Source organism: Ambystoma mexicanum, chromosome 6q, assembly GCF_040938575.1.
Source record: "Ambystoma mexicanum isolate Mex_15411 chromosome 6q, UKY_AmexF1_1, whole genome shotgun sequence".
Lineage (NCBI taxonomy): Eukaryota > Metazoa > Chordata > Amphibia > Caudata > Ambystomatidae > Ambystoma > Ambystoma mexicanum.
The window spans coordinates 309,953,343-310,097,521 of NC_090937.1; positions in this window are offsets into that span (position 1 = coordinate 309,953,343).

Genomic DNA, 144,179 nt, shown 5'->3' on the forward strand with positions numbered 1-144,179 from the left:
CCTCTAATCAACAGCTCCTGGTGGTTCCCCACTCAAATTCGATTACATGGGGTGACCGACGTTTTTCCTGTGCAGGACCATGAGCATGGAATGCTTTACTAACTGAACTGCGTGACACAAAGACTCTGCTTGAGTTCAGGAAAAAATGTAAAACCTATCTCTTTAGCTAACTAGTTTTTGCTAATAGCTGCGCCCAGATGCAACTTGTTGCCCGGTCCTTTCTCTGAGGGGTATGCGCCATACAAATTTCTAAATACGTACATACATGCAATATGTACAATAGACTGCCCAAAATGTACTGTATGATTCTGGGGTATCACATGATTCTAATACCTCAAGTGAATGCTTACACCAACGTTTGCTTCTTTTACTCCAACCTTCGGTCTTGGGAAGTTCTATTTCTCTCTCCACCCCTCTGAAATATTGGTGCATATTCATTCATTTTATCATTTGTTATAGCACCTTTTACCAGAATTATGGCCCTGAAGCGCTTTTGGTTGAACTCCCTAAGAGGGAACAGAGTCCAAAAATGTGAGAGAATTTGGGAGGTGGTATTATGCGTGTGTGATTTTAGCCATTAAAGTTATGCGAGGGTGGCCAAAACCCTGGTAGTAGCCCATGTCTAAATGGAGTGTGTGTGTGGGGGCAGTGGGGGTATACTGTGGACTAAAGGGGGGATTGTGTTTTAGGAGATAGAGAATTATGTGGGAAGCTACAGTTTGAATCTTTGTTGTTAAATGTAGCTTTATTCTTATGGCAGTGGTGATGTGAAATAGCAGTTGTGTTATAGGTGAGTACAGGGTGTTAGTGGAGTGGGCCCGTGCCTTCTGCTAAGTTGCATAGATGCGGTGTGCGAGAGGAGATATGGGTCAGCTGTACAAACAACAATGGGCCTCATTCTAAGTGTGCTGGTCCGGTTTCAGGACTGCCACACTACAACTCTGCGGGCGGGTGCCCTACCCCCGCCAGGCCAGACTTGCCGGGCAGGACGGCTCCTGCATGCAGAGTTTTCACAGGAGCCCCGGCACCGTTAGCAATGGTGCCAGCGCTCCCTTGTCCCCATTCCCATAGAGTTCTGGGACTCTATGGCAATGGGGACTAACGAAATTACCGGCGCCTGACTTCCCGGCCGCCAGACTTGGAATAGCCCGGTGGCACTGGGGAGTCAGGCGCCTGTCATTTTTTACAGGTCTGGAGGCAACCCACCGGTATCACCGGCAGGGTTACCGCTGGGCCCGTAGTGAGGTCCAGTGTCTACTTCCTGGGTTCTGTCTATGTTCAAGGAGCAGTGCTCCGTTTCACAGGCGATCTAAGTGCTGGACGAATGCATAATACTCAGCCTCTGAGAGGTGCCAATATCTTTTGAAGATATTACTATGAGACCCGTCTATGCTTGGGTATGCCTGGATATCTCATATCCTCGCTCCAGCACATTGAGAAATCATTAGCAGACTTTCTCTCTGGCACAATAGCACACTGAGGGGAAACCGCATCTGCCCTCTGTACTGTTCTCGAGGCTGCCTCTTGGCTTCCTTCCGTGAGCAAACGCCATGTAAATCCCCATGCATTTGTCACAAGTTTGTTTACAAGGCAAGTCCATCCTTCTTGCCCTGTAGGTATTCTTCCAGCTTTAACCTGTTGCCAGCGCCACGATTGTGTATACCCTAAAAAGATTAGGGCTCATTTTCAGTGCATGCAGGCATGCCATGTTTGCTTTAGGAGTTTAGTAAAATGCATGGTTGCTCACTGAGTATGTTTAGCCGCCAGCGGGCTTAGACCCTGGGTACAGAAGAATTGTCCTCTTCAAAAACACACCATAACAAATGCAGCCCCTGCCACTTCGCTTGACAGCACTATGACAGCAGTGCAAGTGGGCATCCTTCAATGTTGCCATCTGCCTATACTACAGGATGCTACCTCGAATGCTTGCCAACCTCCCGGGCCTTACAAGGAATTTGGCCACAAAAGGATCATAGCATGCGCCTGACACATGCGGAAGGGCTGAACTCAAATGCAGTGCACCCCTTCAATTTTTGTTTGAATCCTAAAGCTGTATCACATGAGAGCCCGGACCTTCACAGGGTGCGATATCTCACTTACCAGTGCTGCTGATCTAGAGAGGACGAGGCGATGCGATCACACATGCTTGCATTAACTGCCCCGAAGGCAGGAACTCACGCACGTGCAAACTGGGAGATGATGGATGCTGCAGAGGGTTGTGTGGGCGAGCAGAGACAATGAAGTCATGCAGATTAAGGTTATCCAGTGATTATGCCTAATACAAAATAGGGAATGACATTTTAACTAAAAACAAATCCCTTAAAAAACTGATTTAAAAATAAATAAATATATGGGGATGGGATAAAGAGTTACATCTGGTGGGGAGGGATTTTGGGTGTGGTATTAAACATGCGGAAACAGCGTAGTCAGCCGGGGGCAAAATACATTTTAAAAAATGTATATTTTTCGGTATTTGCGGTCCGTTAAAATGTAATTCTTTTTTTGTTTTTTGTTTTTAAATCCCATGGATCCAGATTAAGCACCACTGGTGAGTCTGCATAGACACCTGCGTAACTTTGGAGCTGGCCCATGTGCAGGAAAGGGCAGCAGCACAAGTCACCGCGTGTGAGGCAATGGATGCGCACTGATAAATTGTGGCAACAAGTGGGTCAATGCAAACTCAGAGGTGCAAGAAGGCAGTGGACTTAGCGTTGTGCAGTGCCATTAGCAGACAGGAATGCCTGCTGACAGTCCACGCGAGAGACCCAAACTGCATAACCCTGTGCAGGAATTCACAGTAAATGAAAATTAGCTGACGTCTATTATGAGCCAGTCTTAAGTGAGCGTATGTAGCACTCATTCTTCATATAGGTGTCCAGGTACATATGCACGGACCATCTTCTGAATTCTCCACCTTCCCAGGAAGGGTACGCTCCTCCTCCTAAACCAAACCGCCAATATTTACCTGCTAAAGATTGTTACTGAGGATGTGGCAACTGGGAGTCACTATCCCCCTTGTCAGTGGCCCCTTTCAGTGCCCCTAGGGCGCAAAGGTGCAGGCTAAACAGTCTCGTTTTGCCACCAGGTGTATCTACATGCCCTAATTACAGCTACACTTTGGGCCGAACTTTTTTGCGCCAGCGGTTTGGCTAGGTGGTACGTCACGGGCGGTCACTCGAAAGATTAAATCAACCACTTAATTGTATTAAGAATAAGTACCTTTTCTCTCCACATGGTCCATCCTCGGTTATCTAAGGACATGGGGAGTAGGGCCCCAGGATACTCCGTTTCTGCCTTCTGCCCAGGCCTCCAATAACAATAGTCGATTTCTGTTGCACCTTCACCAAAGGGTAGAGGAGTGTTACCGTAACATAACGTAAGAAGTTCTGTCCCCATGTGCCCGCTCGCAAATTGCGACCCAAGGGCCCTGTTTGCTTTTGATCCCCCCACTATCAGCTTGAGCAAGTGGGTGGTCGCCCCTTCTCCATGGCGGCGGTGGAGTTGTGGAACTCTCTGCTTGTTTCTTTGAAGGCTACAGAGAATCTCCTTGCTTTTCGTCGGCTGTTGAAAGGGTATCTGTTTTGAATTTTCTCCTACTTCTTCTCACGCTAGTTTATCTTGTTACCTTCCGGTTCCTCTCAGCGCCAAGATGCTTCGTTGTACGTGCGCTACATAAAACTAATTAACAAGCTTTTTTATTTCACTCTATGGTGCGGCCTATCGGGTACTTTTACTCTATTGATATTTTTTCAAAATGCAAAAGTTATCTGTGCAGAGGGGATGTGGCCTAGCAGATGGACTCCATTTCATGGTAGGACCAAGGGGGATTTACATGTGATGTCAGTCCCTCGCTTGCTGCACCACAGAGAATTAAGGTGCAGCTCACAGATGAAGTCCAACAAGGCCGAACCATGCCCAGGGTCACTTGTGTTCTGATGCAAAGGGGTGGGTGCTCCAGTTGTTTTTGGTGGACCCACCAATTTGTGGCAGGACCAAGGCTGATTTGCGTAAAGTTATCCCACTTCAACAATGGGGCACACAAACTGAAAAACAATGAAATGAAAGGTTGCCGAGAGCAATGCCAGTGGCTATGATTAATTCAAAACTCTTCATCCATCACATGTCGGTTTCAGTTATCAACATGCTAACAACTGCTATGCAGTGAGTCACTCAGATCATAGTAATAATTGTGCAAGGGCTTTAGCTCCCCTCATGAATTAAATCAATGTATTAATCAAACACCCAGTTGTCTGACGTATTGTTGTTTTTTTCTCATTTAGTTATATAGGGTTGTATATTTTTATTTTTTATTTAGGTTCTTTGATTTTAATTTATTTAGCTGGTTAGTTACACTTACAAGGGCTTATCATGGTGTAACTATGTCAGGTCTTTATAGATATGAGAATCCATTAATGTTTCCTTTTCAGGTCTCATGGAATGAGATATGGCATAGAATGGTTATTATGCTCCCTATTGAGCAGGGTTGTCCAACTCCAGGCACCAACATGTCGGATTTTCAGGATACCTCTCATTAAAATTCATGAGATAAATTTGCATACAATGGGCCTCATTACGACCCAGGCGCTGGACCATGGTGCTAATAGGTGCTAACGGTCTCCGGCATGGTGGATGGCGGAATTACCGCCCCCATCACAAGGTTGGCGGGGGCGGTAATTCCCCATTCACCATTTGCCCTTCCCATTCCCATTTTGCCCCATAGGGCATAATGGGGATGGGGAAGGCGCTAATTACGGCACCGTAAATTACTTTTGCCGTAATTAGCTCCAAGGTCCCTTAGCGGGTTGGATTTTAACGCCTGCAAAAAGCAGGCGTTAAAGCCTCCAACCCGCTAAGGGACCTTGTAATCAGGCGCTAATGGTTTAATGGCGCTGACGCTCTTTACGGCGCCGTTAAACCATTAGCGCCAGGGTCGTAATGAGGCTTAATGACTCTAAATATATACAATTTTATTCTCATAAATATTAATGAAGGGATACTGAAAACCCCTTCATAATTATGGCCCTCAAGGCCTGGAGTTGGACAACCCTGCTATAGAGCCTGGGTCAAGACTGATTTGCATATGCTTGGGCTCGTGTGTAACACAGGTGAGTTAAAAAAAAAAACAGACTGAAATTCACCCAGAGGAATGTCTAGTGTTTAAAAGGGGTTTGATCACGCATTTCAATATATCACTTATTCATTTTCAAGTGAGTTTCTCTGAGTTTCAGAGGGCATGCCAAAGAAATGGTCATGACTTTACTCTATCTAGGGGCTTAATCTGCATAGCACAGATGATGTCCATTAAAGTAGACATACAGCTGGTGTTCCTTTAAATTCCCATGCACATTGAATGTGGGCCAACAGTTCTGCAAGGTGAGCTCCATTTGTGAGAACGGTAATGACTCATTTCTAAAGGTTTGCATTCTTCTGAAATGGCAAGACAAAACCAGTTACAAATGATCCAATGGGAAGCTACCTTTGAAGAATTTCCAGGTATTAAGAAGCATTGACCCAAAACTTACACCCATCTTTTCTTTATTTGGCCAGTGAGTTTTATTTGTGAATGTGCAACCTTTTTCAGCCATGGAAAAGCTTTCACAGAGCACACCCCGGGGCTCAGAGACCAGTGCAGGAGTACAGGAGAATGGAGAAGCATAGTTACTAAGGGAACAGCTAGGATCAGAGTCCAGCCTTCAGGAATAAAACACATTTGCATAGAGAGGTTTTCTGACTTCTTCCTTCGAGGAGAGGGATATTTTTGGGGCTTTCAGGAGTGATCCCTTTTCCATTTGGATCCAAGTTGAACTTCTCTTGTTCACTCGTGGTGGGAGTTACTCAGATCTCAGATATCGCAGTCCTGCCTTCCCCCACCTCATAATAAACCAAAGCCAAATCTGTGCGTTGCCTTAATGCTAACATTTTGGCAGCTGTACTATTAATGGTGGCAACACATTCAAGTTGCAATTAAAGCCCATAAATCTTGTAAAATACCAGGTTATTATTGTACTCCATTAGATCTAATTAATTTTGATCATAGCTTCCATACTCTAATATTGTTGAATGTTTTAATAAAATACCCTTATCCTTTTTATTTATTTATTTTATTCTTTAAAGCAGAGACCTAGATCAAGAGCAGCGGAGCGCTGTACAGAGTGTGGAGAGCCAGCATTTGGGCTCGCATCTTTTAACAGTAGCGCAGTACTGTGATATCTGTGTGTCGGTATGTGCGTCCAATGGAATTAGTCCTTGGTGAGATGTTGCTGAAAGAGCCATGTTTTGAGAGATTTGCAAAAATTGAGAATTGTGGAGGCATTCTGAGCCGACACCGGGATTGAGTTCTAGAGGGGGTGGGTGCATGACAAGAGGATTGTTTGCAGGTTTTCTTTTCGCAGACGAGTTGTGATTCACGTCAGTTGGTTGATTTGCTGCGCAAGAAGCATGTGCCGCTAGATATGTGGAGCTTAGCTGCCAGATACACTGGTGCACTACGTGTGACTGCTTTGTAGATGATACATGCAATCTTGAACAATACCCTGGTTTGGAGTAGAAGCCAATGTATTTTGCGTAGGATGGGGGTAATTCAGTCAGATTTCCATGCTCCCGTAATGAGATGGGCTGCAGCGTGGTAGACTGCTTTCAGGGGAGCCAAGCGAGAAACTGGGAGCCCTGTCAGGAGAACATTTCCCCCATTGATGTGCGAGACCACAAGGGCCTGCACTACGCCTGGAAGTCCTACGGCAGGATGAATGGTTTGATTTTTCAAAGGGTAGAGGTTCAGAGCCAGGCTGTTTGGCCCTTCTTGGCTATGTGTTTCTGTAAGGACAGATTGCTGTCAGTGGCGAAGCCTAAGGATTCTGCACAGTCTGAGAGTTGTGGATGAAATCTTTCTAGGTACATTTAATTGCGTCTCGGGAGAATAGCTCAGGGGCAACGTGCTCGCCTTGGAAGCAAGACAACCCAGAGCAACACAGGTTTGATCCCCGGGTCCGTGCTTAGAAACCTCTGGTTATTAAGCACGTTATAAATAACCTATCATACTATATTATCATTGAGCCTTTGTTGGACAAGTTGTTTTTAAGTAGGCAGACCAATGAGAAGAAATTCAGTCTTGGATGGGTTTAGTTTGAAGTAGGCAGTCGACATCCTGGACTGGATGATGGCTGGGCAATCGCGAAGATGAATGATGTCCTGCACGCTGCTTACTAGCATGTACAACTGAGTATCGTCTGTGTATTGGTGGATGGCTATATTGGGATCATTGAGAAGAGTGCTCTGAAGCTCCATATAAAGGTTAAAAAGGATTGGTGAGAGGATGGAGCCTTGTGGGACTCCGCATGAGACCTGAAGTCGGATAGAATGCAAAAAGTTCATCTGGACAGCTTGGTGTCTGCCTGAGAGGTAGGAGGTAAACCAATTCAGGGCAGTGCCAGAGAATCCCATCCTGTCAGCAAGGAGGACGAGAAGGATGCAGGGGTCGACGGTGTTGAATGCCTCTGAGAGGTCAAGGAGGACGAGAAGGCATGAGCGAGCCATCCTTATCCATGATTTGGAGAGCATCCTCCACCACCTGCATGGTGGCTGTCTCGATGCTACACTTTTGGTGGAACACTGACTTAAAATCTTTTAGGAGGTGGAGTTTTTCGATTCTGCAGAGTAGTTGTGTAGCATCTACTTTTTCCAAGATTTTGCCAATAAACAGGAAGTTTGTAATGGGCCTGTAGTTGTTAAGGTCGTCTGGATCTAGGGTTGGTTTTTCCAAACAAGATTGTATGAGATCAGTCTTAAGGGTGTCCGGGAATGATCCTTCTGCGAGGGAGGCATTGATGATGCTGAGTAGAGCATTGAGCGCTGGGCCTGTCAATTGTTTAATGAAGGAGACCGGAATCATATCATCAGAGTAAGAAGTTGGTTTGAGGGAGGCAATAACTTTTTGTAGATTTGGGTGAAAGAGAGGAGAGAATTTGGTCCAGGGGGGCAGTGTGCGTGCCGGGGTGCACGGGATGCACAGGATGCTAATGCTATGAGAGGTTGATTCAATGGTCTCTCGAATTTTGTATATTTTTTAAACAGAAAATTTGTTGATTCTGTCGCTTTTTTCCTAAGTTGCTGTAAGCCCAGGGGTCAGGTGAGGGTTTGGTACAATGTTTTACTACTTCAAAGAGGGCTTTGCTCTTGTTAGAGGCTGCCAAAATGGTGGTGGAGTAGTAAGCAGCTTTGGCAATCAGAATCCTACGGTTTCCATGCAGAAACTTGAGGCTGGTGATGTCTCCCGAGTTATGGTTTTTGCGCACTGTTTCTCTAGGGTTCTGATTGAGCATTTGTTGGAGGCTAGCTCGAGGGTCTACATGTGGCTGATGATTTGTTCTTAGCCGGGCTAGATTTTAAGGGGGCATGAGTGTCCACCAGTTTCATAGCAGAGTTGCTGAATAATTCAGGGAGGCCAGACGCATTCCCTGTGGTGGGGAAGTCTGCAAAGTTTGCTTCCAAATCATCGACCGGGAAGGTTTTGAATGAGGGACGTTGAGAGAGGGGGCGTTTAGCCTGACCTTTGTGAGCTGTAGTCAAGTGGGTGACTGATAATGGGATGGTGGAGTGGTCAGAACAGTCAAGTGGGATAGGGTCTGCACAGGTGATGCGGGAGGGTGATGTGAAGACTAAGTCTAGGGGGCTGCCTTTGTTGTGTGTGGGGGAGAGCACAATTTGCTTAGTGTCCATGGGAGCAGTAAGTGCAAAACGTGTGCTTCGAGTGTGGTTGTCAGCCAGTGACTCAGGGACATTAAAATTGGCAGAGGAGAGCAAGTTGCAGATGTCTGCAATGAAAGAGTCACAACTGTGAGGTCGTCTGTAGATGAGGTGGAAGGTGATGGATTAATTATGCAGTAGAGCGAAATTAGTAGACACGTGATTGAAATGAGCTTGTTCTGGGAGAGGGGATGATGGTGCCTGGCCAATAGCGCATGTGGATGATTGCCACTGCGCCTCCTGCCCTCCCGGCCGGTCGGCATGTTGGATGCAGTAGACTTGGGGGTAGGAGAACGTCAAAAACATGTAGGGAGGATGGGGTAAACCATGTTTCAGTGATGAACAGGGCATCAAGGTTGTGCAAAATGAGGTCAGTGTTCTCTGCAGTGTGAGCGACTGCTGTGTGTGTATTGATCAACATGAGAGGGCGTGTGCATGTGGTCAGTGGGTATTGGATTGGTGCAAGGGCAATATTCATGGCATTTGCTAGGGTAGCTTGCCGGGGCTGCCCAGGGCACTTGACCTTTCGAATCCTAGTGAGAGTGGGGATGGGGTGTTGAGGGAGGAGACACATGGTGAGTAGCAGCAGTAGAAATTAGTTTGTAGGTGAATTGTAGGATAGCGGGTCAGGCCCTTGGCCCTATCAGACAAGAGCAGGCACAAACAGTTGAGGATCCTGTCTTCGCATTTCCTTTGCTGAGGATGCCAGTGATGAGGACGCTTAAGTAGGACTTATTAAATAGTTGGTGGGTGGAGCAGTAGGGACCAGCACCCTACTCAATGCTGTCTGTTTGGAGCTGGTCTACAGTCCTTAAGTGGAGGCTTGGAAGGTGTGAAAACTGAAGGTGGGCGGAGCAACTGAGTGGCAGGGCTTGGTCACATGACCAACAGCCTACTCAATGCGGTCTGCCTGGAGCTGGCCTGCAGTTCTTAAGTAGAGGCTTGGAAGTCATGAAAACTGGAGGTGGGTGGAGCAACTGTTGCACCTGTTTCTTGATGTACAACCATGATTATAGCTCTTTTAGAAAAGGGACATTTAGAATCCTAAAACCTAAAGGCCAATGTCTCTGTTACATAGCTCCTCTCAGCTGCTTTCTCATAAGGTATATAATGGGCTAGTCAGTGAGGGAGTTTCCAACTGCAGTGAGAAAGAAGGAAAGTAGAACATTTCCTGCAGATCAGTGCATCACTATTGTTATTTTCCATCATCATTACAAGTGGATGTATCATGCAGACAATGGCATTAGTATGTGAAATACACACCAACTTCCTTTTATAATTGTGTTGGAAGCGTTTTTGGAATATTAAGATTTGTATGTAATGAAATAAATCCGATTTATTTTTGCATATAAACATTGGCAAATGTAAGTGGTAAGAATTGTGACAATTACAGTAGGCAGGAGAAAATATAATAGTACTGATTCCAGTAATTTTGCCTCCAGTAATACACAGCAATCCAGTTGCAGAATTGCTTAGAGGGTTCCTTCTTGTTTGGAGCAGACATAATAGGCTAGTAACACTGGTTAGATATCATTCTATATTGTCAAATTATCAGTACAAGTTTAGAGGAGAGTAGGGGACATGGGAACAAGCATTATGTTTACTCTTGTTAATCTCTACGCAAGAGCAAATAATGCTCCAATGTATTCAGCTTTCTTAGACCTCTCCACAGACTTTGATATAGAGAATACTCAAATGCTGTATATAATTCTGGAAGAAATAGATGTTCAATCATAGCTATTGAGAATCCTAATAATTATACATGATCAGGGAGGCCGGGGGTGCGGTCAAGCAGGACATTCCTAATCAGAAGCAGAGGGATATAGGGTTGTGTTCTCCATTTTAAATATATACACCGCAGCACTACAGGACACTTGGGAACAATCAACATTTGATGCTCCTTATGTAAGTGTGTGAGCAGGGCCACTTTTATCATATGCAAAAACTAAAGGAGATAGAGGCCTGTCTGAGAGATTAGGAACTAAGAAACAACACTGAAAGGGGGGCCACTTCCAGTAGTTTAAAATCATTTTAATCATAGATCCTTAATCTATTAATTGTCATACAAAACATCGTTAAAAAACACATAAAAATATCATTGTGTACCACTTGTATACATAAGACAAACACTGCCACTAGATGTGGCCAGGGTATCGTAATGCTCAGAAGTAATACAATGTTTCAATTCCTAGTGTTTCTTCTGATTCTGAAAAACAAAGGTCAGTTTGCATAAACAGTTTTAGTTCATTGCGTTGGTTTCATCTGTCATTGTGTTCACCATTACACAATATAAACTCAACATGTTTCTGTTCTAGGGGGCACAAATCCAGAACATTCATCAGGAGTTGACCCTGGTTTCTTATGTGCGTACAGGTGTTACAATTGCACTCAAATTTGGGGTGTAGGTTTTCTAGTTTCCTTTCCTTATCAGATAAAACAAAGATAAATCTATTATGAGTTATAAATCCTCAAGATATATTTAAACTCATCACTAGAGTGATACCCTGCAACAGATTCACATTTAACTTTGCCGGTGTATGTAGAGGGCGACGCCAAATTTGTGTAATGGCGGTAGGCGCTGAATGCGTCCTTCCTAGTCCCTGTGGGGCGAAAGTGCAGATGTAAAGTATGCCTCTCGGGTCGCAAAAAATACAGCCATAGGTAATAAACCCATGGGTTACACAGAACAAGGGCAATAGCATGGGGAGATGTATCATTTGAGTGGCGGCGCACTCACCTTACTGAGAAGGCTGAGCAGTAAAGGTAATCTGTGAACAGCTTGGAAGAGTCGGTGGTCTACCATATGGATCCTTCCAGAGTAGAATAACTGTGGATATAGATAATAACTTCAGTAATCTGGAGATAGCAGGTTTAAAGTCCTTCAAGGGGAGTTCTGAGCGAGCTGTGTCCCAACCTGCGAGTTCCATGTCAGCGTGTTTGAATCCTGCTTGGGTATTATGGTACTCCACTACAGCCGGACAATTACTAGAAGGAAACATATACATACAGCCATGTATCGAGTTTCTAAAATGTAAACAGCGCTCAGGTAAATTAGTAATGTCCTTTATATAGGGGGCCTTACCTCTAAAGTGAATACTGGGGAAATAGTAGGTAGTCCCGAAGGATTCGATTCTAGGATGCCTCCGGTGTTTGGCAAAAGAGTCGCTAGATGGATCTTTGGCGTCGTGCGCATTTGGATCTCATCGGTTTTTGTGAAGACGTGCAGTTTCTCTTTGTAACTGTTATAAGATAAATAAGTAGTTCTAATCATCTCCGCTTTCAAAACGCTGACTCTAATGCCGAGAAAACTAGTTTGTCAATCGCTTACCGGGTACGACTCGTTCACGGAGCTCGAGGGTGTTCACTGTGAATTCAGTGCCACACTGTTGTAGCAACCGTTGCTACGTAACGGTGAGTATAGATAACGTATGCAGGAATTTTCTATTTTGTTAGTGTGTCGAGGGAGAGTGCAATTTTAGAGTTTATGGATCCTAAGACAACTCATACCACAAAGCCAACTACGGGCGAGCATATGGCCGTGTTAACACGTCAGGAGGGTGAAATTATATCACTCTAAAGTTGTATACTCCCGGGACCAGATAGAGGCAGCACATGGACATTTGTTAAAGAGGTGCACACCCGGGGTTCCTCTACCATTTTGAGTCACTTTTATCATAAGCAGACAATGTGGCTTTTTTAGGGAGAACACAAAGGACCCATCAGCAACTGCTAGATGATTACACAGGGTTTATGAAATCACATGACATTGTAATTAATGTCTCAAAATCTGCTGTAGTGTCACTTAAGCAGGGACTTAAATTACGTGACATGGTAGCTAATGTCTAAAAATCTGCTGTAATGGCACTTAAGGGGGACACAATTAGCAACCCCATTTATACAGGAGGCTCGATGATTCCACCTGTTGATAAGTACGATCATTGGGAACACATGTTACTAAGCTACCGAATGTGACAGAACATCTCTCTAACATAGTAAGCCTATGGCCCAAGTGACTGTTAGGCTTCTCTGATTTGCAAACCATATTAAAGAACACTCAAAACACATCATGTTGAGAGTTTATACAGCTAAGACACATTCTATAGCCCTTTGAGAAGACAGGATTCAGGGATCTGAGCACCATAAAGAACTGCTGAAAGTGGAGAAGGTTTTTTGCTAAGTCTGTACTAGGATTGCTCTTTTCTGCATCTAAACATAGTGAATTGGGTTGGGGATGTTTAGGAGGTGATGGAAACATTGCACTGCCCTTGCTGTGGCTCTCAACCTGGGCTAATGGACATGCACGAGTAGTGGAGTAACCCCCTTTCATCAAACTCAAAATGGGGCGTGGTTTGCATAATGTGACAGGTGGCCACGCCCCCTTTACCCGGAAGTCCCGCCCTAACCGGATGTCCCGTCCCTTGGGGTGTCCATGGTAACGCAGGTCCCTCCTTACCGGATGTCCTGTGCTGTAGTGACGTCATGTGTTGTGTTGAGGGGCGTGGTGGTGTAGGAAAGGGCGTTTCCGGGGGGGTGATGTCGTGGGTGAGGTAATATTTTGGGGGATAGGCGTGGTCTAGCAGGTGTGGTGACATCACGGGCGTGTCCCTGAAGTTTCCCCTAAGGCCTAACCCAGTAGTGACGTCATGGCTTGTGTTTAGGGCGTGGTGGTGTAGGAAAGGGTGTTTCCCAGTGGTGATGTCGTGCATGAGGTAATATTTTGGGGGCTAGGCGTGTCCCAGCAGGGATGGTGACATCACGGGCGTGTCCCTGATTTTTTTTGTAAGGCCTAATCCAATAGTGATGTCATGGCTTGTGTTTAGGGCGTGGTGGTGTAGATAAGGGCGTTTCCCGGTGGTGATGTCGTGGATGAGGTAATATTTTGGGGGCTAGGCGTGTCCCAGCAGGGATGGTGACATCACGGGCGTGTCCCTGAAGTTTTTTCTAAGGCCTAACCTAACAGTGACGTCATGGCTTGTGTTTAGGGCGTGGTGGTGTAGGAAAGGGTGTTTCCTGGTGGTGATGTCGTGCATGAGGTACTATTTTGGGGGCTAGGCGTGGTCCAGCAAGGATGATGACATCCCTCTGGGGTCAAGGTCCAGGGTTTTGATGAGATGATGTAGGTATGAAGTTGTGATGTCAGGGGGGCAGGCCGGGGGGCGTTGTGGGGGTGATGTAGTTGTGGGTCCTCCCCTAGGGGTGGAGTATGGTGTATATATATACAGAAGGAGCTCTGGAGAGAGGTAGACGGCGCTCTTGGAGTCTGACTGTACTATTTGCATAACGCTTAGAATACCCCTGAATCATGAAGCGTTACAGCTACTACTCTAAGAATACAGGAGGGGAAGACGTCAGCAACACCGCTGAAAAGGCTGATAGTCCTAGAAGTCCGACAACAATAATTCCTGTAGCTGACGAGGAATCGCAAGGTCCCACTTATAGTGGAATGGCGTATGAGGATGAGTTGAGCCAGGGCATTTTTTTAATGAATCTGGGTGATATGACACCTCCTGATTCTTATCCATTTAAAGATGCTGATGGTGTAGAGGCTGGTATAATGGATGCAGACTATACAGAGGCCGATCTGAAGGCTATGGACGAATCTATGAAGACTTCTGAAGAGCCTTTGTATGCGGATCTGGGGGTTTTGGACGAGCTGTTTCCAGAGGTAGCCATGACCCCGGATTTGGAAACAAGCGCTGATGAAGATAGGCTGTTTATGGAGACAGCAGATGCTGTGGAGGCCGGTTTGTCTATGGATGCAGCTGTTGCTATGGAGGCGGAGGCGGAGGGACCTGTTCTGTGTAAATTGGTATGTAGGAAAAGGGGTGTGTGTGTGTGTGTGTGTGAACTGTGTTAAAAAAAAAAAAAAAAAAAAAAAAAAAATATATATATATATATATATATATATATATATATATATATGTATTGAATAGTTACATTTCTTTCTTTTTTGAATTGCAGAAAACGGCAGATAAAGTTGACGGTACTGAAAGTCAGCGGTCTTCATTTTATACCGTCAATTTTTACTGTGTGTGCTGTTCAAAAATGATCGAAAGTCCAGCAACACAAGCCCGCAATATGTGTAAGAAGTGTGTTTGTTTAAAGCGCTTTGAAAGTTCTGATGAAGAAGAAGAGGAAGCTATGACTTTTTTGGAAACCTCAACTGTTCAGGCTTTTGCGGCCTGTGTAGTGAAAGTGTGTTTGAAGCGTGATTATTACCGCTGGTGTTATGGACATAAAAGCGATGACCCGCAACAGGATGCTCATGACTGTTTACTTCTGAATTATCACGCTAGAGCAGTACGTTGGATATGTTTTCTGTTGAATTCATATAAAGGTTTTCAGCTGCTTAAAGCTGTATATAAAGGCATGGGCATGCGTGTACATGCTAGTATGGAGAGTGTTCTATCTAAAACATGGATAGAAATATACCATTGCCGCAATCCCGAGAAAAAATTGAGATCTTTACACATGGCTGGTCCTGTGCGTTTTAGAAACAGGGTAGCCCGTTTAATGGATAAAGATTTTTGTGACCTATACACTTTTGGGAATGCCCTGAAGCCTTGTGTAGCACGCCATAGACTGTTTTAAAGAGAGAGGAGAAATAAACAGAGTTTTGTTTCTTATATGTGTATATTTGTTTCTAGGATAAGATTTCTGAAGGGCCAGCAAGGCGTGTGGATCGTGAACTGAAACCGGGCCGTGTATGTGTGGAAAAACTGTTATACGCTATGCTGAAAGAGCGGATATCGGAAATTGCCCCAGATACCCTGAAATATCTACAGATACCTACCCCCCGACCAGAGCCAATTTGTAAAAGTTTGATGTGTATAGGTAACATATGTACCAACACATGGCTCCCGGTATTGGATGAATACTGGCATTTGTACAAATATGATGTGGGTTCTTTATATTTACACCCTAGAGAGGTGTTACATCAGCTGTTGGAGCAATTGTATGAACATTACTTTAGCATTAAAGGATACGTTTTACAGGACCGCGAATTGTATGAACTTTTAAATGCCTCAAGTGTTTTATGTATACAGAGTTATATGCGGGGGGAACGGGGAGTTTTGTATAATGCTATTTATAAGGCTGCAGAAAAAATATCAAAAAGGGTCACGTTGTGCCAGACGCTATATGTATAAGAGTTGTAATAAAATCATCTTTCACCCATTATGCCTTTGTTTATTTTTTGAAGTGTTTCAGCGGTGAACATCTCTTATTGAAGCATGCATGAAAGCTATTATGATGAAAGCGGTGTTGGCAGTTATGGGGGTGTTGATGCTCTTTATAAAAAATTACAACATGACAAGAAACCTATCTCACGCAGAGCTGTTAAGGAATGGTTATCTGGTAAAGAGGCATATAGTCTTCATAAAAATGCTAGAAAACGTTTTAACAGAAGAAGAACAGTGGTTTCCCAAATAGACGAACAATGGCAGGGTGATATTGTGGATATGCGGACCTATGGGAAGCAGAACGACGGGGCGCAGTACATCTTGACGGTTATTGATATTTTATCAAAATACACCTTTGCCGAAGTTTTGAAGGATAAGACTGGATCAAGAGTGATGGCAGCTTTTAAACATGTTTTTAGCAAAGGCCGGGTGCCTGTAAAATTACAAACGGATGCTGGTAAGGAGTTTTTAAATAGACCCTTCCAAAATCTTTTAAAACAACATAACGTGTATCATTTTGTAACGTATAACGAAGTTAAGGCGGCTGTTGTTGAGCGCTTTAATAGAACCTTAAAATCTAAGATTTGGCGATATTTTACAGCAAAGAATACACATCGTTATGTGGACGTATTACAACGTTTCATAGAGGCGTACAACCATAGCTATCATCGCTCTATAAAAATGACTCCAAATTCTGTAACGTCTGAAAATTCTCTAACTGTTTGGAAAAACTTGTACGCTGACATGGTAAAGAAGAAGGTCAAGAAACCATCCTTTCGCGTGGGGGACCATGTCCGAGTTTCTAAGCTTAAAGGTGTCTTTACAAAGGGGTATCAGCAATCATTTACGGATGAAATATTTATAGTGACCAAAGTAACTGTGAAAGAGGGGGTTTACATCTATCAGCTGGTTGATTATGATGGTGATGGTGTGAGCGGTAATTTTTATACCGGAGAGTTACAGAAGGTCACCAATGAGCCCCAACGCTTTTATAGGGTTGAGAAAATTCTTCAGAGTAAAGGTAAAGGAAATAAAAAACAAAGTCTGGTAAAATGGACAGGGTGGCCTGAGAAATTTAACAGTTGGGTTAGCGCTTCATCTCTAAAGGATCTACAAAGCAAAGGCGCTCCCTGAGAAGATGGAAAGCAGTGGATTTTATATCACCTTACCCAGTAACGCTTCTCACGATACATTCCCAAACAATGAAATATCAAATTATTGTGTTAAAATGGCTAAACCCGTTGATTTACAAGGATTGTGGGAAGCGGGTCTAATGGAGATTCAATACCCCCATACCTGGGACACTGTGTCTAGAAGAGAGGCCAAATTTACCATCAAACGTGAAGGTCCTATCGAACTGTTACACGCCGGTTTTCCTCATGGATTTTACAGCAGTATACAAGTTTTGTTAGAGGCTACCAATAAAAATCTCGCAAACATTGAACGCTATTCTGATATACAATTGTTTCTGGATAAGGTGCAGAGAAAAGTATTTCTAAAATCGACGGATCTTACCACCGAGTTTATATGTACTGGGAAACTTTTTCGTGTTTTGGGAACCATTCAACATGTAAAAAGTACTAAAGATTTGGACAAAACACGTGCTGATATTGATGGGGGATTTTACAGTCTTATGATCTACAGTGATATAGTAGAATATCAAAGGGTCAGTGACTCGTACGCCCCGCTAATGAGAACAGCCCAGGTGAAAGGTGAAAATAATGACATTGTTAATATACAATATATTAAACCTGATTATATACCGGTTTCTAAGAGTCATTTTGACACCATCAATATACAGATAAGGGATGATCAGGGGGAGTTGGTGTCATTTAAATACGGGAAGGTCCTAGTGAAACTACACCTCCGTCCTAGGCGAGAAAAAGACTATTAAAAAAACATGGTATTTATGAAAAACTATGGGGAGCCGTACGTTTATAGGGATTATTACCGCCGACAAGCTGGTTATGGCAATCAACCTTACTTTCAAGGGACATCCGTTATGTATGGTGCGGGTTTCGGAAGTATTTTTAGAAGCCTCTTTCGAAGGGCTATGCCGTTTCTACGAAAGGGGTTTGAATTAGCCAAACCACATGTGAAAACAGCAGCCACAAATATTGCTAAAGATGTGGTGTCTACGGCTACAACATCCATCGCAAATCGTTTTAACCAACCACCGCAAGAGAGTTCTGGGCTGGTTTATGTGAAAAACAACACAAACATAAGAAAAAGGAAATCACTGCCCAGATGGGGCCCTCCAGGAATGCATAAAAAACTAGGATCAGCAACGAAAACGGCTCAGAAGAGAAAAAGAACTCGCAAGAACAGATCGGTCAAGAAAAAAAAAAACAGCCCCGGCATTAATATTTTCTAAAAGATGGCGTTTATCCATTGTGCGTCGGGGGAATGTGTGAAATCTGAACTCGATCTGTTTGCTGTACCCCCGACACAAACTAGCATTGAGAACAGCTTTTTCATGGAAGTGGCTCCCCTTGCTGCACTATCTCCGCTAGCGCCTATAGAGTTTTATATATCAGGCTCAACAGAGATGTATCTGGATTTAAATGACACGTTACTTTACCTCACTTGTAAAATAACAAAAGCTGATGGATCAGCTATCCCCGCAACGGCTAAAGTTGCTACGATTGCTTACCCTGTGGCTACCCTCTTTAATCAAGTGGATATTACTCTAGGCGACCGGCTGATTACACAGAGCGACAACATGTATGCGTACAGGGCCTATATAGAAAGCATTTTGAACTACAGCAATGACGCTTTGGACACTCAGTTTATAGCTGGGCTTTTCTATAAGGACACAGCAGGCCATATGGAGGATTATGCTCTAGATGGGGCTAATGCAGGTTTTATAAAAAGAGCTACACATGCCAGAGGGAGCAGAAATTTTGATTTACTAGGCCGTCTACACTCCGATCTATTTTTCCAGGAGAAACTAATGGTAAACTGCGTTGATTTGAAAATTAAACTTTCTAGAAATAAAGATGCTTTTTGCCTCAACAGCGATGATGCTGAAGCCTAAAAGCTGATTATAGTATCAGCTAGTTTATTTATTAAAAGGGTGAATGTGTCACCCACGGTCAGATTAGCTCATGCTGATGCTCTACAAGTATCAAACTTAAAATATCCGGTGGAGCGGACATCTTTGAAAATTTTCAGTGTTAAAGCGGGTAGCCGTGTCGCCAGTCAAGATAACTTATTCCTTGGACAGTTACCGAAAATAATCATCATTGGTTTTGTGGACAACACAGCTTTTTCTGGGGCTTACGCCAGCAACCCTTTTAATTTTAAACATTACAACATCAACTACGCCGCTCTTTTTAAAGACGGGGTCGTTATACCGTCTAAAGCCTACAGTCCCAGTTTTCAACAAAAAAATACAATTAGGGAGTATTTGGGACTTGTCTCCATCAGCGGTAAACATCTGCATGATAAAGGTTTTGTGATACCCTGGGACGATTATGATGGGGGTTATACTCTCTTAGCTTTTGATTTGAGACCTGATAATACATCAACCGGCCATTATAATCTTATTAGAAATGGTAATCTACGCATAGAGGTACGCTTTGCTGCAAATTTACCCAACACAGTGAATCTAATTATTATGGCTCTATTTGACTCGGTTATGGAACTCAACAATCAACGACAAGTCCTGTACGACATGTAATGGATACTTACCAGATCAAGCGTTTTCTAAGTAAAGACAAACACGCTAAGAAAACATTCAAGGGTGTGTATTCATGTGATAACCTTCCAAGAGACATAAGTAATGAGCGACCCATTAGTCTTGTGGCGAACACCGATCCCCAAGATCAGGAAGGCACCCATTGGATAGGTATGTTTATAAACAAGGATACAATAACAGTCTTTGACAGCCTGGGGTGTTTCCCAAGCCACCCCATATACAGAGGCGCTATCCTGGACTATGTGAAGGATATAGCACCCGTTATACATTATAATAAAACACCTGTGCAACATCCTGAAGACATCACATGTGGCCAGCACTCCTGTTATTTTGTATCTAACATGTCTGAGAAACACTCGCTGATAAGGGTTATGCAGACTTATTCACTGGACCTCCGACAAAATGATGTCATGGTTACTGCTTTTGTGAATAAGAACAGCTTTCGGAGATCCCCTGTAAATGTTTTTGATCATTGGCAAAAATGTACTCTTATTACTAAACCTTAAATTGTGTACACATATAAATAAACACATTTTCTTTTTAATTGAAACAGTCTTTTTTGTCTTATTTTTTCATTTATTTAATATTTTATAAACATGTTAGACATGATCAAAATGATTAGACATAACGCCTTTGAAAGTATGAATAATATTTTTATTGCAATGAACTTATTATTTATTTATTTATTTTTTTGCAGACTGGAAAAGTAATAGTAAAAAAATAAAATAAAAAAAAAGATATACATGTATATACATATTTTACAACGGTTAAAGATTTTGTTAAAGAAAAAAAAAAAAAAATGAGGTTACACGTTAAACCGAGAGGCTCGTTTACTGGCTTTAATTTTTTTTCTTTTTTTTATTGACATTTCAGATGATTCAATAGCTGCTGTTAAAGATTTGATCTCAGAGTCTTTTAAATTTTCCAACAGTTCGCGATGTCCAATATTTCCAATTAAAGTTGCGGGCAGGTTCACATCGGCAGCTGCTTGCATAAACAGGTCCCAACCTCGAGGTTTTGTGTGTCTTCCAAAAGCCTGAGGGTTGGTAATGCTGCGAACTAAATCGTGAACATTTGATCCTTTAACAACTGTTCCTTTATAGATAAATTCTCCCTTGTTGTTCCATGTTGCCACGTTTTTTTCTCTTCCCATTTTGTTCATCAAAAGTTCTGCATTTTTCCGATAACGGGGGTTAATAGTATCCAAAACCTCCATTACGATAGGATCCGGGGCAGAGGTTGAAAGGGAGGGCTTAGAGCTAATTGCAGGGTCTTCAGGGGGCATGTACAACATCAGTTTATTTTTCTCATTTTCGACCTGTCTAAAGTATGTTAAGTATTTTTGTAGAATAGTTGAATAGAGCCCCACTTTATCATAGTCTGATAAATCATGCCGCTTTAAAACCTCTTGCATTTCAGAGTCAAGCCTTAAAGTGGCTGATTTTTGGATATCTGCTTCTTCCCGCTTCGGGGTACTTATACCCTCCAACTGACGTTTGTCAACCAAATACATCTTTTGGGCATGCTCCATTAACCACCCCCTAAAAGCCTAGTAATTAGAGGCAATGCCAAACCTAGGAGTGCCCCTATAAAACCCCCAGATTGTTTTAGAAGCTTTCTTTTGGTTTTTATAGACGACCTCTTGTTACTCAGCTTTTTAAGGAGGGTTTTTTTTCTTTTTTAAAACGCCTAGTTGCTGGGTGGATAACGGAACGTTACCTTTTATAGTGTTGAAGGCAATCTCTGCTATAGCCGATACTAGATCATCAGAGGCTGAGCACAAAATGGCCTTCCGTTGTTGGGGTGGAGCTGTAACTAGCATTTTAAGAAGAGCAAAATTCCTACGTATACGGGCCGTCATGGTCGCTGGTCGTCGTCGCTAATGAGGAAAGATTGTTTTTCACTGTGGTTTTCTAGACGTCTTTTGTACGTAAACCACGGGTATATCAGGAGGGAAAACACCGGTCCTCAATCTGTAGTCTTCTAAAGTGTTTGTTTTTAGATCCACCAAGAGGTAACCGTAAGGTTTTAAGGTAGCGTCTTCAAAAGCCTCCATAAAAAAACGGGTATTACCCGGGTACATCTGTCTCGCTAGGACGGTTAGTTGATGTTTATCTCTAGGGTTTTTAAACAACACTATATAGCTGGCGTTTAATGTTATGGAGCGGTTGCCCTTTCCGCGGTAGAATAAATTTTGAACAATGTAACAAATGCTAAGGTTCCTGTGATGTGAGTATTGTGTAAAAGCTTTCTCGATTTCCGTGCTATGCCCTCCTTCCATCATAAGATCATCTACAATAATCATATTAACAAGATTTGGTGGTAGCAAGCGGTCGTCATTCAAAGAATTTGGTAAGCCCTCCACAAACTTCAGATGTGGTATTTTAGATGCCAATTCATTATACAAGGGCTGCCAGCAAGAAAAAAAACAGATAACATTTTCAGGAATGGTATTCATAACAGAGGGTGCGTTTTCTAATAGCTGCTTAATAAAATAGCTTTTACCACAGCTAGAAGGTCCCGCTAACACGCATGAAAAAGGGTGTTGTAACCGAGTATCCATCGTATACGTTGTTCCCTTTTCAATAACCATAGGGTAATGTTTTGTAATTAGCAGTAAGCACACGCTTATCAAATACTACCCTCAAGGTTTTTTGCAGCGTTTCACTGCTAATCTCCCATTGTTTCTTTTTAGGCACTATTGAAGGTTGATGAACTGTGATATTTTTGGTTATGTTGTTTAACGAGTATTCTTGCACCAGCTCCTTTAAACTGTCAAAATTAATTTTTATACTATTGCTAACATTTAAAGTGATACCCTTTACTTTCATACAGACAACACCGTTGGATGTCCTATAGGAATAGGTTTTGGGACCTGCAGAAACAAATTCTACAATGTGCTCTCCCGGAGCTAGTTCGCTTGTTAAATTACCTAGATAATCACCCAGGGGCGGGTCCTCGTCACCGGGTGAGCTAACAAAAATAACAGAGTCAGTATCGTGGTACAAACAACGGTCTTGGAGGGCATCCATGACTTTATAAAGCTCCAAACGGGCGTGGGCTGTTGTAAAACATGCAATAAAAATGTTTATGTTGTTGGAGCACGTTGGGAACTCTTTGGCATACTTCCAGCAAAGACACGCTGTTTCCTCATCTATAAACTGTAAGCTTAACATTTCATAGCCCAAGTCAAAAAGATAAGCAGTCAACTCTTCGGGGTCTGTTATAATGGTTGTGTTTGGAAGGTTGGTTCTTTGCGCAAATTTACCCCATAAGGAATTTAAACACAGTTTAGCTAACTGACGTCTAGAGGGATTGTTTTCAATAAACTCGGGTCTTAACCGTATCCCTTGGTGTTTGTAATACTCGTCTATAGACCGCTGTCGGGATTCATCATCCTTGCAACTTTCGGGGTAACCCGACGCTTCCTGTTTGTCTCGAAGAAAAAGACAAATGTATTTTGTGAACAGCTCTACTGTAGCTTTCCCAAAGTGCCATATTTCATAAATCCTACCCAGCCGGTACCCTTTCTGTAAGGCCACTTGTATCTCAACAGTACACCAGGTACCAGTAATAGAGCGTTCCTCGTCACTGTGTGTGCATTTCTCAGTTTGTTTTGTAGTGGCACAAGTCATACAAAGTGGGAACATTAGTTTTCCAGAAACTCTTTGAGGGAGCACTGGGAAATAAAGTTTTTTAGGGGGGTACACCTGACATTTAATCAGTCCAAAATATTGTTTAACATCTCCAAAATTTCCATAGATAATTTTGGGGTGTCCTAGCGGGTATGGTTTTGAATTGTTAACAAAGGGGTAGAGACTGGTGTAGTCAAAGTAATGTATCTTTTCACCAGGAGCTATCGCGTGGTAAAGTTTAACAGCATTAGTCCTTCCCCCAAAGAGAGCATCACGGGGTTCTAAGGGTTCTGGTAGATTTGTTTGTTTCAAAAAAATGTTTAGCCCCTCATCATTTTTTAGCATATCTGTCCATTCATGTTCCCAAAGTGTAATAACGCGCAAACCCTTGTTTTCAAGAAAATTCTTTTTTAAAAGTGTTCTTCTATGTAAATGGTCATTAGTACAACCCATCATGGTGTTATAGTCATTTTCCTTATAGCATCGGGGGCACCCGTGAAAAAAACAACCATTAAATTCGTAGGCCAATTCCTCCCCATTTAGACACGCATAACCATCTAAAAAATAGGGACCAATCTTTTTTTCCCCTCCACGCAGGGCATGTTGTATAGGTATACCATCTTGATGGGACAAGTACATCAACCACTGTATTGAAGGGGTAGAAAAACGTTTTTGTTTTCCATGATACAAGTCGATTGGCACTAGGGCTATTGTTTTAGGCTCAAGAAACAGTTGTTTATATATATGCATACACATGCTAGCTAGCGTGATAAAAGTGAATGGATCAACATACGTCACATATTTTAACTCCTCAGGAGTATTGGGTTTCAAAATGTGCTCCTTTTGGGTTAGCTCAATGATACCGTTTCTCAAAATGTTACAGGCCGTTCTCAAAATCTTAACATCTTCGCGACAATACCTTTTTAGCTCCCTCTTAAAATCAAAAACATCTTTACGGGCCTCTGAGTACCATTTTAGAAATGCCTCCTTTTCTTCATACATCATAAATTCTGAACCATAGCACTCCACAGGAGGAATAGGACCCACATAGTTTTGATTCTGCTGGGTATTAAAAAAATGCGGAAAATAACCTTTCGACCCTGGAAATCCAAAAGCTTTAGGCAACTTACTTAACTTCATAGGCAAAAAATTTAAGCTGTCAATAAACCGAATTTTAAAGGGTATTACCTCTAAAAGTTTTAGCTTTGCACCATGCATTACCAGTTTGACTGCTACTCGTTCTTTAATCATTTCATGTATCAAAAAGAAGGAATCATACCCCTGACTGTTGTGTGCCAGAAAGCTATACCCCCTAAATTTTTCATCCAAGAAATTAGTAATAAAACGCTTCATGCAGTCTATACCATAAAAGGACCACGTCTTATCACCCGTCAAATGTTTGGCATAAACATAGTTTGGGACGTGTATGCCTGTCTCTTGCATACACTCTATATCAAACACAATGTAATCCTCAGTTTTAGCCACATCTTTTGGAACTGTCATGTAACACAAATGGTCCTCCAATGAAACAACTTCAATTTTACATCTAGGGCAAATTTTACCACGGCATTCATGATTAGCATTTATAAAGCGACCGCATGAAACACAGTCCGTTTTCAAATAACATTGGGCTAAACCCTGCGCTGCTTTCTCAATGTGTTTTTTAAGGCATTGTTCAGACCGGGCAAAAGTTTTACATTTGGGACATTTAAACTTTGATTCGTCCAACACAAGACACCCATCTCTTTGACACATGTGACAATGTAATCTACATTTGTGAGCCATTCGATTGTTGTATATATGACAACAAAAAGGACATAAATTCTTTACCCCTAGAAAACCTTGTAGGTTTAAAATGCCGTAATAGTGTTTCTCATGATGTAAAAGGTAGACAGTGTTTTTATTATAAGTGTCACCCTGGGGAAAATATTTCCAAATCCGGTCTTCATTATACAAAATTTTGATTGGCACCCCAAAGTAATCTTCAAATAGGCACACTTCATTAAAACCAACCATGACGTCAGGGGGTATACCCAGAGTCTGGTGGACCTCTAAAGCCTTTCTTTGTATGTAACCGTCAGTAACAGTTCTAGGCTCCAGCAGACCTATGATACTGGCAGCCATACATATATTTAAGTCCCCATAGTTAAAATCCAAAAGCCAACGCTTCTTCTTAGCCACAATCATACTGTAGAGTGTTTTCTTTAAAGGCCTGTACACGCCACCCTCTCTAGATCTAACAATCACAGTTACAATTCTTAAGGGTTCCGTTACAAGAAGCTCAGCCTTACTTTGTAGCAAACGGCCAATGTTTTCTAAAAACTCTAAAACATCAAACACCTGTCGGTGGGTTCGTCTGGTAAAAAGAGGTCTATTTAAAGTAGAACTGTCTAAACGGATCTGGACAAAGTCATTAGGACCAGCAGATTCCAAAATGTGGGAAACAAGCCTCTCAACCGATTCTGTTATCAGTAATAGTGCGTGACCTGTTGAGGTTATCCTACCTAGATTCATAAAACGAAAAACTTCATAGTATTCAACACTTTTATATTTTGGTATATCATGATGGTAAGTTCCCAAACTCTGTAAGAAAACAGTTTCTGTATCAAACGTGTCAGGTGTATCTGGAGAGTGAAGCTCTAAATCTTTCTTTGCACGGCGGGTAATGATAGCTTTTGCTTTTTTTAAGCGTTTCAAAAACATTTTCCTCTGTCTCCTCAAGCAAAGCCATTTTAAACGCAAGGCCTTTGTACCTTTTACAGGTAAATGTGGTGTGTCTACAGGCCTAGGGGGTGTATGCACATCTTCCAAACCATACCCTATGGTGCTAGGGGGCGTCATTACATCTATACCATTTGTGGACTTCCCAGGACCTAACCCAGTCCTTAATGCTGTTATAGGGATTGTCAACTGATTTGGAACAGCCCTAGCTTTATTTTTTAAAGACTGTTTTTTATAGTCTTGGGCCAGTAAATTGGTTTTAGATTTCATCTTGAACAAAAGGTGTTTGGCCTTACAAACACCTCGACGTGTATCAATTAAAGCTTTTTTAGTACCCTTTTGCTTTAATCTATACCTCTGGCAGCCTAAGTTTACTTTCTTCTGTATACCTGGTAGATGTTTTCCTTTTTTACTATTTAATACATCTACCTCAAATAATCGCTTAGCAGTGTCACCCCTTTTATAACAGGGAACTGTCACCCGGGCGGCTGGTGTGTTAACATGTTTAAAGGTATGTCGGGGAGACAACGGTTTATTATCAAGCTTGTGAAAATTGTTCACTGCACACACCCGTTTGTTCACACCATTTGGCCCTGTGCTTGAAAGATCTAACGGCTTAGGGGGGTCATTTAACCTACAAATAACTGAGGCATATACAAATTCTTCACAAGCTAATTTTATGTGGGAGTCTGAGTTAACTATAATTACAACAGGCTCTTTTATAGGTGGATTTACAATAGGCTCTTTTACAGGTGAGTCTATAATTATTATAACAGGTTCAGAAGCACGGGCTGTTGGTATATCTGGTACCAAAGGGACCTGTTTGAAATTCTGGAAAGTATCAGCACACTGTTCACTGTTGGAGCTTGTAGGTAAACACGTATGGGGTATTGAATAATCTCCACAATCCAGAGACTGTTGCCTAATGGTATCCTGTATTGGGTCTAAAGCAGGAAAATCTCCAAGAGGTTCTTTTATAGGGGAGTCTATAATTATTATAACACTTTCAGAATCAGGGGCTATTGGTACACCTGGTACCTCCAACGCTGGTTCTAAATTTTGGGGAATATCAACATACCTCTCACTGCTGGGGATTGTGGGTGAATAGGTATGGGGCGGTGTACAATATCCATAATCAGGAGACTGTGCCCTAACGACGGCCTGTATTGGGTCTAAAGGGGCTACTACCTTTAAAGATGAAGGCACATTAGACGGGGTAATATCGCCACAACCTATACTCTCCAGCTGCGATCTATTAGCTGATGGGTCTATAGGTGGTATAACCTTTACACGAGACCTTGTTTTTTTATCACATCTAACAGACCGGGCCTGAGGGGGATCAGCCGGAGTTACCTGAATACTTTGATCTTCCACAGCTTCAGAGTTAGTCATATTTAAAACAGGTTGAATCCCTGTAAACCGTACATCTTTTTTCAAACTTAGTTTAGAGTTCTTTAAACATTTTTGGAGCCCCAAACACTCCTGATAACCCCCCTCCCGTGTTGTGCTAAAGTGTTCTGTGTAGGGCTGACCTGTTTTCTTCACACGAGTCGTTGGTGGGACCGCAAAGGGCGTAAGCGCAACACTAGACCCTAAAAATAAACATAATTAAAAGAACATTACAAACTCGAAGCAAAAGCCTATTCCTTATAAACATACACCATCCTATAACCTAATACATGCTTCCTTTTAAAACAATAAAATCACATAAACACCTATAATAATATATCCCCTAGATACCTTTATAAACCTTTAATCTATAAAGCTAGCAAGCATAAATAACATACCTTGCGTGCTGTCCCCTGAATAGGTCCTTTTCAAAATCCCCTTAAAATGCTCTAAGTTCTGGCCTGTTTTTTTCACACGATCGGCGGCCTGCCATCCAGAGGTACCATGTGCTAATCCTTTAGACTTATTCACAACACTAGACCCTAAAAAAATTGACCATAACATAATCAGATACATGTTTACAAAACTAAAACATAAGTGTGATTCCTTATAACCAAAGAAGCTCATAAATCCTAATAATTGTTTCCTTCTAAAGCATACAAAACCCATAAAAAATAAAAAAATAAACTATCATAAGCCTTAAAGCTGCTAAGCAAACATAAATCACGTAACATGCGTATCCACCTCTAAGCGCTTTCTTTTCCGCTGACCCTCAACATGTTCTGCTTTTCCCAACAATTGTAAATCTACATAAAAACATTATAACATTAATCCTTACATACTGCAGCCAAACACACACACAAACACACACACCACTATAAAATTAAAATTAATTGGATTACCTTTCGTACACGCCGGTGTGTCTTTCACAAGTTTAGAATTTGCAACATTTACATGCTTCCTCTTTTGGGAAGCCTTTTTCCCATAGACACGGTCTACTATAATGTTAATACAAAAGCATACATTTTTAATTCATATGTGATTACACCTTGAACCCTAGTATCCTAAGACTTCAGGTGTTCAAATAAAAAACACTCTAAAATATAATTTACAAAACACACGTGTCTTATTATACATAAGCCGCCTCGTGTCTTTACACAGTGTAACAAACGCACCATAACCAAATACAAACTCAAAATACTGTTTAAAGGTTGCACCCTCCACTTTAAAACTTCATGTTTCTATTACAGCTTTAAACTAAACACATTTTTCATAAAAGCCATTAACTTGTAACCCAAATAATTCATTTTAAAAAGTTACGATGGCCATGTTCATTTATACACTGCTGTTCAATATTTATCCACGGTGTCCTGGTCAGAGAAAAAATCAATATTATAGATTGGCTAGTCAAATACAGCTTCTTTTTTTTTTACATTGCACGGATCCCATAAGCATCTGAAACATCTTTATTTTATCTAAAATAGTATGTGGCCGCTGTTTTCTTTTTTTTTTCATTCATTTCTAGAATAAAAATATATTTTATTTCAATAGGCTCAAATAATTGTCTGTCCACCCTACATTTAAAACTCTCAAATTCACAAGTCTAAAACAATGACTGCCTGAAACCTTTCAAAAACTCAAAGTCCTTCGCTCTCCACCGCGTGTCTAACTAATCAATATTAGAGATTACCTACACATATATCCTTTACAAAGCGGCAAACAACAAACAGGTTTTAAGCATCCAGATTACCTTGTAAAGCGCCTATGTTCTCATCTTTAGTCGTATCTATTATAAATAAAACACACAGTATAGCTTTATTAGCCTCATACACAAACCCTAAATACAATTCTTTTGGTTTTGCAGGACCTCCTACGTTTACATTGCCTTTTGTTTTACTCACAGGACTCTTTTTCAAACAATTTAACCTTTTTCCAAGTATAACATTAATTCTACACTTATAAAACAAAATACACATACCGTTGTCTAATATTTTTTGGCAGTCAAATTCATCGTAAAAGGACGGTGCTTCGTATCTCTAAATAAAAGGAATCAATAATTATACACCTTGAATCATTTTTTAAAGATAAAAAAAAAAAAAAAATGCACTTACTTCGTTTCCAAACTCCATGACTTCAGGCGCAAAAGTGTAAATGAAAAGACTGCTTTCCTGTTACCGGTATATTTATAACCTAGATTGTTTAATGTTTAGCTAGTCAGCCCACTTTATATCAATTTACATACAAACGTATATCGTCAGAGACAGGACCCTAACCTCTTAGATCTGCGGACGTGGCCTTTTCCAAATGGTACACGTACACTCTACAAATACATACAATGACACTGCTTAAAACTCCATGCTCCATACAAAACGAAAGTAAGACTTGTTTTACAAACATGAGCCAATGCTACACATCAGAGTGCTACCGAAATATTGATCGTTCCCTCAACGTCACAAAGCTTCTTTAAAGACTCCACTTAACTCTACATTGCCTGGATGATTCATCCATAAAAAACCAAAGCTTTTTTTTTTTTTCTGCACCACATTTTACCACAACACAGCTCAACATTTATAACTGTTAATCTTTTCTTATTTTCTAAGCACACACACACTCACACACACACACACACACACCCAAACACACAACCACACACACACACACACACAGCCACACACCCAAACACACAGCCACACACACAGCCACACACACCCAAACACACAGCCACACACACACACACACACACACACATATATATATATATATACCTAAACTTACAGGTTTTGGAAATATATTTATCAATTAAAAAAGATCCATAGCCCACCTAAACATAGGGTCAGACCATGCATACTAGCGCAGACTCCAAGAGCGCTGTCTACCTCTCTCCAGAGCTCTATCTGTATATATACACCATACTCATCCCCTAGGGGAGGACCCACAACTACATCACCCCCACAACGCCCCCCGGCATGCCCCCCTGACATCACAACTTCATACCTACATCATCTCATCAAAACCCTGGACCTTGACCCCAGAGGGATGTCATCATCCCTGCTGGACCACGCCTAGCCCCCAAAATAGTACCTCATGCACGACATCACCACCGGGAAACACCCTTTCCTACACCACCACGCCCTAAACACAAGCCATGACGTCACTGTTAGGTTAGGCCTTAGAAAAAACTTCAGGGACACGCCCGTGATGTCACCATCCCTGCTGGGACACGCCTAGCCCCCAAAATATTACCTCATCCACGACATCACCACCGGGAAACGCCCTTATCTACACCACCACGCCCTAAACACAAGCCATGACATCACTATTGGGTTAGGCCTTACAAAAAAAATCAGGGACACGCCCGTGATGTCACCATCCCTGCTGGGACACGCCTAGCCCCCAAAATATTGCCTCATGTACGACATCACCACCGGGAAACACCCTTTCCTACACCACCACGCCCTAAACACAAGCCATGACGTCACTACTGGGTTAGGCCTTAGGGGAAACTTCAGGGACACGCCCGTGATGTCACCACACCTGCTAGACCACGCCTATCCCCCAAAATATTACCTCACCCACGACATCACCCCCCCGGAAACGCCCTTTCCTACACCACCACGCCCCTCAACACAACACATGACGTCACTACAGCACAGGACATCCGGTAAGGAGGGACCTGCGTTACCATGGACACCCCAAGGGGCGGGACATCCGGCTAGGGCGGGACTTCCGGGTAAAGGGGGCATGGCCACCTGTCACATTATGCAAACCACGCCCCATTTTGAGTTTGATGAAAGGGGGGTTACTCCACTACTTGCACGGATTACCCAGGATTTATTGCAAGCTGCTATGTGCTTAAAATATATGGATAACATCCCCTGGATGGTTACACTTAAGAAATAATTCAATTCTTCTAATGCCGGGTACTGTTTTGAGATTCCCAGAGACAATTCAAAAAGCAGAATGGACATCGAGATAGGACCAATGTGGAAAGAGAAAATCGTGAAATGTATACGTCTTTGAATAGGGCTCATGCACTACTTGTGAATTCCGTTGTATGGCTGAATATTTAACGTGGATCCACTCTCTGTCCCAGAGACTGTTGATCACTAAAAAGATATTCAATTTATTGAAATATTTGTGGGGAGCTGGAAAGACAAAGACATTACAGGGTCTGTGGTAGCGACCCTGTAGCTATGTCTAAGTTGCTTAACCTTTTGGACAAAGTCGTTTTTGCAGTGGTTTATAACTTTGGCGCCGTTTGACCAATTCCCACAAAACTTTGGGAAAAAAGTATAGAGCTACGTCTGAATGATTTTGTTAAGTTTGGTGCAGGTTCGTTGAGAAAGTAATAGGCCATGCCCCCATGAATCTGGACACCGGGTCTCATCATGACCTTTCCAGTATCCTGTCGGTAAATCTGCCAGGATACTGGCAAATTGTAATACCGATACCAGCACTCGGTCCGGCGGTATTATAAGTGCCGATGTCTATTGTAAATCTGCATGCAATGGAGTCCATTGCACTCCATGAGGGATCTTGCCGGTATTACAGGCACCAGTAATACTGGTGCCGGTAATACTGGTGATTTTTTCATGATAGGTGCCTGACTTACCTCCAGCTACTAGCTGGAGGTAATTCAGGTACCTCACCGGCCAACTTGCAGTTGGCCGGTGCGGAAACGTGCCATTAAACATTAATACTGGCACGTTACTTTCACACTGGCCAACTCATAATGAGGCCCACTGTCCATGGCCACACCACCTTGCCCTTAGCAATTATGGCTATAGTGATATGGCCACAGCAATAATGTAATGGATGTGGATGCGAATTTGGGCTTACAAATTGTAATAAGTCTGATACTGAGCATGTATTTATGTATGTAGTTGTATATGGTAAGAAGGCTGAAACCTGTGCTTGTTTCCCTGTAAAGAAAAGAAAATATAATTAGCTATAGAACATACTTGGAACAATTTAATTAGTTACAGTTGTAAACATATATATTTTTTGACCCTCATCAGTAGTACATTGTATGTACTATGCTGGGTACAACATTTTTTATTTTTTTTATTTTTTTATTTTTTTATATGTATATATTTCAAATTTGAAATTTTACAAAAAGCTGCATTTGTGTACGACGTGATTTAGCACGGCGGGACCCTGATCAAGTTTAAAGAAATCATTGTCTGTTCAAGGATTTTTATTGTTGCCAGGAGCCAGGTTGTTCGATCACCTCCTATTAGTCTATGCCACCATTTTTCTTCCTCCCACCTCCGTTCTTCCGCTAGTAGATGTTCGAGGTACGTAGCTCTGAGTCGCTGGTTTTTTGGACACAACAGCAGCAGGTGTCGAATTGTTTCAGTTTCAGAGTCGCATAAACGACACTTGCTTGTTTCCGAAAGGCCTCTGATGCTACGGATTTCATTTGTCTTCAATAAATTTAGCCTTAGCCTTAGCAGAGAGTTGCGTGCCGACCTGCTGGGGAATTTTTGTAGGTATCTCATTGGGTCATTTAATTTGTAGAACGATTGAGGAAGTTGGTAAAGCAGTTTATTTTTTGTGGCTGACTCTTGTGTGAGGATCCAGTCTTAGGGCCTCATTACACGTTGTGCGGTAAAAATCAACATTTACCGGCATGGCGCTATTAACGTGTCTGCCTTGGCAAGAGGGCGCTAATAGCGTACCATTACGAGTATGCAGACACGTGCATAGCGCCATGCCGCTAAAGACCCAAAAAGTCCCTTACCGGCTTCGACGAAAGTGCAGATAGCACCTCTGCCCTCACTCTGCATGCAAATAGCGGTCACCGCTATTAGCGATCACCGCTATTAGCGGTAACTGTTAAAATGCAGAACCGTAAATAGCGTCATCGCACAGGAACGGGAAGGAGCACGGCGGCCATCTTTAAGAACACAATCCATTGCCATCCTCTACATCCAGGACCTCTTTCGGCAAGACTCCAACACAAAATCATCCAGGACAGTGCGAAGATGCCCAAGGCCGTCAAGAAAGGCGCTGATCGCCAGCAAAAAGAAAAATTCAGCGACGAGGAGCTGATCATGCTTACTCAGACACTTGCGGCAAATACCAATGTCGTTTTTACAAATGACATGCGGCGGGAGACCCTCCTCAAGAAAAAGGCCATCTGGGCAGAGGTTGCCCACAAAGTCCGTGCGTTGGGCACCACCAGCCGCACCGTCAAGGACTGCCGAAAGCGGTGGGACGACCTACGGGTCCGTGTAAGAAACATCCTGTCCGTGAATCGCAAGCTGACAATGGCCACAGGAGGTGGTGCAGATTCCCCTATAAAACTCCGGGAGTGGGAGGAGAACTGCGCCACCACAATTGGTGTGGAATCGATCGAGGGTGTTGGAGACATGGAGCATGGTGTGCCCACTTCATCAGATGGAGGTGAGTGTATACATCAAACAATGCACAGGGTGATGGGCCCCCCAAATATGTGTCCATAATCAGGCCATTGATCCAGCCACAAACCTCCATGCACGCATCACCACATACACGTGCAACACAGACCCATTCATGCATGACCCACCCGACATCCCCATTACTGGATTCAAAACTAAAGAGGCCCCAATGCATAGAGCGGCATGACGTAAACATTCTGCATAAGGCACGTAGAACCATAAACGATGATATTCCCTTTTTTTGTCCCCTACAGGGTCACAGACAGACACTGATGAACCGGGCACTGTGACACCTGCTCCACCAGCTAAGAAAAAGCCCAGGACACATGACAGAGGGGAAACCGCCACCACCTCAAGGGGAACCGGGAGGAGTGATCAGCAGCAGAGGGGCAAAGGCAGCAAGAGCACCAGTTCTACACAGCCTGAGGCCACGGCTGCTGCAATGGTTCCACCCACGGCAGTGTACCCCATGTCATTTGAAACCAGCACGGAGGGCCCGCACTCTGCTGCCACCAGTTCCACTGGTGAGGCAGCAGCCACCGCCCCGCTTTTGGACGTTGAGGAGGCAATTGATGTTCAGATTCAAAGCCAGACCCCCAGCCCACCACGGTCCATTGAGCCAAGGCCATTATCAGGATCAGGTAGCCATGTAGAATCAGGCAACGAGACTGGAAGGGCGATGGAGCCCTCAAATGTCCTCACCTGATGCCAGAGGCATGGACCAGGGCGCAGCAGCCACCCCAAAAGCTGGATCCAGTCAACACGACCTTGCTACCATCAGCCAGAGGCAGGTTGAAATCACTGCGCTGGTTGGCCAGCATGTGGCAGAGGCAGCCCATCTGAGGGATGACCTTGGTACCTATGCAAGCCAGACAAGGGATGCCATGGAGGCCTGCACGAACAGGATTTGTGATGAAATGGCCCAACAGGCAGGCACTCACACGAATTGCGGACGCCATGGGGCGACAATACCCCCCTACCACAGGATCAACCGGGCACCTCCTCCTCTGCGAGTTCCCGACAAACAAGCCCCCGGCGCTGCTCTCTGCGCACCATGAGGCGCACGCCATCCCAACCACCCAATGGCGGAGGAGCCCATGAGAATTAGGGCCATCAAGAACTTGCTGGCACATGTCGAGCAGGACACCTGCACACTATGAACCTCACATGGGGGTGTTGTGGGGGGAGGGGGGAGAGGATGTTTTTGGGAGTGTTGTGGGGGAGGGGGAAAGGGTGTTTTTGGGAGTGTTGTGGGTGGAGGGGGGAGGGGGAAAGGGTGTTTTTGGGAGTGTTGTGGGGGGAGGGGTGAGGGGGGAAAGGGTGTTTGCACAGTTGGGGCCATGCACTTTTTGTACACATTATGATCACAATACACTGTTGAAAATTTGAAAAACAGGCTTGGTCTCCATCATTGTGTATGTGTACTTCATTGGGGACAGCGTCCTTTGTGGGCCTCACCACATACATCAGGGCAACAATACCCATCTCCATCCATAATAGTTCTCCCTTGTATCTCATTGCATTTGATACATCAGATGCTGACGCTGATCGTGTCCCTCCTGCCCATGCAAGAGGCGATGGCCAGGATGTTGCCATGCTGTGTGGCATCACTTCAGTGGTGCTATAGGTGTGTGGTTCAATGGTATTGCTAGGGGTGTTACCTTTGCATGCATTCAAGGGCACATTGCTGTCTTGATGTTGTGCTGTGTTGATTCTGTAGTACCACCTTGACGCCATGTTGCTGATTTGTGTGGTATGTGGTGTGGCATGATGTGCAATGTGGATGTGGATGGATGTGCAATATTCGGAAACCTGGATTGTACTCTATGTTGTGCAGCTCATAATTGCATGTGGGTTCTCCTCAAGGACATTGCGGCCTTCCCTGATGGACATTGGCCTACATCTGTATGTCCATTTGTCCTACAGACGACAGTCAACACCCAGTAGGAGTATGTATCGCTCCCCACCACATCACACTGCCATTTGCTTGCCCTGCTACTCACCAAGTAGCCAGGAACGTTGACCGGCTTGTCGCTCTATGTAGCGTGGCATGTTTGAGTTACGCAGGGCCTTGGAATCATGGGTTGATCCGGGAAATCGGGCACAACAATGTGTGATTATCTTCTTAGCGTCAGATGCCATTTGCACTTTGATGGAGTGGAATTTTTTTGTGTTTTGGTAGACTACTTCATTTTGATGTGGGACCACCAATTCCACATGGGTAGAGTCGCTGGTCCCGATGCAACTTGGGATGCCTGCCAGTGAATAGAAGCCAACTTTAGTGTTTGCGATCTCCTGGGCAGTCCGTGGCAGGAATATGTGTTCCCATGCATGCTTCAGGGGGGCATCGAGTACCTGGTTCAGCATGCGTGAGGATACTGGTTGTGAGATGCCATGCACCTGCCCCACTGTATGCTGGTAGGTGCCTGTGGCCAGGAAATGGAGCACAGTCACCACCTTCTGTAGAGGGGGAAATGGCAGTTCTGATGTCTGTGAGGCTGACAATGTCGTCATGTGTTATGTACATGATGCTGGTGATGGTATCCCGGTCCAGACGGTACAGGATGTGTATCTGCTCAGGGGTTAGGTTTAACGGACTGGCTCGGATCCTGGGGATTGGTGGCTGCCTCTGTGGTATGCCTAGGTGCCCTGGTGGTGCTTGCTGCGCCTGTCTTGCCATCCTCCTCCTTCTCCTCTGTGCTGCCTGTTGTTTGTTGCTGCTGCACTGCAATCATGTCCTCCAGCCCATGTAATGCTGCTAGTATTGGAACCATCTTGGTGTGGGAATGGGTGTGTGAAGGGGTGTGGTGTGCTCCTTTTGTGCTGCCACAGTTTCCATTGCCTCCACCTGTGCTGATTTTGTCCACCTGTGGCAGGTGGGAACACTGCTAGGTTCTGATAACGGGTGGTTCGCGAAGCCGTTATTTGCGCCATGCCGGAAAGGGGTTTTGGGGGCTTTTCCATGCCGCTATTAGCACGTCCGCCTGGCTTGTGATGATGTGCTATTAGCGGCATGGCGTTATTTACGGAATCGAGGGGGTCGTGCGCCCGCGGACTGGCCGCTATTAGTGGCACCGTAATTAGCGGTGCCGCAAATAGCAGTGAGCCGGGTCGTAATTGGCATGGGGATTTAACAGTACCAGTATTTCCTTACCGGTAACGTTAAATCCCTACCGCACAACGTGTAATGAGGCCCTTACTCTTTCACTTTCTTGGTCACTCTTTCTGGGTTTGTGATAAGATCTTCTTCAGAGCATGCGACTGTCAGTAGTAGCGACTTGTTATCGGATTTCCAGGCTCATAGCATTTTCACCTTGTCAGCTTGTATTTCTTTGTTTAAGAGACCGTCGATTTCTGGGCTTTCGTCCATGATACATTTTCGATATAGGCATAGTGCATTGATGTTAACTGTTGCCGTGAGGGATAGAAGGTTAAGTTCCCGGCATATTGCTGTGATGGCCGCTGATTTTGGAAGGGAGAGAACCACCTATATTTAACAAAAATTCTCCAATATGTCTTATGATTCATGCAACTTTCAAATGGCAACATTTTGGACAGCATGTTATGTTATGTTATGTTATGTTAGACTAACTTATAAAGCGCACGGTCGTCCGAAGGCATCATGGCGCTGGAGAGGAAAAATAAGCCCCCAAAATATAGCCATCAACTAAGCCACCATCATAGTTAGAATATATGTGTTTTTAAAGCCTTCCTAAAGGTCAAGTGATTATAGATATTTTTCAATTCGGCAGGCAGCTTGTTCCATAGCTGTGCTGCAGCAATAGAAAAGGCGCGTCCACCAACCGGGACACTGTGAAATGGTGGAACACAAAGCAACCCGGCAGACTCGGATCTCAAAGAGTGCCTGGGGAGGTAATGGACAAATTTAGTGCGTAAATATTCCGCCCCCTGTCCATGCAAGGCGTGGTGCACAATGCAGAGTGCCTTGAAATCAATGTGTTGAGCTACCGGTAACCAGTGCAGATGATGCAGAACCGGAGAGATATGGGCACCCGGGCTGCAGAGTTCTGAAGGCACTGCAGGTGATAGATCAGGCCTTTAGGCTGTGCAAGGTAAAGAGAGTTATAATAGTTCAGCTGACTGGAAATCATAGCAGCTACAACCAATGGCCTCAAGGAAGATGGTATGAAGTGGTGGACTTGTCTCAGAATTTTCAAGTGAAAAAACCCAGTCCGACAGACGGATGATATCTGGGCATCCATCGACACGGTGGCGGTCATGATAACTCCTAAATTCTTTACCTTCACCGTAGGGATAGGAAGAGAACCTAGGGAGGAGGGCCAGAAGGTCGAGATCCAAAATGAGGGGTCGGGAGGAGAACCCACCACCAACACCTCTGTTTTGTCACCGTTCAACTTTAGCCAATTTAAGCCCATCCATTCCCCCACGGCAGTCAGGCTCTGATGAAGGCACAACGATACCTCAGTCCGATTGAGATCAAGTCAGTTCAGGTCAACATAAGAATAGCACCTGAAGCCGAAGGAGCGGATGAGGCATAATAGGGCCCATATGTAAATGTTAAAGATAATAGGTGACAAAGCAGAACCCTGGGGGACACCACAAGTGAGACAGACAGATTTTGAGAAAAAAGGAGTGAGCAGAAGAGACTGAGATCTGTCTTTAAGAAATGAAGAGAACTAAAGAAGGATCCAGAAAGGGTTTTTTCAGGAGGGGGATTACCGTGGCAACCTTCAACTCAGGTGAAATAAACCCAGTTTGAAAGGAGGTATTAACAGCCTCCGTAATAACCCCCAAAGGTTCAGATGAAATCTCCTTCAGGGCTCTTAAAGGCACCACATAAGAGGGTGCACTGGTTTTTATCTGCTGAAGGCCTTGGAAACCAACTCTTCAGAGAACAGGGGGAAGGAGGACCAGCCAGTTCGCACAGTATCCATAGCTGCGTCCTCAGAGGTGTAGCTGGAGATTGAGGCACTGGCAGCCAGTACACTATTCACGGAGATGTTAGCCTGAATAATCTCAACTTTTTAAATACAAAATTAAGATAGGGAATTGCACAATTCATGGGTTGACTTAACCGTAGGTGCACAATTTGCTGAGGAGGACAGAGACTTAGCACTGAAAAAGGGGCTTTAGTCTGACTCAGAGAAGTTTCGATTTTATGGGCAAAAAAGGATTGTTTGGCTGCTATAATCGCAACATAATAGGCCGTGGAACTGGCTTTATATGCGGTCCTCAGCTGTGGATCGTAGTTACAGCACCATTTCCATTCCACTTGTCTAAGCTGCAATCTTGGCGCCCTCACTAGCTCCGAGAACCATGGCTGTGAAGGGAGCCTATGGATTTGTCTAAGCCATTTTGGGGCTACTTCGTCAGCGGCTGCCAGTAAAGAGGTTGCCAAAAGTGACATCGAAGAAGCTAGGGCCGCTGCGCATTTAGTTTTGATAGAGGATACTAGAGTATGGAGATTGGCCGAGTGCCATGGCCGTTGCCAGACTCTTTCTGGTGGTATCTTAGTTCGACTATGTAGTGGATTAAGTGAACAGGTCCCCAAAAAGTGGCCTGTCCACAGAATAGGCTCAGCTGATAAAAAGGAGAGTAAGGTCTTATTTGCCAACACTACATCCAGAGTTTTCCCTAGATATTGAGTAAGGCCTAGTACATGCTGAAAAAAGTCCAAATCCAAAAAACTTGTGAAAAAACTATCTAGGGCTGGGGCTCTAGGAAGATCAAATTTAAGATTTAAATTGTACAACACAATTAAAGGCTTATACCTAATGTGAAGGTCAGCTTTAAGGTGGACTTGTGGTTCTAATAATCCAGCATATGGCCCAGGAGGACGGTAGATTAAGAAAAAGTGACAAGAAAAAACAGTGGAATCCACACTTCTCAACAATAGAGCCTCAATGGGGGGAGAGGAGAACAATAAAACTGAGTAAGAGCAAGGTCTGCTCTAAAAATAGCTGCCATCCCACCACCGTATTGAGGAGCTGGACGGTTTATATGGATAATCTTGTAGCCATCAGGTATGGCCTGGACAAGGGCAGGAGCCAAACTTTCCTACAGCCAGGTCTCCGTAAGAAATAATATTGCGGGCTTGCAGCCAGACAACAGAAAGTTGACTTCAGTGGCATGGGCCGGAAGGGATCTGGTGTTTATTAGTAATAAGGAGTATGTCTTAATATTGGAATCAGCCATCGGCTGTTGTTGTTTACCTGAGTGAGAGTAGCTAACGCATTCATCTGGCAAACCAAGCGGGAGCACAGTGCAGGAGGGGGACAGGGACAAAAGGCTCTCCCTAGAATATAATATCAGGCAGCCCTCCATGCCGTAGCACGGACAGGCACAGACGGGCTTGCCTTAAGCGCACCTTCAGCGGTCTATTTCACGTGTTTTGTATACCATCACTTTGAACATGCATATACAGTTCAGATTAACATTACAGTATATCGGACAATTCACAAATATTTACGTCAGCTTCCGTTTAGATGTTTATAAATACAATCAATCCTAAACAGTGTAGATAGTAAGAGATAGCAACAATTGACTAATTAACACATCCTATTAATCAAGATGGTGACATGTTGTCCCAGACTCAACAAGATATATTAAAAAGATATATTAAAAAAGTACATGGCTGAAATGTTCGATCAGCATGTTGTCAGAAAAGACTTTAACTTATAGGTCGACTGGATAGATGTAAGACTCTCTGTCTCTATAAAAAGGCCGTCAGTGAGTAATCTTCATTGAGCCGCAGGGGGGCCATAGCATCTAATTTATGGATCCAAAATCGTTCCCTCTTTGTCAGTGTGGATTGTATGTCACCTCCTCTAGGAGGAGTTCTTATGGTTTCCAATACTAGAAATTGTTATTGTGCAATTGAATGTCGCATTCGATTAAAATGGCTGGGCATAGGGGATGTTTGATTATTTGTCCGTATGTTCGACTTATGTTCTGTCAACCTTTATTTGATTTCGCAAGTCATTTCACCCATATAGTATTTGCCACATGGGCAAATTATCCCATAAATCAAAGATTTCGAATCGCAAGTAGTGAATTGTTTAATGCTGATTTTCCAGCCCGTTGTCATGACCACTGTGAGGGGGCACAAGTTGTGCCACAAGCAGGCTCCCACCAGAACCCCGAGGTCCTTAAAACCACTGCAGAAGGGCTCTTGGAGCCAGTCCTGGTGCCTTTGGCACCAGGCTCATATGTAGGAAGGAAGGGCTGTTCAAACTAGGTCCCATTTATGTACATGGGCCTTTAAATCCAACATGGAAGCACGCACACAGTCTAGTTCTAAGAACCAAGCCATGCGGTCTAGTGTTTTGGGTGTGGCAGGCCTGGAACTACTTTCCCTGGTACTACTTTACCTGGGCTATATAAACCACACCCTTACTGCAGAATACGCTTCGTGTTATTCTGCAACCAGCAGCGTGACGCTCACTGTGTCCAGCTCCTGGTCTTCAACATCTTCCTGTAATCCTACAAGAACAAGATTATTCTGTTTTACCTGAGAATATTCTGTTTTACCTGAGAAAACGCCATCCAGCACTAAGCATCTCAACTGGGCTGCAATCTGTGGAAACCGAGAGAAGAAGAAACATCACTCACCTGCGAGTACTAGCTTAAGGACTTCCAGCGAACCGCTACCACAGCTGCTGTTCGAACATTGCGACCTGTAATAACGAGAAAGGGAAAAACAATATTAGAACGCACGCTTCCAAAACATCGAATTCCATCAGTCTTACCTGAATTCCATTGCGCTATGCCATGCTTCCATCCGGAGCACCACAACAACATCTGCAAAAGAAAAGAGACATATTCAGGTTTGCTTTCAATATTAAACAACCGCACAGCGCTGTACTTACCTTAACGGATTCCCGGGGCATGTTTTTCATCGCACTCTCATCCACTCACAGCACCACAGCGGCCTGTGAGGAGAAGAAGAAGAAAACACAGGTTAGCTTTAAAAGACAATAAACGCACTGTTCCAAAACATGCCTCTCCATCCGGTACGCCAGCATCAAGACCTTCGCACCTGAAAAGAAGGAGATAAAGACATTAACAAATTCCCACCATAAACAGAACAAACACTTACAATTAACAAACCTACCTGCCTACCAGCAGATTCAGGGTCACAGCAGGCCTGGGCCCCTGGAAGGCGTACTGCACCAGTGAAGCAACTCGGGCAGCTCGCCAACAAACGTCAAGCGCCCCTGTACAAGAAACGCAAGAAAGCTCACCCTACAAATAACTAAGGTGAGAAAAGAACCCAGTGGGAAGGGAATCGGTCAGAGGGAGGTAGGAGATTCACCCACTAGAGACAGTTATCACAAATCCTCCCTTCTGTAATTGCAGATTCATTATTCAGCACTGGGCAACTACGCATCCAGGGTTCCAGATGCCCCCGGGGATATCAGGTGAGCGTAACACCCGTACATGGATGCCTGATGAGTTCTCCTTTTTAGATGTTATTTCAATGTCCACAATGTAAACAGGGAAATGTCCCAAATTTAGGTTTGCCCAAAAATGTGGGTTTGGATTCTATGGTCCTTTCTGCTTTGCTCAAATTGTCTTTGAAGTTTCTCCTTCTTGTATATGCAATTATGGGAGGTTTGGGAAATAGTTTTCAGAGTTGTGGGTCCAATGTTGTCAATTTCCAATTTATCTTTATCCAGCATTTCATTTGGTGACTTTGTCTTGAATATTTCATGATGTGGACACACGGTGGCTCTACTTTGCAGAATTTAGGTGCCAGGAGCTCCACTCTTGATTTTTCTGTGCTTCTATTTGTCGCCTTCTCTAGTGTTATGTTTGGATATCCTCTTTTTTGTAAATCTGTCAGTCATTTGGTTCTTGCTGGTCTGGTATGTCTGTTCATCTGTGCTCAATCTCTGCAACCTCAGGAATTGACTTAGAGGCAAATTATCTTCGAGGTGGTCTGGATGGAAAACTGGAGTAATGTGTGTTATTGACATCTGTTGGTTTCTGGTACAGTGAGGTGTTAAGTCTATTGCCAACCGGTGTGATCATAACATCAAGGAAATGGATATTAGGAATCCTAATATCCATGGTAAATGTAATGCATTTATGTTGATTGTTTAGGTAGTTCAAAAACATCTCGATTTCCTCTTTGCTTCTTTTCCAAATGCCGAAGATGTCATCTATGTATCTTTTCCATAAATATAATTTAGTTCCAATTGTGGATGTTCCAAGATGAATTTTTTTTCAAACTCAAACATAAATAGATTGGCGTATGGCGGGGCCATGGATTAAGGTGTATAGACTCTGTACGTCTGGAATAAAACTGGTCCAACCTTCTTCAAATTCCTTTATACTCTGCAATACATTCAAAAAATGAGTTTTATCTCACAAAAATGTTGTCAATTTTGGTACTATTGATTGTAGGATCGTATCTACATATTTGGCCAGAGGGTCAAAGATGCTGTTGGTTGCTACCAATATAGGGCAAAGTGGTAGAGAGTTTAGATGTTTGTTGATCTTAGGTAATCCATAAAATACTTGCATCATCAGATATTTGTTCGTTAAATAATCTTTAGTTTTGTTATTAATCCAATCTTCATGTAGTGCTTTATTAAGTACTTGTTCAATTAATGTTTTGATATCAGTTGGATCTGGTTCAAGTACAAGATAGGTGTCCTTGTCATTTAAAAGGACCAAACAGCTCTGGTTGTAAAAAGTACTGTCCATAATTACTGTTGTGCCTCCTTTATCAGCCGATTTGATCGTGATAGTGGTGTCATTAGCCAATTGTTGTAATAATCTGTGTTGATGTTTCCTTAGATTCTGAGTGCCTCCGTCTGAGTTTTTGATCTGTTTGAGGTCTTTCAGCATAGTATTCTCAAAGAGAACTAATCCTGAATTGCGCACATTGGGATTAAAAGCGCTTTTTGGTTTCATTTCAAGGTAATCGTAAGTGTTGGATTTTCTTTCAAAAGGTGGTACTGAATCATAAAAAATATTTGAAGGACCATTTTCCTTGTAAGTTTAAACATGTTCAGATGCTCCTCAAACATGTTTGTGCTATTTGTAGGTACGAAGGAGCAGCCTAATCCAAGTAGGTCTAGTTCCTGTTTTGAAAATCTTTAATTTGAAATGTTAATGACTAATTGGTTGTTTTCTTTTTGTTTCTAACCTTCTTACTTCCCCTTCTTGTTTTTTTGTGCCTAAATAAAACGGTCCACCGGAAGATGATTGACACTTCCGGGAGTAATGATCCATCACCCAGCATTAAGTCGACATTAGAAAATATGGACTCAAGTCTTCCTACATCACAAGTACCCTCATCTTCGGGCGCACCAGTTTTTTAAGGCACAGGAAAACAAGGAGAGAAATTAAGAAGGTTGGCAAACAAAAAGAAAACACTGGAGATGGTTCTGCTCAAGTTTCAGACTGAGGCAGGGAGGCTGTTCCAGAAGGATGCACCAGCCAAAGAAAGAGATCTACCAGCAACTTGTTGGTTGGAGAAGCAACTGACCCTGAGGGATTTGGAGGTGGGGGAGCAAAGAGCTCGAGTAGGAAGATATTTCCGAAGAGAGACTTGGAGGTATTGTGGTTCCAGCTCCCAGACGGCCTTGTGGACAATGCAGAGGGCTTTGAACTTGATCCTTGCAGCCACTGGGAGCCAATGAAGAGATTGCAGGGTTGGAGAGATACAATCCCTGGGTTTGAGGCCAAGGACAAGTCTCACAGTCCTGTTCTGGATGAATTGTAGAGGACGGAAAGTAGAGGCAGGAAGATGTAGAAAGAGGCTGTTGCAGCAGTCCAGCCTAGAGAGATCCAGAGATCTGGAGACAGTGACCTTCTGGGGGAAGGTGAGGAAAGGAAGAATACTTGTGAGGAGGTGCAGGTGGTAGTTTGACTTCTTAGAGACATCAGACAAGTGCGGAGAGAAGGATAGTGAGGAGTCGAAGGTGACCCCAAGGTTTTTAGCCTCACGGGTGGGAGCTGGAGGAGGGCCAAAGTAGGCCAGCCAGAGAGTGACAGGAAAGGAAGGTGCAGGTGTGCCGATGAGGAGGATCTCCGTCTTCCTGGAATGAAGGCATAGATTGTTGGTGTCACACCACTCCTAGATTACAGACAGACAACGTGAGAAGAGAGGGGGAAAAGAGGTGGCAGAGGGTTGCCTGAAAGGGAGCTGGGTGTCATCCGCATTGCACTGAAAGTTGGAGCAGAGAGCAGTAATGTGGTGGGCAAGAGGTGCCAGGTATTGGTTGAACATCCAGGGAGAAAGGTAAATCACCTGGGGAACACCATAGTTTGAGTGCGAGAGAGAGGAGAGGAAGGACACAAGTTGGACCTGGGGGGGGGTCGGTCAGAGAGGAAAGAGGTCAGCCAGGCCAGGGCCTGATCAGTGATACCCCGGTTATCACATTGCCGGTTGAGCAGGATGGCATGGTTGACTATGTCAAAAGCAGAATAGAAATTGAGTAAGAGGAGGACAGAGGGGTTATTAGCATCAGGGTTAGAGAGCAGGTCTTCACAGATGTTCAGGAGAGCAGTTTCCATGCTTCCCGCTGCTCTGAAGCCAGACTGATGGTCATGGACACAACCAACAGATTCAGTGTGAAAGTTAAGGTGGGAGATGTCCAGCTTTTCCAAGAGTCTGCCCAGGAAGGGAGTGATGGAGATCAGGCGATAGTTAGCCAGGCAGGAGGGGTCGGCTGAGGGTTTCTTGAGAAGAGGGTGCTCAAGAGAGTGCTTCAGGGGGGGAGGGAATGCTCCAGTAGCAAAAGAGTGATTGCAGAAGACGGACAAGGCTGGAGCGAGGGTGTCAATGTGGTTCTTGATGGTTTTGGAAGAAATGGGAAGAACCTGTTTTGATGAGACTTTAATAGATCGGACTTGTCTAGAAACCTTGTCAGGGGTGAACAGAGGAAAGGCAGAGAAGGGGGAGGAGAGGTGGTCGCAGGGGGGGCGGAGGTAGAGGAGAGAGTAGAGGAGAAGGAGGAGAGCATGAGAGGGTGGATAGGATGTCCTGGTTTTAGAGATGAGATGATAAGCCAGGGCCCTGCAGAAGGCCTGGGAGGTGACAGGGGAAGTAGAGACTGTAGCAGGATTGGACCGATCCTTGCAGATTTTAAAGAGTTTGTCCGACTTGTTAGATTCCGCAGAGACGCAGGCTTGGATGTGAGCTCACTTCTTAGTGAGGACAGAGACCGGTATTGCCTTTGGAGCAGTCGGCAGGCCAGTTTGTCAGAGGATGCCTCTCAGCCACCCAAAACTTGCGTTTAAGGGTGACGAGGTCTGGATCATACCAGGAGTTCCATTTGGCTTTCGGCTTCAAGCAGATCCACATGAAAGGGGCAAGTACATCAAGAGTATCAGATATAGAAGAGTGGAACATGGAAAGGGCTGTGTTAGGATGTGAGGCAGCCAGAGGTGGAGGAGTGGGAGAGACAGTGGTGGCGAAAGCCTCAACTGACACACGCTTCATGGGTCGGATGACCGAGAAGGTGGATGGCAGTGTGTGGGTTGGCTCAGCCTGAAGGGTAGAGAGAGAGGGATGAGAGGATGAGAGGAGAAAGCGATCACTCCAGAAGAGAGGAGTGGTGAGAGGGTTAGAGAGGGGGAGGTCTGAGGAGATCAGAACATCCAGAGTGTGCACTGCAGAGTGAGTTGGCCCAGAGGGAAGAATAGAAAGAGAGTGAGAGTTGCAGAGGTCGCAAAAGAGTCCACAGGAGGGACAGGAAGCATCCAGGTGGATGTTGAAGTCTCCAAGGAGGAGGAGTTGAGTGGTCGAGGCCAGGAGGGAGGAGGAGAGGTACACCAACTCTGAGAGGAAGGAGGTGGTCTGACCTGGTGGCCGGTAGATAGTAGCCATGGTGAGAAAGTGACCAGGAGAGGGAGAGAGCCTGCAAACAAGGCATTCAAAAGAGGAGTAGGTCTGCATAGGAATGATAGAGGCAGGAATCCACTCCAGGAAGATCAAGGCTACACCCTCAGCTGAACAGTTGCATCTGGGCGTGGAGAGGATCTTGTAACCATCAGGGAGGAGAGTATCAAAGCTCATGACAGTGCTGGCTGTGAACCATATCTCGGTGAGACCAAGGACATCAAGGTCGAGTTCTTCCAGGAGACGACAGATGTCAGAGGAATGTTTGTCAGCTGAGCAAGAGTTGAGAGTGGCAATATGGAGAACGTTGCCACCCTTGAAAGACTTCTTGGGAGAGGTACAAGTCAGAGGAGTTCCCTGCAGAGGTGTAGAAGGAGGCCGAGGGAGGGCAGAAGAGGAAGGAGGAGAGGGCAAGGTAGCCAAGGAGGAGGATGAAGGCACCAGAGAGGTGGCAGAGGGGGGAGGCCAGTAAGCCGAAGAAGGGAGACAAGGGACAGCAGGAGAAGAAAGGAAATTGATAAGGCACAGGAAGCGTCTATCAAAGAGGAGTAGGTTGGCCTGATGGCCTTGGACCAAGATGGTGCCATTCAGGTAAACATTAATGAGTACATTAGAGGAGTGGAAGGGGGCCAGGAGGCCTCCCAGTGGGTGCCACCATTAATGGGAGAGGAAGGAAAAGGAGAGAGCACAGAGACCATATGAGGAGTCCATAAGTCTGGCCAAGGAACGACAAAGAGGATGTCGATGAGGGTCTGTCTGGAGGAAGCACTTGTATAGGTATCAGTGATAGGGAAGCCTGGGTTGGAGACCAGGATATCCCTTTTGAACTTCTCCCTACCAGACTTAGTGAGAAGGGCACGATAGTCAATAGAGAATCAGTTAGAAAAGATAGGAGAAACAGAGAGCGTCATAGAGGAGGTGGGACAAAGAGGCGTGAGGAAGAGGAGTGGAGGTGCGGAGTGGGCATAGAACGGTGACGGGGGAGACAATGGGGGCGGACACAAGGGGGGGTGCAAGCAGACGAGATGCAACGGGACAAGAACAAGAAGTAAATAATTACACTGAATGAGATGAAGAGCTCAGAAGGAAGAGCACAGCGGAACACAAGGAAGTAAGGTGAACAACAATCAGGTTACCAGGGCATCAAGAAACAGACCAGTCGCCAAAAGAAAACCTAGAATAGGGAAGAGCATAGCAGAACACAGAGCAATACGCACCAAAACAGAGCAGTTGATGAAAGAAACCCTAGAAGAAGGGAGAGCACCGCAAAACACAGAGCATACCCAGAAAAAACAGAGCAGTCAGTGAAGAAAACATAGAAGAAGGAAAAGTACAGCTGAACACAGCGCAATACACCGAAGGACAGGGAAGCAACTAGAAGGAGGGATAGGGCAGGGGAAGGTGAGGGTAAAAACCTGCAGGGGATCAAGGACACTTGGGGAGTGTGGGGGCTGGTGAGCTGGAGATGTGAGGACGCGAGGAACACATGATCAGGAGTTGCAAGGGAAAACACGGGTAAGGACGCGCTGCTGCGAACAAGCCAAGGATGGAGAGTGCAAGCAACCCAGGTGACCACAGATTGCGAGGGACCACGCAGGCTAAGGACACTCAGGCGTGAGCGTGGCAAGGGTGGAAGGGGGTAGGAGGGACACACAATAAAGGAATGTACAGGACCACGTGGGCAGTGGACCTGCAGGCGGGCGCATACCTGAGGATGGAAAGGGCACTGCGGCACATGCGATCATGGGATTGTGAGGGACCACGCAGGCTGAGGACGTGAAGCACAAGCATATCCGAGGATGGAAAGGGGCATGGAGGCACACGCGATCATATATTGCGAGGGACCATGCAAGTTGGGGACGTGCAACATGAGCGAAGTCAAGGATGGAAGTGACGCAGAGGCACACACGATCGAAGATTGCACGGGATCACACAAGCCAGGGATGCACAGTGCGAGCCATGCCAAGGATGGAAGTGGTGCGGAAGCACAAGCGCTCAGGGGCTGCGAGGGACCACACGAGCCAAGGACATGCTCATAGATGGGCGTGGATGCACATGCGATCAAGGAATGCGGGGGCCACACAGTGAGATGTTGAGGGGGACTAGGATGGAAGGAGCGAGAGGGGAATACAAAGAGGGATGTGATGGGATAGGACAGGTGGAATCACAGGGCAAGGGGTGCACCCAGCAAGGGCAGGGGCAGATAATGTGAGGGCAAATGCCCATAGAATTATCTGGTAGCAGTTACTCACCTATGCTACTAACCACACCAAAGATTATCATGAAATATATTACTGAATATATGACAATGAAAGCCAATGTCAGAAATAACAACTGGGCATGATTTGACTGGACAACTACGCTGTGTATTTTTTTAACCACTTTTGTACTTTTTATTAATGTGTGTTTTATAATGGTATCTTAATAAATTTGATACATGTTTTTCACTGACCTACTGCACTACTATTGAATTTGATTAACATAGAAGTACAGGATGTATACTGGGCCTTGTCTTATGGCCTAGTTGTGTAAAAGCCAGGTAGCTATTTGTGGACATTGTTTGTTGGCACGGGTAGGGGGGACACAGTCAGGGGAGAGGCGCAGTCGGAAGGGCTAAGAAGCACAGACCAAGCACACTCCCCACCTTTTAACCTGGCGGCCGGCCGCAGACAGGAGGGTCAATCATCTGCACTAACTGTCAGCGCCCCAGACCCCTTTGCCGGCACACACCTGCACTGTTCAACACCGCGGCTTTGTCCTGCGAGGACTTTGCCTCATAGGGTCCGTACCTCAGATTTTATAGGCTCGGTAGGGTGGACGTAACAAACGTGTTACGTGTTGTCAGGCAGCGTCTCCTGAGAACCTGCATCGTTCAACACTGCTGCCTTTGCATGACCTTTTTGCCTACTCCCTGCCCTTTGCATTCTCTTACCTCTGTTTCATGGCTGCAGCTCTGTCTGGCCATCCTGCCTGCTTTACCACAGGGCTACTTAATCCACACATCATTTCAAAGAACACACAGGGCCTCATTCCGAGTGGGGCGGTAAGGGATACCGGGCACCGGTAAGGAGACCGGTGCCGGTAATCCCTTACCGCCCTACTACGAGTTCCCTTAGCGGGTCCCTCCTTTAACGCCTGGTCTGACCAGGCGTTATGGACAGGTCCCGTTAAGGGAATTCAGAGCCAATAACGGTACCACAATTTGCGGTACCGTTATTAGCGCCTTGCCCATTCCCATTGAGCCCTATGGGGGCTCAAATGGGAATGGGGAATGGCTTTTTCAATGGGGACTTACCGGTCCCGCAAAGGTCGGACTAGACCGGTAAGTCCCCATTGAACCATACCGGTGCCGGACCCGTTATTGGAGGCAGTAATGGTGCAAATAGCCACATGACTACCTCCAATCTCGGAATAAGGCCCACAGTCTCGCAGGCTCTGGCGCAAGCTCTCATCACAGTGGTGACAATAATTTACAGGATTCCATTTTGAAATGCTTTAGTTGTTTCCCTTGCCGCAGGCACACAAGCTAGGTGCAGCACTGGGCGTGTGCTTCTGGTGAACGCTACACTTCATCCTCCTAATGTAATGAATTAAGTTAATGAGAAGGTTACATTGCTTTACATTGCTTTACATAGCCTTCAATGCAACAGGCACCGCAAAGTGGATGGACTCTCAGGTGCTCTACGGGAGTGATTCCGGAGGAAGGACACATTTAAAGTTTGTGGGTAATTTCAGCACGTGGTTTTACGCGTGATGGGGGAGCTTAAAGCACTCAGGCCAAGCGTGTATGAGATAAGTATCTGAGATCATGGGCCTGGTGCCTTCGGTGAGTCGGTTAACAGTTGGGTCTCATTCCTGGACTCCAGGCCCTCCATCACTGAGGGCAGAGTGTTGTAAAATGGGCCTTCTTAAGTCATTAAGCTTAGGCAAGCGATGGGGACATGGTATTTTCAATTGTCAATGGGTGTGAGCCATGAAGTTGCACAAAAGTTGGGTAGTTCGTTGTTGGCGGGATCGGGCTAATAGGCGCATTGGGTTTGTTAGGTATGCAGTCATTTTATTGCAAACAAAACAGAGTGGTACATAACAGAGCAGGCAAAAACACAGAAAAACACTGAAAAGATTAAATAAATATAGAAAGGGTAGTGGGGTAAGGGATTAAAATGGGTTGGGTGGGGTTGGAGTGGCTTTAAAAGGGCAGAAAAAGGGGCGTTTGGAGGTCCCAAATAAAAAATAATAATAATAATTCTGTGTTTTTCTGTGTTTTCTCTGCAATGAAATTGACCATTCTGTAATTGTGGTCGGTAAGATCACTTATAACCGATTTGTTACTCCACACAAGGGGAGCAAGGGGCGACTGTATCATAAAGTTACCTGGGATTCATAAAGACTCTGGAAGATTAGGGATATCAAAATAAGACTAAGATTCATAAGACGCACAAACACTGAGTGAATGGAGATAAAAGCTACATTGTGCACGGGCAGATATGAACATTTGGCAAATGGGCAGGGACACATTGAGATGCGTTATTTGAGAAGGTGTGGGGGGCCTGTCCAGGGTGGGGGGAAGTGGAATAGGTGCAGAATTCTGAACGTTATGGTCCTTGAGTCCTTGCACACGTGCTACACATAAAATAATGTCATGAAGCGAAAGGTTCAAAGGGACGCAGGTGCACTGCCAATTCCATCCAGAGCCTCCAGGGAGAAGAATAATGGCGGGATGAATTACTGGCGAGGGACTCAGGGCATTAAGGTGTGTGGGGTGAACCTTGTGTCCAGCATACTTTTAAGGGCTGGATTGGTGCGTGAAGAATAGATGGAAATAAAAGGGGTCATCAAATTTGGCGGGTCATGCGTATAAGGGAGTATTCGTTAGTTTGTGGGACGCTAACAGAAGTAGGGTGCATATCAGTTTCCGGTGTTTGTAGGCACACATGCTATGTATGGTCGTCTCTGACACAGGGGTGGCAGGACATATTTCTTCATATTTACAGAGGGTAGAGATGCTAAATTGGCACAGTCTGAGGCGCAATACTCGGTTTCTAGGAGCGCAGCAGCTAAACGCTAAACACGGATGATCATTGCCTCAAAGTGTGGTGCAAGCATGCGTGGCCAGGGATTAGGGGCAAGTTTCTGGGGAGGGGCGAGCTAGTTATTGATGCAGCGTCGCTGTAGTCGGCCTTGAGTTAGTAATGTGGAACGTGTTCCTGGATAGGGGGCTGCTTTGAATGGAGGGAGGTGTTGTAGGGAAAAGGTGGCTGAGTGAAGTTTCATAAGGTGGGGGAGTTAAAGTGACATAAGGGGGAGAAACGTGTTGGAAGGTAGGGTGGAGTAAATTGCCATAAAAGAGGGGGGGGGAGTAAAGTGCCATAAAATGAAGGGAGTAACATTTTGTAAATGGGGGGCATTAAGGGGGGCGCATTTGTTAAACAGGGATTTGCGGGCAGAATGGCGCACAAATCCTGTTTTTTTCGGCGCAAATAATCCATGAATGACCCCCTAAGTGTCGTATTTGAGGACTAAAAGGTTCATACCTTGAAGGATTAAAAGGGTTGTACAGTGGGGGGATTAAAAGGGATGTACGTCGGGTAGGAAAGTATTGCGGGATTGGGAGGGAGTAAAGTATCATAGGATCTTAGTGAGAAAAGGGTCGTAGGGATGGGGGAGGAAACTGTCATAGTTTGGGGAGGAAATTGTTGTAGGGCAGGGAAGGATAATGTCGTAATGAGAGGAAAGTGTTGGAAACGGAGTGACAGGTAGGATAAGGGGAGAAAAACATTAATACATTTACTAACCAGTGGGAAAAAGTAATACTTTATTAGGTAGGGTAATATGGGCTAGAGGCGGAATATTTGGCTTGTCCTGGATCCCTTTCTCCAAGAACCAAGACATTTAGGGGAGGTAGGTCTCTTGACTGGGCCAAGGGGAGTATGAGGAGGACAGGCATTGGGAGGGGGGGGTAGATAGTGTTGGGTTTGGGGGTCAGAACGTGTTACAAAGCAGGGGAGGAGGAAAGCTTTGTTGGGTTGGGGAGTGATGGAAACGGAAACAATTGTCTGAAAGGGAGAACATGCTTAAGGAAGGAAGGGAAAAACAGTACTCAGCATTGGGAAGAGGAGATGCTTCATTAATTCAGGGGCTGGAGTTGAACATTGAGCTCAGCTGGATCATCTTTTCACACAAAGACATGGAAGAGAGTTAGGTGCTCTGGACGGGGCGTAGGGTGGGACGGGGGGGGCAAAGCCTGGGGCAGAGTAGAAAGTGTCAGGATTGGAGGAGTCGTACAGTGGTGCAAGGCAGGGAGGAAGAAATCTTTGTAGGGTTGGGGGAAACATTGTAAAGGTGGGAACGTGTCTTAAAGGAAGTGAAACAGAGCAAGGGGGAAAGCCTAGGAATAAGCAATGGGAAGGGGATATGATCTTTAATTTTGGGTACTATGGGGTGCGATGGAAGATTGGAATCATCTGGATCCGTTTTTCTCCGAACCAAGACTAGTTAAGAGAGGTAGCTGCTATGCACTCAGCCAATGGAAGGGCATGGTGGGGTGAACCATTGGATGTGGGGGCCAATCAGGGTTGGGAAAGAGAGTGTTAAGGGTAGAATACCGGGTTGGAAGTCAATATTGAGCCTGGGGCAGCGAATGTAAGCAGAGGAGGCAGCCAGTAGGGCAAGAGTAGGATGGGAATAATCCAGTAGGGCGGGAAAAGATGAAGATGAAGTAGAAGCAGTAAAGAAGGAAAACTGGTGCACGACTGGTACACTCAGAGTTACGAAGGCACAAGTGGGTAATACACAGGCATTGGTTACCTATGAGAATGGCGGGAAGCATCAAAACGTGAGTGAAATCTCCCTGGCAAATGTGCTTTGGGCAAATGACATGTGTCGGAATATTTGTCATAATGCCTGATTGCATAATTCCATCTAGAGGATCTCCAGACGATTGAAGGATCAACTAAATGACCAAGGTAAAAGCAGCAAGAGAGCACCCCAGGGAAGCATGCTTTCCCCACTCCAAAGTATTTAGATATTTGAAGAAAAAAAGTCCTTACATGGAAAATGTTTGGTCTACACAATTATCAGAAGTGAGAATTAAGGAGTTGGAACTAGCAACAAGTGCCTCCCAAATAGGCCCAAAAGCTTTGAGGTGCTGCTTTGGCTAAGGGTTGTGAGACAGCGATGGCCCAAATTGGAGGCCCATAGACAGGGCAACAGACGGAGACATCAGAGAGAACCGGAAACAGCCATGAGTTTGATGTTGCAAGAGCGAGTAGGAAGCTAGGATTCTCTGATCTCCAAGAAGAGGGTACTGAAAACAAGCAGAGGGGCGACAAAGGCACAAAAGAAATGAACTGGAGGAGGAACTTGCCACAGTGACAGCAATGACTGGCTGGGTGAAAATAATAGTGTCAGAGCCTCAATGCAGACGCTGGCAAGAGCGAATACGCAAAGCCAGCAGGCATTGCCCAAACTAGATTTAACGACACTGCATTTAGCCGGTCAGATAGCACAGCAAGTAGAGCGCTCGCTTTGACATCCGGGCAGAGCCTGCCAACGCAGGTTCGAATCCCTGCAGGGCCAAACTCAGCCTTTCATCCTTCTGAGGTCGATAAATCAACACCACACACCATGGGTAAACAGGCTCAGATGCCTGAGGGTTTGTAGTGCTATGTAAAAGAAATGAAATAATAAATAAATAAAACAGAGTGAAGTAGGGCAAAGGTGGCAACTAACCTGGAAGAAGTTGGTGTGTGTGTACAGGGCCTGGAAGCAACGTTGGACTTGGTCCTGGGCTGGGTGCAAGGAAATGGCAAAGCTGCCACAATTTGCAACCCAGGTACAGCTAGCTTCCACCAGCCAGGCAGAGGGAATGATGGAGGGCTGAAAGCAAGGGCGGTGTGGTACTCGAAGAAAAGGCCAAATAAACAAAGAAGAAAGCAGCATCAAAAATTGAACATCCAGGGTAGTTAGAGGGGAAAAAAACATGTGCCCAATCAACAGACACAATTTACCTGAGTTGGCGCCACCCAGATACAGTGAAGGAAAAAATGTGGTACATAACATTCTCTCTCGTCCAACAGGAGACAAATGTATTCAACACCTTGCAGAGTAGCAAAGGGAGTGAGCAGATGAAAGCTAGTAAAAGGAGTATGGCCAGTCGAGAATGTTGAAAACAGGTTGGAAGCATTTAAGATGTTGGAAACTTGATCATAGAGAAATTCCCAGAGCCGTTTGGTTGCAGAACCTACATAATTAGCACAGGAAGCTCAGGGCCTTAGGATGGCTATTGAGGGACCAGAAACAAGTGTAGGGGGCAATGCCCGATTATAACAGGAGCCTAAACTGATGGAGGAATGGTTTGATCCAAGGGTGGGGCTGCCAGAACCTGGGGCAAGGAGTAATAGTTCACCAGGAGGAGAAAGGTGGGGGAGAAGATAGAAAATGCAGCATGGGCCCCACCCAGAGGTCATGTACATAACTATGTCCCAGTTTGGCAGGCAAAGCAATCAGCAATAGGGCAGGGAGGTTGGTTGCAGGGCTTGTTCACAAACATTTGAAGACCTTTGGGTCACAGCTCACAACAGGTTGGGCGAGGTGAAAGGCAGAGGCACCCAGGTGGCTTGCAGGTCAGGAGATGTGCGTAATCACTTCAATGGTGGTGCTTCTACAAGACAGCATGCCGCTTCCAGCACAGATACTCTGCGGCAAGTAGGGGAACCTGGGCAGGTTTTCTATCAGAGGGAGTTGGAACGGCAACGGGGAACAAAGAATCAGCAGCCCAAGGAATTAAAAGGTCAGTTAAGATTGGATATGGGCGAGGTGAGTAGGTCTTGCATAGTTAGGAAAAGGGAACCGCGACCTGGCAAAAAAGTCTAAGGGCACTGGTAGTAGGGGAAAAATGAAGCCTTTGTTATGCCACATCTCGTCTGGCCGCAGGCTCGAGTTTGGTAGGAAAGAATTAGTGAAGGAACATTCAACCCAAAGTACAATTGTCATGTGTTTTGAGCAAGAGTTTTGTTTTTGTCTTACTTTTACCATAAGGGGAAAACTATCAGTGAGCAGGCCATTTGCACCTGGCTCCTAAAGCATAGACTGCGGACCGGAAAGAGATTCTCATGGGACCAGGTGGAACACTGAAAGAGTGAAGGGGGACACACGTGATTAGAGGTTGTGTGGACATATAGGTAAGGGAATCAGGAGTTTTGGGGTGAAGGGAAGTGGAACAATAGATTAGACTGCAGGGCAAGAGAGCCTGCTTCAATCGACCAGGGGCCACTGTGGGGGGTAGGGAGACAGTACAGTCAGAACTGTTGGTAAAAGCGCCATGTCAAATTTCCAGTGTTTAGTTGCTACATTGGCTAGCTAAATATCCATTGGCAAACGAAAGGGAATTGCTGGTAGAATGATTCACTTTGGGTTTTATAATACCTTACAAATGCCCACTACAAGAGAGATGGGTAAAGAACTTTACATCTGCCTAGGAAGAGTGGGAAAACCCCACCTGTCAAATGAATGATTTCACCAGAGAGGTTGGTTTCCAGGGAGGCGGGAGGAACATTCCATATGATGCATAATCTTTCCTCACCCAAGGGGAACTCAATAAACGATTGGTTGGACGGCAAAGACTGCTCGATGAATTATCCGTCATTCAATGAGGCGGTGGTCCTGGCGCGAAGGTCGGGAAAAGGGGCACTGTTAGCTAAGGTTGACATTGAGGCTGCATTTACGGGGCTGCTGGTTCAGCCTGCCAGTTCCATCTACTGGGGCTTCAGCAGATGAATGTGATTTACATTGAGACATGCAGGCCCTGCAGATGCTGAATATCATGCCCCTATGTTGAGGCTTTCAGCTCATTCATGGAACAGATAAAGGTGGACAAACACATTATTTTGATGATTTTTAAAGGAAAGGTCTGACACTTGTTTGAATTTACTTAAGACTTTCATCAAGCTTGCAGCAGAACTTAGGGTGCCGCCATCGGAGGACTCGAGACGGGCTCCGTGTCATAAACTCATGTCCCTAGATATAGAAATAGATGACATTGAGGGAGTGTCACGATTGCCACCAGGGAAGGCTGCGTTCACCATCTGCACTGAGACAGTGGTGGCTGAGGAGAAAGTGGCTTTGGAAGAACTCCAGCTGCTGGTAGGGAAGCTTACTTTTGCAGCTAGGGTAATTCCTGCATGGAGGGCATTTGCACGACGATTAGGGTCCGCCACAGCTCAGCTAACAAATAGAAGGCATTTCATTCACTTTAAAAGAGGAATTAATCATGTGGAGGGATTTTCTGAAAAGTCTCATTGGTGTACGAGTGTGACAGGCAGCTTTGGTGTCATGTGAGCAGGAGAAACTACTTACTGACATCAGGAAGGCATTGTTTTGGGGGTAATTGTGGGGCAGGCATGGTGCAAAAATGGAATAAGGAAGGGTGGTGTAAAAACATAAACGGTTCCCAGTGCTGCTGTCCCTACACATAGCCCGTGAAGTTGGCTAATAAGAGCCTATCAGTCTAATCAGACAACATGGAGTTGGTGGAATCTATCAACAGACAGTCAGCAGCTTGCCCAATAACCATGGGGTGGGTAAGACAGTGGGAGTGGGACTAAAGCTGAACACTGAGCTGAGGACCAGGCATTTTCCAGGAGGCCGCAATGTGGCAGCTGTTGCGCTTTCTCGTTTACAGATGTCGAGGTACATGAGGGCGTGGCTCCAGGCAGAAAGTGCGACAATCCAGTTCGACATCAGACTAAGCTAGATGGTGGCATTCCCAAAAGGAATGAAAGAACTGGAAGAAGAGACATTATGAGGTGCGCAAGGACAAGGTACAGGGGGGGTGCTTTTGACAGTTTGGGGTGGTGACAAGGCATATGAGAGAATGATTTCTAGAAGGTAGGGGGAATCGTTTTGCTATGGGCTAAAGACAGCTGGAAAACGACTATTTGAAGGTGTTTGCATTTCACTGACAGCAAGAGGGGAAGGATGCCCTGAAAAAGATTTCAGAAAATAGCTATGTTAGGCGGGTGGAACAAAGACAGGACGATTAGCAAGGATGGTAGACTTTCCATCACAATTGTGGCTTTGACCTGACCGACGACTCCTTTCCAGCCTTGATGGGCCCTACCCTTAATGTGCAAAGGTCACAGCAGGCCATTCAGCAGAGCATCTGAGCACGTTAGAGTGAGGTCTGAGGCATCTCCTAGCATGCCAATCAAAATATTAAGGAAGCTGAAATGTGGGATTGTGGCCCTCAAAATTCAAGCAGCCTGTCCTCTGAACCAAAGGTTCTTGCCTCCCGTAACTGTTAGCAGGTAGCTTGTGGTAATGTCTGGGGTTTCTAGACTGGCGCTTTACCTCATCTGCCAACTCGCAGATGCTTGTTTTTTGTTTCCCATGCGATACACGGTTTCTATTTGAGACAGAGACATAGCGTGCAAGAGACGGGATTAGCAGGTGGCTTGATGAGTTAGAAAAATGAGACCTGTTTGCGAATTGCAAGGGGTAGGAGTGCATACACAAACGCCCTACAGACAGCGGCCACAGGCCCAGCCATTAGCACATCAACAATAATCCAAACCACGACTAAGCTCTCCTGTTTAGCCCTATAAAACACTCTCATATTGGGGCCTAACCATACCCAAAGCGCTGCTGTCAGGCAGAACTTGTGTTTTCCCCTATGGATAACATTCTCCCAAGGTTCTCCACCAAACCCATAGAAAGCAGTTTGGAACAAAGCAACTGGGTTCTTCTGACCTGCACCCATCAACACCTCAGGTTTCAAATATGCCTCTCCGATTGTCCTTCAATGACACCCCCCCCTACTTTTTTCTTTCAGAGCCACATGCACGGATGCCCCCAATATTGCCACAAGGTCCCTATACAAGACCAATTACATTACACTACATTGGTCATCTGGCCAGAAAATACGACTCTTTAGCTGGCTGGGGTGCTGTGGATATGTGAGATAGTGCCCAGGTCAAAGACAGATGCTGATGAAAGAGAAAATGGGAGGAGGAAGACACCAGTCCTGGGATAAGGTATCCTGGAAGCCGGGGGCAACATATCTGTAATGACACCAGTTCAGCATAGAGCCCTGAAGGTGTTTGGGGGAAAACAGCACTTTGATAAGTTACCTCCAGCCTAATAAAGCAGCTGTGCCCATTTACTAGCTACAAACTGGTGTCATCTTCATTTATTGCAAGTTAGGATCTCGGGGCTGGAGGGTGAGGAGGTACCGAGGTGGAGGGAGGGAGCACCGCTTGCGGTATAGTGGGGTGGCTACACGGGTTGAGCCATACTTGCCTACATTCCCAAAAGCAAAACCCGAGGAATGACGTCACAGATGCCCCACCCCCTTCCTCAAGATCCCACCCACCCGACACAACCACTTTAAAAAAAAAACAGCTGAGAGACATGCAAACATGCAAACTTGCGTGTGCGCGGGTGTCACTCTCTCTTCCCATCAGTGTAGCAGATGCTGCTAACAAGCAAACTGGGCGTCGGCCTTCAGATCTGTCATAGATCCTTAGTTTCCGGCCACACCTTGATGTGATTGGCTACAAACCGTGTGTTTGTAGTCAATCACATCTAGGCATAGGTGGATTTCCTTGGGGATTGCGGGAAACCACAGAGACTCCACGATCTTCCCTGGAGACCCGGAGAAGAGCGTAAAGACCCGGAGTCTCCGGGATAAACCTGGAGAATAGGCGGGTATGGGTTGAACTTGGTGCCAGAGGGTTCAAGTGTGTGCTGTCACAGCTATGTGATAAGGCCATTGCTAATTGTGGCATGCACCCTAAGCACATGTGACACGGAAATGCAGCCCATGCAGAGGTTAAAGAGCACACCAGATTAGTGAGAGACGTCACGGACAAGATTGCACAGATGCCAGCTGGCAAATAAAATGTAAACCATCTCCCAACACGCCCGCGTGAGCCTAACCCTCAATTGTAAGGAGATGTGTGCAAGTCACGAAAGGCTCACCGCCTTATGATGGAGGTCAGACCCCAGGCTACGTTTGGAGCTATTAACTCACGTGAAACACCGTTTTTCACTTCGGTGTGAATATATGCTCTTTTTGCTTCACAGACACGATAATTGGGTGTCAGTCTGCTAGTTTCTTGAAGGTCACATCCCTGCCAAATCCACCCCCATTGGCCATTGACGTAGTCATTGATGAAGAACACTGGTCTGTCTGTCCCCCAGCCAGATCATTCCCATCCTCCTTTTCTGTTCCTCCCATTGCAGAAGAAACGTACATTCCTCTGTTGCCCGTGGGCCAGGACGTGTGCTCGCCGGGCCAGGCACGCAGGAGAATCCTAGACCCCTTCCTACTGTGCATGCGAGGGCTGCAGCCAGGCGAGCACTGTTACTTGAAGTAACGGTCAGGAAATCTGCTTGCGAGGCAGATTAAGTGTGGCGGGAAAGCTGCAGTGCAACTCATTTGGTGGAGCAGCTTGGCAGCCGTCATTCTGACTACAGCTTGACATTGTCATTATTGAGATCTGCGGCTCACATATAAACACAGACACGCATATCAGCGAAAGGAGGATGGAATTAAAAGGGCAAGGTGGTTAAAAGGAAAGACATGCTGGAAAAGAGGGGGGAGAAAAGGAGTGCAAACACGAGAGAGAGACAAATAGTAAGCGGTGGCGGACACCCATTGTAGAACAAATTACGAGATACATGTTCTGTGCATAGGTTTTCTGACATAATTAATTTAAGCCTGTGTTCAGCTTCAAACTACTTTAAGTCATGGCGAGGTGATAGGTGTTTAATTGGCATATTTGTTCACAACAAGGCAGCGGGAAGTATGTTTGTTTCCGAAACATATTTAGTGAGAGGCTGTGGCCGTGGGCTGAGGAACTGCCTATGTGCCGTTTACCTTTTATGTTCATGGTCTAATACTGCATATTGGGCACAGCCAAGATGAAAGTGTGTTCTCACAGAGGCATGCTGGCATACATTGGGCAAAGCCAGCCTGAGAGTGTTTTTTTTTACAGTTGCCCGTTGGCATATTTTGTTGACACAGTCATCATGAAGTGTTTTACAGTGGCAATGCTGGCATATATTGTGGCCAAAGCTATCACAAACACATGCTTTAAAGTGCCCGTGATGGTATATATTAAGATCACAGGCATACGAATATGTTCTGTACAGGGGGAGGATTCAACAACGTTGCACTCAGATGAATGGTCTCCTAGCTCTCCAAGCACTCATTCGCCTTCTACTGAAACTCAAAAGCCTTCTCCCACACTAGCCTTGCCATGGGTGCCACCCAAGCATCTTCCCTTAGCCCACTCATCTTCTTGCACTGCACCACCTCACCGCCCCCCCCAACCCCCGCACCCTGCCAGTTCTCACTATCACCTATTTGCTGATGATTCAGAGATCTTATCCTGTCCTTCCTTCACCACTGCCTCCTCTCAAAGTATTAGCAACTTCCTCACAGCCATTCGCTATTGGACGGCATTGTGTTGCCTGACACCTAACTCGATCTAAACTGAAATAATATTGCTCCCTGCCCTATGCTAATCCCACCCAGCGAGTCTCACATCTCCTTCTCATTGAACATTCTCATTACATCACCCAAGGCTGCCAAGCTTGGTTTCCTCTTCAGTAATGGCCTGTGACTCCAAGGGTTCATTATGGCCACTGGTATGGTTGAGTCAATCTACTTACCTTAGAAACATTCCCACTCACCTCATTCACCCATCAGCCAAAATGGTCATCTTTACTTTCGTGCTCAGTAAACTCTCTCCCCTCAACACAGTCCTGAACTTTGCAACTTGCAATCTACCCTGTCTCCTCCCCCACCTCTGCACCACAGCACCATGAAGGCGGAAAGGATCACAAACTGATGGTGGGTTGCCTATCCAAGCCAGCCTCCTATGAAATATCCTTCGGATTGATTAGACTGGTTGCCAAGCTTCAAGGGTATACTTTTAGTGTGGTGTATGTTTCAGGCAGGGACATTGTAATTGATGGCTGTTTGTCCAGGTTACTTGTCAAAGAAGGTGGAGAGGTGTTCTCTCCACCTCGAGTTGTGTTTGCCACTGAACATGCATAGAAAGGAGGGGTGTCGGAATGGGGTCAGTTTTCGAAAAAACAGATGGATGCGGATCAACACAGGAGAATAGATGATGGGAGTTGGGTTTGAATCATATTGCCATAAACCCTTCATCCTGGAAGCTGGGAAAACGTTCTTCCCTCCAGCAGGGATAGGAAGTGCAGGACTACTCTGTTTGAATTAGTGATGGTAGAGTTTGTAACATGGAGAGGCTGGCAATCAGGGAAGTTGCTAGGTCTGGAAAAGACCCGGGGCTAAGCTGCTGTCGGAACTGTTGGGACTGGGGGCTAGCTAGTCTTTTGGCTGTAGCTCCTGAGATTCTATCCGGGGCTACAACCAAAAGATCAGGGGCTATAGCCCCCTTAGCCCCCCCCCTAGCAACGCCCCTGCTGGCGATAGTTCCTGACTCAGTTGCTTGTGAAGGTGGGAGAGAAGGGGAGCAAGAACAGGGTGCCCCAAGTCCCTGCCATAAGTCAGTGGGGAGGAGAGTGTAGCGTAACCAGAGGGTTGTGTCAATTCCGCACAGTTTCCACTAATGCTGCATCCCTGGAGGGTGGGTCGATGGTGTTGTATTCTTTTTCATGATGATCTACATTTCAAGTGAATGTGCCAAGCCTTTTTACGTGCCATCATTGTACTGAAGTTCCAGAGTGGAAGGTTGCTGCCCCGTGCTGGCTGTTATGAGGGAAGAAGTACTTGGAGGGTCTTAAACTGACATATCAAGCAAAGATAATACCAGTCTTGTAGGTTCAGTCATCAACCTCCCCTGATATTTCTCCAAATATTGCTGTTTGTCAGCATTGATAACAGAAACTGAGAGGTGCCTGCAAACACCCATATCATGAGCTTTTGGGTGTTTCCTTGAGGATATACCAGTTTCCTTTCATTCATTAGCTTTATTTTGGAAAACCTGAAATTTCCATAAAAGCATACAAACATATGAAATAGATAATGCAATATAACATATTTGAATATAAACAATAATTTTACAAAAGGCTATTAAAAACAAGCTCTTCAGTAAACGGTATAGATCTCTGAGCTCACTCTCAGTGCTCCTTCTAGGAAATAGTCCATGCAGTGCCACAGATGGCACAGTTCACTCCAAGTCGTAGAGATGATTCTATGTTGTTTTCGTTTTCTTCTGTCCGGGCTCTAGGGCCGTCCCTCTCTCTTGTTTTGTTTTGACCCCCCCCACACTAATCCAAGACCCCCTGACCCTCGGTTATAAGATACTAAATGTTGACCCTACTGTCTAGATTGTGGATTTTTCCTAATGGTGAGTGCGTAAAGGCCAAACCCTAATGGACTTTGTAACTGTCCGAACTCTAACCAGGGGTTAGGGCTCTGATGGGACTTGGGATAGTGCCTTGCACTTACACTGGTTTGATTCATGCTGTCCTGTTACACCCCCTTTCACCTCTCTATCTTCAAGTCCATGACCTTCTCCTTCCTCCCACCTTTCTACTGTCCCTTCAAGGTTTCACTCCTTCTCGATCTTGCCTCCACCCTTTGGTGTTACATCTCCCCTCATTACAACTAATCCCTTCCTTCCGCTGCTACTCTCTTGTCCACACTACTACTCCCATCCTCCCCACACATTCTTTCATTCTGTACCATTCACTTCACATTCACTACTTACACTTTCAATTCTACACACTTGCCACACAAACACGCACACTCACACTGTAGTACAACTTCCACTGTCTAGCCACTACCTTACCTGCTCCAAAACATTGATTCCACAGTCTGCTGCTCCTTCCCTGCTGGTCTCTTGGTCGCCATGTACCTTCACTGCTGACCTCACCCGAATAACCCATGCTGTCTGCTTCCTGTTCCTCTGTTATATTTCCCCTGCCCTCATGATATTGTTTTTTTCCCCTAGCCAGTCTGGCCCTGTCTTTTCCAGTGTGTCTATGTACGTTGAAAAGGCATGATTACTGGGCTAAGCCCTGCCCACTGTCCTTCCATGGTGTTGCAAAGGAGCGAATAACAAGGGGGGTCCTGGGAGACTCTCTGCCAGACATGAGTTCTGGTTACAAGAGCCTTACCCAGAGTCTTTAGCTCACTATCTTTCACAGAGAAGAAATATCCCAAACATATCAGTCTTTGTCCTGCCCTGGGGCAGTCCATAACCGAAATGATAGGCAATTCTCCTCTGAACAAGAGTACCAACAGCAACCCCAGACACGTGTTTCGGTCTGGTTGAACCACATCAGTAGGGTGTAGCTGTGCCTCTCTAAGAATAGTGAGCAAGAGGAGCGGCCATGACCTCTCGCGATTCAGTTACAGGGCGTGCTGCTCAAGATTCCCATTACAGTTTGTCCGAGGGAGGTTGGATAACCTTTTAGGTCTCTGGTGGTCCAGTGGGACTTGGTCCTGTGGCACACCGCTGCAGCTGGTTCTCTACTTCTTTGGGGCACTGTCTACTTCATCAGGTTATCTTCTCCGGCAGTTTGTTGGATCTCGCTTTTCCGCTCGAGACATGAGGCACTGGTTCTGGTTTTCTCACTTGGGTTTCTCTGCTTGCCTCATAGGTAAAACGAGTCGACCCTAGAAACACAGAGAGACACTGGCAAGTATCTGATTGGGGCAAGGCTTTAGAAGGCTGCGCACTGCATGATAACATACTGGCACAAGGAGGAGCGGTACAGGAATCAGAGCCCTTTGAACTGCCACTGTCCGCCTCAGGGGTCGGATGGGCTCTGGATTTCTCCCTGGCAGGCCTCCCACCCACGGCTGAGAGGGGTTCCCATCCCCTCTTGACAAGGACCTGGCCTACTGGCCCTGACACAGCAGTTAAAGGGTTCTTTATGCCCAGCAAAAACTAAAGCCGGAAGACATTTATGTTCCTTTAACTTAGAAAAGGACATAGACATCTCTTCCTTAACTGATGGTACTGCGGCAACGGAAAATTAAATGCATTCATGTTTCCGTCGTTTTCAAACAAAAAGGACCCATTGCTTCATGTGATTTCCCTTCACGTTTGGAGGAAAACGTCACTTCTAAACAATGATACAGAGCCCTCGTGAGCATAACCGGTTCAAAAAAGGGCGACCATTTAAGATAAACTGGAGGGACCTCGGATTGATGAATTCGTGAACACGACTGGAGGGTTTCATCAGTTCCTCAGGGTCCCTTTTGTCCATCACATTTATTTAAAAAGCAACATTATAACATTAAAATAGTTTTTTGGACAAAGGAGACAACCGATTAGGATAATTTTTACTAAGGTGAGGTCTAACGGTAGGTATTTAAAACATGTGCAGACCAAGGTACCCTATGGGCCCTTTCACTCGATTAAATAAATATCTTACTTTCTCAGATGGAATCACCGTCAATTGCAAGACTAAAAGAGCCCCTAGCAGAAAAACTTCAGTATAGGGTAGTCCTAGTTCCTTGTGGTAAGCGCAGGTCACGCAGGGCAGCGCATTAACATATGATTGTACACTATTTACTATTTGCATGAAGACCCCTCCAGTAGGATAACAACATACTAGCACCCTTCTGCAGTTCACAAGGCCATGCCCACTCACCGCCCTGGGATTCTCGATCAAGGGTCCAAAAAACATTGATCGGTCCTACTATAGATCGAACTCTCCTCAGCTATTTAACCAGGGTATGCGCTTTGTCAGAGTCAATTCCAAACCTAACACTCACATGCTTCAGGCGGGTGCCACCTGCCTTGGAATAAATTAATTCACCCGCTAAGCCTCCTACCTGTCCATTCATTTCAGTGGGCACTCACCCGCCCAAAACGAAATTCTTCATTTTCACCTGCTGAGGGGGATTAAAAGGTTGAGAGGTAAGCAATTCTGAGGATCTAGAGGGTCATGGGGTTGTCGCAATCACCAGCCACCAGCTGACACCCGCTGCAGTCGACTGCGACCTACGCAAACCATGATGAACTGCAAGGAAAGGACCCAAGTGCATCAGGGTGCGTAAAGCTGCACCACACAGAGAATACAGTGAGGCTGCCTCTGACTCTCACGTTTCCCTTTGACACTTTGGGCCATTGATTATTGTGCCGCTGACGCAGGCTTTTCTAGCTCTATCTAATCCCCTTCGAGGGCTGAGCTTCATCTTCAGTACATTGGCGATCCACAGAATCCAAACGACATTTTTTAAATGTTTAGGAACTAGACTCTTTGACATTTTAGGCGAAATGGGATTAAATGAGCTGTGCAGAGAAATACACTTTGGCGAAGTGCTGAAGCTGACATTTGAATCCAGTTTACAGTTTTGGCACATGGGCACATTGTTTCCCAGTTCTTGTTGTACAGCCAATTATGTTTAACTGTTTGACTTTTATGAACTAAAATTATACACTGTTTAGTTGACATGACTCAAAAAGTAACTAAATCTTGATAAACCAACATGACAATATTTTCAAAAGGAAAGCTTAAAGAATGACGCCATGCAAAAGGCAGCTTTATGTTCTCCTTCATAAATGGAAGTCTACATACACATGTCTAGCAATTGATGTGTACCCAAAGAATCTCATCTGCATTGTATTACTACTTATGAAACATTTTAAAAATGAATGAAACCGCGTGCCAAGGTCACTTAATAAACATTGTTTCACACAGACTGCCAGATTGTTTATTAATCATGTGGGGAAGAACATTTGAAATTCTAGAAGAAAGCAAACTGGTTTTGTTTTTCAGCATACCTCACACTAAGCTTGCCATAGCCCTGCGACATTTGGTTGCCACTGCCGTCTAGGCCTTCTTCCATCGAATAGGTGTAGTTTAAAAGAAAGAACGGGCAGTGGGCTAAGGGATGGCGCCAGTATTGTGAGAAGGCACATCTTTTCACCCAAGATAGCACAGTACTATATATAGTGAGATGAGATGACATGATGTGTCCAGGACCTCAGTATCAGCCAGTGGCAGAGCTGGAATAGGATCCCTAATGCTTTGGTTCTTCCAGTCCCTAATCCTTTGGTTCTTCCAATCCCTAATCCTTTGGTTCTTCCAATCCCTAATCCTTTGGTTCTTCCAATCCCTAATCCTTTGGTTCTTCTCTCTCTGAATTGGCAACCTGATCACTGCTCACGATCAATGCGGTTGCCCAGTTTTTACCACTCTTGTTTGGAGAGACTGAGCTCTAGACCTGCACCCCAGTAATGCTCTGCTTGCTTTCTGGTGCAGGTGTGTTGTTTTGGAAAACAGTATGTTGTCATTATCATTAATGTCATGTTTAGAGATATATGTTTTTCTAACCTTAGAGAGAGGAAAGGCTGAATCGGCGTGCCAGGATTATCTTGCATATGACCCCAGACCACTGCAGCAGGCAGAGGCGTTGCTAGGGGGTGGCTAAGGGGGCTATAGCCCCTGATCTTTTGGTTGTAGCCCCAGATAGAATCTCAGGAGCTACAGCCAAAAGGCTAGCTAGCCCCCAGTTCAGACAGGTCCGACATCAGCTTAGCCCCAGGTCTTTTCCAGACCAAGCAACACCCCTAGCAGCAGGTTCGTAATACACCAAGCTATTTCCTTCAGCATATTGGTACACGAACTCGTCAATGTGCATTTCAACTTCGTTATTGCATTTCATCAATATAGTTTGAAAGGAAAGGTGAAAAGGCAACACGAGTTGTGGCGTAGTGAACCTCCAAACTGTATGTACTACAGTGAACCCGACATGCCCTTTAAGATTTAAAGATTAGACCGGAACTAAGAGGGTGATTACAAGTTAGGCGGTAGTGATACAACATGCAGTATTTTCCAATACTGCATGTTATACTGATCTGACAACACTATGAGATTTGTCACCAAAACTCTATAGAACCGCTTTCGTGTGGAGGCAGCTACCTCCAACAAACGCATTATCACATGTGATATTACCATACGCGGTAATCTCACATGTTATGATATGGCATTTCCGTATGGTGCCCTATGGGACTCCGAAAAGGGGAATAACTGAAGGGTTTGCATGACTCACAATTATGTAGACCCTTCTAATAACAGATTGCTCTCTGCATGCGGTAACAGTAATTCCATTTGGTGGTGTTTATCACCAAACTTGTAATCGCCCCTTTGGCTGGCACAGCAGCCAGTCGGCAGCACAGAGCCTCGACAGTGTATTATATCATGGCACGTGCTATGTTTTGCAAAATAATGTGCACTGACCTCTTTGCATCAGGCAGCCAGGTGGGGGCTCTCCCAGGGTGGGGGGTCAGGGGCATATGCCCCATTTTCCTTCCCCAAAAAACGTCTCTGAATGACTAAAATCCAAGGCTTTGGCAAGACAAATAATACTAATGTGATGTTTTCCAGTTTACTTCAGTGCGGCTGGATAATCAAGCGTATGGCATTCGGCATTCAGCATGCCATTGCACCCTCACTCTTTCTCCTTCCCTCCATTGTCTTCTATATCTGCTCCCTTTCACTCTCCTTTTCAGATTATGTCTCTGCATTGCTTCTTCCTGCCTGATCTGCCACTTCTCTACCTTTCTGTTGGCACAGTTCTCAACCTCTCATTGCTGTTTGAGAGCCAATGTGGCTTTGCAGTTCCAACTGCGGTTGACTTCAGCCACCTTCTTCTAATAGCCCTGGTTTCAGATTCATGGGCCAGGAGACAGGCTACTGTTTTCCTGCCTAAGCTCCCTCTGGAATTCAGAGCTGATTCTCCCCTCCTTTAGAGAAACACCACAATCAGAACCAAACATATGCGCAGCCACGGGCCACCCCCCTCCTACCACCACCCATACCAAACCTTCCTTTCTTGATTTCAATCAGTTGTATTTTAGATAAAGTAATTCTTCAAACAGAAATATTGTAGAAACGGAACAGCAGTAAGTGGCGCAAACCTGTTCACAGGTGCTGTATAATACTGGGCAGGGGAATGTAGACCAGAAATCAACCTGTTGATGAGGAAGATTTTGGGTGGATCTGGTACAATTCGCAGGAGGCCAGCTCGTTGTGGCTGTTTCTCCTCATTTTTCTGTGGCATTTTTATAGTGTGCTATCCCCACATACGTGCCCTCTATGCCCTCCCATATTTAAAAAGTATCTTAACTCTGCATCCCCACTAAAAATGCAATGAAAAAATGCAGCAAAATGGCCACAACCAGTTTGCCTCCTGCAGGTTGGGCTGGTACCTTTGGGATGTGAGACCGGGGACAGGAAGAGCTAATAGTACGGATTTACAGCACACTAAAAAGGCGCTGTTTGATTAATTAACTTGATGTAACTTACATACCATTGGCACTCTTTGCAGGCGTGTCCTCCAATCAGGTTGCTCCAAACCTGTGCTGAATCTAATAATTCAAGCTTGGGTTCAGAGCAACCTGAGTGCTTTGCGCTCTTGCCCTCCGTCCAGCGCCATCTGTCTTCCCTGTTATGTACGCTGTACGTCCCGCGAGCGCGGTGACATAAGGCATTGTTTGAATAAAGGGCCCGCTCCCGCCAGAGAAGGCAGTTCCGGGCATGACCAGCAATACGCGCGTTTGTGTGTTACTTTGCTCTCCCCAGCCAGACCCTCCACACGGGGCCTCATGCGTTCTCTCTTCTGCCGGCGCACCGGCAAGAGAGAATCCAACACTGATGACGAGGAACAGACCAAACTAACATCGTGTGCGTGAGCCACAACAAATCAGTCTACAAGCCATTGACACGGGCAATTTTGTTTTCTTTTCCTCTATTATCCTGCTACCCTCCACATTATCTCCTCGTGCATAGCCCCGACAACTGGAAAGAAAAAGGGCTAACAAATCACATGTGTCAAAACAAATGTGAACCAGGGGCCTGCCCACCGACTCTTTCAGCAAGCCAGACATTGCAGGGGGCGACTCTGCATCGCACCCATCAACAGAGGAGAACCACTGGGCATATTAACGCCCCATCAACAAAGAATCATGAAGGTGAGGAGTTTTCCACTGCACACGCACGTCGACTGTGGCAGCCCCAACACTAGAACAACATGGTGACTGGCCTATCCACACCCAAATGCTGTCGAGAATTGCAGCATCACTATCACCCGCAATACCATCCCCTCAACCGCATAGTGGCACGACAATGGCGTTGGTGCCATTTGACCCCTACATTGTCAGTGGGTTCCCAGAGGCTATTGTGGATCCAAAAATTCAAAATGGTGATGGATTGCGAAGACATCACAATGCCCAGGAAAATGAGGTCACACCTTCTACCCAACGTGGGTGACGACGTCCTGCGCATTTTCAACTCTTTAGTGATCAGGGATGGTTCAGACATCTACCAACGGCCAAAGACTCCCTCACAGCTCATTTTATGCCACAACTAAACCCGGACTATGAGACTTTCATCTTTTGTACAACAATTCAGGTGGAGGAAGAAACACTCAATGCCTACCACACAAGAAACTTGCACTCTTGTGTGAATTCGACAACATAGAGATGGAGATAAGATGCCAAATCATCAATGGCATGCACTCTGACAAACTGCACAGAATGGTTCAGCGAAAAGGGCATCTCCCTAGCCAAGATCCTCGAGTATGGGCGTCAGATAGAGCTGTCAAACGCAAGGGCGGCACACATGAGCACCACACTGCAAAAGCTCCAACTAATGCCGACAACGGTGATGATAGCTGAAATAGCTAATCGCCAACAGCAAAGTGAGGACCTCAAAATGACACAAACAGCTCACCTCGGTGGCAGTCAAGAATTCCAGGGCCTACAGAATGTGGATGGTGCGGAAGTGTGGGCCATGGAAGAAGAAATTGCCCAGCACAAGGAACCACGTGCGGAGCGTGCGGCCCAAAAGACCACTACGTGAGTGTCTGCAGATCGTCAGGGCAATCACAACGCCCCAACCACAACAAGACAAAAGGTATCCCCAAGAAAAAGAAACAAGCCAACGCCCGCCATGTCGAAACTGCCAATTCATCAATCGACGAAGCAGGTGACGATGACGACGCCATGACGATAGAAGCGGAAAACAGACAGATGAGAAGGGGGAGAAAAGTCTAACTAGACTCACCACTGGAACACAGAGGCGTGGAGTTGGTGAAGCAACAAAGAAGACGTAAAGGCTTGGTGGCCATACAGGACCAAGAAATACAAATGACAATTGACACCGGGGCATCTGTAAACGCCATGTCGGCAACGATGTTCCAAAAGCTACGCCCCTGTCCTGACCTAAAACCAATGGAAACACTGCTATTTGCTTATGGATGCAAGACCCCACTGCCAGTGGAGGGACGTTTCAGAACGACACTCAGTAGAGGCAACCAAGTCCTACACTCAAAGGTGTACGTTGTCAACGCAGGTATCGAATGCTTACTAAGTGGAGATGCAGCGGAAGATCTGGGACTAATCTGTTTTATATGTGATGTGACAGACTCAACAGACATCTCGAGCCTCCTCGGGCAGTACCCCAACCTTCTCAAAGGCATCGGATGCCTAAAAGGGAAACTAACAACGCTCCACTTCGACAAATCTGTACAGCCCCGAGCAGTGCGTCACAGAAGAACCCCAATCCACATGAGGGACCAAGTCGAAAAGAACCTGCGTGAACTTGAGAAGGCAGGAATCATAGAGGAACTAACTGGGCCATGGTATCACCCATGGTGGTGACTAAGAGGCCAAAACAGAAAGGAAAGGTGAGGATCTGCATCGACATGCACCTTCCTAATGCAGCCATCAAGCGGGAACAACATATCACCCCCACACTTGACGAAATTATCACAGACCTCACGGGATCAAAGATATTATCCAAAATTGACCTTAATGCTGGATACCATCAATTAAAACTGCATCGGGACTCCAGATATATCACTACTTTTTCCACACACACGGGCCTACGCATGTATAAAAGGCTAAGCTTCGGCATCTCGTCAGCGGCAGAGGTTTTCCAGCAGGCCATACAAGAGGTGATACAGGGCATCCCCGGAGTGCTGAACATCAGCGATGATATCCTCATCCACGCCAGTGACCGACACGAACACCTGCATTGCCTCAAAATGGTGCTCAACAGGCTGGAAACCGCAGGCCTGACCATCCACCGGGAAAAGTGCGAATTCATGAAGGAGGACATCACTTTCTTCGGATACGTGTTCAACAGCGCAGGGGTGTGGGCTGACACTCAAAAAGTTGCAGACCTCAAGGAAGCCTCTTCCCCAACAACACCCACAGAGGTACGCAGCTTTTTGGGGATGGCAACACACTGCGGGAGATTCATCCCCAACCTGGCAACAATGTCCGAGCCGCTCAGAGAACTCACAAAATCCAACAAGAAATGGACCTGGAGCCAAAACAACCCTCTCAGCTGAGACCACAATGGCTTACTACGACCCCACACGGTCAACATACCTATATGTCGACGCCAGCCCAGTTGGCCTCGGGGCCATCCTCATTCAAGTTGCTTAGACAGGAGAGACTTCACCAATTGCCTACGCGTCCCGTACCCTGACTCCCACTGAACAACGATACTCACACACAGAAAAAGAAGCCATTGCAGTGTAGTGGGGTTGCCGCCATTTCCACATATATCTCTACGAATGGAAGTTTATGGCCTACACGGACCACAAACCGCTCATCCCCATTTTCACAGGATCTTCTTCGCACCCCGGGCAGAATAGGGAAGTGGATGCTACACCTGAAATAATACGAGTAGTTTGAGTTGACTTATGTCACGACCCTCGGCCAAAACCCCCTCTGGCAAACCCATTGGCCAGGTGGAGTCAGGACTCAGGCCTCTAGAGCCTGGCATCCTCTTCAAAAGCCCTCATGGGGCCAGTCCTGGCGCCTATGGCGCCATGCTCATACACCATGAACAACAATGTGCTTGGGAACTACTATATTGTATTGTCAACCAACATGGAGGCATCCACATAGCTTGGTTCCTAAGAACCAAGCTATGCTGTCTAGTGTTTTGGGTGTGGCAGGCCTGGAACTACTTACCCTGGTACTACTTTACCTGGGCTATATAAACCACACCCTGACTGCAGAACATGCTTCGTGTTACTTTGCAGCTTGCAACATGACGCTCACCGTGTCCAGCTATTCCCTCGAACCTCGGAGAAGCAGAACCTGCAGGGAGACAAAAGGAACATCATTAGCAGCAGCATCTTACCTGCAGTCTTCATCTTTAAACACTTTCAGCTACTGAGAACAGCTTCCTCGAATCTGCACGTTTCCCGGACAGAACGACCTGAAAGAGGAAGATACAGGCAACATTAAAGAAAGCTGTAGAGACATTTACAAATTACGAACTGCTCAAAAGGCTTACCTGGATGGTCGCCTCTCGGCTGGCACCACTCCGGACATTCCACTCGCGCTGAAGAACACCGCGACCTACAAGGAAGGAAAACACAGGTTGGCAAAGGCAAGACTTCGCAGCGCTGCACATAGCGTTTACTTACCGTATCATAGCCCTCTTAATGCGCCATCATTTACCAGCAGGGCTCAACCAAGCCAGTTCGCCGCGGTGAAGCTACACATACCTAAGGGAGAAAAACAAGACATTTTAAACAAAGAAAGGCATGTAGCATAGCAACAAAACTAAAGAACAGCAATAAGACCTACCTGAACAATATCAAACGAGCCGGCGTCAGTGAAGTAACTGGACCGCACTCACCCATGAAAGACAACGCATCCCTGAAAAGAAGGCAGGATGGAGAGCATGCCTAATTCTACCACAAGGTGAGGAGAGGGCTCCAGAGGGACTGAAAGCATATGGGGGTGGAGAGAGAATACTTACCCCAGTCGGTCAGTCTTGAACACAGTCCTCCTGTATTTTCAGGCAGAACCTTCCCTGCAGACCACATCAGGGCAAAGATGAGAAGCATACCAGCGAGTAACCCTGCTGGGTGGCATCCCTGTGGATACCAGGTGAGCGCAACAACTTACCAACCAGGAACCAGCAACCCTGCGACTTCCTATCCAGGCACCCGAGGGCAGCCACCCCAGGGGAAGTGCATGTGGCGGAAGAAACCGAGGAGCACATATGCCAGGCCGTGCACACCATGAAACCAAAAGCGGTCAACATTGAGGACATTATGGAGGCCACCCAATCTGATCCGTGTTGAGACCTGATCAAAGACTCTATCATATCAGGCGAGTGGAAATCTTTCCTGCGAAATGTACATAACCGGACACCCGAAGCCAAGACTTCCTCACGGGCATGTTCCCGATACGACAAGACCTGTCCGTGACCAGTGAGGGACTAATACTTAGAGGAGTCCGAATCGTGATTCCCAACAGTCGTCTGCATGGCAGAATAATAGCGCTGGTCCACGAAGACCATCAAGGCATAGTCAGGACCAAAGTTAGGATCTGACACTGAGTGTGGTTCCCACACATCGACACCAAAGTGGAACAACTCATAGCAGCCTGCCTCCCTTGCCAAATCACAAGCGCACCGGCGAACCCCAAACCCCGAACCCATACAGTCGTCAGAGTGGGGGTCATCAAGATGGGACGCAATCAGCATTGATTTTTGCACGGTGCAGGAAGGAACATATTTGCTGGTAGCCATCGATGACCATTCAAGATACCCGGAGGTGGAGATTGTGTCATCCACAGCGATGGAAATGCTGATACCATGCTGTGAAAAGATGTTTGCCGCCCACGGTCTGCCACAAAGCATCAAAAGTGACAATGGAGGACTGGCCACCAGGGGGCGCACGGATGGCAAGCTCCTTCGCGTGAGCTCCACACCGAGGTCCATTAAAAGTGGTATGAGCCCCCACTATTGGACCCCCCCTTGGTACATGACCAACTGATCCGGATGCCCCAAGGCTCCCTGCACGCCCTGTGAAAAGCACGCTGAAAAACGGAGGTATTTTTCGCTGAGATATCGACTTGTGAAACCCAGAGCGGCATCTGCGTAGGCGGACTAACCGAGGCCGCGGTTCCCGCGCCCCGCCTCTAATACAAAGACCTCCCCTCGGCACCAGCTCGGCCTGTCCCAACATACTCGAGGCTCCGGAGCGGCGGACCCATCCACCCGCTGGCCGCCCTGCACGGGACCCACACCTCGCAGGAAGCGACCGGGAACTCGTCGGTCGGGGACCCGGCGGCCCGGACCCCTCAAGCATCTGAAGATGCCTGCACTCCTCACAAGAGAGGTACAGCTGGCGCGGGGCACGTCCTGGAGGGAGGGCCTGCCTCATCGACCACCACCAAAGAGGCCCTCTGCTATGGGGACCCCCCAACCCCCGCGCACCTGTTGAGATCGGCTCCCTGCGACGACCCCTCCGCGCGCGGCTCTGTCCAAAGCCCCACAGTATCCATAGGCTGGCACGCCAGGCCCCACTTGCAAAAAGGGAGGCAAAAGCCTGGACCTCACTGGAGGGAGAGCACGCACAGGCCCTGTACGGAGTAGTCCCCCCTGGGACTGCTCTGCACAATCCACTTAGCCCAGTGAGCGACCGCAGGCAATCTCCTGAACCAATTTCGCCTGGGTACCTGGCTCCAGATCCGGTGGCGACAATCGAGGAGGGCCTCCGCCGCCTCCGTCCACTCCGCGATAGGGGTGGGTTTCCAGTGCCGGACAGGCCCTCAGAATCTGTGAACAGGGACAACGCCACTGCAGGCCAACCCAGCACAACGCCACGAAACCTGCCGACCGAGGGGGCAAATAAAGCATCCCTGACCCAGCAGTTGGACACTGAAAGGGGTCAGCGACCCACAGAACCTGGAGCGAAAAGCAGACTGAATCTGCACCTCTTTGAACACCTCTGGGAAATCCTGAGCTCATCTTGCTTAGAGCTGGGCCCCTGCATTGCAGGGCGTGTGCCCTTCTCAGATCTGCCCCTCTATTCACATCCCCACCAGCTAAACAACTCAGGGAACCCCGGCGAACTCAAAAGTACAGCAGAACCTCTGCCCCACCATCCACCCTTCGGCGCATACCGAAAGGGCCCACTGAGACAATCATCTCACAAACTGTCACATGAACCCCAAGGAGAGATTGGCCCCATACCACTTCTCACCACAGTCGGATAACCACTGCTCACTTGGCTCCACTACGATGGCATTACAGAAACCTGAAGCGGCTTCGACTAAAGCGGATGTTGCTGATATCCTCGCTGAGATGAGGAGTATGAGAGCAGATATCGGTGGTAAAATGGACAAAATCACCCAGAGGATGGATAAGATGGAGGACAGACTAGAGGAGGTAGAGCATAACCAGACATCCCTGACCACTCTAGAGATCCAAATGGATGTACGCATTACGGAGCTTGAAGCCAGAGAGGAGGAATTCCGCCTAAAGATTGACGATCTGGAAAATAGGGAACGGCGGAATAACATACGCATCTTTGGCATTCCAGAAAATGAAGGCGAGACTGAGATGGACTTGAAGAGAACTCTGCACACCTTAATGAAGGCGTTGTTCAATGATGACTCGGTTGATGAGCCCAAAATTGACCGCATCCACAGAGCCGGCGGAAAACCAGGAGGCCCTAGATCAGTCCTCGCTAGATTCCATAACTATCCAGACAAAGCCAGGGTCTGGGAAAAGACCAGACACACCCCACAAGTGAGGTTGGGCACCGCAAACGTCACCATCTACCAGGACCTCTCCTCACTCACCTTGGCAATGAGAAGAAAGTGCCTCCCTCTCACCAAAATGCTGAAAGCGAAGGAGGTGAGATATCGCTGGGGATACCCCTTCTCACTCGCCTTCGAATGGGAGGGCAGCGCCATAAAACTAATCACCGAAAAGGACGTGAAGAACTGCATTGCCGACCTACTAGGAACCCATGAAGAAGAACCATTGCAGAGTGGGTAAAGATCTGAGGTTAGGGAATGGCACACTAAGAGCCCACGAAGAAAGAAGATGCTCGGTGCTAGGAAATATAGGCGGATGAACAATTCCCCGAACGCCGAGCAATGATGTCGCCCGGAGCGTTGGACTGCCTTTCCACAGGTGCACCCTACGTCGGACACTTAGCTCATTGAGGTCTGCCGATAACTAAGCATCGTCATGCATCGAATGACCACGAACGAAGGTGAGACTTACAACCCCTCTTACCCTGCCCATATCAGGGCGGACATACCACCCAGAAATTGGCCGAGGAAAGGGTTCTGCTCTTGGGATGGGAGCCTGTACACTCTGGTTGACACTTGGGTCGTGCGGGGGGGATAAGGGTTCATGAGCCACCTGGAGGCGAGGGAGGCATAAGAAGTGGGAATGTGATGTAAATTTGCATAATGGTTCAGTTTGTTAACAAAAGTTTGAATTGCAAGGGGGAAGTTGGGGGCTCATCGGTATGTTGTAACACTATATAATTGGGACCGTTTGATGTACGGTTCCCGCTGGTGGTCTGAGGATGTCTGGGTGAAGATAACCCAGCCGAATCGGACGCCGTGTGGTTTGGGGGGAGAGGAGGGTGGGAAAACACAACCCAAAGGGACGGGATGAAATGCGAGGGAAGGGGAGATGGAAATAGCCATGAAACTTCAGACTACAGAGCATCCGGAATATGAATCGGTCCTATCAAGACCGCTCAGTCTTTGGTGCTTGCGCACAAACTTCAACACACGGCTCGAACCAGATATTGAGATAGGGAGACAGATGCAGACAATGGGCTACCTTATACAAGTCAATAACAATGGCGACGACACTTAGACGCCATAAATTACGTACATGCACACTCAGTGTGAAAGGCCTGAACTCCCCCACAAAACGCTCTTTAGTGGCGACAGAATTTAAGAGAACCAACATAGATATCATGTTCCTGCAGGAAACAAAATATCTAAAGGGGGAAGAGAGAGCGATCCCCAGCGGTCTTGTGGGACATACCTTCTGGAGTTCGGGTGTCCTGAAAAAAGCTGGGGTTGGGATCCTGGTCCGGAAGAACCTCTGCATGAGGATCCTCGATTCCTGGTCCGACACTTAGGGTAGAGCCCTAGTAGTAGTAGGAACCATTAAGAATACTGTTGTGACCCTAGCTACAGTTTGTGCACCCAACCAGGGCCAGAAGAGATACCTCCTTAAAATGACGGAATGGTTGGTTCACAAAGCACAAGGGCATACAATACTTGGAGGGGACTTTAATACATGGATGAATAGCACCATGGACAGGAAAACCTCATTGCGACACCTCCCACCCCCCCAAGGCAAATGAGTACGTAGACATCTACACAACCCTTGCCTTGTACAGCCTTTCGGATAGCTGGCGCCACCTACACCCAGCGGACAAAGGATTCACCTTCCACTCTTTCCCCCACGACACGCTCACTAGAAAAGATTACGTATTTCTCTCCGAAGCCCTAATGAAGATACTTCAGAACGCTGACATACACCCCATTTCATGGTCGGATCACGATATGGTCGTGGTGGACTTGGATTTGGACGGTCTTCCCCCACGCAACTCTAAGTGGAGATGCAATGAATCATTATGGTCTGACATAGCCTTTAGGGAGGAACTGGAAAACGAAATTAAACAATTCTTCATAACTAACGATACTGGCCAGGTCTTGAAAATGAATGTGTGGGAAGCAGCAAAAGCCACGTGACGAGGGGTCCTAATTAGAGAAGGGGCCAGGAAAAAACGAGAACGCACTTTCATAGAGTACAACCTCAGAAAGAAATTGGCCACAGCGGAGAACCTAGCTCAGACATCCCCACGAAGCCGAACCATACACCTTGCTGAAGCCAAGGAACTCAGAGACGAGCTGAACGCCCTTGAGATAGGCAAGGTTACCCAGACCTTACAATATTTGAAGCAGAAGTATTACGAAAAGGGAGACAAAGCTGACGCCCTCCTTGCGGCACGGCTTAGGGCGCAAAGGGCAGAAAGATGGGTTGACTCGATAGAAAGGACAGATGGCACTTTAATAGACACAATAGAATCTTCCCCAGAAGGAATACAGGAGGCATTCGACTTCTTCTACGAAGACCTATACACCAGTGACTCTCCCCCTCCGCCAGGGAACGTAGATAACTATCTTAGGGAAATCGGCCTCCCTGCACTATCGCAATCGGAGGCTGAGGTCCTCGACGCACCAGTCACCGAGGACGAGGTCTCCGACGCTATCAAACGTCTTAAGTTGGGGAAGGCACCGGGAGATGATGGATTCACCCCTGGCTTCTACAAAGCGTTCACTGCCTTCCTCACCCCCTTCCTGGCGACCCTATTTAATGACATCTTTGAGACAGGCCGAGCACCCCCAACATTTACCCAGGCTCTTCTAATGGTCATTCCGAAAGTGGGCAGAAACCCAAAACACTGTGGGCCGTACCGCCCAATATCACTTCTTAATATAGATGCTAAAATCTACGCCAGGGTAGTCGCGGCCAGGTTGGAAACGCACCTACCAAGGTTAATACACCCAGACCAAGTCGGCTTTGTGATGGGTAGAGAGGGCGCGGACACGATGAGGAGGACCTTACACTTAATATATGAGGCACAGGGCAGGCACGACGACCCGACTCTCCTATCACTCGACGCCGAAAAGGCATTCGACAGAGTCGACTGGGAGTTTTTGGAAAGGGTACTGGTATGGATAGGTCTCGGGCCCAAACTCCGCTGCGCCATCAAAGCAATTTACACATCCCCCAAAACTTCGGTGGGAGTAAATGGTGGTTATTCAAGATGGTTTCCATTGGAGAGGGGAACCAGACAAGGCTGCCCTCTATCAGCCATATTATTTGTGTTATCCCTTGAACCGTCGGCACAGAGACTAAGGCTTGACAAGAGGGTGAAGGGAATTGTAGTAGGAGACCAAGAATATAAATTAGGCCTATATGCAGATGACATCCTCCTGCACACAACCGACCCCCTAAGCTCGATACCGGCAGCTGTGGAAATAATCGAGCAATATGGCCAGCTGGCAGGTCTAAAGATTAATACAGGCAAATCGGTCCTCCTCCCGCTCGACAAAGCTAGGGACGCGGAGGTGGAGCGCTTTACATCTTTGGGGATGAAGGTTAGCCTCACCACGCTGCGCTACCTGGGTATCAATGTCACCCAAGACCTGCAAGACTTATTTGAAGCCAACTTCCCTCCGATACTCCATACAATTCAAAACGATATCGAGAGGTGGACAAGGCTCACCATCTCATGGATGGGGCGCTTGAACACAATTAAAATGGTCATCCTACCAAAGCTGCTATACATGTTCCAAATGCTCCCCATCCGAATGCCCAAGGTATTCTTTACAACTATAAAAAAGGCCCTGCGCACCTTTCTATGGCAAGGCCAAAAACCGAGAGTACCTGCTACTTTACTCCATCTTAAGAAAGATAACAGTGGGGTAGGCCTCCCGGATACAGAACTTTACTATAGAGCAGCCCAATTAAGAGTTCTAATCCTGCACGTCAGGCAGCAAAAAGAACCCCAATGGATAAGACTAGACAACTATCACATAAGACCATTCATTGTAGGGGAATGGTTATGGGTACCAGAGGCCCAATTAATGAACAGGGTTAAAAATCAACCCATTCTCCGGACCATATGGGACATATGGAAGCCAAACAAAGGAATGAAAGGGATTACAACTTGGCCCTCCCCCCTAGCACACTTATGGTCACCGGGGATTAGGGACGATATCCCAGATCCAGGAAGCTTTGACTCTTGGTACGATGCGGGACTTAAGAGGGCGGGGCAGTTATGGAGGAATAACACATTTATTACCATACAGGAGTTGTAGGAAGCTCTAGGGCTGGGTCCACTTTCAGTGTTCCAATACTTAAAGCTCAAGGGAGTCATGACTTGGGAGGTCTGGAGGGAAGCTCTACAGAGAGATCTTACGCCGTTCGAGACTATACTGGACACCCGTTCAGGTTCCAAAGGCCTCATAAGTGCAATGTGTACAGCACTAGTTGAAGTAAACACAACCCCCTCAATTACACTAAAACACAAGTGGGAAACTGATCTCGGCAGACAACTCTCCCCTAAGACATGGCTTAAGATATGTAGGAGGACATCGACAACCTCCATCTCATGTCAGTATAAAATGCATGGCATCAAACTACTATATAGATGGCATAATGACCCACTCAGACTAGCTAGAATGTTCCAAGATGTAAGCCCTCTCTGTTGGCGGGGATGCGGACAGAGGGTGGACTACTGGCATATGTGGTGGGGGTGTAGTGCGGTCCAAGCATATTGGGATGAAGTCCTCAGCTGGATTAAGGAGCTCGAAGAGGAGGATAGGGAGAAGCAACCACTTATGATCTTATTTGGCCTAGAGGAGACGGATGAAACAATGATTAAACTACCCAAAATGACGCACGGCCTCCTCTTAGCAGCAAGAGCTTGTCTCACAACCGTGTGGAAAAGGACAAGCCTACCAACGAAAGCGAAGTGGATCAATGTCTCCCGTAACATTTTCTACAAACTTACAGCAGCCATCCACGGAGACCGCACCTCCATTGATTATGAGTGGTCTGAATTTCGAGCCAAGTACATTACGTAAATCCAAGTGTGCAATAGAATTTGTCTGAACCCCACTGTATCGAGCAGCATGTAATCTCACCCGTGTTGTCTGTTGTCACTCGATTTCCTGATGTCTCAGTATCTGAAAGCATACAAGAACTCCCCTCGTAGACTTTTACTTAATTCTACTGTTTACCGTATCCGTTAGGGTTGGTGGGTGGGGGGAGAGGGGCGGGGTTCAAATCAGGGATATTTGGCATCAAAAGGAAATGTAACGCAACTTCTTCACTTTCTTAATCCTTCTCTCTCACTCCGCTTCTCTCTCCCCATACCCTTCCTCCCCTCCACCTCCCTCTCACTTCTCAGTTTACAAATGCCTTGTTACGCTGTTGCAAATGTATCGATATCCACAATGTCCTTGTTTTCAAAAATCAATAAAATCAATTTTGAAAAAAAGTGAAAATGGACCACCATTCCAGGGTTCGGAGATCAAAAAGTACTTAGAAGATCTGCACATCCAATACCACTACATCACGCTGAGATGGCCACAAGCTAACGGTGATGTGGAGAGATTTATGCAAACCATTAATAAGGTACTACGCCTATCCAGAGCACACTCCAGCCCATGCATGGTTGATCTATACCGATTCCTACAAAATTATCGGGTGATGCCACACAGCTCCACGGGGCTACCACAGGCAGACGTCATGTATGGGACAGTATTACACTCATCCATTCCCCACCAACAGAGGCACAGATACCTACCACAACAATCGCACTCAACGTCGGAGAATAACTGCAAATGAACGCATGAGCACAAGGAGGCACACACGAAAGTCGGAACACCAAATCGGTGCCCAGGTGTTAGTGGTGCGAAACCCCACAAAGACAAACTTCGAGACACAGTATCACTTGGTCCCCTGGACTGTAACCCGAACACACCGAACAATGGTGACAGCAGCACGAGGAAACCGCATGATCACCAGGAATGCCTCGTGGTTCAAGAGGGTGCCACGACAAATGTGAACTGATGGAGACCAGCAGCATTTGGACGAAACAGAGCCGCCGCTAGACGATAAAGACCACCAGCCCGAGAGAGTCAACCCTGATGTATGAGGCAGATGAACCACCTGAAGGAACAGATGAGGTGTCGCCAAATGAAGAGGGTGAGCCACAATGAGATACAGGTCCGGGGACGGCCCCCAGGCGAGGCCACTATGCTTTAAGAACAGCCCTGAGAGCCCCTGAAAAGTTAAAAGGCTATGAGTGGGAGAGTGACATTGGGGGGAAGAAGGAAAAGCTGTGTTGGACTATAGTGCACAGTAAAGTTAAACTGTTTTTGGTTAACTACGAAAAGTATGTGGAAGTTCTATTTGTTCAGAAAAAGGAGAAATGTTATGCACGCCGTACGTCCCGCGAGCGCTGTGATGTAAGGCGTCGTTTGAATAAAGGTCCCGGCCGCGCCACAGGAGGCAGTTCCGGGCACGACCAGCAATATGCGTGTGTGTGTGTGTGTTACTTTGCTCTCCCCAGCCAGGCCCCCCATGCGGGTCCTCATGCGTTCTCTCTTCCTCTGGCGACTGGCAAGAGAGAATACAACACCCCCTCCTATACTGCTTAAGCCCTTCAACATCCATCTCTTCTTACCCTAATGCGACTCCTCCGCCAAGTGCGCACTGCTCTGCTTCCTCCTTCAGCCATGAAAATCGAAGCGAGGCTCGGGTCTCCAAGCAAATCCCTGCCTTCCATTTCCATGACAACCATTTCCACAGCCGCTGTGAACTAAACAGCGTGTTCATTTTTCACTCGGCAGGTAACTGGCATATAACTTGGGCCCCGGGACGTTAAGGGTCGATGAAGCCCTCTGAACCGGTGATTATTGTTATAATGCATAAGCTAACATAAAACTAAGCACTACATCGTACCTTGTGAAAAAAATGTATTTTTTTAAAAAATTAAGCAACCACTTAAGAACATTTCCTTTCAGACATTCAAAGCAGATATGTTGCGCACTTCAAAACTCTTCACATCCTGAGGCGCAGCCCCCCAGCTTCCCTCTCCTAACTGTTGGGGGCTGTCCCGGATCACCGGGCAGCCCCGTACTCGGGTCGGGCAGCACCCGACGACACACGCTGCAGTGCAGCGATCACGCCGCTTGATGAAGGGTGGGGGTTCATCCCACCCGCTCCGGGACACCGGAGCTCCACACACGTGGCCAGGTCCACCTGGCCACCGCGGCCCCGGCTCTGGGGGCACCCAGGCCGGGGTCGCACCCCAACCCGCCTCACATGGTTGGGGGACCCACAGGGACGGCGTTGCCCGGCAGGGGCACCGTCCGGACGGCGTTGCCCGGCAGGGGCACCGTCCTCCAGCTGGGCCCCGACCTTGGGCCCAGCACACGTGGCGAGGCACCCCCCCCAGGCACCAGCACAACACACCACGCGGAGTCAGGTTCACTCGTGACTGCCGAGCCGGAAGCGGCTCGGACCTTTTATTAGGTTGGTCACATGGGTAACCATGTGACCACATACCTCCATGGAACGTACCATGGCCCCTCACAGGGGTGCCATGCAACACTCCTCCTTTTTCATAACACAATGCAAAAACTCCAAAATTCCACCACGACTACCACTACTACTACTGGAGCCACTCCACTACTTTACACACCCTTTATTAACCTGGGTGAGTGGCTCTCATGTCACTAAACAGCACCAGTGAGGGCTACTGGCACCACATAAAGCACTCGGAGCCTGCAGGTGGGCACCACACAACATTGCCCACTAACTGGACCATTTTAAGCAAGTCCATGTCTGCCGGCTCACAGTCTTCCGGGGGAATGTCACTCATGAGGTCCACCTTCCGTATGGAGTCGCCGGAAACCAGCTTGCACCCTCACCAGAGTTCATTTAGGACAGTCACAACACCGTCACACAACACCGGCAAAGCCGCACCTGGGTAGGCCCAGGGGCCACATCGGCCAAGTCCAAAGTCTCCGGAGGAGGCCCCCCTTCGTTGTTGCAGCTGCAGCCGCCACCACTCCTCTTTTCCTTGCTCCTCGGAGTGGGCACACACACCCACCCTCGCGGGCCGTCCCCCTTCAGATGGGAGTGGGGACAGCGGAGGGGCAGCTGACTTCCCCACTGCGGCGGATGCCGCTCCATTGCCAGTAGGGGCAGGGCGGGCAGCTCCTCTGCCCGCTCCTCAGAGCGAGCACTCCCCTTTTTTTTTCTCATCGCGGGCCCAGCTGATGATGGGCCCGCCTCTTTTTTTTTTGGCGACGATGTTTGCCGCGGCCTGCGGGTGGGGGGGCAGGCAGCTCTCCGCCCGCTCCTCGGGGCGAGCACTCTATTGTGCTTGCGAGCCCAGCTGGTGCTGGGCCCGCCTCCTTCGTTCCTTTTTTTTTTTTTTTTTTTCCACGCGGGCCCAGCTGGTTTTGGGCCCGCCTCATGTCTCCCTCTACCGCGGGCCGATGGGGGCAGCCACGCTGTGGTGGGCGGCCAGCTGGCATGCTGGGGGAGGGGCCGCTCACCTCTCCATCCGGCCCACCGCGTGTGCTAGTCCTCGCTGCCTCCGCCAGCCCGGTGCGGCCGACACCGCTAGCAATTCCCTTCCCGATGGTGGTGGGGGAAGGGCGCAGTCACCCACGCGGCCGATGCCGCGAACATCTTCCGTCTCCCTCAGGGGACGGGCGGGCCGCTCGCCCACCCTGATATCCTTGCGGGCCCCGCTGGTGTTGGGCCCGCCTCCTTCATGCGGCGTCCCTCGCCGCTCCCATTTCGGCCCGCGGATCGCGGGCGTGGCGTCGCCTCCTCACTGTGGCCGACGCCGCAGATCGTACCTCCCCCAGATGGGAGGGGGGGCAGCCCGCGCGGCCACCTCCGCACCCATCTGCATTGTGGGCCCAGTTGATGATGGGCCCACCCGTGCACTCGATCCTCGGGGCACGCAGGGCCGACCTCGTCGCCATTGTTGGGGGCTGTCCCGGATCACCGGGCAGCCCCGTACTCGGGTCGGGCAGCACCCGACGACACACGCTGCAGTGCGGCGATCACGCCGCTTGATGAAGGGTGGGGGTTCATCCCACCCGCTCCGGGACACCGGAGCTCCACACACGTGGCCAGGTCCACCTGGCCACCGCGGCCCCGGCTCTGGGGGCACCCAGGCCGGGGTCGCACCCCAACCCGCCTCACATGGTTGGGGGACCCACAGGGACAGCGTTGCCCGGCAGGGGCACCGTCCGGACGGCGTTGCCCGGCAGGGGCACCGTCCTCCAGCTGGGCCCCGACCTTGGGCCCAGCACACGTGGCGAGGCACCCCCCCCAGGCACCAGCACAACACACCACGCGGAGTCAGGTTCACTCGTGACTGCCGAGCCGGAAGCGGCTCGGACCTTTTATTAGGTTGGTCACATGGGTAACCATGTGACCACATACCTCCATGGAACGTACCATGGCCCCTCACAGGGGTGCCATGCAACACTAACCAGCCAGGCAAACAGTAATTGACCCTGAAAGCCTGGTCTTTAATTACCAAAAAATGTTTTGCTACTTCAACTATGTCTTAGAGGCCTGAGCAAAATCCCAGCTCACTTCCTCTGGAGAGCAAGCGTGAGTGTTGTCGCTTCTGTGGAGCAATCTAGGCCAAGCTGTATCCATTACACGCACTGCTGAACGAGGTTTCCTGGGAATTTTGATCTCACATGTAGCCGAGAATTATCTGCCTAAAACAGCCAGAGAGCTACTGACTGAAAATCAGCCTTTGTAAATAAGGAGGAAAAAATAAATGAGGAAAAAGGGTTTTAGAACATTTTTTTTGTTTTTAAATTCTAAAAGAATTGCTATCATTTAAAGAATTAATTATGCAGTTTTATCTAACGGGTGCATTCAGTCTGCAGCACAACGATTTTTTTTAACATTTCATAATTTAAATAACAATTGTTTGCTAGTTGTTGTTTGATGAGAGCTTGCCTCAAGGCTAAGTAAAGTAGACATGTCTGCAGGCATTGCACATTACACACTGTACACGTGGCTCATTACAAGTTTGACAGTGTGGTAAATAATTGACGATAATTCCGTTACTGTCATTTTTGTTGGTGGTATCAGATGTACTGCTGTTTTTACTGCACCACCAATTTTCTAGTTTGACCTTGAACTGGAAGATTTACCTCCAGCCTCAAGCTTGAGGAAAGTGCTCCACTTCAAGTAAAATAAATCAGGGGAATTGCAGCTCGTGTTAATTCCGCCAAAATCTTCTGGAGTCCTATTGACTCCATAAATGGGCATTTGCAACACCCTTAGACCACTAGTAATCGTTTGGTAAGGGACCGAGCGGCAGACCGAGGGGCAGCATGAAAACAAGCTTTTAATTTTCCAAAATGCTGATTCTCTGACAAACTTTCTCAAAACGAGGCTCCAAAGGGAGTACAGTTTATTGCAAAATATCATGGGTTGCATAGGAGTTTCAATTTCCCCAGTATTTTTGCATAATCCTCATAGATTTACTGACTTTTCTGGGAACTCTCTTCCTCCCATCCATGACTTCAGGTGTCGCCAGTCGATTGAAGCACACCAAAAGAAGAATTATTTTGCCTGCTCGATCTGGGAAACAAGTCGAGCATTTCTGCCTTGGGAAATAGTCAAGCAACATTTTTAAATATTTAAATATTCCACTGAGAGCTTTTTCCCTGCTAAGAGATCTAAGTTTCAGGGACGTCAATTCACCAAAATGCCAGTGGTAGTGGAAGTGACATCACTCAGCTGATGATGACATCATAGACTGCAGAGGCCGAAGCCATTTTAACAGAGATCGGTGACTCAAACTGGAGCACAAATAAGGAAATTAGCACTGATTCTTCAAAACGCATCAAACAATTCGAGTTTTTTTATTACGGAAAGAAACAAACCGGAAGCTCCATGCTATTACGTTAGGACATTATTATAAGAACCAACGTATACCCAGAGGACTGAGGATCAATCTAAGGCCAACATTATGTAAAGAAAGTAGGGAGTTTGTGCACAAGTGGGAGGCCATCCTTAACAAATACTCTTTGGATCATATTTTGTTGACAATACAGGAGTTGACAAAGAATGTGACAACATTGAATTTAGAAATACAGGAAATAGAAAAGGAACTCAATGACCTACTAGGGAAAGAAGATCTTGATATAATATTCACAGGAATTAACCAAAAGCTTGAGTCATATAAGACAGAAATTGAAGTCAAGAAAGTCAGTAAATTCCGTAGAGACACTTATGACTATCTAAACGGTGAAGTGTAAACATGGATGGAGAAATGTACAGCCCTTCCACAAAGAGCACCTCATCCAGGCAGCTTAGACAGTGCTTCCAGTACAGACTCTGAAAGCACAAGCGGCAAAGGACCAGCCCACCACAACAACTGCATAAGGATTTCGGAAGTTATTTCTTTAAGAATGTCTTCAAGAATGTCATTGTTACTTTCTATCCGTTACACATTAAGCAACTACACTTATGACACATAGGCTACTCGCACTTATCTCCTGCCCCCTCCATTGAGGTGTCATGGACCTTTTTACCCGGTTCTAGTGCAGCCGTGCTATTTTGTTCTATGTTCGGCTACAATCAAATGTGACTTTGCTGCTAACACACGTAACGGCATGCATTGTAGCACGCACACTGCATACTTGATTCGAGGTCAAGTGTAGTGGAAAGGTATCCGCATGTGCCCCGATCATAATAGGCACAACAATATGTAAAACCAATTAGCGTGTGAATATTTTGAAGGAAACTTATACGGTCATCAACATATAAGGTGACGTGCACACAGGACAATGCACACAATGCGATATGCATATGGATTTGCATACGTGTAGTACAGGATGCATTTGCAAAAATGGAACACAACAGCTGTTAACGAACACATTGTTCATAACAGAAGAACGTACTGTTCCTCAGTACTTACATTTCATTAGAACAGTTTTTTACACAGGACATCTTTCCGCACAGAACAGATCCTTATATGATATGCATTTTTACAAACCTCTTTATTGAAAGATATTGTGATTAACTTTGCATTCATCTGGTGCAAGTGACTAGAATCTTGAGATGGAATGCAGGGCTTAGAATGTTTATCTATGAGTGAGTTCCAGGTTTGTTAGTTGCAAGGATGTAAGCCCTGAGAGAGGATGCCGGTGGGTGTCCTATGTCCCCTTTTACTTACCTGACCCTAAGAACTGTATTTGGTGTACCTAAACCTAAGTAAATAAGTTAACAGTTCACTGGAGTGTCAGAGTCATTTGTGGCCAAACCTTGAACTCAACACTGGCGACGAGGATGGGATCTGGCTGTGCTGGGGGGACAGCACCAAAGGGAGACACCCACCGCCCCCCCCCCCTCTGAGAAGTGATCCTCTCTCAGGTAAGAGCGCTGGATGGCTGTGAGGCACTGCAAGTGCAGTGAGGGCAATTGAAGTCCAGACAGAGGTGCTACAGAGGCAGAGGAGGCAAGAAATGCCCAGACAGAGGCGCTACGAAGGCACTGGAATAACAGAGCAGCTATGGATGTAAAGGTGCTGCATGAGGCAGTGGAGAGGTTCTGCCAGGGCAGTGAGGCGCTACAATGGGCAATGAGATGTTGCAGAGGCAGTGAGGCGCTGCATGAAGAGGTGCTGCGAGGGCAGTTAGGTGCTGCAACAGGCAGTGAAGAGGCACTGCAGAGACAGTGAAGCGCTGCTAGGGGCAGTGAGATGCTACAGAGGCAGTGAGGCGCTGCATGAAGAAGTGCTGCAAAGGCAGTGAGGTGCTGCAACAGGCAGTGAAGACGCACTGCAGGGGCAGTGAGGTGCTGCGTTAGGCAGTGAAGAGGTGCTGCGTGAGGCAGTGAAGAGGTGCTACATGAGGCAGTGAAGAGATTCTGCAAGGGCAGTGAGGCACTACAAGATGCAGTTAAGAGGTGCTGCAAGAGGCAGTCAAGAGGCGCTGCAAGAGGCAGTGAGTGGTCGCTGCAGAGGCTGTGAAGTGCTGCATGGTGCAGTGAAGAGGTGAGGCGCTGCGAGGGCAGTGAAGTGCTGCACGGGGCAGTGAAGAGGCACTGCATAGGGAGTGAAGAGGCACTTCAGTGACAAGCGTGTGCTGCAAAGGGCAGTGGGGACAAGAAGTTCTAGTGTTGAAAGGTACAACGGTCTGCTGTAAAGTGCAGTGGGCTCTGTGAGACTTATGGTTATTAGAAGGAGCTGTGAAGTTCATTGGAGCAGCAAGGTTCATTCATTCATTGGCATGGTGAAGTTCAAGGTGGCAGTCTCTCATAAAGCATTTAAGAGAATTGAGACTGTACAGACATTCAGAAGAGTTGGAAGTTGTTAATGGATCTAGGAGGGGCCTGGGGCCCATGGACTGTGCAAACATCTGTTGCGCCAAGGCTACAAGCTATTGGTCATAGTGAAGGCAGCTGAGATCACTGACAAAGTTATCCGATGTCAGCGCTTACCTTTGACTGGAACCGAAGGTTGCTGCGGTTGGCTTGAGTGGAGTCCTGGAGTTCGGCATGAGTGCTGCAGCGGGAGGCCTGACTCAGTTATGAAGTTTGATGGGGATGGGAGCTCTGTGTTCCTCCGTTACTCTCTATGCAATGGTGAAGTAGGAGAGAATGCAGAGGTGCTGGCGATTAGAGTTGAGATACTAGAGCTGATATATATTAGTTTATTAGAGTGATGTTGTAGGTACATGTCTCTCTCTTTAATTGAGTTATGTAGTTTAACATATTTCTCTCCACAGGCGGACTACTGTCCATTACATGTGTTGCATGTGTAAAAAGGTGCAATGGTTGAGGTGAACCGTTGAGCGGACTACTGTCCATTACATGTGTTGCTTGTGTAAAAAGGTGCAATGGTTGAGGTGAACCGTTGAGCGGACTACTGTCCATTACATGTGTTGCATGTGTGAAAAGGTGCAATGGTTGTGGTGAACCATTGAGCGGACTACTGTCCATTACACTGTCTGTATAAAAAGGGAAATGTTGTTCCTAGACTTTGGTGCCATTGTTTTGGCATATGTTGGTAGACATGTATGCGGTGATGTGTGAGTGAAATAAGATATTAAGGTTTTGAGTGTTTATTAAATCTTCATTAGAGTTATTAAGTTGATAATAGTGTTCATCATTAGCTGTTCTATGTAGGCATATTAATATGTTCTCTCCACAGGTGGACTTTTAATTTTAATCCACAGATGGACATTGATGTTAATGTTAATAGATTTTGAAGTGGTGACAGGGTCTAAACCTTTTGGAGTTGGTTGTGGTTATATATGAAATGCTTTGAATAATCTTTTGTTTTTCAGGTGGGACTTTACTGGACAAATCTTTTGATGAAATATTGATCTTGCCACCGATACTTTACTGTTCTTGTTGTTGTCCCTATAGGGGAAAGATGTGTTGTGATTAACTTTGCATTCATCTGGTGCAAGTGACTAGAATCTTGAGATGGAATGCAGGGCTTAGAATGTTTATCTATGAGTGAGTTCCAGGTTTGTTAGTTGCAAGAATGTAAGCCCTGAGAGAGGATGCCGGTGGGTGTCCTATGTCCCCTTTTACTTACCTGACCCTAAGAACTGTATTTGGTGTACCTAAACCTAAGTAAATAAGTTAACAGTTCACTGGAGTGTCAGAGTCATTTGTGGCCAAACCTTGAACTCAACAAAAGACGTCTACATAACTTTATACCGTATGTAATGTTCACTACTCGCATGCATTTATGAATGTATGTATTTGCATATGGGACACTCACTCTGATGTGGTTAGGGAAACGCACCCTGATTCACAGTTCACAGTATCGGGCAAGCCTCTCCCGTAAGCCCTGGCAAAGGGCTCTACCGGAAATGAGGCATACGAGATGCCATTGTGCTCTCGAACGCACAGTGCCACGCCGCCTGGCAACAGCGTAGCCCAACACAACATTACACTGTAAACCCCGCAAGCAGGTTTTGCAGACTCTTGGCAGAAGGTACGCAGTTTTCTAGATGATGTCTGGAGACTATGATCTCCATTAGTTCAAGCGTAACCCAGCAGACACACTGATTTACTTGTTTGTTATATACAGCTTCCAATTGCACCGGCAATGAGCAGCGCCCACAGGCGGGCGCATCCTGCTTTTACAAACTGTTTTCTTGAATACCTGTTTGTTAGACTGCAGGGTAATTAGGCTTTCGTTGAACATTTTGCAGACCTATGGTTTTCAAACAAGTGAAAACAACGTGGTTCCACAGCCACATGGCCAGGTGATAATGGACATATCTGTCATAATCTGTTTATATCAATATCCTAGCATACATCGACCTCTCTTGATATATATATCTTGCGCTGATACATTTCCTTCTGATTTTCTTTCTTCTACACAGCATTTGACTACATTTGAAGACGGTATGTTGGAATTATAATAATTTCTGTAAATAATTTTAAATCACGATGTGATGTAATTTGCAAATTAAATGCAATTTTGTATTAATTTTTTACGCATTTCTTCTTAATTTTTCATCAATATTTATCACTCATTACTTGTATATCGATGATTGATTTTGTTGAATTCAACTAACTAACAATATAATTAAGTATGTACATTTATGCACCAAGTGCCCCGGCCCTAAAGACAGATTCTGTCCGAAATGTATGGGCTGTTATGTTTGTGGCACTGATCAATTCGATGCATCATTTGCCTCCCAGCAGAATATAACCTAAAGAATTCTGTTGTCTTTTCACCATTAATAATCATGACATTAATATGAAGATATAGACAACTGCAAACTTGAATGCAACTTCATAGAAGAGCGGAACAAGAGCACGCCTAGAACCAGACTGGAGTTTACTTCTTTCTTCTTTTAGTATTCATAACCTTGTGCCAAAGTCTCAAGGTGTGCTCCAACAACGTTTGTACAAAGTACCAAACTATAGCTGCTATTGATACATAAGCACAAATTAATAGGCAGTGCCCGCCCCATTCATCCTGATTACAGAAAGTGGCATCACACAACCGGTTTCCTTGATGACATCACAGGAAGTAGCACAAAAAGGCCTTCGACCTTGATGACTTCACAGAGAGTTGTAACTCAGGTGCAAAAAATACAATTAATATGGCCCTTGATAAAATAACAAACACCTATGAAAGTAAACACAACACTTTATTTTAACCAGAGAGCTGCCTTGATATACCATTGGTGGTATTATGATATGAGAGGGGTTCATGCATCATAAGCACCATAGGTCTGCAGCACTGCCTTCAGATGCCAGTGCCTCCATAAATGGTCTGTTATTGCCATTTCAGAGATAGAGGCAGAGAATTGCAATCCCTTTTTCAATTTAAGTAAAATTGAGACAACAGCACTAAAAGACCTCCAGAAAAACAACAATATCGTGATTAAATCTGCTGATAAGGGAGGGGCCATGGTAGTCATGGACAAAGACGACTACCACATAATGGTCAATGCCTTAGTTGATGAAAGGACCACCTATAGGAGACAGAGAACTGATCCTACTAGTGCGCTGAGGAACTTAATCAACCCAGTGATTGAGGAAGCCCTGGCAGAGGGGCACATTAGTCAAAGAGAGGCAGATTTTCTCTGCCCCAAACACCCGAAATGCCCAGCATTTTACTCACTCACTAAAATTCATAAGGGCACAACACCACCACCAGGGTGCCTGACAGTCTCTGGAATAGGCTCAATACTTGAACCTTTGTCCCAATTAGTAGACTTTTTTGTGAAGGATGAGGTAACCCTGATGAAATCATACACCAAGGATACAACAGCAGTACTATTACATCTTGAGGACATGATTCTACCAAATGACAACATCTATATTGTAAAAATGGATATAGAATTACTTTACTCTAAGATTCCATAGGGGGAAACTCTTAAAGTGATTGAAAAAGAACACAAATTGAGACGCCTATCCCTCTAATCATGCAACTTGCAGAAATAGCACTTAACAAAAACTATTTCTTGATAGAAGACAGGTATTACAAACAAATATCGGGCACAGCAATGAGGGCAACAATTGCCCCAAGTTAGCAAACTTGTATGTGGCAGATTTTGAGAAACGAGCATCTATCATCAATCCAACCCTCACTCAAAAAACATCTTGAGTTGGTGTCGCTATATGAACAACGTGTTGATGTTTTTTGAAGGAGATGAGACTACCCTACTAAGGTTCATGGAGTGGCTCAATGGTCAAAACCCTTTTTTGAGGTTCACTCACAAATTCGGTAAAAGATAGGTCACATTCCTTGGCTTGAAGATCATCAGGAAAGGAACCACATTGGAAACAACAATATACCAAAAGGCTACAGACAGAAACTTACTGTTGGAGTTCAATAGTTTCCATCAAAGAACTCTAAAAGAAAACCTGCCGTTCAGGCAATTCCTAAGAATTAGAAGGAACTGTACCACCCGAAATGAATATGACATCCAGGCAGAGAGACTAACTCAGAATCTGAGAGAAAGAAATGATCCGGAATGAACTATCAGATACGCCAGAAAAAGAGCCCAGAATATACCAAGAGATGTAACACTAACACAACATGGAAAGAAAACAAGGGGTGAGAATACAAAAACAGCTGTTTTTAGCCACTCACCAGTGGTTAATTGCATAAAAAAAGGAGTAAGGAGATTGTGGCATATCCTGAATGTAGGAGAAAATACCCTAAACCTCCCACTATTCGCGATAAAGAGGAGGAGAAACATCAGGGATGCACTAGTGCACACGTACAAGGAAGTCAGTAAAGAGACTGAGAATAAGACTACTCTATGGGGACAACCAAAAACCACTGGACACACACCATGTGGAACGTGCTCAGTATGCCCCCTGACCAAGCGCACCACTGTCATTGACATAGGCTGGTCAACACCATGGGAGCTCACGTATTGCAATACTGCAAATGTGGTGTATCTTATCAAATGCCCTTGTGATAAGAAGTACATCGGAATGACCACAAGAGCCATAACAATTAGAATCTTCGAACATAGGTCAAACATCAGGATGAAACGTATGACAGATCCCCTTGTCGAACATTTTGTGCAAAAGAAACATTCGGAAAATGACACCACCTGGACCATACTTGAAAAGGTTGTGGTACCCAAGAGAGGTGGGAAAATAGGAGCCATCCTCTTGAGAAGAGATCAACTCTGGATCTTTAGGCTCAAAAGTCATCTAGAAGGCCTACATGAAGAGATATGTTGGCAAACGTTAGCCATATTATAATGCAAAAACATCTAAGGCCATTTAACTCGCATTACATATCAAAAGGAAATAATACCGAACAGTCAGAGACAAGAAATCTTGAAACATACTGAGGTTATTGTTATGAAGCAGTTGAAACAATAGATGGATACAAAGTAAGAACAAAGATTTGACTGTCCTGATCAATAAATAAGAAATAACTAGTATAAATGTGTTGAGGGACAGCAGTAGAAAGGTCTGTATTAGAGAAATGTCCCATAAAATCGGTTGGTAATCCTTCGTGATTGAGCAAGTATGTACAATAAGACCAAGGACTGAGTGAAATAACATCTACAGACAGAGACAGAACAAACAGCCATAACGAATAATTAAGTGTTGAAAGAACCACACAGGAGTGTATGTAGATAGAATGTGAAGACACAGGCATATATATCGAAAAACTACACTACTGTCATGATGCCTACCCCCGGGCATCCGGATCGTGTCCATCAGCCCCGGGAGCAGGCATCATTAAATACTCATTAAAATCCCAACAGCACGCTCATCATAGAAAATAGTCTTGGCGCCATAGGCGCCAGGCTCATAGACTTTACTTACCTTATGCAGACCATGCTGCAAATGAGTCCAAGCCAACGTGAGGCATGGATGGGACTATTTTATTACAGGGACTATTTTTCACTCGGGTGTGGTTCTGGGGAACCTCTTACCTGGGACTACTTTGCAAGCTATTTAAACCACGCCTGAACAGCAGCCCATGCTACGCGTTATTCTGCATCCAGCAGCGTGACGCTCACCGTGTCTGCAAGTCAGTATCCAGTCTTCTGCCACGCCCTCCTCGAATCCGGAGCTCCTAGACAAAAGGAAAAGAAAGGAGAAGAGGTTAGATCACGGACATTATTTGATTTCTTACCTGATTCCGGACCCAGCACATCTCCGAGCCTGGAAAGGACATTATTTCAGCACGCGTCGCTTCGCCAGCAGCAGCACCGCGTTATACTCACCAGTCCACCGCATCTTTCGACTCGGCGCTGCCTCCATCATTTTCTTCGTCGAAATCCAGCACCTGGGGGGGAAAACAAAAGGAATAACAAGGTGAGCCGAGAAAACCGACAAAGACAATCTCTTTGCCACCATAGGCTTAAATGCTTTACCACCGGAGGTATTATTCTTTAATTCGCCGCATCTTCCTATGCCGCACCTATAAAGGGAGAGAAAACAGCAAGTTAAACTCATGCAACTTTTACCGTACAGTGTTTGGTAAAACAGACTCTTACCTGAACGCCATCAGCTGCCTCCAGGCAATATTCTTTTGGACCCAGCTGCAACCTAACGAGGGAATGGAACAAGAGTGAACATCGGACATATTGAACTCTTTGAACTTTATAGACACTGGAGTTAATATTCCTCCGGAACTCCTCCAGTACCTTCAACCCAGTGAAGTAACTGGTATCTACGCACCCCTGCATGCCATGCAGGATGGAGAGCTCATCATTTAAAAACATAAGGTGAGATTACCAAAAGGGGATATCGGAGGTGATTAGTGGGGAGAACGTGAACTGTTGGGGGGCCATCACTTAAGTCCACGGGTGGCTAAATCCCTTTCTCCACTTGCAGGAGAATACTTCTACGAGTCCAACAGAAAAGATTAGGCGGGCCAGTCCACACTGTCATCTCTTCACTACGCATCACGTTGGTGGAGACCGCAGCTGTCCGGGTCCGATCGATGCCCCTGTGGGAACCAGGTGAGCGTAACAGAACGCAAAGCCTATCTACAAATCCCCACCCGGGCGTAATGGAGACCTCAGAAAGTGACCAACAAGCCCAACTGTTAGGAGAACCTAGGGCAGAAGTGCACTCCGCGCGCCAAGAAACTAATGCCCTCAGGAGAGAACTGATTGTGTCAAAGGAGCGCACTGATGATCTTGCCAGACAACTGCTGCAAAACCAAGCTGGGCAAACACCACTACCTGGACTTGGGGGGGAATTCAACCCCCGTTTCATCGAGCAGCCCTGTGCAAGTGGTTCTACCAGGGAGCATTCCTTTAGCTCCACCCGAACGCTTTGCTGGGGATCCAAAAAAGTTTGCCGTATTCATGAACCAATGCCGCTTGCACTTTTTATGCAGACCTGGAGCTTTTCCAAACGACCAAGCCAAAGTAGCCTTTGTACTGTCATACCTTAGTGGCAGCGCAGAGGATTGGTCAATTCCTTTAGTCAACCAGGATGACCCTCTTCTTCGGGATTTTCAGGGTTTTCAAATGAGCATGGAAAGATTATTCGCCAGACATTCACAGGGACAGGCCCTGGATAACGAACTTCTATCCCTACGACAAGGAAACCAGGACCTGATAACTTATATCGCAACCTTCAATAGGTTGGTGGTGGAAACCGGATGGCCATAGGTAAAGTGAATTACATTATTTCATCGTGGAGTTCGGGGTGAACTCAAAGATGTTTTGGCCCAAGTTGTGAACTGTGATGCTGGAAATGCATCGGAGGGACAGGGCCTCCGTATCCTTGTCCTGTACAAGAACAGAGCTGAGGAGGCCGGGGACTTCGAAGGACGGATGAATCCATTAGCCAGGTACTGGTCCAAATATTGCCTTAGGTGGAGATTTTCAGGTTCAGTAAGGGCATAAATCCGACTGCACGGAGGAGTGGATCCGGGAATCAGGTCTATCTGACAGTCGTATGATCTGTGGGGAGGTAAAGAATTAGCTTGGTCTTTCCGAAAGACATCTTGGAATTCCTGGTATTCAGGAGGCAGTTGTGGACTCTCAGAAACAGTTGCAGCTAGTTTGGTGGAGGGCTGAGGGTAGCAGGTAGAAGCGCATTCTGGAAACCGGATTGTCTTTGCTCGCCAATCAATTTGAGGATTGTGTTTCTCCAACCAAGGAACTCCCAAGATGACTTGAAACTGCGGGGCCTTGATCACATCAAACACGATCTTCTCTTGATGCCCATCTTGGCTTACTAACGTTACTTCCATGGTGGTGTGAGTTACGGGTCCAGAAGCTATTTCCGTCCCATCCACGGTGGTAATGACGTCTTTCACCGTCTTTGGACAAAGAGATAGATTCATCCTGGCGGCCAGTTCACAGTCCAAGTAATTCCCGATTGCGCCACTATCAATGTATGCTTTAATGGCATGCATACGATTAGGTTGTTCAGGACTCACGAGGACCATGGGCATGATGAAATGCGAGGTCAAAGAACTGGTTTTAACGCTCGGCAAGCGGACCTCTACACTTGCCGGGCGAGGTCGTTTCCCGGCTCAGAATTCTCGGTACCTTTATCAGACGCCCCTACTATCTTCTTCTTGGGCTTCACTGGACAATCTCGAAGAAAGTGCCCTGAGTTTCCGCAATAGAGGCATAATTGCAGTTGTCTCCTCCTTTCTCTCTCCTTTTGGGTTAAAGGTCCTTTTACACCCCCTATTTGCATGGGTTCCACAGAATCAGTTCCTTTCGTAGAACTTTGTGGCCTTGAAAAAAGTCGGGTTTCAAATCTGGATCGATCGGCCTTCCGATTCTGTAGACGATGATCCAATTGCACTACCAGATCGATATATTCGGAACAGTCTTGTGGAGGATTTACCACTTGAGCCAGAACGTCTTTTAATTCCCCACGCAGACCTCTGTAAAACAGTGTGATCCTCTTATCCTCCGGCCATCCGGTTTCCACCACTAGTCTGTTAAATGATGCAATATAAGTCAGAAGATCTTGATTGCCCTGTCGTAGTGAAAGAAGTTCATTGTCCAAGGCCTGTCCCTGATAGTGCCTTGCGAACAGTTTCTCCATACTGGCTTGGAAGTCCTGGAAGTTATGGAGAATGGGGTCATCTTGAGACACTAAAGGAACAGACCAATCTGCGGCACTGCCACTGAGATAAGAGAGCACGAAGGCCACTTTAGCCTGGTCCGTTGGAAAAGCGGCGGGTCTGCACAAAAAGTGCAAGCGACATTGATTGAAGAACACAGCAAACCTTTTCGGATCACCTGAAAAGCGTTCGGGCGGAGCCAAAGGTATATTTCCTGGTAGATTGATTTGCACCGGATTCGAGGAAGCTGGAGGAGCGTGGCCCCCACTTGGGGTTGGTAGAGGAGTTTGTCCAGCTTGGGCTTGCAGCAATTGTCTAGCCAAATCGTCTGTTCGCTCTTTGGAGACCACTAACTCCCTCCTTAGGGCATTTGTTTCCTGACGTGCAGCGTGTACTTCCGCCCTCAACTCCCCGAGTAATTGGGCCAACTGGTCTGTGTCTGAGGTTTCCATTGCGCCTGGGCGGGAATTATGTGGTAAGGCTTTGCGTTCTGTAACGCTCACCTGGTTTCCCCGGAGGCGCAGGTCTTGATCAGGCGAGGATAATGTCTTCAGTGTTAGGCGCAGGGTTCGTTTTGCTCCCGGACTGGGCCCCCTTCCCACCGACAGTTTAAGCTGGAGAGTGAGATGTCTGCAAGGGTAAACCAAGGTATTAGTGTTTGGAAGGTTTGGAAAGTTCCTTGCCCCTCTCGCCCTTTCTTTCCCCGTGGAACTGGGTTGATATTGCGCTTACCTTATATAGGTAATTGCCGGGCTCTCCATCCTGCATCTTGTGCAGGGGCGCTGGGTCCAGTTGCTTCACTGGATGCGAGCTCTGCCTCTTGATAGCAGAGGATTTGCTGAGAGCGAAGACGCCGTTAATGCACGAGCGTGCCTTGTAAGTAATAAAGTTCCTTTTAGATTGTTCTTTTCTCTTTCAAAAGTCTTAAGTCTTTAAAGTCTATGTCTTTTCCCTTTTCAGATGCTGTGGCGATGAAGATTATCCTTCTAATGGCACAAAAGTAGAAAGACTGTTCTAGCGCTGTAGAATGCACCGTAATGTCTCTTTTGTCTTTGCAGGTGCCGAGGAGCCGCGCGAACAGATTGGAAGCAAACGTAACACAGGTGAGCAGTCTTGTCACTAAGCGTTACTAACCGAAGTATCTTGCCTTGCAGGTGCCGGAATGCAGTGCGAGCTGAGTTGGTATGGGCGTAACACAGGTAAGCAGGTTCTGTAGTTAAATATTACTGACCGATGTTCTTTCTCTTTGCAGATGTCGGATGCCGGAAGAGAAAGGCAGAAAAAGGCGCTTCGGATGCTGCCGTTGGATTAGGTAAGTAGATTCGCTGCCTTTGCTTTAGCCTAACCTGTGCCCTTGTCTTGCAGGAGCTGCAGAAGACTGAAGAAGACTGAAGGTTGGATCCCAGCAGGTTATTTCGTATTCACAGGATCTGGAGCTGGAGGTTTCCTGGAGCTGACACGGTGAGCGTCCTGCTGCAGATGCAGAATAACGCGAAGCACATGAAACCAATCGGGTGTGATTTAAATAGCCTTCTGTAGTGCTTAGGCGTCTTCTTCCACGGCCCCACCCAGGTAAGAAAAGAGTTCCAGATTTCTAGAAGAGTTCCTGTGTTCTGCTTCCAGGGAGTGGCTCCTGCTCCACCCAGACAGAAAAGTAGTCCCAGGCAGAGAAGGATCAGGAGACCAGTTAGCTGGTAAGTAAGCAGCATGGTCTGCTGCAGGTAGGTCCACCAAGCACTCTTACCTAATATGAGATATGAGCCCAGCGCTTCCAGTGCCGGGACCGGTCACCATCATGAGCCTGGCGCCACTGACGCCAGGACGAGGTCCAAAAGGTCCCAATCGGGACTGGCTGGTTCCTGGGATCAGAGTTATGGGCCTGCTTCCAAGGTCGTGGGGCAAGTCCTGACCCCTTGGAAGAAGGGATCATGACAGTCACCCAGGGTGCATAGTTAACACATAAGCATAATTGCCTTCCTCTGGCTTCCTGATACCAGTGTTTAAGGGTCCTGCCTTCCTCCACTTGGTACTTTCAGACACACCCAGGCTGCACACTTATTCAAGATGTACAAGGGCCGTGCCACATGCAAAGTGCCAACAGAGCTTTTCCTTCTGGAGATGGTCTTCTGTGTGTCCATGTTCATTAGAGGCCTAGAGGGTACCTTGCTGACGATCCAACCTCAGATCACTGACTGTCTAGCTCCCTGCAATCCACAGGTTCTTTTGAAACACTTGGTTAAACTTGTGTTGGACTGCTTGTCCAGCCATGGATGTTGAGACAGGCATTAACATGTCTCCTCTGTTGGGAAAGTATTGACTCAGGAGCATTCTCCCGTCTGGAAGTGCACCCTTACATGGGGGTCTCTCACCTCCAAGCAGTGCAATGCAGAGGCAGGGCAGTGCAGCATTAACCCAGTGGTCGTGTGTGAGTGCAATCATAGTGGTCTGACCACAGGGCGTCAACAACAAACAAGGGTTTTTCCCCCATGAGTGCCATGTCCTTGCACCACCCAAATTAACTCATTTTCCAAATGCAATCTAAGGTGAGGACAGTTCCACAGTGTGGCAGACCACCCTTCCCCATGCTGGTGGGGTGGGCTAATGAAACAGCCACCCCCTTCTTACAACAGTTGTGCCTGGTCCAGGCTCTCCCTCCCACCCATCCAGCTGGACCCTTGGCACATGAGTGACCAACAGGAAACCCCAACCTGCAGCATTAGGGCATCCACTGACACTGAGGTCACATAGACAGGCCCAAGGGCATGATGCTCATCCCAAGACCAGCCACCTGGGCTACGGTCAAACGGATACACAGATACACACTCATGTCAGACGTGGCGGACTGCTTTGTTAAACCAAGTTACTTGAGTGGTTCATCATAACATGTCCAGGAGTCCCTCCGTCACACTGACTGTTGTGGGACGTCCACAGTGCACAGTGCTAATTTTACATCCAACAGCAAACATGGGGGTTGTGGAATAATGTGACCCACATCCCAGCAATGCTCAGGGGGCACTGGCTATTTTGATAGAGCTGACCCCACAGCCAGTGTTATGCCGCTATCAGGCAATTGCACACTTCTGGTGGCTCGAGGCTGGCTGGATTGTGTCCTTATGGGTGGCCCTGCCTTATGGTTCGGCCAGTTCCTTTGGCCACCACAACTTCCTACCCCCACGTTTTGTTGTGCTGCTGTACCGGTTGGTCCTACAAAGAAAATCGACTTTAGCCGTGTGCACATTCGATTGTCTTGCTGCTGTTTAAAACCATTTTAACTGTGTGCATATCCTGATTGTCTTGCTGCTGTTTAAAACCGTTTTAACGGTGTGCACATCCCGATTCTTGCTGCTGTTCAAAACCGTTTTTTAGCTGTGTGCACTTCCTGCTTTTCATGAGAATGTGTTGTCAGGTTTACCCCCCCTCTGTCCTCTGATCTTTTTTTTTAATTTCTTTTTTTATTAAGTTTTCTTGAGAGAAAAAAAAGACAACAATAGTACATGTTCAATTCACAGTACTTCTTCTTGGCATCTCATAGTGGAAACAGCTTAAACAATGCCTTAAAAGTGCCAAATTACAGGCTCGTACTTCGAGTCCCCCACTCCCCTCCCACCCACCTCCCACCCTCCGCTCCTCTTATGTTGCTCGATAATTGAAGGACAAAGATAGTAAGAAAGTAAAAGAGAAACAAAAAAAGAAAAAACAATCAAGTCTTAATTCTGCGCCAATCATCGTCAATACCTTCTTAGCATTGCATTAAACTGTAATCTTTGTTAACATCGATCAGTGACGGGCTTCGTGGGGCCGTTCATTTGGCGTGGTTCGTCGTCTACTGTGATTGGCGTCTTTGGTTAATCCCTTAATTCCCAGTATGCTGTATAAAACTCTAGGAAAGGCAACCATATCATCTCAATATTTCTACGAGATTCGTGTATTGCAGCTGTGAGGTTTTCCATTTCGTATATGGAATGTGCTTCAATTAACCATTCTCGTTTTGAAGGGAGAACAGGTGATTTCCATTTGATGGTGAGACACACTCTAGCTGCCAATAACAGGTTTTGTGGCATATATGTTAGCGACTCATATGTTTCTTCACCATCTGACTCAACTCCGAACAGGACCAGTGTAGGTGATAGCTCCCTGACAACCCCATTGATGGCCTGGATCCACCCAAGAACTTCCTTCCAGTACATTTGTACCCTATCACATTTCCACCATTGGTGCCAGTAATCGCAATGTTCTCCACAGCCTCTCCAGCAATAGGGGGATGTGCCTGGAAACATTTTGGATAGGCGTGAGGGAGTGTAGTGCCATCTCATCAATAGCCTTGCGTTGTGCATTTTATATTGTATGGAACTTGATGAGCCCCATACTGCCTTGTATATCGCTCCCCATATCTCTGGTTGGGATGTTAGTGCCATTTCCGTTTTCCGCTTAACCTCTGATGGCGGGCGCTGGAGATGACCTCCAGTAATTAAGGTTTTATACATTTGTGCTATGAGACCTTTCGTTGTTTGAGGGGTACTTAATATTTGCTCGAATGGCGTCAGGGTGCACTTTAGAGAGTCCCCCCAACGGGTGTCATTAAGGGCACTTCTCAACTGAAGAAAGAGCATGGGGGGTACTTCTACACCTTGCAGGTCACATCTAAATTCTTCTAAGGTTACTGATGAGCCTTTTTTCCACAACTGTCCAGCACAAGTTAGCCCAGCCTCATACCATTGTTGAAACCGCTGTACACCCTTTATTAAATCACAGATTGGGGGGGACCAGATACAACTGAGAGGGGATGGCCAAGATGTCACGCCTCGCATGGCCTGGGTCGGGTGCTGGAGGGACCATAAGACTTTGAGGATGGGGTGTTCTTTTACGCGTTGCGTCATTGCAGATTGTGGGACCCATAGCCATTCTCCTAGCGTGACTGGGGTGAAGATATCATTTTCTATTGCGACCCACTGTTTTTCGGGGTTTTCCCACCAATGGTCTGGAAGTAGGCGTAATTGGGATGCTTTATAGTACTCTTCTAGATCTGGATATCCCATTCCACCCCTCTCTTTAGGCGGTATTAATGTGGAATATTGTATCCTCTGTCTCTTATTGGCCCATAGGAATCTAAGTAGGACACGTTTTACTTTTGTTAGAAAGGATTCCGAAATGATAATTGGGAGGGATTGGAACAAAACAGGAATCTTGGTAATATGTTCATTTTTATGGTGGTGAAACGCGCGGCCCATGACATGGGCAATGTGAGCCATCTCTTAATGTCTTTTTGGATAATATTCCACAGGGGCGAGTAGTTGGCTTCAAAAAGGTCTGAGAGGGAGACTGCAATGTTTACCCCCAAGTATCTAACCAAGGCCGTTTGTACCTGGAAATTCCAGTTTGTTTGTAAGAGTGCCAGTAGTTCGTCATTCTTTTTTAAAGGGACAGCTATTGTTTTTTGGAGGTTGGCCTGAAAACCAGATAGGGCGCCGTAGTGTGCTAGCTCTTGTAGGAATGCGGGGACAGAATCTATTGGTTGGGTAAGATACAGCAGGATGTCGTCAGCAAACATGGCTAACTTATATTATTTTCCCCCTCGGGGGATATCTTTGATCATAGGATTGGACCTGATGGCTTGGGCGAAGGGCTCTACTACGAGCGCGTAAATGAAGGGAGAGAGCGGGCAACCCTGCCTCGTGCCTCGCGTGAGGTTAAAGGGACTAGAGGAAACTCTGTTTATTGAAACTTTAGCTTGGGCCGATTTATATAGGGCCTTTGCTCCTTTTATCCATGTGGCTCCCAGTCCCACCCATTTCAATACCGTACTTAAAAAAGGCCATTCTACGCGGTCAAATGCCTTTTCGGCGTCAACAGAAAGTAGAAGATGGTCATTCACCGCCTCCCGGTGTGCAGCCATGAGATCAAGGGTTTTTCTAATGTTGTCCGCCCCTTGCCATCCTCTCACATATCCCACCTGATTGGAGTGGACCTGCTGGGGGTGGACCAAAGCAAGGCGTGAGTCCAGGATACTTGAGTAAATCTTAGCGTCCACATTTATTAGGGAGATTGGGCAGTACGAGGCACATTCCGAAGAGTCTTTACCTTCCTTGGGGATTACTATGATTATAGATTCCGTAGATGACTTAGGGGCGTGCCCCGATTCTAGAATAGAATTGAATAATTTAGCTAGGAAGGGGGAAAGTGTGGTGGAGTTTATTTTGTAAGAAGTTGGTGTGTATCCATCTTGCCCTGGCGCCAAACTCGCCTTGAGGGCAGCAATGGCACCCTGCACTTCTATTGCGGTGATAGGGGCATTCAGTATGACCAGGTGGTCAAAAGATATTGGTGGGGGGAGGAGGGTGGCTAGATATTCTTCGATGGTTGATGGGGGGCTACTATCTTCTGCCGTGTAAAGTTTTGAATAGTATCTTGAGAAGTGGTCAACAATGTCTTGTGGATTTGTAAGGGAAGAGCCTGATTCGTCGTTAATTTTGAAAAACACTCTCTCTGCCCTTTGCTTTCGGAGTCTGTTAGCTAACATCGTGTGGGCCTTGTCTCCATTTTCAAACAATGTTTGCTTAAGATATCTGAGCTGCGTGAGGGCTTTGCTGTTCCATATATCTCTTAATTCTTTCCTCATTTTTCTAATTCTCATAATTGCCTCTTCTTCACTAGTGGGGTGTTCACGTAGGGTTCGCTCCAATAGAGCGATGTCTGCCCTTAGCTCTTTCTCTCTCAACAGTCTGGGCCTCATTCCGAGTCATGCCGGTAAGTATTTGTATTTTCCGGCATGGCGTAAAGTACGACACCGTGCTGGTTGAAGTCCGAAAATTACAGCCCATTCCAAGCTCACAGACACGCGCTTTCAGCCATGCCGGAAAAGGACCGCGCGGCCTGCCGCAAAACCCCCCGAAAAACCCCTACCGGCATGCAACCGACATGTAAAGTACTACACCGCCCTGTAAGCATTAGCGACAGTGCATAACGGTGACCGTAAATTACGGTGACCGTAATTTACAGAAACCGTAAATTACGGTCTCCGCCGAAAAATGGATCCGGAAATTACGACATCGCACAGGAACGGGAAGGAGAGCGGTGGCCATCTTTAAAAACACAATCCATTGCCATCCGCAGCTGCCAGCAGCCCTGTGAGGAAAGTAAAGTCGTGAACCGGACCAGGCACCGCAGGACATGCCGAAAGCACCAAAAAGGGCGGCGGATCGCGTCCGCAAGGTGAAATTCTCCACCGATGAACTGCAGGTCATGGTAGACTACCTTGCAGAGCATGCTGATGTAGTTTTCAGCGGTGACATGCGCAAGGAATCAACCCTCCGCAAGAAGACCATCTGGGCGGAACTGGCACAGAGGGTGAGCGCTGTTGGAAGCACCCCCCGCACCTCAAGGGACTGCCGCAAGCGGTGGGACGACCTGCGGGTGCGGGTGCGGGGCCTCCTCTCCACTAACCACAGCCAGGCCCTGCAGACGGGAGGTGGGCCAAGTACACAGGTCCAACTAGAGCCGTGGGAGGAGACCTGCGCGCAGCTCATTGGCACGGAATCCATAGAGGGCGTGGGGACCATGGAGTGCGGCGGAACGACTTCTGCAGAAGGAGGTGAGTGTTGACAGTGCACACTGGCAATGTCCATTGCATCATGTAAACTGACCCAGGGGCCATCAAAGGCACCCTCTCGTGTTGCCCTCCCCCCATCCAACGCATCCCCCCATCCAACAAATGCTGAGGCAAGTGCCGCCTAATGATGGCCCAAGTGCGAGTACATAACGCACATCAACCATACTGGACTGACTTGCACAGCCCATCATGCACACCGTTCAGCGGGGTAGGCATAGTACCTGCCGAAATGTACATGAACAGGGCACAACGAATCACTCCCAAACATGTGTATATGTCATCACCATGCACATGTACCACTGCCATAGCTACCCCCCAAACTGAACAACCTGTGAATGACTGAAATGTCCATGCAACCATGTATGCAAATAGGACATAGCACATACACTAATGTTGTCCCTCTCTCCTACCCCCACAGGCACAGACCATGACAGCACAGAGCCCCAAGGAAGCCGGCCAAGCACCTCCGTGGGTACTGGCAGGGCCAGGCCGAAGCCAGCAGCCAAGAAAACCACCCCTCAGCCTACGGAAAGGCCACTTGAAGCTGGCAGACCAGCAAGCCACACAACATCCGCGGCAGCAGCCGAGCAGACCCCTACCTCAGCACAATCGAGCATTTCAGGGGAGGCTGCCGCTACCGCACCAGATGAGTGGGAGCCCAGCCCGCCACCCATCCAGGGGCCCATGTCGGAGGACGACCAGGAGAGCATGCAAATGCTGGAACCATGCCTCGTGACACTGGCGTCATGCAGTGACTCCGGGGATGCACCATCACCAGTGCACAGCCTTGAACTTGACCCGCTGGGGTGTGACGTCGTTCCCCCCAGTCCACCCATACAACCCCCTGCACAGCATGCTGGTGCAAGTAGATCATCCGATGGCCCCCCTTCACCTGACCAGTTCAGAGTTCAGCAATTGAGCGATCTCATAGGGAACTATATTGAGGATAATCGCCAGACCAGGGCTGGACTGCATGAGGAACTCGATCAAATGCGCCAGTCCCTCAACGACTGCACCACCAGATTGTGCGACTCCCTGACGGACAATACAACCCGGCTATGCCATGTCCTCAACCGCATTGCTAATGCCCTTGAGGCAGGGAGTCAAAATACAGAGCCACAGCAGGAGGGCACGTCCGAGACAAGTGAGGCCACGCAAGGCAGCCCGGAGAGACGCCTCCGGCGTTCCTTGCGCAAACGGGATTTGCCTCCCCCAGACAAGGGCTCCAAGGGACATTAGCCATTCCTGCCACATGTGGTCCCCAGATCCTACATGGGACGACTGCTCGGGAGTTGGGGGGGGCGGGGAGGGGGGTGGCGTTGTGTTCTGGGGTTGGGGGGAGGGGGGTGATGTTGTTTTCTGGGGATGGGGGGAGGGGGGTGATGTGTTCTGGGGTTGGGGTGAGGGGGGTGATGTTGTGTTCTGGAGTTGGGGGGAGGGGGAAGGGGGCATGGGCATTTGCTGAAGTAAGCACTGTTTTTTCATTTCTTGTTATCTCAATACAGAATTGGTGTTGCAAAGTTGAACCGTTGTGGACATTCTTCATTGCACTTTTTGTCCATCTGCACATATGGCATGGGCCCATTCGACACCAGATATCAGTGGAGGGGTCAGCCACCAGTCCTGGTTCGCGGGCACATATGTGCATCACGCAAACCTGGTGACTGCTGCATCTACACGCATGCACGGGTATGGCCATAGTCTGGTTGCCCCATGGGTCTGTTCAGGGGGTTCATGACAGGGGTCATGTGGCTTGCTGTTAGGGTACATCCACCAACAGCTGCATGTGTTGCAAAATGAGGTGGGTGTGTGGACTGTCATGGTGGTGAACAGTACTTGGCTGTCATGGCAGGCTTTCGATGATGGCCATATGTACATGTACATAGATATATTCGGCACGATCAGGGACACAAATATGTGTCCAATGCAATGTAATGCTGTGGGGTGTCGTGACTACATGATGGTCCGTGAACGGTGGTGTGGACATCTTGGGGTACATGTTCCTTTGTCGCATGCTGCTGTTCTGATGTCGGATCATTCTGGTGCTGTGTACTGTGTACATTCTCATTTGGCTGTGGATCATGTCCATCATCCAGCTCTGATCCATTCTATGGTGATTCCCAACACTCCTATGGGGGTGCCATGCTGGTGACGTGATATCGTACCCCTGCTGTCCTCCGTGAATTCCACTTCCAGGGGTGGGTCTCCAATGTGGTGCCAGGCTGGGGGATGCCGCAATGTGAATGTGCAGTGTGCCCTCGGATATGCACTTGCGGTTGTGGTGTCCGCCAATGAGTGGTGCTGGTGTAGTGTGCCTATCCCTTGTCAGTTGGTGTAGATGTAGTGTGATGTGGGTGCCTTATTCTGGCAAAGTGAAAATATGTTCATATGTGCCGTTGCCCTGGTTCTTTGGCAGGTTTGTTGTCAGGGTGAACAACGTACAATGGCTCCATCTTTTCTACGCAGTTGGTTCATGCAGGCACCCACCCTGTGGCACCAGTGCACTTGCATGACACATTCAGACGACTCAACAGCCAGCCAGACAGGTCATCCTGATTGTTGGGCCATGTGGCGCGGTAGCGTGCTGACCACTTTCCTTTTCAATCGACCCTCCCAGGTCCAACTTGGGGCCCTCCTCTCTGACATCTTTTCCTCCACCTGTGGTGTTCCCCTGGGATCTAATCTCCCTCCCTGGCTGTTCAACCAGTATTTGGCACTCCTTGGCCACCGCATCGTCACCCTCTGCCCAAACTTTCAGCGCTATGCGGACGATACCCGGCAAAATTTCAGCCTACCCTCGGCGTCCTCCTCTCCTTCCCTCATCTCTGACTGTCTGTCTGATATCCAGGAATGGTGTGCAGCCAATGAACACTGCCTTAATGCTAGTAAGACTGAGATTCTCCTCATCGGCACACCCACTCCCTCCTTCCCTTAAGTTCAAAACACTATGCATTGTCCACAAGGCCTTCTGGGGCCTGGGGCATGAATACCTTCTACTCTCTCTTCCTGAATGTCTTCCTTCCCAAGACCTTTGATCATCCGTCTCCGACTCACTCAGGGTCAGCCGCTTCTCAGAGCAACGAGCTGGGGGTAGATCTCTCTCCGCGGCAGGGGCCTCCCTCTGGAACAGCCTTCCTGCATCCCTGATATTTGAGGAGAACCATCTCTGGTTCCGGAAGCACCTCATGACCTTCCTCTTTGCATCTCCTTTCTCTCTCCCTCTCCCCTGCTGAATTCTTCACTGAAACTGCACAGGATCTGGATCTGGGCCACTCTCGCCGACCTCGTTCCTGGGCCCAGCCACTCTCCACTTGCACTGCCTCCCTGGCAACCCCCGCACTGCGGGACTGTCTCTCTATCCCTACAGCCCCCCCCCTTCCCAGCACTTGTCTGCACTTACCTTGCACTTGCCACCAGCTGGCCCTATTAGTTTATTTTTGGATATTCGACTTACTTTGTACTGCACTTCCCCCGTCCCCTTGCACTTGCACTTTTTCCATTCTTACTACCCCTGCACTTGCGCGGTCTGTGTGACACCTGGCCTAGTGGGATCGTTGTCTGTCTTCCCCTTGTTCCCCCCTCCCTGCCTCGTCGCGCCTTGAGACACTTGTGTATGGGCGCGTTCCAAATGCCATATCATATCATATCATGTCATTTCAGCAGGCCCTTTGAGTCATGTGTAGTTGTTTGGTGTCGGGCCCACCCATGTGTGCGGTTCTTGGTAGTATTGCATTCCATCTGCACGTAGGGGGAGTGGTATTGTTTGCAGTTGATGTCCGCAACGTGCATGCCAAGCTGGTCCACATACGACCGGTGGGTGCGGTCAGGGGCAACATTGTCATTTGCCATGCCTCCATTTGCTTTTGGTCCAGCTTTACTGTTGTGTGTCTCATGGGTGGTCCATGTTGGGGATCAGTGGACCCTTGTGTGTTTGGGGATGTGTTTGGGGGGGTGTACGGGCACTTGGATATGTGGCCGCATAATGGACGGTTGTGACATACCACTGTATGCTGGTGGGTGCCTTTGGCATGGGTGTGGGGCACAGGTAACACCATCACTTGTGCCGGGTTGGCACTGTACATTTGTATGGTGCTCGCTTGTCTTGTGTCTGTGCCGCAATATGGTGGTGACGGTGTCACAGTCTAGGTGGTCAGGGGTGTCTGCCTGGTAGGCCTTCTCCTAGAGCGTCAAGTCATGCTACGTGTGCATGGGGGCTGCAGGGGTGGTAACGGAGGATGCACTGGTGCTGCATGCAGGGCCTGTCTCCGCCCTCCTTCTACCCCTGTGTCTCCTCAGTGGGGGGGCCTGGTGTTGTTGCAGGGGTTTGTGTGGTTGTGGACTTGATTGTTCAATTGGTGTCATCTTGGTGTGGGAGGGTGGTGGTGTGTGGGTGTGTTCCTTTTCTACTATGCCAGACTCCTGGCCTCCGTCTGTGTTGCATGTGTGCACCTGTGGCTCTGGGTCCCACTGCTCAGGGTTCTTTACTCCTTCTCTGAGATGCCTGTATGTATTCCATGCCGGTAAGGTACTTTACGGCCTTGAGGAGGACGTAATTTACGTGTGGTCCTTACTTGGAATCAGCTCCGGTTTACGCCATGGCGTTAATTTCGCCATGGTGGTGCGCGCGCGCGACCCAAGACCGTAAATTACGGCATTGTAGTTTACGGTGCCGTAATTTACGGTCTGAGGGGTCGGAATGGCATGGAGCGGAAAACCATGCCGGTAAATCAATACCGGCATGGTTTGTACCTTACCTCCAGACTCAGAATGACCCCCTCTGAGTCTCTTTTTGGCCGCTCCCTCTGATATCAAGAGCACTCTTATTGTGGCCTTCCCTGCTTCCCAGATCGTATTGAGAGACATACCATCTTTGTCATTTGTTTCAAAATAATCTATGATGGCTTCGGACAAGGTCTCTTTAAATATTGGGTCTCTGCACAAAAAGTCATTGCTCCTCCACCTACGATTAGGGGTTGGAAGGGGGTCCAGGTCCAGATCTAAGGTGCATAACTCGTGGTCCGACCAAGCTACCACTTGGATGGTAGTACCCAGGATGTCGCTTTCACTTTCTGCTCCCAACAAGAGATAATCAATCCTGGAGAATGCGTGGTGTGGGGGTGAAAAAAAGGTGTAAGATTTCTCCTCGGGGTGTGTTGTGTGTCAAGTGTCTATTAGGTGGTGTTCCCTTAATCGCTAAGAAATCAATCATTTTGGAGATTGCTTTGGGGTAGAGAGTTCTGTTGCAGCGGATGCCAGTCTCTTTCACTTTCCGCTACGACATAAAATCTCTGCCACAAACCAGGGTGCCCTCTTTCCAGTTTTCTAAAAAGTCAAACAATGGTTCAAAGAAGTTGGATTGTCCCTGTTTGGGTGCGTAGGCTGAGCAAAGTGTGATGGGACGGGTTGTTAATTTGCCCTTGAGTGCAACATATCTCCCCTGTATATCTTTGTATACGTGTTCTATCTGGAGTCCCAAGGATTTTCTCAACAGTACGCCCACCCTGCCTTTCTTTTGGGGGCCTGATGCCCAAATTGCTTCACCTATCCCTTTCCCAGAATGTTCCTTTCTGCGTCACTGGTGTATTTTGATTCCTGTACAAAAAGAACATTGAGTTTAGATTGGTTGAACTGTCGCGCCAACATCGACCTTTTCTGTGGTGAGTTTAAGCCTTTCACGTTAAGGGAACCAAAGACTATGCTTTCAGGGCGGGCCATACCCCTTGTGTGAAGTTATATTTGACGCCTGATAACCTCGCCAGTCACCCAATTTTTTTACCCCTCCCCTTTACGGCGAAGTGGTAGATCAGTCGCAATGCTGACGGATGTGTGCGCAGAGTTTTAATGTGGTTTAGTCCTGTTGTCTTTAGCGTGTGAGCGGTTCCCCCATGCCCCCTTCCCCTTCCCTCCCAACGAGAAGCTTGCGAGAGCATTCTCCTGTGGGAAAGTAAAAAAACAAGAAAGAAAACAACAGAAAGAACGAGACGCCCTCAATCAAGAAGGGCCACTGTGGGTGGACCCCTCTCCGGGCCTTGACCTGTGAAACTACGTTAGTGCAAGGAAGAAAACCATCTTCACATGAACAAGGAACATTGTGCTATAAACTTATATAACTTTACGCAGCTTATATATTCTATTAAACCCCTGTTGGCTTGTTGCCTTAGAAGATTTTACCCATAGTGAAGTCTGAGTGAGAATAAATCTCAACGGATGCTCTTGGTATAAGTGTGCTAGATAGACTCCTTAGGGAGTATTCAAATGTTTGTATTTCCATTTCTGCTGTGATCGCCCCCGTCTCAGCGGTTTGTTAGCTGACTCTCTGTGGGGGCCCAAGGGTTCTCTCTGACTGTTCGTATCTGAATTTGCTGCTGGGCCTTGAAGGTGACGGTGGGCCTGTTCAGCTTCCTCGACCGAACATTTGAGTACAATGGAGAATTCTTCTCCATTGTACTCAAATGTGAGGGAGAAGGGGTGTCCCCATCGATAGCATACTCCCTCCTGTTGTAGCTAACATGTTAGGGGGCGACATCCCCTTCTTTTCGCTAATGTCATTGCTGATAGATCTTGATATAGTCTAATATTTGAACCCGGAAATTCTATTGTATCTTTGACCCTCGCTTTCTGCAGAATGTCTTGTCTCTAGGCATAATAGTGGCATTTGGCGAGAACTGACCGGGGTCCTTTTGGTGGGTCCCCTGCCCTGTGCACTCTGTCGAACTCAAGCACTGGAGGTGCCTCGTCATCGTAGAGGGTTGAGATTAGAGCTTTTACCTTGCTTTCCAAGCTGGAGAGCGTTTCTCCACGTTCTTCTTCCAGACCTATTATGCAAATATTGGATTGCCGCTCTCCATTTTCCAAATCATCGAGCTTGGATTCCATGTCACGCTCTTTTTGTTCTAAATCTAGGTGTCTAGCCTCATACTGCACAGTGGCAACATCTCCCAATTGCTGATTGTTATCTTCGTCTGCAGGTCAGAGACTGTTTTGTAAGGCTATTCTTCATCTATCTAATTTCCCCAAGGAGAAGGCGAATATCTGATTTGGTTGCACTATCGCAGTCATTGCCGGGGATATTGGAGGAGCTCTGGACTTCTTCTGCTTCCATGGCTGTGTTTGTGCAGCTAAACTTCTGCAGTGCGGCTAGGGTGCGCAGGTCCAGTTTTGTCTTTGGGAAAGTCTGTGAGTTCAATTTACGGCTTTGGAGATCGGTGGACCGTGGGCTAGCTCCTCCTGTGCTCTTTGTTGCTGTGCTTGATCTATAGTGGCGGGAACTATCTCCCGCCACATGAATCCTGCGTTGGTCACCCTTGTCGCAAGAGTTGGGTTGTGATGCAGCTTCCATGCCCCTTTGCTTTCTTTCCTTTGCAATGTTTAAAAGTGGGCCAGTATGCAGCTGTTATTGTGGACTCCGGCTCTACACTTCGCTTTCGAATCCCAGAGCTTCTCTTGCAGTTGGCGGGTGTAGATTCTATGCAGGATAATGGCTTTGTTTGTGTCACAGGAACTACACTTTACGGGACTGTCCAATGGTTCACAGTTCAAAATGCCAGGTGGAGGTAGGGCTTTGTAGTGGGGGTGACGCTGCAACGTCCTATTACTTTACCCCTTGTGTGTTCTGACCTAAGAAAGTGATTGCCAGTTCTTGGATGTCTGGGCTCGTGTGAAGCTTAAGTTACTGGGGCACTTCTGTGACTAAGAGAGTGCAGTTTCTTCATTCCCTGGATGGGGGATTGTTAAAGTGTTCCGTACAGCATGTTACGTTTAGCACAATCTTGACATAAAGGACTCTGAAGCGAGATACGTGGTGTTTTATATGGTTGGTGCATTGATATGGTCTGGGTGTAGGAAGATCATAGCATAGGTCCTTTTGCCCCCTGAAGCAAGTGGAGCAGTGTTTCTTTTACCTGGGGCCGTTTAAAAGTAAGGCCCCCGTCTCACGTATGCATGTATGCAAGCGTTTTCCAAAGCAGGGCCTCCCGTACTTCCACGATGTGGCAGCCCTATGGAGTGGGGCCACAAGCCGGGTCTTGCTGGTGAGGGACTTGGGTCACCCCCGGGGTGGGAGGGCTTACAGGATGCCTGGCTTGCTGCCGCCGGCCCTCCATGCTGCGGACACCCCAAGGCACCAGAGACCCCTGCACAGACGCAGCCCCTGCGCGGGAGAGGGGGGGTACAGCAACTGCCAGTTCTGCAGGTGCTCTATGATGTGCGGAGCGCACGGGACCTACTTACTTGCAACAAAAGGTCTCTGCGGTCCCAAGTGTCCCCCTCCTTCAGCGCTTCATACGTCTGTTATCCGCTCTTGTCAGCTGGGCGGCGGCACTCGCTTAGTCTAACCGCGGCGGAGGACCATTAAATCGGGACAAACTTCCACAAAGTGCTTCTCATGTGCGACGGCACCTTCCTGCCACAGAGCTTTTCAATGTTCGGCTTTCATTCATGCATCTTCTTCCATTTTTTCCTTTTTTCCCCCCTTTTTCTTCAGTGGCACACCGCGTATGTCGCGGGTGCCATTTTCTCCCAACGTGCTGTAGATGAGGCGTCAGGGGGTTGAGTGAAGGAGTAGTTTTCCAGTGTCGTTGCTGCTCAGTTTCAAGAGCGGTTTACTCTGTAGCTCCACATGCGGTTCTTCTTTGTGTACGATCCTTTTTTGGGTGGTTTTCTCACCCCGCACTGGTATAAACATCGTTCTTTTTCAGGCCCAGAGAGGGAGACAGTGATTCAGGCAGCCATCACATCTGCGCCCCCTGGTGGTCTCCCCACCCTCTGTTTTCTGTCTTCTCTGCTAGCTGTTCCCCTACCCTTGTCATCTCCCGTTGTCTCTGCCCTTTCCTATCTGTGTCATTTCCGGTCAGTGCCTGGTCGGGCTTCCGGGCCCTACTCTCTTACAACTACAGCCAAAGATGCCCCATTAGGTTGGATACTCCAACCACGCACCTCTGGTATGTGACATTCCCTCTCTTGCAATCAGGTGAGTACTGACTGTTGCTTGGGGGCTGCTTCATCCTTACTTGATTCACTCCCTCTGCCTCTGCAGCCATTCACATTGCACATGTCCCTTGTACTACAGTGAAACTTCACTCTACTTTCACTCCCTGAGCTACATTTCCACTGTCCCCATCTCTGTATTGCTTTGCTGCAATGCCTGTGTCATCCTGCATTGCATTTGTCTGTTAGTGTAAATCGAATTTAGGTGTGCCTTCATCCTGAATTGCATTTTACTGTCAGTGTAAAAATTGAATTTAGGTGTGCCTTCATTCAGAATTGCATTTTACTGTCAGTCTAAAAATTGAATTTAGGTGTGCCTTCATCCTTTATTGCATTAGTCTCTTAGTGTAAACATCAAATTTAGGTGTGCCTTCATCCTGCATTGCATTTGTCTGTGTACTCTTAACACGCACTTGGCCAACTGTGTATCAAGTTCAGAACTTATGCATTGCATCACACACACTCCCACCCCTTCTCGCTTTCTCTCTGCCTCTCACTTCCTCACTTCCTCCTCTCACTCCGAGATGGCACTCTCCATCTCCACAATCTACTCCAACTGCCACACCATCACCTATCCTCCCTCTATCACAAAATCTGGACGGAAAATATGAAAAGGACATCCCTGCTGCAAACCCTGGCCTCCCAATTGCAGACACCCATGTCAGTAATTCCTCAGGAGAAATCTTCACTGACATCCTCTTCTCTGTCCCATCTCCTGACCTATGGACCTCTCACATCACTGGCACCATCCCACCCTCTCACCCTCCCACCTTACTCTTCCCCATCCATTAATGGCGGCACCAAGTGGGATGTCCTCCTTACAGGCTTTTTCTCATCCTGCTGATGCATTAATGTCTATCTCACGGGCAGAGTCCTGATTCAAGGCACTCAGGCCAACCTCCCTCTCTTTGACCGAATCCTGCCACCCCTCATCAATTTTCTTTCCTTCCCCTGCCTCTCTCCCTTCTACTCCCTCTGCTCCTCCACTTCTGGTGGAAGCCCCACGCCCCGACACTCCACCTCAAAAAATCTTCAAAGGCAGCAATTGTCTCCACCTGGCGATCCTACTCTCTACCACCTCCAACCTGCTACTACTAGGTGACTTCAACATCCACCTAGACTCCTCTTTCACAGCAACCACCCTCTTCACTGACCTCTGCTCCTCCCTATCACTCTCCATTCTTCCCTCTGACCCTACCCATTCTGCTGGGCACACACTAGACACCATCATCCACTCCAACTTCACCCTCTCTTCTCGCCTGGTCACCCCACTCTCCTGGTCTGACCACTCTCTCCCCACTTCTCTTCTGGGTCCCTACGGCCTTGTGACAATTCCTCATAAAGCTCTGCCAACCTCGTTCACGAACATCCGTCCGATGAAACGAGTGTCAGATTCTGCCTTCTCTTCCACCTTCATTCCCCCTTGCCCACCCAACCCAGACTCTAGGATCCACCTGAAACCTGCCCCTAAGCGTAACACCTGGTAGGACTCTGAACTTGCAGACCAAAAACATGAGTGCACGGCTGCTGAACTGAAGTGGCACACTGCAGGCTCCTCCTCTTACAAACTGGCCTGCCGCCTGATCCAGAAACACTGCAGCCTCTCCATCCATGGCAAAAAAGAGCCCACATTCAGACACGAGTGCCGAATGCATCCAACAGCAAGGCTGAACTCTTCCAAATCTGCAGGGAACTTGCCAACCCGGCCGCAGTATCTTCTGTCCCTACTCTTTCCTAGGACCTTTGCAATGCACTTGCCTCTGACTTCATTAAAAAAATCCTGGCCATACTGAACAGCCTTCTCACGCACTCTTCCAGCCCAACCTTCACCCCTCTGCCCCCCCACTTCTCATCCTCATCCTTCATCCTTCTACTCCTTTGCTCCTGCCTCCCCTGAAGAAGTCACCAAAGTTGTCAACTCCATGAAGATCTCTTCCAAACAGGTTGCCCCATGCTCTTCCAGAACCATCCAGGATAACATCTCCTCTCTCCCCCTGCTCTTGCTGATCTCTGCAACCACTCCTTTGCTACTGGTTCTTTTCCATCCTCCCTCAAGTACCCCCTTGTGTGCCCCTTCCTTAAAAAATGTCTGAAGACCCCTCCTGGCCAGCCAACCACCGCACAGCTCTATCACCCCCTTCCTGGGGAAACTGCTTGAGAAGTTGGCCCTCCCCCAACTCAACTCTCACACCAAATTTGTTGGAGGTCTACAAGACCACCAGTCTGGATTCCGAGCATCCAGAGGCACGGAAACTACTCTTCTGAACACCTGTGAAGAACTGCTTGAATCCCTGCATTCCAACTCTCCTGTTGTCCTCATCCTCCTTGATCTCTCTTCTGCATTTAAAAGTGAACCATTCCATCCTCATAAAAAGGCTTATCCTTGGCCTCAAGCCCAGGAACCGCATCTCTCCTACCCTACAAAGCTTTCACTGGCTCCCAGTCTCAGCATGGATTAAATTCAAATCCCTCTGTATCATCAACAAGGCTATCTGGGGCCGGGGGACCACTCTTTCTTCAATGGTTCCTGACCAAATACTCCCCTTCTAGACCCCTGCGTTTCTCTGGCACCAACTTATTGCATGTGAAGCGGTTTGCTAAACAAAGAGCTGCTGGTCGATCACTTTCCTCGGCGAGCACCCTTCTGTGAAATAGCCTCCCTCTGCCTCTGTGACTTGAGCAGGACCTACTTAAGTTCAGAAAAAGCCTCTAGACCTTTCTCTTTACCCCTTTCCTCTCCTCCACTATTCCCTGCTAATCATACAGTAGCGTGACTGATGTGCAGGGCTCCTGTGCATCCTCGGGGCCCTGATACCCTACAGCTCTCATCCCAGCCGCTGTCCTTTTTACTGCACTTAATTAGGCTCCGACGGGAGGTTGCACTTACGTTCTGCTCTTCTTAGCACTTGACCCTGAACACTTCTCCATGAGTACCTCAGCACCTATCCCTTACTCTCCCCCTGCACTTGCACGTTCTGAACACTCACAAGGTATAGTAGGTTTCTCTCTTCTCCCTGTTTTCCCGTTATTTGTTTATACTATTAATTAAAAATGTATCTTTGTTGTAAGGCATTTCTACCGTCCCTTTCCCCACCCTGTTGCTCTGTGGGTGCTTTGAAACAGTTTTGCTAATTATAATATGTACATAATTGTATAAACGCCTAACAAATGACCAATAAATAAATAAATAAATAGCTGCCCATGTGTCTGGGCCTGGCCCACCAGATGAACTGAGTTGCAGCTGGCCCAGCTCGGTGCCACATTTGTCGGCATCAAAGCTCCAAGAACCTCACTTAGTGCATGCATTGGCATCTGTGTTAGGTGTCTTCCTGTATGACGCTGCATGTCTATCTGAGTGAACAAGGTGATGTTATGAGACATGCAATGGTGGTACTGAGACATCTGCACAGGTACAGTTTCAATGGACCTGCCTGCAGGTTCAACTTGGGTCACTTTTGCATTGGTCCAGTGACATGCAATGATTTGTTGAAATGTGTATGTGGCGACAACATGAATATGCTGCGTTGACATATGCCTATCTAGAGGTTTTAAATCATTGTTGGGCCTACACTTGTGTGTCAGTATTCATGCGGACTGCATGGGCATGTGTGTGTGTGAGAGACAGTTGATAGTTGACTCGTGCTGAATTCATTGTGCTGTTAATGCTGTGTATGTGACATGTATTTTCACTGTTGGCTGATGTCTATGTTCTTTGTCCCCTTTTCCACAGTTGTTGCAGCTGGCGAAGAGGGCAGAAGCAGTGCTTTGGAGCAGAGGAGCAGGAACAGGGACTCCGGACCCCGACGCAGACCCCAGCCATGCCCAAATGACACTTCCTCTTCAGAGGACGGTGTAGCTGGTGGAGTGCCAATTCCATCGGATGACGCTGCTGAGGGCAGTGATGGGAGATGGTGCTGCCACACAGAGGTCAACTAGGGCAGAGGGCTTTCTGGGGGCTTCTGAGGTGATGGGGTTGCAGGTAATGAAGGGGGCAATTGCATCTCAGTCCACGGGGTCAGGTGGGGGCATCGTAGGGGGTGTTCAGGCTGCACCCCTGGCCCAACGACATGAGGAGGTGCAGTCCACCGTGGAGGGTTCTGCACAACCTCCTATCCCTGGGCCATCTGATGCAGCAGTGTCCACCTTCTGTGATGTCTCCACCCAGACCAATTCCCCACTTGCAGCTGATAAGGCCATCCAAGCTGTAGTGCAGACCCTACTGGGAGGTATTGCTAGGCGGTCAGCAGCTATTTGTGATGCCGTACAGGTTTCTCACATGGATCTTCTATAGCATCACAAGCAGATATCCGTCTTCCTGGCCCAGTTGGTGACTGCACTCCTCCCAGTTGGTCTCTGTGGACTAGGCACTGCAATGGCCCCCTCCACCACTTTCTCCACTGTGGTTCAGTTGTCCACTACTGCAGAATCTGTGCCACCTCCCACCATGGCACCCACGCAGCAGTACCACCACCGCCCTGTCTGGATGTGCCTATGTCCCTGGTTGAGGTAGAAGTCCCTACATCGGCAGCAGAGGTGGTTCAGAACAGGCAATGGAGGGCAGTGCAGGTGCCACAATCCCCCAGCGATGACTGTCATCTGGTCGGAGGGAGTCCAGCCATAGCACTCCCTCCGAGGCAGCAGCAGATGGTGGCTGTGAGGAGGTGCATATTACAGGGCATTGCCACCGGAGGAGGCAAAGCGGCGCAAAGGTGCAAGAACTGAGGCAGAAAGGCCATATCCAGCTGGCAAATCCTGTGTTGGCCAGAGCGCTTTTTGCAAGGCAGCAGGAGGTGGAGTAGCGGTGGGCAAGGAATGTGGCCATTCGGAGGGCCAGGGCTAAGGCAGATGAGTGAAGGGCAAGGAGGCTTGCTGCCATCCTGGGGGAGTACTGCAGGGCAGCAGAGGAGGCAGAGGTAGAATTTCTGGGCACCCTACAAGCCTTCCAGGAAAATACAGCGGTCACCTACAGGAAGGGGATGTTGTGGTTGAATCAGCCCTTGTGGAAGCCCTAGCCAAAATCCAAGTATACTAGCCCGCTGCCACTGTACGTAGTTTCTTAGTGGTAGGTTACATTTTTTACTTTAATTTATTTTCATCCTTGGACATTTTTCCCTTCTCATTGTTTATGTGTAAATAGTTTCAATAGAATTTTTCATGTCCTTAACACACTTGTTGCAGTTAATTTGTCCATGTTCACTTTTACTTTTTCTATGTTCTCCAAGTGCATGGATTCGATGGCAGTCATGTGGTTTGGGGCCCCACTTTGTGTATCATGTTGTTACTGTGATGTTTGCTGGGGGACATATGCACATGTACATGGGTGGTTTCGTCTAGATGTGGGGCAGGTGAAGTGCTTTTGGATTGGAGCTTTTGACAGGTTTGTCATGCACATGTGTTGCTTGCCTACTTGCGTAGTTTTAAATAGAGGCAGCTTGTTCAATTGTGTACATGGTGTAAATGTGTGTGTGATAGTCATATGGCATGGTTGGGTTTGTACTCCATTGCGGGATGTGTTCTTGTGTGTTTGTTGATGTTCTGTGTTGTTGTTATTTGACATGGTGGCTTTCTTTGGATTGACTTGGACATGTGCACATGGGCTTCACATGTAGGGGTGGGGACATCAGACAGTTGGAGTGGACTATGGCGTTTTCTCTGATGCCATACCTTGTGCAGGATATTTTCAGGAATAAAGTTAATATTGATTGATTGATTGATTGATTAGCATTTGGTGAGGGGACACATGTGCCTGCTCAGTTCATAAAGCCCCTGCTGAGGCTCTGTGCGAGGGCTTGTGTGTTTACTGCTGGCCAAATTGAGCTTATGGGGAATTTCTTTAAAAAACCTTGTTAGCATTATTTTATATGCCTCGATAACATTTGAATTTTAATGGGCACAAGGTAAGTTTTTATGGTTATTGTGGAAGAGAATAGAACAATTTCCATAGAAATCTGATGATGTCACTATTACTTATCAGTAAAATTTCTTACTCTGAATCTAACTAACCTGTTCCAGTTCTTACTTTAAATGAGATATCTTCATTCAGACAGATGCAGATAATTCACATAGCTACGTTTCCAGATCCATCTAACCTTGCGTCTTGCTAGGCACCCCTAACTCATTCAGGTGTGCAATAAAAATGCCCCTACCCAGAACACATTTACAAGAACAGAACAGGATAGAAGAGGATGCACCTTAGAGTTTGTGTGTGTGTGGGACATTTGACGGGGTTGGTTGCAAGGAATGAGGTGAGGAACGAGAATCAGAGCAATAAAGATAACCACAGATTAGGCATTAACCCTCAGGGTCTGGGGTGAGGTTTGTGTAACAATTGGGATGAGGAAGGCGATTCCGAATAAGAAAGGTAACCAGAAAATCTGCTTCAATAAATGGGACGATGGGGGGATTAATGCATGCCAAATACAGAATATCTCCTGGTCATAGACATTTTTCAAGAACAGGGATAGAATAGAATGGGAAGCTGTTTTTAAAGCCCCAAGGTTTCGGGTTGGGGTGTTCAAGGATTGGGCAGAGGAAAACAAATTAGAGCAATGAATATAACTGGAAATTAAGCATGCACATAATCTACCTTACTGTAGTAATGGTAAATGTAATTGGGTATTTATAACGTGCCTAAAACCTCTGGTTTCTAAGCGCGGACCCAGTGGTGCTCTAAATCGGCTTGCTTCCAAGGCGAGTGTGTTGCCCCTGAGCTATCCTCCCGGGCCATGTATTCCTTATACTACATGACTACATGAAGATATAACTAGTCCTATGCATACTCTTCACCCTCTGTTGAATCATAAAAAAAGCACAACACACCAGGTGGATACAATAAGCCCATCTACATTTAATTTACATACAGAATCCAATAGCAACTTAGACCGGAGGTTTTCTGAACAGTAGAACACACTGATGTCCCAAACCTAATCTCCCACATCCAGCCTGTAATAGAAGACAAGTGTAGAAGGGCTAGTCAAGGAAGCTGCTTTGCAAATCTTCCTCTGCCAATGAAACAGCCATGCTTGAGGCGGTCTACTATGGATACTCCCAGGCAGGCCCCTTCTTACTACAGAGTAACCTAATGTAATCACAGTTTTAATCTATCTGCCCAAGTGGAGGGGGGGGGGACTTACTGTGCCACCACTCAAAACTTAATAATTAGCTAATCAAGTTTTCTGAAAGAAGAAGAATGTTAAAGATAAATAGTGCCTTCTCTATGAAAATCTAAAAGGTAGAGTTTAGCCACCTTGTCAGAGGAGTGATTAGGAAAGAAATATGGCATAGTAGTCTCCTTTTCAGAGTGAAAAATTGACAGCACCTACGAAGGAAATCCGGACTCATTTAAAGAAGCAGCCTGTCTATTGGGACATCTAAGGTACCTGCGGGTCAGGAGGAAGAAATCTTGTCTTTACTTCTTACACTGACCCAAGCCCATGCATTCAGGTCAATTGCCCCCAGCCGGGTACCATATTCTCTGGTGGAATCTTGCCTCGGAGTTGGTCCAGTTTTCCACGCTGGCCGCTGAGGTGCTGCTTGCTCTCTCACTCACACAATAATTGTGAGGAGACATAGTTCAATTGTCAGAGCTTGTGTACAGAAACAAGTGCATCTTCTTAGTCTTCTAAGGACAGTGTTTTACTCGCCCTTTTCTCCCTCCTTTTCACTCATATGCTGTCCTTCATGTTTCTCCCACTGTGGCACCTGTGCATATGTTTCTCTCACATCGTATTGCTTGGGGATGGTGGTGTTTTTTCGTTCTACATTCCTTCCCCCATTTGGTTTGTGCTGATTTGAAAATCATTTTGTCTTCCAGGCTGACCCGTACAGGTGACAACCTGTTAGTGGCAGCTTTAGTTTGATATGCACAATCTTGTGAACATAAGGGAGTCAGGGGAGGGAATCTCGGCCCAGGATAGACTTTCTACAGGTAGCCAGGGTAAAGACCCGGATCCTATCACCACCAAGATTGTGCACACAGACCTTTTGTGGTCATGTGGTCTTTTCTTGTCACTAACTCATGCCCCACAATCAGAAATACAAAAGAAAGCAGAGCATGTCTGACCACTGACCGTTACTTACACTCACCTCCTCCATTCTGCATTGACCCCTCATGACACTGGACCCACTGTGGTCCCAATCATATCCACTGATATGCATGACTATGAGCAGGGGAGATGCAACAGAAGGCAAGGCCCTCCTTATCAAGATCTTGTGGTGCAACCACCACCACCACCGAAGGTCCGTCTTGATCTGGGATGATCTGACCCTGATCAAAATGACAAAGAAGATGTTGAACCAGGAAGCCTATGTGTCTGAAGAAACAAAGATGAACGCAGGCACAGCCCAATTCATCCTCTCAGCTCAAAGACAGTCAGGGATTAAAGGTCTCAATGTTGGGAACATACAAGCAGTCACTCCTTGGCTGTGAACATTTTATTCTGAAGCAGGCTTTGTAGGCACCTCCTTAGAATGAATGTGCTGGCAGTGGGGTGTAATCAAAGGCCCCAACCCAGCAGAAATGGAGGGCCAACTGAACGAAAATGAGCTGACACCACTTATAACAAAACCTTCACACTGAAAATAAGGCAGACTGCAGGGTTTCTGCAAGTAACACAAGGAAGGGCCATGTGAAAAAAGGCATACCTGTCATTCCAAAAGGAAAAGCTGCATTTTAATTCACAAAGGTAGAAGTAATTCAAAGATCCCTTTCGCATAAGAAAAAGGATTTTTAAATACTGACACCAAAACGGCTTTGCATGTGTGTTTGCAGTTTAAAGCAAGACATATAAAAAATGTACCCCTGCTAACATACAGGTGTCAGGGAAAAGACATGGTGCATGTTGACAAAAAGTAATGTATAAAACTGGGAAACATTTGAAAAGAAAAGCCCACTTTGTTTCCATGAAAACGTTCCTGTAAGCCTGAGGCGGACCCTTTTGCTTGCTGTGGGACACATGTCACAAAGGACTCCCCCACTGAAAGTAATCGTTAATAAGGGTGCCTGTAAATCAACCGGTTCTTCAGGAAAAATAAAATTGCAAATCAAAACACATGAACCGTGAGTGGAGAGGCTGGATTACCACTTAACTCACATACTAATTATCACAAAATATACATTTATTTTGTACATTGATTATTCACCTCACATAAAATACACCATATCTTATAGGCAATTGAAAATCATTACCCAAGAAACCAAAGAAACACAAGCGATTGTTTCATCAATCATACACAGTCACACCAGCAAATGTCCACTTTCACACTCACATCAAGTGACGACAAGGACGGTCGGGTCTCATAAAGACCTCCTTGTTGTTCAACACAAAATATTTACACAGTTGGAAGTATACCCAGATGAAGCTACAGTGTATACACTAGTCCACATATCGTTCATGTAGACTTATCACGTCTACATATGTTTTGGTCACACTCAGGCCAACAATGGTGGCCACACAATTCAAAACACAATTCAAAAGGACCTTCTTCAGGACAAATACAAGGGTGGTTCTTTCCACACCTCTGTCTTTTCTGTGTCGATGGAAGGTGAAAACACTGTTCTTTATGTTTCTGGCTCCCTATAAAGTATAAATAGGCTCCCTATAAAGTATAAAAACATTCATTCAGAATCCAGCCTCATTTCTTCTATGTCCAAGACATCATAAACCAATTAAGCTCCAAAACAACCCAAACGTGTTGAACCGACACTAACCTCAACTCACCACGTAGTGAGGGTAGTCTATGTTCCACGGGAATCAATCCCAAACTCTTGAGAGTACTGGGTTCCTCAGTTTGCTCAAACTCTTCCTAATGTCAAATGGTTACCTAAAAAAGGACCAGATCTAGTATTAGCCTATGCCTCTAATCTCAATGCATATGAAGAACAATGCTGTTCAATCGTGAGACAAAAAAAAACTTTTTTTTAGCTCTGATTTTTGAAAGGTAACGCCTCTGGATGGATGATTAATCCGAGGAGAGTTATCAAATGCGTCCTGCCGAGTACTGCCACCAGGGAGTGCATCTAGTTAAGGACTAGGGATGCCTGTAATGCATGATATACAGACTCAAAATGCAATTCGTAATTACAGGTGATGTATAACTTGCACCTGCTTCATATACTTACAGTTAATGGTTTAGTTCCGTGCATATCCCACTGTATCCCAGCTTAAGGGGATCCTCGGACTCTACAAAGGGGATAAATACCCACATAAGGCTTGAGAACTGGCAATCTATTTAAAGTCACAGCGAGCTGCTAAATACGGATCTGTAACAATGTCATAATCACACCAATGACACATTCCAGAAAACTTGGGAATATGCTGTCTTAGAGTGAAAAAAAATCTGCAGTCCTTGAATTACAATAACAAACTCAGTATAAGGTTGTGACTCCGCAGAGTGCACAAATTACTCATTTTACGGACACAACATTGAAGATATAAGTGAATAACATGGCGTGTATGAATGAAACAAAAAAATATATCATACACGCCACGGGTGTCCGATACTCTACTGATGGCCAACAATCCTAGTGCAAAGCTCACTGTATCACTGCGGTCCGATTCGCGTGTCAGAAGCAGATGACGTATCAATCCAGACAAGCGCTCAGGGATCAAAAGACTCAACTTCCTGTATAGCCGCGTCATCCCGATGAACATGGATGACGGACTGCAGGATGTGAGGCCTAATCAGTGACCTAAAAAAAGGACTCAAGAGAAATGCTGGGAGAAGGATCCTCTGCATTTGTATGGAAAAGAGCACTGTATCTAACGCAACATGTCTGACAATTGACATGTAGTGAATCTGTCATACTGACAAAAAATGACAAAACAATGACATAAATGACAGAAAAATGTATACATATATATATATAAATATGTATATGCAAACAATGTAAGCTGTGAGCAAACACTGTACGGCTCAGTTAATGCCGCATCATGAATAATAGGGGGACTAAAAGTGCCACGCCGGCAACTTATCCCTCAGAGTCGACATTCATTGTACACAGTGCTAGTGGATGCAATCATGTAAGAGTTGCGCACTTCCAATGGTGCGTGAGAAGGCAATTAGAGTCCACGCTTCACACAAAGAACATGTTTCAGGGGAAGATGATACTGCCCCATCAGCTGATGTCACCCCCATGGTAAGCCAATGATGGCCCAATTCAAAGACGTATCATTAGGAATGACTGTGATCACAAATGTCGCTGTGATTAACATGTCCAGTACAGTAGTCTGTTCCATTCCACAGCAATATTTATACCGTGTTTCACTGTGTCGAGTAAATAAATCCAGTGTTGCTCCACCTGTGGATCATAGCGCTCATATCTCCTCCTCAGGTAGGACTTTCACGGTTTGTAAGATGAACCATTTAATATCATTTTTCGTATCATTAGCCACACAAAAGTGTTCGACTAAGGGTTTGTCTTTTACTTTGTCCCTCAAACATGATCTGTGCTCAGAGATCCTCATCCTGACTTGTCTCATGGTTTTTCCCACATATATGAGCTGGCATGGACATTGAATCACATAGATCTCATTCTTAGTACGACAATTAGTGTGTTCCCGAAGGGACCACTTGGTGTTTTGACATACAAATTCACGTTTTGGCTCAGTAAATGGACATGCTGCACATTGGCCACATTTGTGATGCCCCACTATGGGGGGTAAAACCCACTGGTTCAGTACAGTCTGATCATTCTGTTGTTCCACATAAGTGTGGACTAATTTTTGCCTGAGGTTCGGATTTCTTTTGAATGCAAACATCATTTTTTTTTCCAGGCTGCCAGCCTGTTTGACCAGGTACCAATTCCTATTTATGCTGTTTTCTAATCGCATTACTAATATTTGAGTACATTGATACACATACGAGATGCTTGTCTTGGGACATTTCTTTCATTGCAAGACATACCTCTCGGTGTGTATTAGATGGATGTTTCATTGTGTGTCTCACAGTCTTTTTGGGGTAACCCCGACTGATCAGTCTCTCCTTAAGATTCAGTGCTTGTTCCACGAAGTCAGTCTTGTTTGAACAGTTACGTCTGATCCGCAGAAATTGCCCGTAGGGCAAATTCTGTCTCAGACCTACAGGATGAAAACTGAAAAAATGCAGCAGAGAGTTTTTATCTGTGACTTCTCTGAATAGTGTAGTATTTAAACCAGTACCTGCTTTTACAATCATGAGATCCAAAAAAATGATTTTTTCTTTATTCCATTCCAAAAAGAACTTGATGTTTTGATCACATTGATTCACCCATGTGAGGAACAGTGCACGTTCTTCAGTGTTGCCCCTCCATACCAAGAAGACGTTGTCTATATATCATTTCCAAAGTCGTAGTTTGGATGCAAATAATTGTGATTTTAGAGTGCTCTCTGTACCTGTTCTATAATGTTCTTCAAAATGTGCCATGTATAAATTGGCGACGTCGGGGGTGAAAGTCGCCCCCATACTCACCCCCTTGAGTTGTTTGTAGATTTGTTTTTTAAAAATGAAAAAATTCTCACACATGGCCAGACGTAGGCACTCAAGGACAATGCCTGTAGGTGGTGTATGTGGTTCTGTCCTTTGATCTAAATATAGACCTAGTACTTAAAGGCATTTTATTTGGGGGATGGATGTATAAAGTGACTCTACATCCATCATCATTAAGATGTCTCCATCTTCTATTGTCGCTCCTTCTAAGATCTTAATCATATCAGTTGTATCTTTTACGTATGATTTCATTGTCAATACATAAGATTTCAAAAAATGTCCACTGTAGATGGATAAAGGCTCGAGCAGGGAATCGATAGCAGCAACTATCGGGCGGCCAGTGGTGTTTCTGCATTCTTGTTGACCTTAGGTGATGTACAGAAAGCCCCCAATTTAGGATGTTTCTCAATGAGGAAAATGCTTTCTTCTTTGCTAAGCCATTCTTCTTTTACAGCAAAATTCACAAGATTTTCAATTTCTTCCTGCAGTCTCTGCGTAGGGTCCCTGTCTAATTTCTTATAAGCTAATGGAGCTGCCAGTAATCTGAGGCATTCACCTTCATACTTGTTCGTATCCATCACCACAATTCCGCCACCTTTATCGGCTAGCTTTATGGTGATCTCCATGTTGTCACATAATCCCTTCAGCCCCTCTCTTTCCGCCTTACTCAGATTATCGATATGATAGCTTTTATGCTCAAGTGCTTTGTGCATTTGTTTGATCACTATCTTTTCAAATAACTGAATCTCAGGTGGGCACATGTAGGGTGGATGGAAGAATTATGATTTCACTTTCAGACCTGTCACATTGATCACTCCATCCTGAGCTGGCCCCATTGAATTGTCCTTCTTCTGTGGAGGGAGATATATTTCAAAAAAATGTTTCAAACGGATATTCCAAAAAAACCTATGCAATTCCATTTGATACAGCATCTGCTTCCGACGCACGAATCGGACCGTGGTGATACGAGTCTGAGGATCCCCTTAAGCTAGGATACAGTGGGATATGCATGGAACTAAACCATTAACTGCATCCCCAGTCCTTAAATAGATGCAATCCTTGGCGGCAGTACTCGGCAGGATGCATTTGATAACTCCCCTCAGATTAATCATCCATCCAGAGGCGTTACCTTTCGAAAATCAGAGGTGACCATTTGACATTAGGAAGAGTTCGAGCAGACTGAGGAACCCAGTACTCTTGAGTGTTTGGGATTGATTCCCGTGGAACCTAGACTACTCTCACTACGTGGTGAGTTGAGGGAGCCAGAAACCATAAAGAACTGTGTTTTCACCTTCCATCGACACAGAAAAGACAGAAGTGTGGAAAGAACCACCCTTGTATTTGTCCTGAAGAAGGTCCTTTTGAATTGTGTGGCCACCATTGTTGGCCTGAGTGTGAACGAAACATATGTAGACATGATAAGTCTACATGAACGATATGTGGACTAGTGTATAAACTGTAGATTCATCTGGGTATACTTCCAACTGTGTAAATATTTTGTGTTGAAAGACAAGGAGGTCTTTATGAGACCCGACCGTCCTTGTTGTCACTTGATGTGAGTGTGAAAGTGTACATTTGCTGGTGTGACTGTGTATGATTGATGGAATAATCGCTCTGTTGTGTTTCTTTGGTTTCTTGGGTAATGATTTTCAATTGCCTATAGGATATGGTGTATTTTATGTGTTTGTGAATAATCAGTGTACAAAATAAATATATATTTTGTGATAATTAGTATGTGAGTTAAGTGGTTATCCAGCCTCTCCAATCACGGTTTGTGTGTTTTGATTTACTCCCCCACTGAAAGTCTGACTTGCATCCTAGCTGTTGACAACTGCAATAAAGTGTGGCTGCTAAGGGTGTGGAAGCAAACTTCCCCCACACTGGGAGTCTCTGAAAGCTCATTCTGTGCAGAGAAAATTGCTCAAGCCGATGCATCCCAGGTATTTACGAGCTGCAGCTTACACTTCAAACAATAAAGAGACTAATAAAAAAACTTGCATCGCAGGCTGGCCCAGAATGGCAAATGGCAATTGGCCTTGAGGAAGGGAAGCTCATATTTGTTTAAATGGACTGTCACAATTATTGCATTTTCCCAGAAACCACAAGTCACACTGATCACATGTATGTTTAATTTTTTTGATAATTTCCAGGGGATTGTGTTGATATAAAAGTCCTCTACCTGTGAATTAGGGAATTGTAATGACCAGCTAAAATGTGTTCCTGGCTGCTCTGAATATGTTCCAAATTTGAGAGATGGTGAACTGGTGGAGGGTAAAATTAGGTATATGGAGAGTAAATTATATGTTCAGAACAATTATACCTTTTGTAAAAATGTTGGAAAATTGCCAACCACCCTTGCAACATGGTGCGGACCTGGCTATTGTTTTATTAAATTCCCCACATTAGCTGAAGTGGAATATATATATATATATATATATATATATATATATATATATATATATATACGCTATGGCAGTTACTAGTAAATCACAAAGGTTTCTGATACATAACTAGATTTTTGTCAGAATTTGACATGAAAACAAAGGGGAACACAGGCTGGATTTGGAAGGAGAGAGAAGGGTAACTGTCCAATACTATTTGTGAGAACTCTTTCAGGGTACTCCCGAAGATTGTGAGCTTGATGGTGTCATCACAGCTATGTAAAGTGGATGCACTATGAGGTGAGGAGAGCTGCTGAAACTTAACAACCAACAATCCTAAGGAAACACCATAGGAGATTGCTTTGATTGGATCAGAGTGGAGCTGTCTGTTGCTGGGGAGGCCTACAAAAGCTGACTGGGCCCTGTGGTGAAGAGTGAGGGACCCACCTTGAGAGTGGAGTGACCAGAGCCCTGCCCCGTCCTCCAAGAGGGTCCTGACATGCAGCTGGCTTTCCTGAACTTTAAACAGAGGTTTTCTATACAGGTAGAATTGAACCCTTTGCAACCAAAAGGTGGGGGAATCTGCTGGCCTTCAATCCTTTCCCTGTACAGACGGCAGAACTATGTAGATCCTTAGCCAATTCAACTAAAATAATAATTTAATGAATTTCCCTTGGCGGAACACCATGGGGTGATTTGTGTTAAAATTCAAAATTAGCAAGCTCATTCCTGGTGTGCGCTGAAAACTATAGACTGGAATTTAATTGGGTAATCCTATGGGTCCAGCTTCCTCAACACAGGCCTTTAAATGGAAGGGGTCTGAAATCCAAAATTCTCAAAGCATCCTAATTTTTACTGTCCAGCTTCCCCAACACAGGCCTTTAAGTGGAGGGGGTGGGGGACGGGTCTGAAATCCAAAATTCTGAGAACAATCCCAATTTTTTTGTCCAGCTTCCCCAACACATGCCTTCAAGTGGAGGGGGTAGGACATCCAGAATTCTTCCATCATCCCAAAATTTTCTGTCTGACTTCCCCCAACACAGACCAGAGTAGTGGGGTCTGAAAAACCCACCACTAAATCAGCCTGTCTTTATTTTGAGCAAAGGTGTGGGTGAAATCATAATTGTCATATGCCTTTGTACCAACCGCTAAACCCAACTTCTAGCCTTTTAATTGCAGAGGAAATTTGAAATTAATTGATCGTGATCACTGACCAGTGCTAATTATTTCTTGAAGCAAAATCTGTAGAAAGAAAAGTGTTGTAATTTGGGTTTTTACCAACCCATTGGTGAAATTTATTTGTGTATAAAGAAGGTAATTGCGAGCCACAAATACGGTTGTGCGTTTAGTTTAGTGTGATTTCTATCACCTATAATTCAAATAAATACAAATATAATTCCTGTACACTAGCCTAGTTCTTGGCTCATTGGTAGCTCAGCAGAAGGGATCCAACGGGCATGATGTGAGACTGAGATAGGGCAGTATAAAAGAGCTGATATTAACCGTTTATTGTGTTACACTTAGCTTTGGGGAGGGAAGGTACTCCCTGTGTTGACGGTGGCCTCTCAATATACCGTTACAAATTGAGGGCTGGGAATTGACTGGCTATTTCTGATTCATGACAAGTGCATTGCGACAGACCATTTATTTTGATGTAAGTGCGTTAAGGTGGAGGGAAAGTCATCTTTGTTTTGTTAAAGTGCTGCAAGGACTTGAACCCTGAGTTCCAGGGTGGTGTATGGGTGATAAATTAAGACTGAGTAAGAATAAGCAGGAACAGGGTGATGTTTGCCCCTGTGCAAATGACATTCTACAAACATTGTAAAAAGGTAATTTTTAAATATAAATACCATTGAATAAGATGATGCCAGGAGACATTTCCTTATTAAGCTGGTCATTTGTGGTGAGTGGACAGAGGCGGATGGGGGGAGCTAAAATGATGCAAGATGTCACATTAGAAGGAATTGATATTTGGTGTGAAGGTGGGATATGGCATAAAGCATTACAGGTATTTTATATGACCCGAAATGCTCAAGAAGAACTGAGTCAAATGGTTTAGATCACAGTTCATCTATACTTCCGCTTGCAGTTAGTGGAAGAGCAAGTGCAGAAGAGTGAGGCCTGCGAGTGGAGTCAGACTGAGTTTCTAAATGAGGCCGAGAAAGAAACGAAACAGTTAGAAGATCCAGCACAGCAGAACCACAATTTTGAGTTAAATGGAACAACTCAAAAATGAGTTTAAAAATCTGCAGCAAGAGAGTGTAGAGCATGAAACACAGTTTTATGAACCGCAAGAGGCACATAAAGAGTGTGTAGAAAATGTGAGCACACTGCAACACAAGGTCAATGATCAGACTGGTTATAATAGAGGGCTGTTAGATGACCTTATGGCCTTTCAATTACAAATAAAGGAGTTGAAAAATAAAAACCGGCAGTAAATTATAAAAGGAGTTGATTCCAAAAATGACTTTGAACATATAGATCACCAGGTACATACTTTTAAACAACAGACAGCTCAATTGGTGAAGGAAAAAGACCTTGTGAACCAGGAGATTAGCGTCCTTGCACAGGAGGTGCCCCAGTTGATAATGGATGTAGAAAAGTTTCTCAGTAACTGACTGCAAATAGGCAAGAAAATTTAGAACTCAAGGAGTGAGTGAGGTAAGCAGAAGTTCAGCTTCTTACAGTCAGCCGACTGGAAATGCGCATCAGAAAGAGATTGGTATTTTGAAACCTAGCCACTTTGAATTTGTGTGCACAATGCGGGCCGCACAAAACAAAAATGAGTCAAGTCAGAATGAAATTAGGGAATTAAAAGATTGTTTAAATGTCCCGGAGTAAAGTGCTCAAGGCCAATCAGGGTCTCAGAATTCAAAAGCCAGCACTCGGAACACCGTCAGGAAATGAGGACCGAGGGAAGCAGGTGTGAGAGTTTGGCAAATGAAATGGAAAAACACAAACAGTCATTGAGGTACCCTAACCAATCAGGATATGGGTAAGACCCCTCCAATCAAAGGCGCGATGCCCTTCCCATCAGGAACCTCATGCCAGTTAACCACAACATCATATGAGCCGACTGCGGCTGACCTCATCATTCTTTCCACCTACCAAGCCCAAGGAATCATGAGGCACCCAGACTTACTCAGGCCTAGCAACTGATACAAAAGGCCATTCCTTATCTGAGATTGAGGAGTACTCACCTCTACCACACAGAAGGGAAAGTGGCCAGACCAGTGTTTCCTGGGAAGTATTGAATAATCCTTTATGTATTTCATACCATGAAAACTCCTTTGATGAGAAAATGAGGGAGTTTGACTTACAAAAATGAGACTGCAGAGAGGCCACCTAGCTCACTTTGTGGAGAACTGTCATGCCGCATACTCACAGACGCTACTGGCGGCTGTGGAACGCTTGGCGCTGGCAGCGCCATTAAGTTGTTCCACCTTGTTTTCCCCACTTGCTGGTTAGCGGTCTAGTCTTTCTCTGTCTCCTTGGTTTCCGTATTTAGCCCCGCCTTCTCTTTCACTCAGCGCGTTGCAACTTTTGCTTACGCTCCGCTGCTGTGTTTTTGCTCGCTGCTTCCTTTGACCATTTGGAATCATACTCATACTCTCTCTCTCTCTGTTTTTTCCCCCTTTTGGCTTCTGAGTACCCTGCTACTCGTCCTCTCCTTTCCTTCTTTCCTCGTCTCCTCCATTAGTTTTCCTGCTCTTCTGTTTACTCCGCTTCCTATCTTCCGCCCGCTTCTTTGTTCTGTTTTCTTGTTTTCCCGGCTCTGCTGTCTTTTGTTTCATGGTTACCTCTGTTATACCTGCTTAAACGGATTACGGCGTTCTACTCACCCAGGGACCGCCTTCCGCTACGAAGCTTACGGCGCTCCACTCACCTTAGGACTGCCTTCCGCTCCGGAGCCACCGGATCCTCACTGTTCAGGACTTCCCTTGCACAAAGATCCGGATCACTTTCCACCTGACTCCAGGGCTATACGGTCTATCCGTCTACCCGCTACAACAACTAAAGACTCTGAGAGGTTTTTTTAAGCTGGTGCTTTTTTCTTCTCCTCTTGGTCCCTGCGGGAGGGCGGTCCTCTGCTTCCCTGTATAACAGGTTATCAGTGTGGCTTCTTACCGCGGAAGACCGTATCTCTTCACAAGAAAGAAGAAGCCAAAGAAGAAGGTACACAGAGGCGAAATCTCATCTGAAGAAACAGGTGAGGAGGAAGGGAAGGTGGACATGGATATTACAGATATACAACCTTCCATTGCTGAGCTTGATAAGAACATTTAAAGCTTCAGCCTAGGAGGGGCTTTCTTAAAACCTCTGTTCATTCAGGCGAAAGGGGGGGTTCCCCAGACTCCCTGGAAGGAGGGATGAACAAACTGGGTTCTATACTTGGCCTAAAAGTAACTACAGGGCGATTGACCTTGAGAGTTAATGTTTGCCCAGACGAGAGGAGTCCAGATTCCACGGTTCTGGGAGATATTCCCAGTCTCATAGAGATAGGAAAGCACCTAGAAGACAGGGATGGGAATAACTGTAGCAGTTCTGAGTCAGATGGTGAATGGACTGCGGTATAGAAGAAGAAAAAGACAAGGAAACAGAGTAAGGGTTTTGTGAAAGACCTAAATCAAGGCCATAAAGAGCTTCCTGACCCCATACCACAAGAATATCAAATATTCAGTATGGGTGCACCTGGAACTTTATGAGCAGATGATGGCATCATTCCAGATCAGATATAATATGATGTGAATTGTATAGCATTTGCTAAATGGACTTTCTCACCTGAGTACTCCAGTTTCCTTGCAGGATTGGAGGACCAGGATAATTATAAATGGTCCACCTATAAGGCGGCCATTTTAAAACATTTCTTCTCACACAGAAACCCACAAGAGGCCCGTAAGGCTGCATATAATTTGCAATGTGGGGAGGATCAGGCGCCTATGGAGTGTGTGCAGCAGTTGAAGCAGGTATTTGCTCAGACTTCCCGGCTGGTGAGCTCAAATAGTAGGGAGTTCATAACTACATATTTCCATGCGGTCCCTAATACATCCTGACTCAGTTGGTGCGTAATTTTCATGATCATAGGACCCTGGATTGGGTGATTGAACAGGCCACCAGGATCTATGAGGTCCAGAAGTCCACTGTGAGTAAACACCCCCAAATCCCCCAAACCAGCGAACACACCTGCTGCTGCAAAGGTGTAGGGGGTAAACACTACCCCTCCATTGGATCTGGAGATGGGGGCCTAAAAGTAACCCTCCTGCCAACAAACAAAATGGAAGGCAGAAGGGACCCTCCCAACCTGGCTCAAATTAATGGTAGTTAGGCAGGTGCCCAGAACAATGATCCTTCAGACCCTGCCACCTATGTAATCCCTAGGTACAAGGGTAGCCGAACCAATCCTGGTGTATGCATATACTCCCAAAGCCCAAGTGGGGGAAATCATTCAGGTAACTACTGCCCCAGAAAACGTCCCTTCAAACTTCCCTCAGAAGAGAAGTATCACTCCACCTCCCAACCGAACTTTCCCCCCAGATATTCCCTATACCAGAACTTCCAAAATAATCCTCCTATCTCTCCCTGGTTCCAGGACAATAGATCCCTGAACCCGGGAGAAGGGAGATTCAGGATGGAAATTATGGGGGGAATTTCCAGTACCCGAGCTACTCCGGAGGAAAGGACAGTTACCCTTTTCAGGAGCAGCAGAGGTATGACTCGAGACCTCCCTACCACCCAGAAAAGGTCTTGCAGCTAGAGCTGCAGGCCCAGCAACTGACTGATGACCTGGGTCACATTCTGAGGGCTCGGTCCAACCGTCAACCTAACCCTAATACCCATAATTCTCCAACACCTAGGGCTAATACCTCAGGGGGGAAATGACATAAGGAAATGTCGAAGAAACCAAAGGTTCCTGAGGAGGGTGCCTGTGTGGACGATGCCATACCCTGGAGGAAGCTTCCTTTCTCACCGAGACAGAACCCCTAAAAACCTCTCATCCTGAAAGTGTCTCTTCGACCCTCGAAATGACAGAACCCAAAGAGCAAAATGTAAGTAGGAGAGACCAAAGCAGAACCCGTTTTGTGAAGGAGGTCAAGATTATCCCATTTGAAAGGGAAGAGTCCTCGGATGATTCAGGTAAGCAGACCTTCTCTTTCAGAAATGGGAGGATCCCTCCCAAAGAAAAATGTGTCCCAAAGAAACCTTGAGTGGGACAGGGTAAGTATGGAGACTAACCCAGAAAAGAAACTATTCAAACCCCAAAATGTGTGCCAGCTAGAATAGAAATGGAGGTGTCTTTCCCCAAACAGGCTCTGAGAACTGCCCCAGGAAAAGGGGAGCAGCAAAGAATCGGAGGAAAAAGAGGATTCCCCAAATCTGTTCTTTGGTAGTTGCAAAACTTTGTTTACAGATTCCCGATCAATAGTAAGAAAATAACCACTGGGCTGTCAAGTAACTCACACTAACCTTGCACCTTGGAGGAGAAATGAGGACAATTTTATGCACCAGTCCAGGTGCCTAGTCAGTATGAATTATCAGCTCTGGTGGACACTGGATCCCAAGCCATCCTCCTATCCAAAAAGGCAGTTGACCAACTAAACTGAGGACGGGGGGGGGCTTCAAATTCCCCACACACCACTTCCCAGAAAACTCCCAAATGTTGACGGGAATGACATTTGCCCTGAAAGGGACTGCGGATCTGGAGATAAAAATTGAGTGACATTGAGTTAAATATCCAGTGATAGTCGTGACACCCAAGGGCGCACCTTGTTTACTCGGGAACGATCTCCTGAGGAGGTTATCACTTCTGATCGACTATGTAAACAAGGTCCTCTGGTCCCAGACAACCCACCCATGAAAATGAAAAATAAGCACTAATTATTTAAGCACGAATGGTACCTGTCATTTCATTGAAAAACATTCTGAGAATGTAGAGTTCCATTTCAAGAATAACCAAATCTCAGACATCACTGTCATCGCTGTAAGAGAACAAATTGGTGATGGGAACCCTTCTCCATTCTTGAAGATCAACCGTCCTTAAGTGGCAATCCAAACTGGAAGGGGACGCCTAACAATTTACACCAGTCCAAAATCAGAAGAAACCTTGAGTCACGTGAAACCAGACAAGGAGGAACTGGCTCAAAGTCTGATGGACATTCAGAAAAATGTTGAACAGTTGTTTTTCCCCATTTGGTTAAATGAGGGGGAGGAGCTGGTGCTCACCAGAGTATGCCTGAATAAAGGAAAGGACTTCATCACCGAAGGATTATTCAGGAAACTCCCAAAAGATCAGACCATTCCCACATTTAAATTGATTGAGAAATGAATGTAGGTCTGGAAACCCCAAATTCCAAACATCTCCTGCCTAGCAGGTGTATGCTAAAAATTTCCATTGGCAACAAAAGCATAGAACATAATTGTTGGGTCATGAGAGACGTCCCTTCCGCCTTTTGTTTGGGCAGTGACATTCTCAACCAATTTGCAATCATGTTGTACCTACTTAATAATAAAGCCTGGACCGAGTGGGGTTAACCCCATGGGTTATGACAACTCTGAAGAAGCATTTTGGTCAGCTCAATTGCTGCCTTATGCCGTTAAAGTTCAAGTACGAGAAGAGGTTACCATCCCTGGACAGGTGCAACAATTTACTCTTCCCCTGAAAATTAAGCGAGGACAGAACCTAAATCATCAGGACGCCTATATAAATCTAAATTTCCATCTCCAACAACATAGTTTTTATTTAAATCCGGCACCTCTAGCCGACCTAGAACACAACACCATTCGGTTATTGGTGGATATCAGCCACCCTCGAAGTATCACTTTGGGCGCAGACACCTTTATTGTAATGGCGGTTGATGCCCAAGATTATTCTATTAATTTAGGTAATGGAATTATGGGACCAATCCCAAATTACTGTTTTCACATCTGTGACAATATTCCTCCAGAAAAGATTTTTACTAGGCATGGGGGGGAATTTCATGGTCTACTCTTCCTTCTCCTATGGTGTGGAAGACGTGACGTGTGACATTAGGAGGGAGGAGGTAGTGTTCAGAGTCAAGGACCACTACTGCGAATCCCTGGAACCTACTGTCCAGGTCAACACCACCAAAAGAGATCTCACTCCAACCAACTGGAGAATACCGCTGAAACTGCCAAGCCCGAGGTGTTTAAAGGTTTCAAGCAGATGGTCGAGGAAAGGATCAATGTTGCTTTTGCCTGTGAGACCAAGGAGCAAAGATAAAAGCTGAAGCTGGTTTTCTTGGAATTCCAAGAAAAGTGTGCCGATTAGACAGGGGCTCATCCTCCTCATTGTGGCTCATTCGAGGGGTTACAGATTTATTTTCTCCAACTGCCAAAGTACAATCAGTGGCAATACCTGTTATTGATAGTGGATGGGTTTTCAGGGTGGGTGGAAGCCTATCCCTTTAGAAAATCAGATGCAGTGACTATTGCAAAAATATTGATTTGAGAATTTGTGCCGAGGTTTGTAATACCTGTATGTAATAACCGTGATCAGAGAACCCCCTTTGTTAATAACATCATTAAAACACTGTAATCCACATTGAAAATCAAGCACAATCTACATTGTCCTCACCACCCTCAGTCAGCAGGGACAGCAGAGAGATGACATGGGGTCTTGATGAATAAATTGGCAATCTGTGTTGGGTTCTATTTAGTATGAGAAGTACACCTGCTAAGAAAACTGTCTTGAGTCCTTATGAAATTATTTATGGAAGACCTATGAGATTGCCTGTGGCACCACCGGTGAAAACTATACTAGATTATTTGCAATTGTCCGATGCTCAGTTGTTGGAATATGTCATGAATGTCGTCTGTCAGTTTCATTCACAATCAGGTTCAAGCTGCACTGCCATGGGAACCAGACTCTCCAGGTCATTCCTTACAGCCCGGTGACAGTGTCCTACTGAAGGTTCACCAAAGAAAGACAGCAATGGCCCACGGGTTGGAGGGGCGGCCTTTCCTCGTATTACTTGTCTCAAATTCAGCTATAAAGGTTATGGGGCACCCAACATGGGTGCATGTGAGTCACTGCAACCAAGCGTTAACCCCTGCAGTATAGTTCCTGTTGTTTTGCTGGTTTGCTTGTCTGTCCTGACTGGCACTAATATAGCTATAGGAGAACATGACTCTATTGTGCAAACCATATTAGCTATGACAGGAGGCTCCAGTTTCCCTGTTCTTGCAGCTCAATGTTGGAATACACTCCCTCTTGCTATCAGATCGGAAGCTTCCTTCTGGCCATTCAGAGCCATGGTGAAATCCTGGCTCTCTGCCTAACACTTTGCTACTTATTTATGCACCATCCTTATCTCCTCACTCTACCAATTTCTACCGTACGACTTAACCATATTTTGAAACGGACCACCATGTAACCCAGTCCTTCACGCTCTATTGTATTTGCTTCTCTCACTGTACCCCTCCTTGTAACATTGAATGTATGTACCCTTTTAGTTTCGCGCAACGCTATGTAACTATGTTGTCCACATGATTATGCGCCCAGCTACCTTAGGGTTTGGCCGCGCTCTATAAAGAAACAAAATACACCAATGAATAGGTTCAAGGGTACTCATACACGAAGGGCTCCCACAATTGGTTTGATAAAATGACTCTTCGAAATTGTTATCATAGAGAAAGATCTCTAGAGGACTTTTTTATGTTGTAATTGCATGAGTCAAAAACACAACAACACAATTTACAGAGAGAGAGAATAGACATCATCAATGGTTTGTTGGACCATAACAGAACATAAACGTAAATGCTTTAAAACACCATTTACCACCAATGCTCGGGACAAAGTTGAAAATGGTGTGTGTGCAACAAACCCAACCTCTGTGGAGGTTTGTCAAAACAGACACAGTTCAATTGTGAAACAATTCAAAGCGGAATTCTAAAGACAACCTAAAACAACTAAGAGGCAACAGTTAAGATTTTTCATGTGTGAACAGCAATCAATGTGCTGTGAATTCGGGGAGTAGTATGTCTACACCAGGTGTTTCGGCAGTTTAGAATTGGGCTAAATGAGCCTCATCTTTGGGACGGCCATCATCAGGACAAGGTTCTGTACACGGGACGTCTAAGCTATGTAGCAATTGATAGGCACTGTATTAGAGACCCATACGCCACACTGGGCTGGTCTCTAGGTACTCCTTTCACCGAATAACTACAGGTGAAAAGGTCCAATGTGTTGTAAAGCGGTCAGCCATCAAAGGTATGGCTTTGGTGGTGGGCCAGATAGGCTGTCAAAAGGCGGGCTTTTTTTCCCACGCTGTGCAATGTGCTCCTTCAGTCACTCGAAGATGCTCCGCTCTCTGCACGCAGCCTTTTGACAGCCTATCTGGCCCACCACCAAAGCCATACCTTTGATGGCTGACCGCTTTACAACACATTGGACCTTTTCACCTGTAGTTATTCGGTGAAAGGAGTACCTAGAGACCAGCCCAGTGTGGCGTATGGATCTCTAATACAGTGCCTATCAATTGCTACATAGCTTAGACCCCCGGAATCTCGGAATCTGAGTTGGAAGAGCCCAGCGTGAAGCCCCAACCTAACCTTAGAGATAGAGAAATGAGTGCAACTACTAACACAGCTTCTATTGTAACCTCAAAATCAACTGTGAGACATCCAGAGCCTTCACATGTTTCTGATCTGTTACGTTACTGCCACTCTGTTCTTTTACTAGGAGGAGAAACTAAATTATTTCTAAACGTATCTTTTGGAATAACAAATAGACAGGAACCACAGTGGTGATAGCATGAAGAGAACTTGGTGGTAATAGAAGGGTAGCTTCAGATTTGGTTAACTTGCCCATGGCTGTGCACAGAGTTGTGGTGCCAAGGTTTTTCGCAAATTGGAAAATCTCAGTGCTGTAGTAGGCAAAGGAAAGGAACGCCCAGTATGTCTAGAGTGTCATTTACTAACAATGGTGTATGGGAAAAATAGCACGAGGTTAGCCATGGTGTGTTCAAAATCTACTGATGCCCAGTGTCATTTTTCAGACAGTTTGGACAATCAAATGTGTACTATGAGTCAGCATTTTCAGTCCCTAGACATGGAAATAGGAGAATTCATGAGTATGCTCAAGTGTATAATCAATGGTGATGGTACAGTACTGTCGAATCTGGATAGATCTGGCTATAGATATATGGTATTAAATGCAACTGTAGCCATGGTTTTGTTTATTGTTCCTTTGTCGGCTTTTCAGGTTACTACCCATTACTGTAATTGTACCTAGGGGGCAGGAATTAGGTTGGAACAGCATTGGGAAGAGTTGTTTGAAGGACGACAGAAAAGAGAAGTATGGGACAAAATGTGGAGTGGGGCTAAGACTGCGCTTGCAACCTGGGGTATATATAAAGGTACACATTTAAAGGGTCGAGTTGACCAAATTGAGAGGGCCACCAGGCTCATATCTAGGGCAGAGCTTACAGGCAGTGAGGCATGAATTGACGAGCTCCATGTGATAGGCACCCTCAGTCAGCTTACCAAAGGTTCCCTTCACAGACTGATGGATGGCATACTGAAAGCAGGAAGTAACCTGGAGTGGGATATGGCATGTGAAGAAGTGAAAGATTATCTGAGTACCCAATTTATATCGATCAGAGAAGATGTGCGACATAACAGTTAGCCAAGATTGTTGAAGAATGGCTATGGGATACCTGAAAGTCTATGGTAATGGAGGAATTTCTGGAAGTACAGTGACTGGTACTGTTAAGATAAAGAATGTTTTTTTACAGCACATGGGCCAATCAGAGGTACTGTGAGCACTGGCCAGCAGAGTATTGCCTGGACAGTGGGCAGGATGTAACGGGGAGTGGATGACACATCATGAAATGTGGGAAATCAAACCACCTAACAATGCCTCCTAATACCTGATCTTGGCCCAAGCATGACCCCTAATTTGTGGTTTAGTCTTTGTTCAAATTGGAAGTTATGGCCTTTACAGCAAGTTAGGTGAGGGATATATAGTGTTTATTGGAAACAAAGTGTGCTGGGAAGGTGAGGGAGCTGGATATATTTAGGTAGGGAAAAGGTTGTTTCGAGGAAAGGTTCAGTGCATAGTATTATTAGCTACGCCGCAGTCTGATGTGCATTGTACTCGCCATACAGGTACTAAGCAATTTAGTGTTTTCTGGCCAGCTATAGAGCGGAGTATGGTAAAGGTGTATGTTGAATTTCAAAGGGTGGCCTCATATATTTCGGAATTTGGAGGAGGTAGAAGAATCAGTGAGACATGTGACAGATGTGACAAAGAGTTTGCAAGTGTTATAGACGGTATTCAATAAAGAGAGACAGGTATTTGAAGTGGCCCATCACACAGCTGCAATATGTTTAACAGGAGATGTTTTTTGTGCAGTAAATCAGGAAACGACTGAACCGTCTTACATCAACACCACAGTATGTCTCACAGCATTTTCTCTTAAATTGGCAGGAGTAATTTGGTGCTGTCCCCATTTGGGAGCCGTGGAAATACAAAATAGACCATCCAGTTCACCCCTCTTCGGTCAGCCCCTGTCCTCAGCCCCTCCTTTGCCCTGCTAGAAATACAGCAGGAGACTGATGTTGCAGAAAGAATCAGGGAAAATGTGTTGCAAACCTATGCAGAAGATTGTATACATTGTAAAAAGTAATGTGGTAGTCGTTGATGGTTTACCTGCACAAACGAAAGGAAGGACAGGAGTATAGTAAGGATTAGAACAAAATTCCCTGTACAAACGAAAAACAGGTGAATTGTGAAGTAGTGCATAGGGGAGGGTATAAGAGGTTCAGTTAGATTAGTTGCGCTGGAAGTGCAAAAGGGGGTCTGTCAACATTGATAACCCCTGGGGGAGAGGGGATCATGACTTGTGTTATGATTGTGCCATAACGGCATGCTGTGACCAGTGATTATAAATGAAGGTAAACAATTATATGGAAGGAGTCTGGGAATATGTTGGAATACCTGAAGTGTCACTCTCTTTATTTATCTATATATATACACGTTTTAGTTCATTAGAACTTTTCGTATAATTACACATAATATACACAACATATCAACATTAAAACATATACAAATATTTCACATATTCAAACATTACAGTATATTACTATACATTTCAAATATTTATAAACTGTAGCCAGCTACAGCACCTTTAAATCTGTATCTGGTAACATATACCAGTCTACTACTAAAACTAAAACCAACTAATTCTTACAGCCAGAAAGGAAACTAAAACGAATCATATTAACAACCCAAATCATACCATCACCTTTCTTGCATTTTATTCATTTTGCTTATTCCAATCATCTACATATACGTCCTTAGATCTCATATACTAGGTGCAAATTCATCTCGATAAAAAAAAATACCTTATCCGTATCCTTAATAATTGAAAATAGTCCCTATTTATCTTAATTCATTAATCAAACTGAATTTTAATAGCTTCCCAGATCTGATATAGAGCAATGAGAGTTGAGGTAGAATTTGAGTTTAGGCAACAGGTCCAAAAGTCCTCATGCAAGATCGTCTCCAAATGGCCCAGGAGATAGTCTTTGCTCATTTACTCAAGGGACATTATGGTTAAGATGCACTAATAAAAACCTTTGAAATTAAATGAAAAAATGGTGTTAAAGGGGACGTTATGGTTACAAGTAAAACCGAAAAACCTCAGAAATTCGCCAGTTATGGCAAGCGAAGCGACCGTAATTCACGCTACCGCTGTGCACTGCTAAGACTAACACCCACAACATGAAAGATGACGTCACAAATGTCATGGATGACATCAATAATGTGCGCACCTACCCCTCCATATTTGTGGTTGGTGCCTCATCTCTCATTGCCCTCCCCACCTTATTTTCTGACACCAAAGAAAAAGGTTCCTTTAGGAATCACCTTTCACAGTTAAAAAATATACCTAAAAAAGCATATCTTATAGACTTCGTCTACTTTACATGTCTCAGTAAAGTAGTTGGAATCAAAAAGATTTTCCAACATGTACATTACATTTACATTAGCATTTTGTATTATGCTAATTGGAATTATGGACAATTGTATACTAGAGAAAAATATGTTTTAATTCAATTTAATACACGCACAGTCGATCGGCTTTGTATATACATTAGACATTTACATAATAAAACACAGAAAACAAATAACTATACAAACACATACTAAATATGTTAAAATGTCCTCGTAATATCCAAATAATGAATCATTAAAATGTCCAAACAGATTATAAAAACAGTGCAAGAACTTTAGATCATTACATCAGGGACATGTCAGTCTAAAAGTCCTTATAACAGTTCATCTAAAATATCTCTAGGCTTCAGATAACATTTTACCAAAAGAAACATAAAATTGATTTCATCACCTTTCATAAATTTAAACCAGATAAAAGACATATCTACGCAATCAATTGTATTATTATATGATTTGACATATTTATTTCTTATTAGATCCAAACTCATAGATTCAGCTAGTATATGTTCAAATGTTTCTAGCACATTCTCTCCACAGAGGCGGCACATCCGGTCAGCTCTAGCTAGGCCTACTTTTGGACCTCTGATTTCAAGGGTTTCACAGACATTGAATTTTAATAGTAGGTATTGTCTAATGACACTGCTATCGGGGTAGGCCGAGATGTAATGAGGCTTGCATACATGCGCTATTCTATATTGGATAAAAGGATTGCTATTGGAATTAGTAGATAAATGCACATAGTGTAAGTGCC